Source organism: Macaca fascicularis, chromosome 5 (genome assembly GCF_037993035.2).
Source record: "Macaca fascicularis isolate 582-1 chromosome 5, T2T-MFA8v1.1".
NCBI lineage: Eukaryota > Metazoa > Chordata > Mammalia > Primates > Cercopithecidae > Macaca > Macaca fascicularis.
This window is the reverse complement of record NC_088379.1, coordinates 170,101,259-170,223,154: the sequence shown is the minus strand read 5'-3', so window position 1 is coordinate 170,223,154 and position 121,896 is coordinate 170,101,259. Positions and strand designations below refer to the sequence as shown.

The 121,896-nt window shown below is 38.4% G+C and overlaps 2 protein-coding genes and 1 pseudogene across 5 annotated transcripts; 1 reads left to right on the top strand and 2 right to left on the bottom strand.

The window, feature by feature from the left end:
- Positions 1–313: 313 nt before the first annotated feature.
- On the bottom strand, positions 314–113,047 carry KLHL2 (kelch like family member 2). Of its 4 annotated transcripts, XR_010587064.1 has the most exons (16): positions 112,817–113,047; positions 100,366–100,491; positions 91,391–91,497; positions 81,677–81,798; positions 57,551–57,713; positions 28,796–28,905; positions 25,648–25,764; positions 23,739–23,888; positions 17,616–17,733; positions 12,660–12,857; positions 12,144–12,245; positions 10,382–10,510; positions 9,571–9,711; positions 5,461–5,604; positions 2,063–2,126; positions 314–1,429 (listed from the first exon to the last, which is right to left on the bottom strand). XR_010587064.1 is itself a non-coding variant. In XM_005556238.4 (15 exons), the coding sequence occupies exons 1-15, from the start codon at positions 112,840–112,842 to the stop codon at positions 1,401–1,403; spliced, it is 1,782 nt and encodes a 593-aa protein (XP_005556295.1). In that variant the 5' UTR covers positions 112,843–113,047; the 3' UTR covers positions 314–1,400. The 4 variants fall into 4 exon arrangements, 2 of the variants coding, with proteins under 2 accessions (XP_005556295.1, XP_073896832.1); XR_012435200.1 differs by lacking the exon at positions 91,391–91,497; XM_005556238.4 differs by lacking the exon at positions 2,063–2,126.
- GK3 (glycerol kinase 3) lies at positions 41,931–44,907 on the top strand. The gene has a single exon (XM_005556237.5). It carries the CDS (start codon positions 42,150–42,152, stop codon positions 43,911–43,913), a length of 1,764 nt encoding a protein of 587 aa, XP_005556294.1. The 5' UTR covers positions 41,931–42,149; the 3' UTR covers positions 43,914–44,907.
- LOC123573852 (U4 spliceosomal RNA) lies at positions 68,183–68,260 on the bottom strand (annotated as a pseudogene).
- Positions 113,048–121,896: the final 8,849 nt, after the last annotated feature.

Below are 121,896 nucleotides of genomic sequence, written 5' to 3'. Positions count from 1 at the left end.
TTTATCCTTATCTCATGCCCTACCCATTATCAGGGACACAAAAATACAAAAAGTTTAAACTTTACCAATCCTTGACAGACCTCTCCTTGATAGTTGAGGTTACTTTTCCTTGGAAAGAGAACCATTTTTATTGACTTTGGTTATTCATTTAATAGTTTTGTCTTATAGGTCAGGTCACTTTGGCAATAAATTAAAAATGCAGATTTCTGAAATGACAAAATGCAAACTTCATAAAAGAGCCAAAAACAAACTAACAGGAAACTTTCTTAATACAAAACTAAATAGATAAAAATCAAGAACACTGTGAAACAAATAATATACAAACCTTTATTCAAAGATAATTCAAGAAAGACATGTTTTGGTCATTTTTAAAGTGAGATTAATTGAAGATCTCAGAAAAACTGTATCTGATCAACACACATGGCTACTGACAGAAAGTTCTCTCTTCTGTTAATAGCAGCTAAATTTATACACACAGAAAAATTCTTAAGACCATGCAAATTCAGTTGAATTCCATACATTCATTATATTCATCAAAAACCTGCAGTAATGTTCATGCCAAAGTGTTAATTTGAGAAAAAAATTAAAAATACACACCAAAACATGACCAAGATTAAACTAAAGAAAATTAATAAATAAGCATAATTTATATTTTATTTTAAAAAGTTTGGCATCACACATATTCAAGTGTGTTACGCCAGGTCCATTCCTCAGAAGTGGCATTTAAAGTGTTAAGCATTGTTAAATATCAAAAAATACAACTCTGTTTTACAATGTAGTACTGGCATAATTCAAAGTACTGTGCCAATTATAAATAGTATAATCAAGTTTCAAACATCTTTTCAAACATATTTAAAGGAAAGCATATAGACACACATTTATATGCACATAATTTATTATATTCATGTAATCAAAGTTATTTTATAAAAGCAAACAGTTTATCCCTCAACTAGTTTGTATACTTACGTAGATTTTAATATCTGTTCAAAGATTTTCAGTTCCTGGTATACAGATTTTTAGAAGAAATAAAGATAAAATTTAATTTTACAAGAACACTCATCATTTCATCCTCCTTCACAAAATAATCCGTAGTCATTCAAGGTTGATAAGAACTAGTCTTTATGAAAGCAACTGTTGTCTAAAGACTACAGATTAAGTCCTGCAGTCCAAGTTTCTTATGAAAATTCAGTCAGCTGCTGCTCATTGCAGAAAAAGCCTACACGGTGCTTCTACCAAAAATAATCTTCAGTATCCGAGGCCTATAAAGGCAGACGATCTTATCTTCTGCTGAGACGTAAAGTGCAGCTACAAGTGGAGAAGTGCTAGATTCTCAGTCACTTCAGAAATACTTGTTGAAGGCTGTTTCTCATGTATAAATATGCTGAAAATGTCCTTCAGGCTCATAATGGTTTATCAATAACTGTGACCCCTGAGCAAAGAAATGAAGAGATAAAAAAGAAGTCACAGGCAGCATTCTGTATCTCTGAGAAGACACTCAATTCTTTATTATAATACGAAAGCAGTAGGAACCATACAAATCATGTTTCAGAATCTCTTTCTTAAACTTTAGTAGTATTATCATTTTAATCTAAATGACACTGAAATCTCTGTTTAGTTATGGACTAAATATAAGACTATTTAATCCAGAACTAGTCTCTTCCTCTTTGTAGTTAAAATTTGGAAAACATACTCAAAAGGGAACACAGAAACTTTTGAGCGTGACGGATATGTTCATTATCTTGATTGTGGTGATGGTTTCATGGGTATATACTATGTCAAAAGTAATAAAATTATATACTTAAATATACAGTTGACCCTTGAACGACATGGGGGTCAGGAGTGCTGACCCTCCCATGTACAATTTTTTACTCCCACACAATTCAACCGTTAACAGCTTACAGTTGACCAAATGCCTTACTGATATGGTCAATTAACATATTTTACATGTAATATATGTTATACATGTCATAACATGTTATGTGTTATATATTGTATTCTTAAAGTAAGCTACAGAAAAGAAAATGTTATTTAAAAAGTCATAAGGAAGAGGAACTATATTTACTATTCATTAAGGGGAAGTGGATCATCATCAAGGTCTTCATCCTTGTCTCTTCACATTGAGTAGGCTGAGGAGGAGGAGAAAGAGGAGAGGTTGGTCCTGTTGTTTCAGGGGTGGCAGAGGCGGAAGAGGTGGAGGAGGTGGAAGGGAAGGCAGGGGAAACAGGAGAGGCAGACACACTTGGTGCAACTTTAAGGAAATACACTGTAATTCCTGACTTTTTTGTTTTTTTCATTTCTCTAAAAATGTTTCCATACAATACCAATCCTCCTTCCACCACTTTCTTCAGTTACAGTGCACATATCATAGAACGGCCCATTTCATAAAATAAGTCATAAACAGTCTTGAATAACCAGAACCCTTTTGCCAGACTGTCTAATGTCAGTTTGTTTTCTGGCATTGCTTCTACGTCTTCTTCATTGTCTGGCAGTGGTTAAGAAGCACTCATCTCCGTTGAGTCATGTTCTGTTAATTTCTCTGGTTTGGTATCTATTAGCTCTTGAATTTCTCCAAGATCCATACCTGAAATCCTTCACCATCAACCTTTATAGTCACATCCACGATCTCTTTCATGATTTCTTTGACTGGCTCTGTCATAACTCCTGTGAAGTCATACACAACATCTGAACACAGGTTTTTTTTTTTCCAGCAGGAATTTATTGTTTTGGATTTGATGACTTTCATAGTTTTTTCTATAACAACCATGATATATTCAATGGTGTAATCCATCCAAACTTTCATGTTTTCTCTGTTGAGATTCTCTTCCATAGCATTGGCAATTTTTTCCATAGAGTGCCATATAGAATGAACTTTAAGGTTCCTCTGGTCCCTGATCTAGAGGCTGAATTAGACACATTGTGTTTAAGGGCACGTAGACCACTTCTATGCCTTTGGTGTTGAACTCATGGGGTCCTGGGTGGCCAATGGCACTGTCCAATATCAAAATAAAAGGCAGTCCCTTACTGGCAAGGTAATTCCTGACTTCAGGAAGAAAGCACAGATGGAACCAATCCAGGAAAGGAGTTCTTGTCTAGGTCTTCTTGTTATGCAATCAAGACTGGCAGCTGGTATTTATATTTTCCCTTCAAGGATTGGGGGTTAGCAGCTTTTTAGATAAGAGCAGCCCAAATCATAAACCCAACTGCATTTGCACAAAATAGTAGAGTTAGCCTATCCCCTTCTGCCTTAAATTCTGGTGCTCACTTTCCTTCGTAATAAATGTCCTTGGTGGCACATTTGTCTGCATTAAAAACTTTTTCAGGCAGATAACCATTCTCCTCAACAACTTTCTTAATGGCATCTGGGAGCTTATCTGCTGCCCCTTGGTTGACAGAAGCTGCTTCTCCTGTTATCTTGACATTTTTTGAGCCAAACCCCTTTCCAAAATTATCAAGTTATCCTTTGCTTGAGTAGGCTGAGGAAATTCTCCAGTTTCAGATCCTTCACCTTCCTTTTGCTTCAAGTTGTCATATAATGACTTTGCTTTTTCTCAAGTCATATTAGAGTTGACAGGTATGCCTTTCTTATAGCAGTCCTGCACCCACCAAAAACCAAAACCAAAAAATCAAAAATAATAAAAGTTTAAAAATTAGCCGGGCGTGGTGGCACCCCCTGTAATCCCAGCTACTCAGGAAGCTGAGGCATGAGAATCGTTTGAATCTGGGAGGCGGAGGTTGCAGTGACCTGAGATCACGCTGTTGCACTCCAGCCTGGGCGATAGAGTGAGATTCTGTCTCAAAAAGAAAAATCCTGCATCCACATAAAAGCTGCATGTTCAACACAAGATAAAAAGGGATTTCACAAAAAGTGTGAAGTTTTCAAAACTGCTGGGATGGCTGCAAGGATGGCTTCATGAATTTCCTTTTTCCTTTTTACAATGATCCCGACCCTGGATTCATTTATTTTGAAATAGTGGGCAAGTGCAGCAGCAGACCTCAGTCCATGGTTTATCTCAAGCAATTCCGCTTTTTCTTGTCCTGTCATGACTCTTCTCTGCTTCGCTGGAGCACTTCCCAGCATCATCACCAGTGGCACTTTGCATGGGTCCCGTGGTGTTATTCAAGGTTTATGATATTGCAGTAAACATGATGAAAAATAACGCAGAACCATGAGAGAGAACTTTTTACTGAGATACGGTCACTGAAGAGACAAAACTGCTCTTTCAAAGGTGATTAGCGCCCCCCAGCTTTTTAAGTGGATACTCACAACAGCTGAGCTCACCAATGCAGCAACAGGAGACGGCTATAAAATTATTAGAGTAGTACAGTAATATACTACAGTTAATTTCATGCAGTTATGATTTAATATTGTATCTTTGTGGTTTGTTCACATTTCTCTGGACTGTGAATGACACCATCTATGGTTTGTAGGTGTTTGTTCTTGTAAGAGTTTGTGTGCATACGTTTTGATAAATTTTAACTTTTTGTAATAGATTTTTGGATATTTTGTAGTAAATGATAAAACAGACTAATATCTACATATATTATGTGTTCATAATCTTACTTAATTTTTTCAATATTTCTAGGTTATGCAGTTCATCTGAGTTTTTTCAAACTGTTACAAATCTCCAAAAAAATTTTTCCAACGTAATTATTTTTCAAAAAATATCCACATATAAGTGGACATACACAGTTCAAACCTGTGTTGTCCAAGGGTCAACTGTACGCTATGTATTCTGTCAGTTTATACCTCAATGAAGTTGTTTTAAAAATTAATCTAGTATTCAGCCATGTTATATTGGAATTCTACTGTACATAGTTCTTCTAAGTGCTGTTTTGAATGATACATAAGCAACAGTGATGGTTAATTAGTTTAGACATTTTCTTCCTCCACTATTGGATCAATTTTGTTACAGAAATATTATACTATTAAAAGCCAGATAAATATCACTGAAAACAATTTAAAGATTCACGATAAAATTTATTAAAATTATAATTTATCTTACTAAGAGAATGGAACAAAAAATCACATTTTATAACTCAACCAGTACCATGCTTAAGAAAGAAAAATTATTCCACAGCCTCACTATAATACTGTCTCATGGAGCCGCACCACGGGGAGACATAGGAATCCTATCCTATTTCTCGGACATCTCAGGAATTAAAGCCTTGTCACATAGTGACTTCTTCTTCTCTGCATACAGATTTTAGCTACGTTAAGTTTTATTATATGATTTTGTATATCAAAGACTTGGGATTTTGAATACAAATGACTGCAGAATGACAAAAGTATACTGGTGCTTTATTTCAGAATATACACAACCAATGTTAATCATCTTAAGAGTAAGATATAAACTATACCTTCAGAAAAGACTTTATTCTTATAACAGAAAAACTTTGTTAATATAAAAACCATAATGAGGTCATCTTTTCGTATGATAATTGACTTTAGAGACCAGTTACCTGCATAACTTCTCCCTGTGCTCATACACGATGACACAACTGTCCATTTATCGGTTGTTGGGTTATAATATTCTACTGACGCCAAGTTACAGGAACCATCGTCCCCTCCAACAACATATAACAGACCATTAACTGCACAAACTCCTTTAAAAAATTACACAGAGAGAAAACGATTATTTTAAAAAGTTGGATGAATATGAGTATCCCTGTACATGTTTAGTGAGGTAATCCAGAGACACTAATTTCTTTGAAAGGAGGCAAGAAAATAGTGAGCACGTAAAGAATTCTTTTTATTTTAGGATAGCCAGGCACCATGGCTCACGCCTGTAATCCCAGCACTTTGGAAGGCCGAGGTGGGCAGATCACTTGATGTCACGAGAGTTCGAGACCAGCCTGGGCAACATGGCGAAACCCCATCTCTACTAAAAATACAAAAATCAGCCAGGCATGGTGGAGTGTGCCTGTGGTCCTAGCTACTCCAAGAGGCTGAAGCAAGAGAATCACTTGAACCCAGGAGGCAGAGGTTGCAGTGAGCCAAGACCACACCACTGCCCTCCAGCCTAGGCAACAGAGCGAGACTCCGTCTCCAAAAAAAAAAAAAAAGAAGAATTCTTTCTTTATTAGGAGACTATAATACCACTTCTAAGCTCCTACTGATTGTCATTTATGCAGTAGTTACTTTATATATGCATTATTGTACTTAATTTTCACAACATTATAGGTTGGAAACTATTTTGACCCTCATTTTATTTATTTATTTTTAAATAAAAAGTCAAAGTCAGCTACTTAGGGAATCCTAAGAAAATATATGTTAGTAGAAGGTAAAAATATTCTTAATTTTAATTATCACACTAAATGGTTAGCTATTTCATCTCCCTTTAAAGAAGAGAATATTATTTATCTATTAAAATAACTATTTTCTTTGCAAAAATTCAAAATATCTAGAAAAGTATAAAGAAAAAAAGATGACCTCCAACCTTATGTCACTTAGAATAATGACCATTAAAATTTTGATCTCTACTCTGGCTAACTTTTCTTTACACATATATACTCAGATACTTTCTTTTTTTTTTTTTTTTTTTTTTTTTGAGACAGAGTCTTGCTCTGTGCCCCAGGCTGGAGTGCAGTGGCGCGATCTCGGCTCACTGCAAGCTCCGCCCCCCCGGGTTCACGCCATTCTCCTGCCTCAGCCTCCCGAGTAGCTGGGACTACAGGCGCCGGCCACCTCGCCCGGCTAATTTTTCTTGTATTTTTAGTAGAGACGGGGTTTCACCGTGTTAGCCAGGATGGTCTCGATCTCCTGACCTCGTGATCCGCCCGTCTCGGCCTCCCAAAGTGCTAGGATTACAGGCTTGAGCCACCGCGCCCGGCCTTTCAGATACTTTCTTTTTTAACCCCAAAGTAGCTCACACTACACATGCTACTTTATTAAACAACTTAGCCACCCTGGCCAACCAACATACTTTGGACAGTTCCTCAAGTTAATAAATGTAATGTTTATGTATGATATCATCGTAGTTTATTTAATCATTTTTTTAGATGGGTATTTAAGTAATTTTGATTTTTTTGCTGTTATCAATGATGTTGCAATGAACAAAGATCCCCTGAATATTGTTTTGAATACTTGAGCAATTTTTCCTAATATAAATTATTAGAAAGAAAACTGCTGAGTCAAATGGTAAATGCTTTTAAAAAGCTAATTCAATGTAATTTTTTAAAGTACATTTAATACCTTATAAAAAGTTCAGTGCTACTATGAACTTGTACTAGAGGGCATCAAAGAATCCAGAAGAATGCTGCCCAAATCTACAAAACTTTGTAGGAAAAAAACTCATACCATTTTAAGTTGTTCAAATACTTAAAAGGCAAATGCTGCTGCCACACAAGCTCCATACAGTAGGTATATGTGTATGCAACACTATATTTCAGTCTGTTGATGGACAACATAGGACTGTGAGAGAAAAAATGATCTCAAAAATGGCCCTATGATGGAAGGCATGAACAAGGAGATTATATCGTCCTGAAGAGTTTTCCCAATTGTATCTACGAGGGGCTCACAGATTAAAGAGCATCCCACTGCAGAAAGGGAGGTTGGTCCATACATCCATTTGAATATATTGGCTATATATTCAGAAGACACCAATTTTACTAACCCACTAACTCACAACACCAGATTCCTTTTAGGCGATTGGAGCCAAATCACTTTGCCAAAAGGATGCACTTTCCTGCATTGTTTGATGGTTCCAGTTTATTCAGTTTACTTCAACACAATCAAATTCATATTGAGAACCTATTACAGACGTGCTAGGTATTAAAAGTCTATATATAATCATCTAATTCAAGTTTATTTCATTTTTACTCCACTCTTGGTGTCATAATTTACCATACTTATGAAAACTTTTGAAATTTGGCTGGTAAGCTGCTTGCTATTTCAAATTTATATGGATGCTTTCACCTCTCCCCATTTAACATTGAATACGTGTCCTCCACTCTTTGCCAGCTTAGTTCTTTCTTCCCAGTAATTTAGGTGCTTGGATGAGGTCCTGAGCCTAGGTTATTAAAAAGGAAGAGCTGAACAGATCTTATTAGAAGTTTTTTTCAGATTACCAGGAATATGGAATGAGGGTGAGATTTTAAATATTCTTATGAACTTAAATAATTTTAAAATATATGCTCAATTGGATTATATTGTATCTTGTAAATTATAGAAGTAAATAATTCAAGTTCTGTTATTTGCATAGAAAATAAACATAATTGATTGAGAAGGAAAAACTGAAAAGTTAGCTTTCAGATTTCTCTCTCTTCCTTATTATCAAATAAACTCAAGTAATGTTGTCTAAGTCAAAGTATGAAACAACTTTTCAACAGACTTAAGTCTTTTTCCTAAATCCTACCCTTTCCCACACAATTTTTTGAAGAACAGCTCTATAATGATAGACCTATCATATAGCTCTATAAATACAAATTATCTCTTTATTCTTCTACCTAAAAGAAATGAGTAATTTTTGATATGAAAACAATAAGCACATATAGAGAAAAAATAAGATTATTCTAACCTTTAAGAAAATATTCATAAAAAGCTCAAATTGCAACTAAGTTTCCTAATCCAGGAAGGACACTTGCACAAATCACCATGGCTTTTCTAACTTAATGTGTACTGGAGTCACTTATTCCACTAAGGACCCAGATGTGAGGGTCTTACCATTGAGCGAACTGATGACTAAATACAACTGACCAGATGACGTGCAAGGCCAGACAGATTTAATTATAAATTCTGGTCTGTGGCTAACAGTATCTGCAGTTCCACATACTTAGTCTTTCTTAGTAATCACACTTCTTTAAAGAGAAACTAAGATGCGTGCTGATGGAGGAGGGGTGTCCCATGGTGTACGTAAGTTTGAGACTCACCAGGAACTTATTTTACACTATGAGAAATGACATGAAGATAGTGGCATTTTGAAGAATCCTAGCATTTCCTGAAAGGCTATGTAGCTATCTTGAGTCTATTTTCCACTTGTATTTCCCTTCCTTGATTCTTCTTTTTAAGTGGTTATTTCCCTAATCTTAAAGTTCTCTACTTTCTTAAAATTATTTTTTGTTGTTGTTGCTTTAGTTTTTCCATTTTCCTGGAAATCCTGAACTGTATTAAGCTAGGGTTACCTCTGCAGACTTCCCCTCTAGATTTAGATAACCAACTAGTTTTTTAACCTAGTATAAATATTTACTCAACTAGACTAAATTTCCTGAGAAGTAGGATCTCCAGTATGTGATAGATACATAGTAGGCACTAAAAAATATTTGGTGTAAGAATGAATGAATTCAAGTATCAAATGAAGGGTCTACTCCTAATTAATTAGTCTCCAAGTTTATCACCAAAAAGTAGCAGCTAGTAGAAAAAAGTTTACTGACGTGTCACAACAACCTGTTATGTTCCAGAGACTGTGGCAGGCATTCACTTTACAGGATTATTACGTAAGTTTCTGCCTTTAAAGAGTTCAAAGTCTACCAGGGAACCCAGATCAGTAAAAGAACAATGGAAATACACAGTGATACTAGTGAAACTTAAAATAAAATTCAACATAAGTTTTATAACCTTAAACTGACAGATACCTGCATTTCTTCTGCACATGTTCATATCTGCAACCTGTCTCCATGCATTAGTGGTAGGATCATACACTTCAACACTTTTTCGTACTAAAGGGCCATCATGACCTCCTACAGCATACAATAAATTGTTTAACACACCAACACCTATAAAACACAACCAGCCAAATAGAGGGGCAAAAAGAACAAGAGATTTATATCATATTAGGTTTATTTAACTAATATGTTTATTTAACTGTAACTAAAACTTTTGAAGTTATAATTCATAATAAAAGCAAGCTGATACTATAGCCTACAATTTAAGAAATGGAAATCAATAGAATTGATGATTAAATAAGCATCTCAACAAACTTTTATTCTGAAAAAAGAGGCATGTCAAACAGAATAAAAATATTAATAATATGTAGGTGAAACACAGGGAGGGAAAAAGTCCTTTAATGTAATCCTTTTGAAAAAAATATCCATAATAAAATAACCCCGAATTAAAGCACAAAATTTTAAGAAATATACATGAAAAGATTTGATTATTAAGCAAGTTCCCCAATAAGCACTAAAAACAGAAACTAAAAGGAGTGCTAACAATGTGAATATATAAATGAAACAGAAATGTCTATAGCACTTTGACATTAAATTTTAAAGTAAAATTACTTTGTAATTACTCCCATTAACTGCACAATTCAAAAGACATTTAGCAGTGCCATTAAAATCAGCATATCATATATTTTCAGATAATGTAAAGTGATGCCACTGAATCATTTTACTTTAACTATTTTCCATCATTTTTGTGCTTCGATTGCTAAAATAGGTTCACATGTACCTGCTCCACTCCGCCTGGTGCTCATTTCTGCTATATAGCTCCACTCATTTGTTGTAGCATTATAGCATTCTACTGTGCTAAGACACTGACGTGACGCTCCATCATAACCTCCTACAGCATAGAGCAAACCTACACATAAAATCACAAAGAAAGCCAAATTTATTAAAAAACGAACAAACAAAAAACACTATTTTTTCAAGCCAGAAAATATTAATATATTTTCCTTCATGGCAGTAGAGTTTCCCCGTAAAGTGCTCTGATTTTTATGAACTATATTAGGGTCTTGCCTAATGGTGACAGATGGAGTAATCAAATCATATTATGAAGATCTGCAGGGTATAGATGATGTTAATTTTATACTTTCCTCAATAATCTGATAAAAAGCACACTCATTATATCTTTAGGTAACACTATTTGATAAGTGAACAACATCCTGTAAGACAGAATTAAATACCAAAGTTATCTTAGGAAATTGGAAAAAAGGTTAAATCAAAAATTAATATCAGAATGCAATGCAATATTACTTGGCAATAAAAAGGCATGAAGTACTAAAAAATGCCTCAGTATAAACAAATCTTGAAAACATCACCCTAAGCGAAAGAAGTGAGTCACCAAAGATCACATACCGTACAACTAAAATGTTCAGAAGAGGCAAATCTCTAAGTGATAGAAAGCAGACTAGCAGTTGCTGAAGGTTGGGTAGGAGAGGAGTAAGAGCTAAGCGAAGCAGGATTGCTTTTAGAGGATAATAAAAATGTTTTAAAAAATGAATTGTAGTGATGGATGCACAATGAACTGTATACACGAAATGGGTGAATTGTATGGTACATGGATTATATCTCAACAAAGCTGTTTTTTTCTAAGTGCAGAGAATTACACATATGATGAGGAGGGGGTGGAAACCTGCAAATTTGCCCAAGTCAATTAAAAAAAAAACAAAACATTAATACTTAGAGCCTTCCTTAACTTCTGTTGGGAGACAAAGTAGGATATAAATAAATAACTGTGGCAATCCATCCCTTAAATGTTAAACAGCCCTTCTCCAGATACAAAATTACACATTTATGTCACCTGAATTGTTCCCCCCAAACAACTGTATTAAAATCAGCTGACAGTCTTACATAGCAGCAGTCCCCAAACCGCAGGCCATGGACCAGTACCTGTCTGGAACCTGTTAGGAACCGGGCGGTGAGTGACAGGTGAGCGAGTATTACGGCTGAGCTCTGCTTCCTGTCAGATCAGCAGAGGCATTAGATTCTCACAGAAGTGCGAACCCTATCTTGAAATGCACACGTGAGGAACCTAGGTTGTGCGCTCCTTATGACACACTAACGCCTGATGATCTGAGGTGGAACAGTTTCATCCCAAAACCAGCCCCGCAACCCACCCCTGTCCGTGGAAAAATTGTCTTCCACAAAACTGGTCCTCAGTGCCAAAAAGGTTGGGGACTGCTGTTATATAAGTCAAACACACACACACACACACACACACACACACACACACACACACACACACACACACACACACACGAAGAGGATAAAGGGAGAGGGATGGAGAGGGAGAGAAAAGGCCTTATATAGGTTGATTTACATAGAGAAGCTAGTTTTGAAAAGAGGATAATTGAAATTTTACAGTAATTACGATTTTCTTTTTAAAATTATAATTAGCTTGCCCATTCAGAAAACTAATGTTTTGATTATTGGAAGAATCACTCTCAAGGATCAAAAAGCCATATGTACCTGAAAGAACTGTCAGCACCTACCTCCAACAACACCCACACCAACGCTGCTCCTCCTTGTGTTCATGGGAGCAACATGAAACCACTCATTAGACTTTATGTTGTATGCTTCCACAGATGATAGACCTATAATAAAACACAAGTCTTCATTTCCTTCTCTAAAAAAAGTCAATAGTTCATATATATGGAAAAATACTTCAGGTATGTAACATTGGGCTAAAATTAAGAGAAGAAAATGGCAGAATGTAAACACATCAATTACATGAAAAACAGGAACAGCTTGTTTTCCAGAAGGCTCCCACCTAAGCTACTGACATTTATAAGCTTTTAAAACTTGATGACTGATACTGATGCATAAGAAAGAAAATTTATATACTCAGCACTCATATCATTTAAGGAAATTCTTGATAAAATTTTAAATTTATCTTTAAATACCAGTTAAAACCTCACATATGCCTTAATGATGCCACGGTTTATTCCATAAACATGACTACTACGTTAATTTTAGCAGCAATGTAGAAGAGATGAAAAGGAAATTACCTGTACTCCCATCAAAGCCTCCCACAGCGTATAACAATCCATTTAACACAGCAGCTCCCAAAGTGCTTCTCCGGTCTCTCATGTTAGCAACGCTGGTCCACTGGTCCTTCACAGGGTCGTAAGAATCTACAGTACGAACTCTTAATGAACCATTAAAGCCACCAACAGCAAAAACAAGTCCAGCCATGTAGACCATGCCTGCAAAAGGAGTACAGCATTTACAGATCAATGTGCAACTCGACTATCACCAATATCCAAAGATTGCTTTCTAGTAAGTCTATAGCTGTTGTCAGAACATGCTACTCTTAGGAGGAGCCTGAGTAAATAAATCCTTGAAAATGCTATTCATTTGCAAGAACATCCAATCACTAAATTGTCTGTCTAAGGTTATTATTATTATTATTATTAAGACGGAGTCTCACTCTGTCGCCCAGGCTGGAGTGCAGTGGCGTGATCTCGGCTCACTGCAAGCTCCACCTCTCCGGTTCACGCCATTCTCCTGCCTCAGCCTCCCAAGTAGCTGGGACTACAGGTGCCCGCCACCATGCCCGACTAATTTTTTGTATTTTTAGTAGAGATGGAGTTTCACTGTAGTCTCGCTCTCGTGACCTCATGATCAGCTCACCTTGGCTTCCCAAAGTGCTGGGATTACAGGCGTGAGCCACTGCGCCCAGCCTTCTTTCTAAGGTTATTAAAAGATGCAATGGCATGGGCTAAAGTACCATTTTGACTCATTCTTTTTCAAATATCAATTTACAAGCTTAAATAATGAGCCATTATTTTCCAACTATTTGAACCTGTACTCACCTCCCATAGCTTTCAATTTTGGATCTTCTAGTGGATATTCTTAGAATGAAACTCTAAACACTTATAATTTATTTGCATAACGCACTCCTAGTTTATCACGTTAGTGGGCTAAATCAGGGGTCGGCAAATTTACAGCCTACAGGCTAAATCTGGTCCACCAGACTATTTCTGTAGAACCCATAAGCTAAGCATGGTTTTTATATTTTTAAATGGCTGAAAAACAACCAAAAGAATAATATTTCATGACTTGTAAAAAGCTATATGAAATTCAAATTTCACCATCCATAAATATAGTTTTATTGGAACACTGTCCCACCTATTCACTTCCATATGGCTGGTTTTGCACTATAGCAGTAGATAAGAAGCTGTGACAGAGACCATATAACCACAAAGCCTAAAATACTTACTCTCTGGTCCTTCAAGAGAAAGTCTGCTGATCCCTGGGCTAAACAGATATTACAGAATCAGTGAATGGAGAAACTGGACTGCTAGACTCAGGTTTCAACCGTCTTTTCACTTTTCTCAACTTTTTCATGCTGCTGCCCTAATCGGACAGGCTCCTATCACCATCCACTCTGTTCTCTTTAACTCTGAATCCTCAGTTAAAGTTCCACATTCTCTGTGATGCCTTCCCGGTCTACTTTAGCCTAAAAGGGATTAGTCCAGCTCCTGAACCCCTATAGAAAATAACATCTATATAGTGCACTTAAGGTTTAATAAATGTACAGAGTCTATAATACAATTACTTTAAATTGTTCAAATTTTTATTGTTCTTAGTTCTATGTTTATGTCCCTGTGCCAGCCTGAGGGCAGGCAATGTGGCTCACAGTTCTCTGAATCCCTGTAGGGAGAAGTGGAATCACCAGATATGTTTGACGAGCTCAATGTTTTAAAGATGTCATCAGGCAAGAGATGCACCTCTATCCCTTATTGTCTTACCCTCTGGTGCTTTATTCCCCCACCCCCTTAAAAATACATGGAAATGCAGTCCTCCATATGGCAACAAGACCTTTCCAGTTCAAATGAAGTTGCCTGTTTTGGCCCCCTGCTAGCACAGAATTTAATAGACCTCCTAAGAGGGCCTGGAGACTAGTGAGCAGCAACATAGCAGGCAGCATGTTTCAGCATAAAACAATCCTGTATCCCAAAATCATAACTCCAGGGAATGTTCCTTGTGGGAATTTTGCCCATTGCAATTTTCATTTTCCTTTCTCTACACACAAAATAACACAACAAATATGCCATCTCTTAGAAGTAATGTAGTATGCTTACCAAGTTTTAGGGAATTTTAGGTCACAGAGAAGAAGAAAATAAATGAATCAATCTATGAAGTGCCCCCCACCAAAAGCTCTGGGTCTGGAGAAGGGACTGAACTAAAAGAAGTATGATAAGGAAACTGAAGTGCCCAGAAGTTTAATTACACAGTTTATTAAAATTTGGCCAAGTTTGCACAGTTAAGGACATTGGTTCTAATCTGAAGGAGGGAGAGGGAAGAGGGCATGATGAAGATAAAATGTATTCATAGTTATCCAATAAGTAAATAATACATTTTGCAATAAATTGAGTCAAATGACATATGGCCCCAAAGTAAAGGGAACTATAATAGGAATCAGATATGAATTAAGAAATCAGTTAGTAAATGGCATACAAAACTCCATTTCCAGTAGATAAAATACCTAAAAATAAACTTGCCAAGAAACACGGAGGACCATTGGAAGAAAGTGTTAAAAATCTACTGAAGGATATAAAAGAAGACAGGAGTCTTATCACTAGTTTCACAACATAGTAAAACATATTATAAAGCACAGTAACTAAAAGTGGCTATGTCTTGATGCATGAATAGGCAAGACAAATCAATGGAAGAGAACAGGAAATTTAGAATACAACCAAGTAAATGTGGAAATCTAATACATGATAAAGGCAGCATTTCATCAAATGAATGGAGACGGATAAGTCAATAAGGGGTATTTGGACAACTGACTAGCCATTAAAAGCCAAAATCTATACCTTACATCTTAGACTAAAATACAGCCCAGATATCTTAAGAGAGAGAGATGTATTTATAAATAAAACTGTAAAGGTACTAGAACAACAAATGTTTTCAAAATATACTTTTGTCATAGGGTAGAAACCTGGCAGATACCACCTTAACCAAGAGAACAAGGTTACCGTCACAAGAAATAATCATACTAAGTCAATTTAACCGTGGGAAAATATCAGACAAATCCAGCTTGAGAGATATTCTTCAAAATATCTGACCAGTCCTCTTCAAAGAATTAAGGGCATAAAAGATAAGAAAAGACTCTGGGACTATCTCAGATAAGAAGATATGACAACTAAACGCAAAGTAGGATCCTGGAACAGCATAAGGGAATCAATGGAAAAAATGGTAAATACGAACGAAGTCTGTATTTCAGTTACTATTAATATGCCAATGCTAATTTCTAGTTTTGATAACTGTATCACAGTAAGATGTTAACACTAGGGAAAGAATATACCAGAATTATTTGTTCTATCTTTGCAACTCTTCTGTAAGTAAAATTATTGCAACAGAAAGTTTTTTGTTTTTTTTTTTTGAGACGGAGTTGCCTAGGCTGGAGTGCAGTGGTGAGGTCTCAGCTCACTGCAACCTTCGCCTCCCGGATTCAAGCGATTCTCCTGCTTCAGCCTCCTGAGTAGCTGGTATTACAGGCGCCTGCCACCATACCCGGCTATTTTTTGTATTTTTAGTAGAGAAGGGGTTTCACCATGTCAGCCAGGCTGGTCTCGAGCTCCTGACTGTGATCCGCCCACCTTGGCCTCCCAAAGCACTGGGATTACAGGCATGATCCATTGCGCCTGGCCCAACATAAAGTTTTTTAAAAATATGTTTGTGTGTGTATACACACACTCACACACACATATAGATAATTTTGGCATATGGCTTTCTATGCAAGAAACAGATTTTTAAGTCCAGAGACACAAAACTTTGGTACAGGACTACATTAAAAGATAAGGCAAAAATAGCACAAAGTCAAAAGATAAACGATTAATACAAATAAATATTCACACTAGACATCACAGACACAAAGGCTACTTTCCTTAACATGTAACTGTACCTGTGACATCAATAAAACTATTAAAATGGCAAAAACCATGAACTGACAATTCAGAAAGAAAGCTATTTAACTTTCCTCTTAAGTACAAATTACGTAAGTACAAATTAAGGCATTTTTCACCCACCAGATTGGCAAAGCTCAAAACATTTAATTACAAAGTACTGTCAGGAGTTTAGGGAAACTGGCACCTTCATATTTTACTGTTAGTGGGAGTAATAATTGGTATATCCTCTTAAGACATCTTTTGAATCAGTAAGTCTAGTTTTAGAGTTTTATCCTGCCAAAATATATTAGCATATATACACAATGATGTATAAGAGATTTGTTGTAGCACTGTTTATAATAACATTAAGATTAAAAACATTTTTAATGCTCTATTTAAAAACTAGTAAAAACTATGTCCAGACCAAAATAAAACACTAGACAGCTCTTACTGAATGAGGTAACTCCAGATATGCTGGTAAGTAACAATCTCCAAGATGTATTGTTAAAGTGCTACCATCATAGAATGTTCCATTACATACAGAACTCATTTCGCTATGGGAGACAGAAATTATGGATCCAAGTTTAAGTCCCAGGAAAAATCCTGAGTTTGAATAATAACTGCTTCTTTTGATCACAGCTTTGGCTAAATGAAAGTCTATTTCAACAAATGTTTGTAAAACAGATGCCTTGAAGAAGGCAATTATGCCTTATAACTGAGGGACTTAACAGTACCTTATAAACTGAGGGAATCTCCTACAACTAAGGGCCCCAACCTAAAGAATTCCCCTCTTAACACTTCAGGCAAAGGTAACTAGGAAATATCCAGCAAATTACTAGCTCCTCCACCTTACACTAAACAATCAGAAAGGTATGTAAAGACGGAGACAGAGTAGCTATCCCATCAGTGTCTTGAGAGGTGTACGAGGCCCCTGAATTATTGTTTAACTACATAGCTATTTTACTCAGTTTTTTTGATAGAGATTTTTCTAATTAATAAAATGAGACCTGAAAAAGAAGCTCTCAATGACCCAGGAGTAGAGAATTGACTGTGATGCATCATGCTTACCTGCCCTGCACCTCCTGGAAGGCAACTCTGCTACTTGGTGCCACCTTTCTTCTTTAAAGTCATAGCATTCCACACTCCGGATAGCCTTTGGTGCTTGGCCCCCAACCACCACCATCAACTGCAAGGGCAGAAATGTAAGCACTTGAACAAATGATTATTACATATTCAGGATTTAAAATGTCCTACAAAGACACTGGTGTGGGAAGTGTTAGGATGAAGATGGTAGGGTGAGCTGGTAAATACAACCATCTAACCAACATTTCACAAATATCAACAAAGGGGGCACATGTTAGAACTACAATTCTATCATCCAACACATTTAGTCAAAAATAAGGACTTCAAAAACTAAAATAAGTTTCTGATCCTTCAAGCAAAATGAGTTATTTAAGCCAAAAAATGGCAGGCAGTCATTACTGGCAAGGCTGCAGTATGTCATAGGGCTTGCTATAAACTAGATCCTGGTTTTGCAATGACCAGGCATTAGATCTCCACAATCCAGGAGAGAAGATAGAAATGAAACATATGTTACTGGGTAGGTGAGGTGAAAAGGACAATAAGTATTAAAAGAAAGACAGAAGAAAGAAAAAAAACGATTGAAAAAGGAGGGGTAATTGAATTGGAGCTCACAAGAGCACAGATTCCCGAATCTCCAGTAAAGAGACCTTTCCTGATGCCCCACAAATAAAACCACCTAACAGGACAGGTAATGGAAATGCTAGATATCATAATGAACAAATACATTACAGTCTACTTTTGAGAACAAATGAGGTCTATAAACTCCCTCAATTCAATCCAACAACTATTTACTAAATGCCTACCATCTATATGTGTCCAGAACTATGTCAGGTGTTATACATAAGAAATATAAGACATGGTCTCTACCCTTCAAGACTTTATAGATGTCACTGAGACAAGACTTACGAAGTAACTCAAGAACAATACACAATTAGATATGATCAAAAAATTATGCGATTAGTATAGACGTAATTGCTACTGCTGATCAGAAAATGAAAAGCTGCCGTAATTTAGTGAAAGCTTCCTGGAACCTGATCTACGGTCTTGCTAAATGGATAGAATTTAGAAATCAATGTGTCTGTCTTTTACTGAGTATACACAGACACTCTCTGGCAACAGTGAAAATACAGCCGTCAAATCAGAATAATGTAAACATTAATGATGTCTCAAATCAAAAATTGTAAAGAATGGCAAGGACCTTCATGAAAAGATGAGATAATGATTGGAAAAACAGATGTTAGAAAGAAACAAAAAATAAAAACAAACAGAATACGGAGTAACTCAGATACACAAAAAGGGGAAATTTGCAACCTTGACTAGGCAATGGAGCTACCTGTACTTAGAATTAAAGAAAGATGGGTACATAGAAAAAAATGATTCCTGAATCAGAGAGCAAATCCCAAGTTTCCAAAAAGAAACGCATTTTAGTTTTTGGTAACTGGAGAGCAGAATTAATTTTAAAAGTCTTAAAAGAAGACAGAACATAAACCAACTATATAATTTTTTTCAGGCCTGTTTCTTCTAGTGTTGAATTCAAAGAAACAAAACTGGCCTGGTGTGGTGGCTCACGTCTGTAATCCCAGCATTTTGGGAGGCTGTAGCAGGCAGATCATGAGCTCAAGAGTTCAAGACCAGCTTGTTAACAGCAAGGCCCCTTTCTCCACAAAAAAATAACAAAAATTAAAAATTGGCAGGGCATGATGGTGCACAACTGTAATCCCAGCTACTAGGGAGGCTGAGGCATGGGAATCACTTGAACCCAGGAGGTGGAAGTTGCAGTGAGCTGAGATTGCACCAACCACTACACTCCAGCCTGGGCAACAGAGTGAGACTCTGTCTCACAAACAACTAACCAACAACATTTGGGTTGGCCAGGCACGGTAGCTCACTCCTGTAATCCCAGCACTTTGGGAGGCCAATGCAGGTGGATCGCTTGAGATCAGGAGTTCAAGACCAGCCTGGCCCAGATGGTGAAACCCCATCTCTACCAAAAATACAAAAATTAGCCAGGCGTGGTAGCACGCGCCTGTAATCCCAGCTACTCGGGAGGCTGAGGCATGGGAATTGCTTGAACCTGGAAGGCGGAGGTTGCAGTGAGCTGAGACTGTGCTAATGCACTCCAGCCTGGGTGAAAGAGTGAGACTCTATCTCAAAAAATAAGTAAATAAAATAAACATAATTAAGAAAAAATACACAATACCCTCACCTCTGACCACCCAAAAAAAGCACGGGAGCAACGTTGTAAAAATCACAGAACTGGGATGCATGTTAAGATAAACCTTGTATTTAGGGGTTCTGTTCAAAACTTCAAAACTGCCCAAGAGACAATAGTTGAAAGAGTCTTAGATGATATATCTGATGAAGACCAATTTTTCTAAAATTTCAGAATGGAACACTTTTTAAACTTTTTGGGAAATAATACTCAGTTATAGATTTCATAATCCTCAAAGTTTGAATATAAGATTTCCATTTCCATGCAATAGTTCACTTTTACACATTAAAATGAAGATAAAAGGAAAACTGTGCTATTACATACAGAGAACAGTGGTAATATCTGTCCTTTACTCACCCAAGAGAGGTAAATGGGGTGAGGATTTGGATCTCCAGGAATCAGGGATAAAGGAGACAAGGAGAATGTGCAATGGGGGGACAAGAAGGCAGGAATATTTATATAAAACCAAGAGACTGTGTCATAAACCATTGTGTGGCTACCAAAAGAGTTGCTCATAATGCTGACACCCCAGTTATCTGTAAAAGACACAGATATTTGAGAAAACACCATACTAATTATGCTATGAAGGAACAAGAAAATAAGACCTTTTGTAAGGAAAAGTTAAATGTAACATATTTGAAGAGGGCAAGGGGTAGAAGGTTAAGCAAATTCAGTAGTCATCCTGAAATGTAGGTCAATTAAACTTTGTTCTTTTTATTTTCTTTACCTATTAAATAAATGTTAGTTGAAAATTAACTCCTGAAAAATTGTTTCTAACCGAAAATTTCAATAAATATACTGAGTAAAAATATTTTTAAAATATAATATATACCCAGAAATATGACAGCACTTATAAAAATACAGATTCCAAAGAGAAAAGCTAACAAAATACAAAAGAAGCAAAACATACATAATTTTTATGATGTACAAATCCAAGGATGCCTTACACAATCTGTTAATTGAGAAGCCAAAACTAATGTCTGAGATATGAAAAGAATCATTCATGCAAATTAAAAATCAGAGCCTAATATAAAAAGTACTAATTCACTCTCACGGTAAAATATTATCAAAACCTTGTAATTTCTTCAGCACGACTACCACATTTTGTTCAATTTGACTCACTATTACGATGATAAAAGGCATCATTAGTATGAAATAATAAGCATAAGCAATTAATCTTTGCTTCATTCTTACCCAACTCCTTAGACTTAATCTGAACATAACAACTCTAAAATGACAAACAGTGATGTTGGAAAATCGTTCATCACCAGCACCTTTTTGAAAATATGTGTGGATAAACAAATACACTGAGAAGGGGTCATACAAGTAACATGCAAAGTCAAAGCAACAGGGCTGCTCACTGCTATCCAGCAGGTCTGCTGCCCCTCCCACCACCCTGATACAGCAGAATGAAAGAGAACCTCCAGGAACCCACATACCCACCACAAAATAACAGCTAGAGAACTGAGAAATCTAAAAGTATAACACAGCTACAGGAGTCCTACTCCAAAACCACAACCAGAGAAGCCCAGAAACAACGTAAACAATGTAAACACACCACCACAAAAGAGAAAGTAAGTACTTGATAGGCTTTTACCGAGAACTCTAGAAGGTTTCAAAAATGACATGTTTATTCCAGAAATCAAAATGACGTGTTTATTCCAGAAATCATTTTCACTCTAAAGGTCTCTGCAGCATAGCTAAATATAGGAAAGTCTGAAGATGCCAGAAGAAGAAATACACAAGAAGAAATTCTTTTTTACAAATATGAAGTATTTAAAAAGTATTAAAGATATAGCACATTATTTAGAAGGAAGTTGCAAAGATTAACATTAAAACAGTAAAATAAAATATGGCAACCTTAGAATTTACTGCCAAGACTGAGCAATTTTTATAAATGGATTATTTTGTAAGAACAAAAACTGACACCAAAAAAGATGGACAAATATGAATTAATGAAGACTTAAAAGATGGGTACTTATAAAAGTAGGTGTAAGGGTATTTGAAAACTGTAAACATGTATAAAATCAGCAGACCCAGCATGAATACCGAGGTATTAAGGGAATGAGCTAATGTACTTACTAAGCCACTTACAATTAGTTCTGAAAAATCTCAGAGAACTGAGGATGGATCAGAAAATTTAAAGAAAGTAAATACCAATTTTCAAACCAGGATAGGAAGTGAATGCCTTGTAAATGCACTTTGTTAAGTGATGATAATTCTGAGTAAAAATTAACAAGATTTTGAGAAAAGCATTTGAACTTCTAGGGGCCGATAAAATAACACACAGAAGGATGTTTAGAAAGTCAGGCCAAATTTGAATCCATTTGATCCTCAACCTCATCAGATGTTATATGCCAAATTACTTATTTTGGCTTAGATAATAAACATAATCATATAGAATGAAACTTTCTGCAGACTGTGTCAGTGGCTGGGTACTTCTAACAAGGTGTCACCAAGAGAGTTCTGAGATCAATTCTAAATTAAAGTATTTACTAATGATCTAGAAAAATAAGTCAACAGCACCCTGGCAAATCTGCAGTTAGTTTTAAATTGAGTACTGTTGTTAGTAATAGGCAAAACAGAAAAACAATACCAATATAGATTTGCAGCAATTAAAAATGTAGACTCCAAAGTAAAACTTAGAAAAATATTAAATACAAGTATTAAAGTGAAAGAATTTAAAAAACATAATCCAACGGAAAGGAGAGAGTAATAACTAAAGACGATATAAGAAAACAAGAGAGAAGAGATTCTTATTTCTTAATCCAGCATTGCCCAAAACATACACAAGAGTTAAAAATAAATACATAAATAAAGTCTTTATATTATGAATCATTCTGATGAGACCACGCACAAAATGGTGCTTAAAGTATTGGTCGTACTATAAAGATGTAAACAGAGCAGAAGGAATTGCCAACAGAGACAGAAATGAGGGGTTATTTCACAAGAAAAACTGAATTGGTAAAACATGAATGGCCACAGCTAAAAAGACCAAGGTAGAATATAAACATTCACATAGGAAAACATGAACACAAGAGACATGGGAAGACATAGGAATGTAGGCTGAAGCGGCTACACATGATGTGCAGGGAACCATCAGATGGTATACAACAGGGAACTGCAATGAGATGAAATGAACAAGCTATTTTATTATCCGTAGTTCTAATGTGTAATTCCATGAAACCATGAGGTCTTTAGTTATTAAATAAATACCTAGCTTACAAAGAAATCTTTTTTTTTTTTTTTTTTTTTTTTTTTTTGAGACAGAGCCTGTTGCACTGTTGCCCAGACTGGAGTGCAGTGGCACAATCTCGGCTCACTGCAACCTCCACCTCCTGGGTTCAGGTGATTCTCTGCCTCAGCTTCTTGAGTAGCAGAGATTACAGGCACCTGCCACCACACATGGATAATTTTTGTATTTTTAGTAGAGACATGGTTTCACGATGTTGGCCAGGCTGGTCTCAAACTCCTGACCTCAGGTGATCCGCTGGTCTCGGTCTCCCAAAGTGCTGGGATTACAGGCATGAACCACAGCGCCCCCGGCCTACAGAGAAATCTTTCTACCTGGTCTGATTTTTTCTGGACTATAATTAGAGTTTTCTACTATAATTAGAGCTAATAAAACTCAGAGGGGACAAAAACCAGTTGTCTTCTGTTCTAGAAAAGTGACATCATGTAGTTTATAAAAATTAAATAGACCAAACAATCCCCACCCTTAACATATAAAATCAATAGAGGTTGAATTACAAACACTACAATGCATTCTTAGGCACATTTTCTCTTGAAGGGAAACTAAAACAAATAATAAATCATGGAAATTCAAATAAGCAGAGTACTAACAGCTTCACTATAAGCCTTTCGCATGAATAACAAGCATGAGCAACAGATCCTACTTTGGGAAGGTTCATGGGTGTCCTCAGCCGGGTCCGGACACTCTTCATTAATATACGCTGCTCTGTTGGCAGCAAATGATACTTCATTGCTTCAATGAGGTAATCTTTGCAAGCACTGCTATTCTTGACCAATGCTTCCTCTTCAACCCTCTGTAACAAGAAATCAGACACACCCCCTGAGGGTAGGGCTATTTCATAATTAAATTGCCAAAGAAAAAGAGTAAAGGAGAGGAAAAAAGCAGTAACTATATCCTTTAGTTTAGTCTAAAAGTAAATGAGGAAAGTTTATAAATACAACTAAGAGAAAAATAAATAAAACCAAAAAATGCTCAAGTATCTGGCCTGCAGAGAAAAACATACATAGGTAATAAAAAGAACTGCAATGAAAAATGATAAACTTCAGTGTTAGCTATGGAATATGACGAACTCTTTAGATATTATATCCACCTATTAATCTTTAACCTTTAAGCCAAAAAGTAAGCAAAACAAGAAACAAAATTTAGATAAATGCATCCTTCAGGAGAAGACAATACTAATAAGTTAATGATACCTTTTTCAAATATAAGTGGGCAAGTAAAATATCCCAAAAAGAGATTAGAAATACCTTAAAGCAATGTACCTATAAATCTTGTGCTGCCTAGCCTGACCTCAAATGCAGGACAGGCTTTAGGGTTTGTTTTCTTTTCTTTTCTTTTTCTTGTTGCAGTCAGAGTCTCACTCTGTCGCCCAGGCTGGAGTTCAGTGGCACAATCCCGGCAAACTCCACCTGCCAGGTTTAAGCAATTCTCCTCTCTCACCTTCTTGAGTAGCTGGGACTATAGGCACCTGCCACCACGTCTGGCTAGTTTTTTGTATTTTTAGTAAAGACGGGGTTTCGCCCCAATAGCCAGGCTGGTCTCGAACGCCTGGCCTCACGCAATCTGCCTGCCTCAGCCTCCCAAAGTGCTGGGATTACAGGCGTGAGCCACTGACCGCGCCTGGCCTTTTGGATCATTTTCTTAATACCAGAAGATCCATAATTACATGGATCACAAAAAGTAATGAGGCTTCAAGAAAGTCTAAAATGTTCAAATCTAATTTCTTAATAAATGATTCTTTCAATGGTTTCAGTTATTTAAATAATGCTGAAATGTTCCTAGTGGGATTCTAATAAAAAAAAGAGCAAATTTAAAATTATTTGGAGACCACCAAAGAATCATTTATTCATATTTATTTCAAATAATGCTTTCCCACAGTTTAGAAATAAAGACAGAAATCAAATGCATGCCACTATTAAATTACAAAGTAAAATTAAACAGTATTTGGGTCAGACCTCAAAATTCCAGGTCTGCAGGAGAATCAGAAGAGACTATCAAAAGAAAAAAACAGCAAAGAAGATGCAAAGCAGTGACAGCCACAGGGACATTTATTTACATGTATTTAAACGACCACAAATACTACCTTGATAAGTGCTAGTACTTGCTTACCCAAATCAAAAATAGCGGCAAAAGCAAATTGCTAAGAATGGGGAATGGCGGCTGGGCACGGTGGCTCACAACGCCTGTAATCCCAGTACTTTGGGAGGCCGAGGCGGGTAGATCACTTGAGGTCAGGAGTTCGAGACCAGCCTGGCCAACAGGGCAAAACCCCATCTCTACTAAAAATATAAAAATTAGCTGGGGTTGTAGCATGCACCTGTAGTCCCAGCTACTCAGTAGGCAGAACGTACAAGAATCACCGGGAGGTGGAGGTTGAGGTGAGCTGAGATGACGCCACTACACTCCAGCCTGCAGGGTCCTTTACTGTCTTCTGTCCTGTACTCCACACATCTGCATTCTACAGCTCTTATCACTGCTTGACAGGGATCTACATGCTGTCAGTCCAGTGACATGGTGCTGTGTGGATTCGTATGTTTTGCATATGTATTTACCTGAACTAAATATTCCCGAGGAAGCAAAGGTAACCGTACATGTTCCATCAGTCGGGCCATAAACTCTTGCCTCACATCCTTGTCATGGTTCACCCATGCTATTACTGCTTCAAATACCTTGCAGAAAATATAGGAGAAGAAAAAATAAGGAATGAGTTGTGTACCAAGACAGCTGGATAAAATATGAGACTACATTTTATATACAACTCTTGCTAAGACATCCAAGTTTAATTCACAGCTCAAATGTTTTCAAAATCCTGACTTGCAACGTACTTACAAAGCCATTCACCCCATTTCTTTTCTGTTCTTTTTTTTTTTTTTTTTACCCAAAATAATAAAGCAAAGTGATATTCTGGAATGAAAATCATGTACCCTTAGAAACAATTCATGTTTGGCTTTCCTTCAGGTTTACAAACAAATATTAGACCATACACATAAATTGAAGGTTTGTATAATAGATCAACTCAGCTCTGAAATAGCATAATATACTAAAATGTAGTATTTTGAAAATTTTTTCTACAAATTAAAAAATAAGGGATTATTTATAATACATAATTGTGAGAAAGCTAATAAGCTAATATGAAGACACTGTCTACATAATTTCCTTCTCAACTGATGAATATATCACTTAATAATCTTTACAGGTTTGCAGGAAATGTTTGACAAAATGCAAATGGATAACTGAGACCAAAAATAGGTTATTTTGATCCAGGAATAAAGCAAGAAACTAAAAATAATGCACATTAAAATAACACCCCTCTTTAATTCATTCTGTCAGCAAGTATTTATCGAGTGTCTCTACGTGCCAGGTGCCAGAGATTAAGTGAACAAGATAGTCGGCCTTCTGGCAATTCTATCTAATATTTCTCAGTTCTGTCTTCTCTCCCCCCTGCTTCTATCATCCCACATCAGAACCTACTGCTCACTGGTATGACTTCAACACCCTCTCATCTGGCCCTCACCTCATTTTTGGTCCATACTGCCCACCACCACCATGACAGCTCATCTCCAAAGATAGCCTCCTAATAAACCACATCTCCCAGATCCATACCCTTATATAGTAACCTTCCACACTGAATCTAAGCTGGCCCTGTGTAACCAGTAGAGTGTAGAGGAAGTGACAGTGTGTGATTTCTGAAGGTAGGTCTTAAGGAGCCTCACTACTTCTACTCTGCTCTCTTGAAATGCTCATCTGAAGGAAGCCAAATGTCATATAAGAAGTCTGGCAATTGAAACCACCACCCCATGAGAAACCCATGCAAGTTACTGAGAAGAAAGGAGGGGAGAGAAGGGAGACCTAGAGAGAAACCAATCAACCCTGAGCCCCAGAGCCAGACAGAAGCGAGTGGAGGAGCCACCTTGGACATCACAGACCCATAAGATGCCATGTGCAGAACTGAAGCTCCAGATGTATGGCTCCAGTAGAACCATGCCAGATATCTCCAGGCATCTGGGTCACCTTAGCTGAGGCCTCAGACACTGTGGAGCGGAGACAGGCTGTCCCTACTGTTCTGCATGAATTCTGACCATAGAATTGTTAGCATAATAAAATGGTTGTTGTTTATGCTTTTACATTTGGCAATGACTTGAGTAGCAGCAGAAAACCAGAACAGCTCTCATGATATTTCTATAATGCAGGTTTTAGCACAGTTTTCTCCTCTTGCTTAAAACCCCTTTAAGGCTCATCACTACAATATAGTTAATTTTCTTTAACATAGCTGAGAAGATATTTTATTATATCATCTTCCCATTTTATCTTCCACCAATGTATCATATTCTAAACTCCCATCATACTGAATACATTGAATACAATTATTCTTTCACACCTCTTTATATTTGTATATTCTGCTTCTTTTACCTGGAATGCCCTCTGCATTCCCACCCATCCCTATTTCTCTGGCAAACTCAGACTCATTTTTAAAAGACTTGAAATATACATCTGAACCAAGCTGAACTACCATCCCCATCCCTATCCCATTCCTGGAAAAGTTAAATTCTTCTAAGGCACCCTTTACAGCATTCTGTAATCAATTATTTACTCTACTGGTTGTCCCACTAGTCTATGAGTAACAAATTCTATTTTGCTAATGTTCTCTTCTCTAGGAGCCCATGGCAGTTTCTGGTACATGGTAGGCACTCAATACATGTCTATTAAGTGTGAAAGTAATGTCATCTTCCTCTGTATTTCTAGGATGCTAAGACTATATATGTCACAAATGCTTTCACATTTTTTAATACTGTAAATATTAAAGTAAATGTGTCCTTTACCTCCAGGTGAAATGAATATCCTTGAGAAAGAGAATCAGAATTTACACAACTTGAAATGCAAAGCACACAAAGGAGAAACTCAAGTTTCGTTTCCTCTAAGTACAGCTTTTGTGCTCTGATTCCCATGTGCTACAAAACCCAACCAAAGAAAACCAGCCCACTAAAAGGAGCTTCTCTCTCCAACTATATGAAAAGTGCAGGTGGATGACAAAGGTAATCTGAAATGTGGAGAGACAAAAGACTACAACCAGAAGCAGCAGCTGCACAGAGAGAGAGGGAGAGAGGGAGACAGGGAGGGAGGGAGGGAGGGAGGCAGGGAGGCAGGGAGGCAGGGAGGCTGAACGGACTGGCAGGGGTGAGGTATTATGTCACAGAGAACCAATCTAAAGGAAGGTGACAATCAAGAATGTTCAGTCTAGAACTACCAAAACTTCACCATCCTAGGTAACCTCTTTCAACTCAGAAGACAGCAAAACTACTTTAGTGACAAACATTATGGTCACATCATAATTCCTATAGGCATCGAGTTGTAGGAAGAAACTGCTTTCCAAAAAAGCATTTGTTTCAGATAGTTTAATGTGTGCAAGCTCTTGCTGTGGAGGTCAAGTACAAAATTGTAATGGCTAAAAATTTAGGGAATCTCCCACGAAGTGAAGACACAGAGTAATTTACATAGACAATCAACAAGTCCTGAGTTTCTTTTTTTTCTCCTGGAATCTTTTCCTGAAGTAATTAGCTGAGTTTCTTAACTTTCAGATGAAACATCACTGGCTGTCACTACACATACAGGATCACAAAGCTACACAAAAATGTGCAATTAAAAAAATAAATAAAAAAAGGGAAACATCATTGTACACTGGGAAAAGAAAAATATCCTTACCTTTTCTTCTGAAGAAATGGTAAGTTTGTCACTTGAGATTAAGCTGCACACTTGTTCAATGCCAAGATTGAGAAATTCTTCACTAAGTACGACATCTGTAAAATGTTGCTCTGTTTGGGAATTAAAAAGAAAATCCATTAATATCAACATTCCATTATCATAGTTTCAAAATGCTTAAAAAAGGTTTTTCTTAATTTAATCTAACTTAAGAATGAGAAAACCAGTTGCACGCCTCCAGGCAAGAATTAACAAGATAAACCCAAAGAAACTTATAGATACCTGGGGATGTACCTTCAGTGATTTGTTTATACAACAGCACATTAGCAGTGCAAGTAGGGAAGCTGCCTTAATATACAGGCACTTAGCTGAATCACTCTTGCTTTACATGGTGGTATTTTAGGCTTAAAAAATCTATTCCTTATATGGTATGACACTATCAGTACTTAAATTTGTAAAACCTTTTGATTATATAAATCAGATAAAGAACATGATGTTATATTGTCATATCCCACATGTCACATCATGTGAAACATTAGAGGGTTTTTCCTTACAGAGTAAGGAAAAAAGCCTTGCTTTATTTGGAAACTAAAGAAATCTCAAATGCTGGTCAATCTGAATATATGACCAACATTTTTTTAAAAAGAGACAGAACTGGGCCGGGTGCAGTGGTCACACCTGTAATCCCAGCACTTTGGGAGGTAGAGGTGGGCAGATCACGAGGTCAGGAGATTGAGACCATCCTGGCTAACACAGTGAAACCTCGTCTCTACTAAAAATACAAAAAAAAAAAAAAAAAATTAGCCAGGCGTGGTGGTGGGCGCCTGTAGTCCCAGTTACTTGGGAGGCTGAGGCAGGAGAGTGGCATGCATCTAGAAGGCGGAGCTTGCAGTGAGCTGAGATCACGCCACTGCACCCAAGCCTGGGCAACAGAGTAAGATTCTGTCTCCAAAAAAAAAAAGTTCACCCCAAGATAACTATAAAAATAATAAGCAGCTCTAAAATGTTTGTATTTACAAAATTTTTTGAAACTCAAAAATTTTTTGACACACAATTGTCTGAAACTCAGATTTGACCAAGCAAGGTACTGTCCTGAAATAAATAGGAAATTGAAGATGAAAATGACAAATACAGTTGGATGTCCATATGCACAAGTTCTACATCTGCAGATTCAACCAACTGGTGGTTCAACCAATCTCAAATCAAAAATATTGAGGAAAAAAATAACAATATAATAAAAAACAACTATTTACATAGCACATACACTATATTAGGTATTATAAATAATCTAGGGATTATTTAAAGTACATGGGAAGCCAAGTACAGTGGTTCACACCTGTAATCCCAGCATATTGAGAGGCTGAGGCAGGAGAATTGTTTGAAACCAAGAGTTCAAGACCCTGTCTCTACAAAAAATTTAAAAATTAGCCAGGCACAGTAGTGCACATCTGTAGTCCCAGCTACTTGGGAGGCTGAGGCAGGAGGAGTTTGAGGCTGCAGTGAGCTAGGATCACACCGTTGCTCTCCAGCCTAGGCAACTGGGTAATGACTTGTCTCTTTAAAAAAATAAAAATTAAAAATAAAGTATACAGGAGGATGTGCATAGGTTGTATGCAAATACTACCCCATTTTATATAAGGGACTGGAGAACCCATGGATTTTGGTATCTGTTGGGGGTCCTAGAACCAACACCCCATGGATGTAGATACCAAGGGATGACTATAGATTGAAGCAACAGAATAGAGAGCCCAGAAACAGACCCCACAAAAACACAGTCAACTGATCTGTGACAAAGAAGCAAAGGCAATTCAATAGAGAAAGAACAGTCTTTTCAACAAATGATGTTGCAACAACTGAACATGCAAAACAGTAAATCTAGACACAGACTCCACCTCTCACAAAAATTAACTCAAAATGGATCAGCGACTTAAATGTAAAACACAAAACTTAGCTTCTAGAAGATAACATAGGAGAAAATTTAACGAATCTTGGGTATGGCAATGACTTTTTAGATACAACATCAAAAGTATTACCCATGAAAAAAAAAATGGTTAAGTTAGACTTCATTAAAATTAACAACTTCTGCTCTGCAAAGGATGCTCTTAAGAAATTAAAAGACAAGTCACAGACTGGGGGAAAATCTTTGCAAAACACGTAACTGATAAAGGACTGTTACCTAAAATATAAAAAGAGCACTTAAAGCTCAACAATAAGAAAATAAACAACTCAACTAAACAATGGGCAAAAAGATCTAAATGGACACTTCACCAAAGAAGACATACACAGATGGCAAATAAGCATATGGAAAGATGCTCAATATTACATGTCATTAGAGAAATGCATACTAAAACATCAATGAGATACCATTTACATATCTATTAAATCTAGCTAAAATCCAAAACACTGACAACACCAATGCTGACAAGGACGTGGATTGACAGGAACTTTCATTCACTGCTGGTAGGAAATCAGTTTAGCAGTTTCTTCCAAAATCAAACAAACTCCACCCCCTGAGTTCAAGCAAGTTTCCTGACTCAGCCTTCTGAGTAGCTGGGATTACAGGTGCATACCACCTTACCCAGCTAATTTTTGTATTTTTAGTAGAGACAGGGTTTCACCATCTTGGTTAGGCTGGTCTCGAACTCCTGACTCAGGTGAACCTCCAGGCTCAGCCTTCCAAAGTGCTGGGATTACTGGCATAAGCCATCGCACCCAGCCAGATTACAGATTTTAAAAAGCCATCATGACTAATTGCAAAAGTACCTTCTATATCTAAAATATAATCCCACTAATTCCTGGCTTTACCAGAAGTTTATATAAAAAAAAATTATATGCTAGGAAAGTTTTCTTTATACGCTAAGAAAAAAGGGAAAACTTTTTCAATAGTTGAGTTTGTTTTTTAAAGACTGAACATATTTAAACAAACAAACAAAGAGAAAACAAGGTTCTTTATATTAAGAGTTCCAAAGTAGGCCGGGTGCAGTGGCTCACGCCTGTAACCCCAGAATCTCGGGGGGCTGAGGAGGGTGGGTCACTTGAGTCCAGGGATTCAAGACCAGTCTGGACAACATAATAAAACACCATCTCTACAAAAAATTAGCTGGGCATGGTGGTGCATGTCTGTAGTCCCAGTTACTTGGGAGACTAAGGTAGGAGAATCACTTGTGCCCAGGAGGTCAAGGCTGCAGTGAGCCACGACTGTGCCACTATACCCCTGCCTGAGCAACAGAGTGAGACTCTGTCTCAAAAAAAACAAAAAACAAAAAACAAAACAGTTCTAAAATAATGAGAAATAAATTCATTTTAATGAAAAGCTGGCAAACAGTATATAAATTTAGAAACATTTATGTATACCAACTTGGAAATTCAAACAGAAAACATAGCAGCCACTGAACAAAAAGAGAAGCTAACATAAACCTCTTTCTATCCGTTATAAAAATATTTTCACCTTCAAATGTATGTCTACAGTGATTTTGGGTTAAGCTTCTTCTGCATATTTTAAATCTGAATCTAAATTCATCGTGTATTCTTTCCTAGTGTAGCAAAGAAGGTTAAGAGGGCAAGGAAAATAGTCAACTATTACAATTTTATTGACAAAACCATAACATAGCTGTCACTCAAACAAACACCACCCCTTCACCACTTACAAAAAAAAAAAAAACCAAAAAACCATTATCCTAAAGGAAAAGTGAAGAACTATTCAAATTAAAAGTAACTTTCATTGTGAACATATACATGTTTTTAAATACTTCCAATTCTCAAATACTTTTATTTTCTATTGGAACAATCCCTCCTCCTTAGAAAAATTTTTAAGTATTGGTATCTAATGTTTACATTCTTATATTGAGCTTTCTTTGGAAAGGATGTGGTTAATATACCTGGAGCATTACTAAAATATAGAGGGCACTATTTGGCAACATCTGGAGTAAATTAGTTTACTTTAGGGCCTACCTTTCTTCTATTTATATTAACTGTATATTTCTTCAAGTGTTCTACAGCATTAACTGATAGGCAATTTAATGAGATTGTTGCTTGTAACATACTTCACACAGTCAGGAAGCACTAGATGACTGGCAAAATCACTCTAAGATATGCATGGAAAATTCTATAGGAAGAAAGGCAAGAAGGCTAGTGCAGCTCACGTTCTTGATGCAAATAAATCACTATCAGTCTCTCTGGTGCTTAGTTCATGACAGTAAATGCTCTTATACTACCACTAGCACTAATAAAAATGATATAACATGAACATTCCTTCCCTGGCCTCAAGCCACAAAACCACAAAGATCAAAGTTTAAAAAAAAAAAAAAAAGCAACAACCCTATTATGAAACAGTATGCTATTTCACACTGCTGGTGGGAGTATAAATCAGCACAATCTCTACAGAGAGCAATTTTGAAATCTCATCCTACAATATACTTGATCACTCATGATATGACACATTCTGAGTTATTCACTGTAGCATTGTTTTTAACAATTACAAAAGAGAGTTCATCAGGTAGACACTAGTTTAAAACATAGTATATCCATACAGTGGAATATTCTGCATCTGTAAAAATGAACAAGGAAGCCCATAATATGAAAAAAGCTTTAGGAAATACTGTCAGCTTAGAAAGGAAGCAGGACAGATGTGGGAACACATTTTTTCAGTGGCTAGATTGTTTGTTCTATGAACCATGTGAAAGGATTACTTATTCTCTCCATGCAAGAACACAAAACAAAACCGAGAAACTAATAATAGTGATTATCTTTAGGGGGAAGAGAAATGAGGAAAAAAGGTAAAAGGATGACTCTTTCAAGGTATACCTTTCAAACACTTTTAAATCCTCACGTATATGGTAAAATGATCTTTGACAAGAGTGCCAAGACCACTCAATGGGAAAAGAACAATCTCTTCAACAAATTGTGCTGAGAAAACTAGACATCCACATGGAAAAGAGTGAAGGTGGATCATATACACCATACACAAAAATTAATTCAAAATGGACTAAGGATCTAAATGTAAGACTCAAAACTATAAAATTCCTAGAAGTAAACACAGGGGGAAAGCTTTGTGACACTGGATTTGTCAATGATTTCTTGGAAATGACACTAAAAGCTCAGGCAACAAAGATGAATGGGACTACATCAAACTTAAAAGTTCAGTGAATCAAAGGACACAATAAAGTAAAAAGGCAACCTATAGAAGAGAAGGAAATATTTGTAAGTCATGTATCTGACAAAGAATTAATATCCAGAATATAAAAATATCTCCTACAACTCAACAACAAAAATCAAATAACCCAATCTAAAAATGAGCAAAGAACTAGAATAAAGGTTTCTCCAAAGATGATATACAAATTGCCAATAAGCATATGAAAAGATGACAGATGTTCAATATCACTAATCATCAGAGAAAATACAACTCAAAACCACAATGAGATATTACCCCACACCCATTAGGGTGGCTACTACAAAACAAACAAACCAACCAGAAAATAACGGTTGTTGGCAAAGATGTGAAGATACTAGAAACCTTGTGCACTGTTGGTAAGATTATAAAATAATGCAACTATTATTTTAAAAAGCATGGAGGTTACTCAAAAAAAAAAAATGGAGCTTACTCAAAAAATTAAAAAATTAAAAGTTGGATCATACTACCATATGATCCAACAATCCCACTTTGTTGTATATATCCAAAAGAATGAAAAGCAGAGTCTTGACGACATATCTGTACACCCATGTTCACAGAAGCATGACTCACAATAGCAAGAGGCAGAAGCAGGTATCCACTGATAAACAAATGAATAAGTGAAATTGGTATAAACATATACTATATATACATACAATTCCTTAAGAAGGAAGGAAATCCTGTCACAATGCAACATGGATGAAGCTCGAGAATACTATGCTAAGTGTGGTGAGCCAGTCACAAAAATTAAAAAATACTGTAAGATTCCACTTATATGAGGTATCTAAAGGAATCAAATTTATAGAAACAGGAAGTGTTTCCATACTTGCCAGGGACTAGTGGAAAGTGGAAAAGATAAGTTGTTTAAAAGGTACAGGGTTTCAGTTTCGCAAAATGAAGACATCCTAGAGATCTGTTTCACAACAAAGCAAATACTTACACATAACACTACTGAATGGAACACTTAAAATGGCTAAGTTGGTAAATTTCAGGTTATACATTCTTTACCACAAATATTTTTAAAAGTTTATAACCATTTGAAAACATTGGTGATGAAAATTAAAAAACAAAAACAAAAACAAAACAAGCAACTAGATCCAACTACTCTCCTTCCCCAGTGAGAAAGGAAGTGTTGCTATAGACAGTAAATGCGTGTCACTGTCTTGACTTCAGTGGACAAATACGTGCTCTGCTAAAAAAGAAAGATCACTGGGTTAACATCCCTACGTTTGGCCGCTGTCCTACCTTGTTAGCCTCCACACAAGACTTCTCAAGAGCACATCTTAATACTGAAGCCTCTGCGTGCTGATGCACACTCACATCTTTATGTTATGGCATAGCCTCTGGCTCAATTTTACCTTGAAACAGTTCTTTGGAAGTCTTTTTCTTGATATTAGTCCTTCTCGACCTCTCTGCTGATTTTAACCTTAATGGCCTTCTCTACTGGTTAGGATTATATATATTTTTCTACCTTTCTGACTAGTCAATCTGCCTCCTTTACCTCCCCTAAAATAGGTATTACTATGGTCCTGCCTGCCTTGAGCCTACTTTTGATTCTCCACTTGTTCTGTCTTAACTATCTCATGTACATTACTGTCCACAGTTATCTTTATTACCCTAACATTGTTGCTCCCAGATCCAACCTCTCCCTCAAACCCCAAAGTTTGAATTTCTAGCGGTCTGTTAGTCTCCATATGAAGATGATCTAATCGTCACGGCTCTTTTAAACAAGACAGAGCCACCCACACACCATGAAACCAGTACCACATACAGGCAGTCCTCTAAAACCCTCACATTAATTACTACCTTGGGCCACTTACCTTGGCCTGTTTTGAGCTCTATGGTCTGACTTTTCATCATTGTGCATTTTTCCACTGATGCTGTGCTTCACTCTTTGGCCTGATACTTGATAAAGATTCTCTATGTCTGTTGATATTCCTCTCAACATAAATCAAGTGCTTCCTCTGGCCAAGCTGTCTTTGGCTACTGTTAAACATCTTGCCCAATCTGAGAACCTTTCAATTGATACTGCACTTCACTGCTGGCTCTCCCTCAAGCAAACAAGACGAGGATATACCTATGTTTCAAACCGTCTCAGTGCCCTTCTCCAGACACCTGTTGGACCTCCCGTGTTCCCTTTGTGTCCTAATGGCTACACTCTGATTCTAAGGCTGAATGAGCTCTTAGTCACAGTCATTCTCGCCTCCCTCCCTCTCTTTTATTATCTGATAAAAACAATAAAATTTACCACCTTAATCATTTTTAAGTGTAAAGTTTAACAGTGTCAAGTATATCCACACTGGGCCAGGCACGGCAGCTCAGGCCTGTAATCCCAGGACTTTGGGAGGCCGAGGCAAGTGGAACACCTGAGGTCAAGAGTTCGATACCAGCCTGGCCAACATGTTGAAACCCCGTCTCTACTAAAAATACAAAAATTAGCCAGGGATAGTGGCATGAGCCTGTAATCCCAGCTACTTGGGAGGCTGAGGCAGGAGAATTGCTTGAACCTAGGAGGCGGACGTTGCAGTAAGCCGAGATTGTACCACTGCACTCTAGCCTAGGGAACAAGAACAAAACTCCATCTCAAAAAAAGTAGTATAGTCACATTGTTATGAAAAAGATCTAACATTTTCATCTTGCAAATATGAAATTCATTAAATAACTACCCTTTCCCTCGTCATCTCACTCTTTTTTTAACATCTAATGTGAATTGTTTCATAAACCGTTAATTCTTCCTCAGTAATGTCATAAAAATAGTAAGATTTAGTGGTATAAGGGATCTGAAAGGTCACCTGACACAGCTTCTGTAATATGTATGTGTAACCTTAAAAAGTTTCACAGTAAATGGTTATCTAGCTATAGTTTACACACATCAACAGATGGCAAGACAGTCATATCATCTTTGAACACTGATAAAGTTTGGCTCTGTGTCCCCATCCAAATCTCATCTTGTAACTCCCATAATTCCCATGTGTTGTGGGAGGGACCCAGTGGGAGATGACTGAATTACGGGGGCAAGTCTTTCTTGTGCTGTTCTCATGACAGTGAATGGGTTTCACAAGATCTGATTATTTTAAAAATGGGACTTTCCTTGCATAAGCTCTGTTTGCCTGCTGCCATCCATGTAAGATGGGACTTGCTTCTCCTTACCTTCGACCATGATTGTGAGGCCTACCCAGCCATGTGGAACTGTTAAGTCCAATAAACCGCTTTCTTTTGTAAATTGCCCAGTCTCAGATATGTCTTTATCAGCAGTGTGAAAGTGAACTAGTACAGTAAATTGGTACCAGTAGAGTGGAGTGCTGCAGAAAAGATACCCAGAAATGTGGAAGACTTTGGAACTGGGTAACAGGCAGAGGTTGGAACAGTTTGGAGAGCTCAGAAGAAGATGACAGAAAAATGTGAGAAAGTCTAGAAGTCCCTACAGATTTGTTGAATGGCTTTGACAAAAATGCAGATAATGATACCGACAATGAAATCCAGGCTGAGGTGGTGTCATATGGAGATGAGAAACTTGTTGGGAAATGGAGCAAAGGTGACTCTTGTTACGTTTTAGCAAAAAGACTGGAGGCACTTTGTCCCTGCCCTAGAGAACTGTGGAACTTTGAACTTAAGAGAGATGATTTAGGGTATCTGGTGGAAGACATTTCTAAGCAGCAAAGCATTCAAGAGGTGAGTTAGGTGCTGTTAAAGGCATTCAGTTTCAAAAGGGAAACAGAGCATAAAAGTTTGGAAAATTTGCAGCCTGACAATATGACAGAAAAGAAAATCCCATTTTCTGAGGCAAAAGTCAAGACAGCTGCAGAAATTTGCAAGGAGCCAACTGTTAATCACCAAAACAATGGGGGAAAATGTCTCCAGGGCATGTCAGAAGCCTTTGCAGCAGCTCCTTCTATCACAGTTCCAGAGGCCTAGAAGGGTCCCTGTGCTGTGTGCAGCCTAAGGACTTGGTGCCCTGTGTCCCAGCCACTCCAGCCATGGCTGAAAGAGGCCAACATAGAGTTCAGGTCGTGGCTTCCAAGGATGCAAGCCTCAAGCCTTGGCAGCTTCCATGTGGTATTGAGCCTGTGAGTACACAGAAGTCAAGAATTGAGGTTTGGTAACCTCCACCTCGATTTCAGATGTATGAAAATGCCTGTATGTCCAGGCAGAAGTTTGCTGCAGCGGCAGGGTCCTCATGGAGAACCTCTGCTAGGGCAGTGCAGAAGGGAAATGTGGGGTCAGAGCCTTCGCACAGAGTCCCTACTGGGGCACTGCCTAGTGGAGCTGTGAGAAGAGGGCCGCCATCCTCCAGAACTCAGAATGGGAGATTCACTGAGAGCCTGCACCATGTGCCTGGAAAAGCCGCAGACACTCAACACCAGTCCCTGAAGGCAGCTGGGAGGTAGGAGCTGCCCAAGACCGTGGGAACCTACCTCTTGCATCAGTGTCACCTGGATGTGAGACACGGCGTCAAAGGAGATCATTTTGGGGCTTTAAGATGTGACTGCTCCACTGCATTTTAGACCTGCATGGGGCCTGTAGCCCCTTTGTTTTGGCCAGTTTCTCCCATTTGGAATGGCTGTATTTACCCAATGCTTGTATCCCCATTGTATCTAAGAAGTAACTAACTTGCCTTTGATTTTACAGGCTCATAGGTGAAAGGGACTTGACTTATCTGGGATGAGACTTTGGACTGTGGACCTCTGAGTTAATGCTGAAATGAGTTAAGACTTTGGGGGACTGTTGGGAAGGCATAATTGGTTTTGAAATGTGAAGATATGAGATTTGGGAGGGGCCAGAGGTGGAGTGATATAGTTTGGTTCTGTGTCTCCACCAAATCACATCTTGCAGCTCCCATAATTCCCATGTGTTGTGGGAGGGACCCAGTGGAAGATGACTGAATTTTGGGGGTGGGTCTTTCCCATGCTCTTCTCGTGATAGTGAATGGGTATCATGAGATCTGATGGTTTTAAAAATGGGAGCTTCCTTGTACAAGCTCTTTTTGCCTGCTGCCATCCACGTAAGACATGACTTGCTCCTCTTTGCCTTTCACCATGATTGTGAGGTCTCCCCATCCATGTGGAACTGTTAAGTCCAATAAACCTCTTTCTTTTGTAAATTGCCCAGTCTCGGGTATGTCTTTATCAGCAGCACAGAAACGGACTAACACAACCACTTACTATTAGAAGCTCTTCTGTACGTTGCTCTAAAATCTTTTTCACTTTTATGTTATAACACTGATAATTCTGCCACCACAATAAACAGAACAAGATTAATTCAATTCCTCAAAATCTTAGAGCATTATATTTTCCCAAATTATCTTTCAATGGTCTGTACAATCCTATGTCCTTCAACCACTCCTTGTACAACATGATTTGGGGTCTTCATCATCACCCTCGCTATAAATTCAGGGCTCTAGTGCATCAGTCTCTCTCAAAACACTGAACCTAAAAATAAACTCACTTTCATAGCTAGGAACTGGACAGAACAGAATAGGATAATCACCTTACACCTTTCTGGATACAATTACATAATTGATTCCCATTGAATATACCATCAACTAAAAGCCTAACATGTTTGCATTCGTTTGGTTAATAAAAGCCTAACACAACACAGCCAAAGTGAAAAATTCTTCCTTTTCAGAGAATGAATTCTTTTTCAGCCTACTGTATCTCAGTAAGGTACAGTAAAAATCAGCAGCTACTGCACACTGGCTATAAATATGCATACACTAAAATGTACCTACAAAGAATTTACCTACACTGTAATGCTAAAAGGCAGGTCATCTCAGAGTGTAATCCGTTTCCTCCACTTATACTCAGAGTTAGTTCCCATATCTATGATCCTGCTTCATTCACCTCCTCTCTATGTTCATTACCCTAGTTCTAACCCTATTACCAACCTCAATTATTGCTTCCAAACCTTTCACCCACATATTCACTGGACATCTTGTTATGGATCACAGCTTGTGACATTAGTAATTTACCTTCAGTAGTTCACCACTGGCCACTGAATAAAGCCCAACACAGTTATACTGACGTTTAATCATCGGTTTCTTCTCTCTGAACAAATACCATAATTGCAATAGGGCACAATTCCCAGTAGTAAAGACTATGCCATCAATATGCTATACACGTTAAACACATAAACTACACACATATAATGTGTATATATATGCATCCTTCCATACATGTATATGGAATATACATTTCATTCCTCCCATAATGAACATATATGCTCATTACTCTCTAGAGCAACTGAACTTTTCTGTTTCCCTCCAGGAAATAAAATAAGCTAATCATGAAATGAAAGACAGTCCCTAGAATTTGCCATACCAGGTCAAGAGAGAGCATCAGGGCCTGGCGCGGTGGCTCACGCCTGTAATCCCAGCACTTCGGGAGGCCAAGGCGGGTGGATAACGCGGTCAGGAGATCGAGACCATCCTGGCTAACACGGTGAAAACCTATCTTTACTAAAAATACAAAAAATTAGCCAGGCGTGGTGGTGGGCGCCTGTAGTCCCAGCTACTGGGGAGGCTGAGGCAGGAGAATGGCAAGAACCCAGGAGGCGGCGCTCGCAGTGAGCAAGATCTTGCCACTGCACTCCAGCCTGGGTGATGGAGCGAGACTCTGTCTCAAAAAAAAAAGAGAGAGCATCAGGTTAGGACCCTCATCCCAAATAAGTGTAATAAAATCAACAATATAAGTCCCAAGTCTTATTTGTTCTGTTTTATATCCTGTAACAAGGTACAAAGTACCCTTTGTATTTGATTTCTAAATGCCAAGCACCTTTCTGAACAAAATTAAAATGCCATGATGGGTCTCCATAATTCCTCTATACTCAATGCAGAGTCCCATTTGAGAAGTGAGGACAAAAGTATGAATAACAATAGTATCTTAGATCCATAAGCAGCTCATCCCTAACAGACAAAGTGTTTTTGGGAAAATAGACATATCTCTGGTCTTCATTTTCCTAATTAATAAAATGACAGTGTTGGACTAGATAACTGCTAAGATTTCCTATAACATTAATACTCTGTGATTCTTTGACTTTCAACACTATTAATCTTTAGGAGAAAAAAATCATATATGTCTCCAGCAGTTCTATTAACATGAGGCAGTTTTAATGAAACCTGAAAACAGTTAACTCAGGTAAGCCAGAAAAAAAACCTGTCAACAAGGCACAGCAGAGACTGTATGTCGTTTACTAAGGAATAAAAATGACCATAATGAATGCATGAATATACAAATAATTAACTCTTTCAAGAAGCATCATTTGAGTTGGCATGACTTCAGCTAAAAAGTGCTGGTATCAAGTGCTTTCGCAGTTCTCCAAAGGAAGAATCTTCTGTTATCAGTAAATTAACATTGCAATAGACCCTTGAATAATCAGCATCTATTCTTTGGCATGCATATCCCATGGCTAAGGCTAGTAATACTACTATTAAAACCACTCACTCAACACAAATTTCTTTCAAGAGGGCAGTATTCAAATCATGAGCTTATTCTAACCGATGTTTATTCCAAGCAGTGATTCCTAGCCTAAATTATAGAAAGGTGGGCAAATGATTGAAGTAAATTTTCTGTAGAAGAAACTATTATAAAAACTGGTTTTACAGAGAATAACGCATATTCCAAATATACTTAATTAGGATGTGAGTTTATTGTTACTGGACTATAAAGTTAGATTATAAGCAAGGGTTAAATTGTATTGAGCCTGTTATCTATCACCCACAACAGTGTGGGCAATGCCAGGCACATAAAGAGGATAGGTTTGAAATGACTGACTACTGGGTCTGGGCTGAACGGCCAAGAGTTGGCTGGAAGAACAAGCGCCAAAGAGCACAGATTTATGAAGAAATACAAGAGAATGAAAAGGCATACATGTAGTCCAAACCAAGGTGGAAACCCCAGAGTTCTAAATACCAGAAAGATCCAACAGACCCTGGAACTGTAGTCTAAGGTGATGAATGGGTTTGTGGGGGGGGGGGGAAGATGAGGGTTACAAGGAGCTATGAAGGAGTCTCACGTGACCCAACAATATAGATTCTGAAGGCGTTGATGGCAGAAGAAACAAAATACACAGGGAAAGAAAATCTCAGTGTTAAATCCAGAAGTATGCCCGGAAGCCAAGACAGAAAATGAGCTGCAGAGAGAACGCAGTAGCCCGCCAGCCAGCCAGTACAGAAGTGAGGCTGGTTCAGCGGACATGCGCGGCCTCGCTCTTCGGACTCGTCACCCGCCCCTCCCCCTCGCGCCGCCGTCACCCAGGAAACCGGCCGCAATCGCCGGCGGACATGAAGCTGGTCTCATGGCAGCCTCCAAGAAGGCAGTTTGGGGGCCATTGGTGGGGGCTGTGGACCAGGGCACCAGTTCGACACGCTTTTTGGTTTTCAATTCAAAAACAGCTGAACTACTTAGTCATCATCAAGTGGAAATAAAACAAGAGTTCCCAAGAGAAGGATGGGTGGAACAGGACCCTAAGGAAATTCTACATTCTGTCTATGAGTGTATAGAGAAAACATGTGAGAAACTTGGACAGCTCAATATTGATATTTCCAACATAAAAGCTATCGGTGTCAGCAACCAGAGGGAAACCACTGTAGTCTGGGACAAGATAACTGGAGAGCCTCTCTACAATGCTGTGGTGTGGCTTGATCTAAGAACCCAGTCTACCGTCGAGAGTCTTAGTAAAAGAATTCCAGGAAATAATAACTTTGTCAAGTCCAAGACAGGCCTTCCACTTAGCACTTACTTCAGTGCAGTGAAACTTCATTGGCTCCTTGACAATGTGAGAAAAGTTCAAAAGGCTGTTGAAGACAAACGAGCTCTTTTTGGGACTATTGATTCATGGCTTATTTGGAGCTTGACAGGAGGCGTCAGTGGAGGTGTCCACTGTACAGATGTCACAAATGCAAGTAGGACTATGCTTTTCAACATTCATTCTTTGGAATGGGATAAACAACTCTGCGATTTTTTTGGAATTCCAATGGAAATTCTTCCAAATGTCCGGAGTTCTTCTGAGATCTATGGCCTAATGAAAGCTGGGGCCTTGGAAGGTGTGCCGATATCTGGGTGTTTAGGGGACCAGTCTGCTGCATTGGTGGGACAAATGTGCTTCCAGATTGGAGAAGCCAAAAATACGTATGGAACAGGATGTTTCTTACTATGCAATACAGGCCACAAGTGTGTATTTTCTGATCATGGCCTTCTCACCACAGTGGCTTACAAACTTGGCAGAGACAAACCGGTATATTATGCTTTGGAAGGTTCTGTAGCTATAGCTGGTGCTGTTGTTCGCTGGCTAAGAGACAATCTTGGAATTATAAAGACCTCAGAAGAAATTGAAAAACTTGCTAAAGAAGTAGGTACTTCTTATGGATGCTACTTCGTCCCAGCATTTTCGGGGTTATATGCACCTTATTGGGAGCCCAGCGCAAGAGGGATAATCTGTGGACTCACTCAGTTCACCAACAAATGCCATATTGCTTTTGCTGCATTAGAAGCTGTTTGTTTCCAAACTCGAGAGATTTTGGATGCCATGAATCGAGACTGTGGAATTCCACTCAGTCATTTGCAGGTAGATGGAGGAATGACCAGCAACAAAATTCTTATGCAGCTACAAGCAGACATTCTGTGTATTCCAGTAGTGAAGCCCTCGATGCCCGAAACCACTGCACTGGGTGCTGCCATGGCGGCAGGGGCTGCAGAAGGAGTCAACGTATGGAGTCTTGAACCCGAAGATTTGTCTGCCGTCACAATGGAGCGGTTTGAACCTCAGATTAATGCTGAGGAAAGTGAAATTCGTTATTCTACATGGAAGAAAGCTGTGATGAAGTCAATGGGTTGGGTTACAACTCAATCTCCAGAAAGTGGTGACCCTAGTATCTTCTGTAGTCTGCCCTTGGGCTTCTTTATAGTGAGTAGCATGATAATGTTAATTGGAGCAAGGTACATCTCAGGTGTTCCGTAAAACCTACCAACTCATGGATTCCCAAGATGCGAGCTTTTCACATAATGAAAGAACCCAGCAATTCTGTCTCTTAATGTGATGACACTATTCATAGACTTTGATTTTATTTATTAGCTACTTGCTGCATGACCCTCCAAGTAGACCTGTGGCTTAAAATAAAGAAAATGCAGCAAAAAGAATGCTATAGAAACATTTGGTGTTTTTGTTGTTGTTGTTGTTGTTGTTGTTGTTGTTTAACATCCACAGTTAAGGTTGGGCCAGCTACCTTTGGGGCTGACCCCCTCCACTGCCATAACATCCTGCTCCTCTAAGATGTAGGATGAATTCGGATCCTCACCATTGGAATCTTCCATCAAACAGACTCAAACACTGTTGGATCAGGATTTGAGTCTCTGCATGACATATACTTGATTAAAAGGTTATTAGTAACCTGTTAAAAATGAGCAGCTCTTTGCTTTTAACAGACACCCCAAAAGTCTTCTTTTCATAGTCTTCTTTTTCATAGAAGATGGCAATACCTTCACTGAATGTTTGAATAGAAACCTCTACTAAATTATTAAAATTGACATTTAGTGTTCTCACAGCTTGGATATTTTTCTGAAAATTATTTGCCAAAACTGAAATCCTTCAGACATTTTCCATGGTCCCACTAATTATAATGACTTTCTGTCTGGATCTTAAAGGAAAGGATACTTTCTTTTTTCTTCCATCTTTCCTTTATATATTTTTTACTTTGTATGTATAACATACATGCCTATATATTTTATACACTGAGGGTAGCCCATTTATAAATTAAGAGCACATTATATTCAGAAGGTTCTAACAAGGCTGGTCTTAAGTGAACCACTATATATATAAATATGTTGGAAAACAACTGTATACATTTTTGGGCAACAGTTATGCATATTTACCAGGATAATTTTTTTCTTAAAGAGCCAACATTTAAAATTTGTTTTATGTCCATAAAAGAAAATATACTTTATTGTGACTTCAACTATATTTCTTATCCCTTACATTTTTATTTAATTGTCTTAGCTTTAAAAAAGAAGAAAATGTGGACTACTACGGTAAATATTGTTTTCAAACACAAGCAATAATTCAAATAGTTATTTTTCTTTTGAATTAATTTTAGACATATTTTGGATCCTATTGAGGGGATAAGAGGATGTCAAAAGAGTTAAATACCTAAGTAGAAAAAAATATAGAAATAAAGCCAAGAATCTCTTTCAGTTCAAATGTTATTAATTGTTAATAAGAAATTGCTATCTGGGATGAAAGAATTATCTCTGCTTAGTATCTCATTATAACTGAAAAAAGGTTTATCATTACAAATGCCTTCCAATGAAACCAAGAATTTCTCAACATATTTAATGTCACATATTATAAGTTACCTAATCTAGCTTCTTAACGTCAATTTTTAAAAATATCTTAAAATTAATTTGTTTTGTAGTGAACAGTGAAAAAAAAAAAAAAAAAAGTGAGGCTGATGGCAGTGAGAGAGCAATGGTCTGGAAGTGATACCCTTCCACCTAGGTTCCCAGTGAGCTGTGGGTAGCGATCCCTTCAAGAAGTCTGCCCACGACATACAGGTTTGGGGGAAACACAAAGTTTCATTTACGACAAAGACAGAGGAGACACACATGAAAACAGTTGCGCATATAAAAAAGTTTGATCATTTTATAGGCCTAGTGGAAAGGACAGAAGCAGGACAGTGAGGGGTGCCTGAACAGGCCTGGGTAAAGTAGTTACTACTGCCTAGGGCCTGGGATATAAACTAATAACAGGGTTAAGAGCCAAAGAATGGAAAATAAAATGAAAGCACATCAGTAACTGGAGGACTTCTTTGTTGTTGTTGTTGAGAGAGTCTTTCTGTCACCCAGGCTAGAGTGCAGTGGTGCGACCTCAGCTCACTGCAACCTCTGCCTCCTGAGTTAAAGTGATTCTTGTGCCTCAGCCTCCTGAATAGCTGGGTCTACAGACACATGCCACCATGCCTGGCTCCTTTTTTTTTTTTTTTTTTTTTTTTTTTTTTGTATTTTTAGTAGAGACCAGGTTTCACCATGTTGGCCGGGCTGGTCTCGAACTCTGGGCCTCAAGCAATCTGACCATCTCAGCCTCCCAAAGTGCTGGGATTGCAGGTGTGGGCCACCATGCCTGGCTCTGAAGGAATTCTCCATAGGCAGTCCTGTTATTGAGGAATGCTGAGTGCTTACCAAGCCCAGAATTTCAGCTACAGGTCTAGCTTGAAAATGACAGTCAGGCTGGGTGTGGTAGCTCACGCCTGTAATCTCGACTCTGGGAGGCCAAGGCAGGAGGACTGCTTAAGGCCAGGAGTTCAAGAACAGCCTGGGCAATACAGCAAGAGCCCATCTCTATTTTAAAAAGGAAAATGATACCACAAACTTCCCCAAAGATCAGTTAGAACTAGTATTAAGTAGTTTCTCATATTTTCAGTATGGGAAGTGGTGAGGTATAGGAATGACTAAAAATCTGAAACAATTTTTTTTCCCCTTAAATGTGCTTGGCTATCAATAAGAAACACTGAATAAAATTCATATTTCAGATTACAATTAAAATCCAATTTCCAAAGGGTCTTTTGCTAGAACTATTAAAATGCATCTAAACGGATGAGTTCAATTTTTACCTCCTGTACATTTTTTTGGCCTGCCCAAAATGCTAAAAATAAAGGTGCTAATGATTTGAGAAATGGTTAAAATATAGATACCACCCAAAAAACATGAGAAGAGTCCACAAACCAGCACTCTCTGAATAAGTCAGTACATTTGGGGTTAACTGAGAAAAATGTCATTTTTAGACATGATGCAAAAAATAATTTCATACAGCTTTTTAAGCTAAAATAAAATAAAATAAATCTTTCAGGAGTATAACAAAGGCTGACCATAGTCCAGAACACCATGCCTCAGCCCACAGGCCATTTAACCTGGGTGGTCTGGTCACACTGAGCTGTCACTCCACACCTTGGAGAAGCAGCGTGGTCAGTGTGACAGGCTGTCACTGCCAGAGCCACACTGCTGAAGCCACGAGAGCGTCTGAGGGTGAGGAGCGCGGATTCCACGTCCTCCCCTACTCTCAGTCTCTAACCTACCCATCTGGTTGCTCACATTTTTACTTTCCCTAAAGATACTGATGTTATTAAAAATAAGCATGAGTTCATGGAAGAGATCTCCATGGAACACTGTAATTTTTTCATTATACCTGCACAATTTAATTTAATTATAATGAATTCTAAAAAGCTTGTTTCCAATGGGCAAGAGAAAGAAATGAAGCAGTTCTTATGTCCAGAATCTCTGGTGAGTTTTCAAAGGATAGAGAGTGCTCTTCTTATGTGCAGTCACACCATGGACCACACAATACCCTGAGGTCCTGCAGGCTTTCTCTCCTTATCCATCCTTTTCTCCCTCAGCTTGTTTTCCTCCCTTCTGCTTTACATACATATATGTATGTATGTATTGAGTCATCTATTGCTATTTATTTCTTCCCTTCCTTCTTTTCTTTCCTACCTAGAAAAGCCTGTCACAAGTCCTACTGCCTATGATAGAGAAAAGAAAAAGAAAAAGAATATTAACTTTACTGTCACTGTGTCCCATCACCCTCTTGGAGTTCTTCACCTGCTATGTGATTTGACTTGAAAGTAATTTGAGGGTTTGGGTAAATTTTCTGGACAAATAGAGTGCTTTAAAGACAAATCAAAAATCACCTAAACAACAATTATTTGTTTATGGTAGAAAAGGAGCTATAGACATCTTATTGCATGGACTCCTTATCTCCCCACCTCCTATTTGCTTAAAATGTCAACAACAATCAGGTAGTTTCACTATGAAGAACAATTGTGTATTCGTCTGTTTTCACACTGCTGATAAAGACATATGCAAGACTAGGCAATTTACAAAAGAAAGAGGTTTAATGGACTTACACTTCCACGTGGCTGGGGAGGCCTTACAATGATGGTGGAAGGCAAGGAGGAGCAAGTCATGTCTTACCGGGATGGCAGCAGGCAAACAGAGAGAGCTTATACAGGGAAACTCCCATTTTTAAAACCACCAGATTTTGTGAGACTTACTCTCACAAGAACAGCAAAGGAAAGACCTACCCCCATGATTCAACTACTTCCCACTGGGTCCTTCCCACCACACATGGGAATTCAAGATGAGATCGGGGTGGGGGGAGGGGGGACACAGCCAAGCCATATCAAACTGTTTTATAGTATTATTCTGGATTATTTTGGAAAGTTTGTTGCAACTAGTTATCAATACACCAAAGATATGGAAAGTTTCATTATACAAGCACGGTCTTTGTAATGGCATTTGTTTAAAATACAAGGATGAAACACATAGTTAAAGCATGGTGATTGCTTCAAGATAATACAAGAGGATGTAAAAAATTCCTCAAGCTGTAGACATGATTTGTGCACTTTTCTATATGTACATTAGACTTCAGTAAAATGTTTGCATATAAAAAAAGGGAAGGGGAGTAATGAGGGTTATAATTAAAACAAAATTATCCCTAAGTTGACAACTGTTGAAGTTGGATGATGAGTACTATTCTATTCTTGTACATGCTTGCAATTTTTCATAATGAAAGATGTTTTAAAATGTTACCTAAAACCTAAGAAACTCAAGCAAATACAAGATTCAGAAGCATGGTATGTTAAAGCTAGATTCAGATGCAAAATATAGTGCATTAAAAATGAAAAATCAATGCTTCTTTATAATTTTACTACTGATGGCCGGGCGCGGTGGCTCAAGCCTGTAATCCCAGCACTTTGGGAGGCCGAGGCGGGCGGATCACAAGGTCAGGAGATCGAGACCACAGTGAAACCCCGTCTCTACTAAAAATACAAAAAATTAGCCGGGCGCGGTGGCGGGCGCCTGTAGTCCCAGCTACTCAGGAGGCTGAGGCAGGAGAATGGCGGGAACCTGGGAGGCGGAGCTTGCAGTGAGCCGAGATCGCGCCACTGCACTCCAGCCTGGGCAACAGCGTGAGACTCCGTCTCAAAAAAAAAAAAAAAAAAAAAAAAAAAAAAAAAAAATTTTACTACTGAAAGTGAATAATTTTTCATGAAAAATTACAAAGGAGGACTCTACAAACTAAGAAACAGACGTGTTCTAATTTTGGTGGAAAATTGTTTATATTTTGTAATATACTAGAATAAATTTAAGATTTTAAATAAGAGAAAGATTTTTAAAAATCTAATGATCTCCTAAAAACACAGTGAATGAGTTGCTTCTAATACGGGCAAAATTAAGAGTTCTAGTATATCATATGAATTATGTTTGGATATCCTGTACATTAATCCTACTTTATTCATTCTCTCCCCAGGCACTGACCCTCCTCTCCTCATTAGCAGTCAGTAACATTTATCAAGCACTACAGAGACAACTGGCAGCCCAGGAAAGATAAAATGTTAAACAGTGATTGTTTCATGCAGCAAAAAATATCTAAAAATATGAAAGTTTTCTTGGTTTTCCTAATAGAAGTCACCTATAACAGGTGCATTAAGTCTAGCAGTTAATGGAATCTGAATTTAGAAGTAATATTTCCTACTTAGTTGAACAGAATTGGTTGCATTGGAACACACCAATAAATTCATATTTGTCTTTGATTTTTCATGAAATGCTTCATCCTATTCAAAAGGGCTGCATGAATATTGTCAAACACTACAGGCATTCCCCAACTTACAGAAGGGTTGTGTTCTAAAAGCTCATCTGTAAATCGGCTTCCTCGAACTCAGATCACATTTTTTCACTGAAATAATTTTCTAAAGGGCAGTTAGGCCATCAGGCCACCCAATAGAAATCAACAAAGTCTAAATTTATTGGACCTACTGTACTTTAGTGAAGCACTGTGTTTTTGTTTTTTCAACTAACCACTTTGAACCGTTATTTATTTGGTAAATGAAATAGGGATTCTAGGACTACTACTGTCCAATGCTCTGTGCAGGCAGAGGCACACATATATATACGCACGTGTATTCTCCCTTACCCAGATCTATGTACCAAAAGCTTTCTTACTCATCAGAGTAAGCACACTGAAGCAGAGTTTAGACAAAGGGCTCTTGCATTTGAAGGCTGGGGGAAGTTACAGTTTCTAGAGCCTATTAAAGGAGCAGTGAACACAGAAGCTTCCATAGGAACTATTCCTATTGAGTCTCACAGATGCAAAGAAGAGTCTTGCAGGCAGTTGGTGGACTGTAACTTCTACCCGAATTATCTTCCAGAAATATGGTTTAAAAACAAATTAGCAACTTCCATAAGTCCTAGACAGAGCAATCAAGCAAAAGAAAGAAATAAAGGGCATCCGAATTAGAAAAGAGAAAATCAAACTATCTCTGTTTGCTAATGATATGATCTTATACCTAGAAAGCCCTAAAGACTCCTCCAAAAGGCACCTAGCTTTGATAAATGAATTCAGTAAAGCCTCAGGTTACAAAATCATTGTACATAAATCAGTAGCACTGCTACACACCAACATGACCAAGCTGAGAATCAAATCAAGAACTCAATCCCTTTTACAATAGCTACAAAATAAAATAAAATACTTAGGAATATGTTTAACTAAGGAGGTGAAGAACTCTACAAGGAGAACTACAAAACACTGCTTAAAGAAATCATAGATGACACAAACAAATGGAAATACATCCCATGTTCACAGATTAGAAGAATCAGTAACATGAAAATGACCATACTGTCCAAAGAAATCTACAGTCAATGCAATTCCTATCAAAACACCATCACTCTTCACAGAATTAGAAAAAAAAATCCTAAAATGCATACAGAATTTTTTTAAAAAGGCCCAAATAGCCAATGTAATCCTAAGCAAAAAGAACAAATCTAGAGGCATCACATTACCTGACTTCAAATTATATTAATATATGGGTATCATAACCAAAACAGCATGGTACTAGCATAAAGTAGATATATGGATCAATGGAACAGAATAGAGAACCCAGAAATAAAGTAAATATTTACAAACAACCAATCTTCAACAAAGCATACAAAAACATAAACTGGGGAGAACAAATGGCAGCAGACAGTTTCTGCAGACTTAAACGTTCCTGTTTGACATCTCTGAAGACAGCAGTGGTTCTCTCAGCATGGCGTTTGAGCTCCGAGAATGGACAGACTGCCTCCTCAAGCGGGTCCCTGACCCCATGTAGCCTGACTGGGAGATACCTCCCAGTAGGGGCTGACAGACACCTCAAACAAAGGGCTGCCCCTCTGGGACGAAGCTTCCAGAGAAAGGATGAGGCAGCAATATCTGCTATTCTGCAGCCTCTGCTGGTGATACTCAGGCAAACAGGGTCTGAAGTGGACCTCCAGCAAACTCAAACAGACCTGCAGCTGAGGGTCCTGAATGTTAGAAGGAAAACTAACAAACAGGAAGGAATGCCATCAACATCAACAAAAAGGACATCCACACCAAAACCCTCTCTGCAGGTCACCAACATCAAAGACAAAAGGTAGTTAAAACCACAAAGATGGGGAGAAACCAGAGAGGAAAAGCTGAAAATTCCAAAAACCAGAGCATCTCTTCTCCTTTAAAGGAATGCAGCTCCTCACCAGCAAGGGAACAAAACTGGACAGAGAATAAGTTTGCCAAATTGACAGAAGTAGGCTTCAGAAGGTCGGTAATAAGAAACTTCTCTGAGCTAAAGGAGCATGTTCTAACCCATCACAAGAAAGCTAAAAACCTTGAAAAAAGGTTAGACGAATGGCTAACTAGAATAAACAGTATAGAGAAGACCTTAAATGACCTGATGGAGCTGAAAACCACAGCAAGAGAACTTCGTGACGCATGCACAAGCTTCAACAGCCGATTCGATCAAGTGGAAGAAAGGATATCAGTGATTGAAGATCAAATTAATGAAATAAAATGAGAAGACAAGATTAGAGAAAAAAGAGTGAAAAGAAATAAACAAAGCCTCCAAGAAATAAGGGACTATGTGAAAAGACCAAATATACGTTTGATTGGTGTACTGGAAAGTGATGGGGAGAATGGAACCAAGTTAGAAAACACTCTTCAGGATATTATCCAGGAGAACTTCCCTAATCTAGCAAGGCAGGCCAACATTCAAATTCAGGAAATACAGAGAAACACCACAGATACATTCCTTGAGAAGAGCAACCCCAAGACATATAATTGTCAGATTCACCAAGGCTGAAATGAAGGAAAAAATGTTAAGGGCAGCCAGAGAGAAAGGTCGGGTTACCCACAAAGGGAAGCCCATCAGACTAACAGCAGATCTCTCGGCAGAAACCCTACAAGCCAGAAGAGAGTGGGGCCAATATTTGACATTCTTAAAGAAAAGATTTTCAACCCAGAATTTTATATCCAGCCAAACTAAGCTTCATAAGTGAAGGAGAAATAAAATCCTTTACAGACAAGCAAATGCCAAGAGATTTTGTCACCACCAGGCCTGCCTTACAAGAGCTCCTGAAGGAAGCACTACATATGGAAAGAAACAACTGGTACCAGGCACTGCAAAAACATGCCAAATTGTAAGGACCATTGATGCTATGAAGAAACTGCAACAATTAACAGGCAAAATAACCAGCTAACATCATAATGACAGGATCAAATTCAAACATAACAATATTAATCTTAAATGTAAATGGGCTAAATGCCCTAGTTAAGAGACACGGGCTGGTAAACTGGATAAAGAGTCAAGACTCATCGGTGTGCTGTACTGACAAGACCCATCTCACATGCAAAGACACATGCAGGCTCAAAATAAAGGAATGGAGGAAGATCTACCAAGCAACTGGAAAACAAACAAACAAAAAAGCAGGGGTTGCAATCCTAGTCTCTGATAAAACAGACTTTAAACCAACAAAGATCAAAAGAGACAAAGAAGGTCATTATATAATAGTAAAGGGATCAATTCAACAAGAAAAGCTAACTATCCTAAATGTATATGCACCCAATACAGGAGCAACCAGATTCATAAAGCAAGTCCTTAGAGACCTACAAACAGACTTAGACTCCCACACAATAATAATGGGAGACTTTAACACCCCACTGTCAATATTAGACAGATCAACGAGACAGAAGATTAATGACAAGGATATCCAGGACTTGAATTCAGCTCTGGACCAAGCAGACCTAATAGACATCTGCAGAACTCTCCACCCCAAATCAACAGGATATACATTCTTCTCAGCACCACATCGTACTTATTCTAAAATTGACCACAAATTGGAAGTAAAGCACTCCTCAGCAAATGTAGAACAGAAATCACAACAAACTCTCTCTCAGACCACAGTGAAATCAAATTAGAACTCAGGACTAAGAAACTCACTCAAAACCACACAACTACATGGAAACTAAACAACCTGCTCCTGAATGACTACTGGGTACATAACAAAATGAAGGCAGAAATAAAGATATTCTTTGAAATCATTGAGAACAAAGACAGAACGTACCAGAATCTCTGGGACACATTTAAAGCAGTGTGTAGAGGGAAATTTATAGCACTAAATGCCCACAAGAGAAAGTAGAAAAGATCTAAAATCGACACGCTAACATCACAATTAAAAGAACTAGAGAAGTAAGAGCAAACAAATTCGAAAGCTAGCAGAAGGCAAGAAATAACTAAGATCAGAGCAGAACTGAAGGAGATAGAGACACAAAAAACCCTTCAAAAAAAAATCAATGAATCCAGGAGCTGGTTTTTTGAAAAGATCAACAAAATTGATAGACTGCTAGCAAGACTAATAAAGAAGAAAAGAGAGAAGAATCAAATAGACGCAATAAAAAATGATAAAGAGGATATCACCACCAATCCCACAGCAATACAAACTACCATGAGAGAATACTATAAATGCCTCTATGCAAATAAACTAGAAAATCTAGAAGAAAAGGATATATTACTGGACACATACACCCTCCCAAGACTAAACCAAGAATAAGTTGAATCTCTGAATAGACCAATAACAGGTTCTGAAATTGAGGCGATAATAGCCTACCAACCAAAAATGTCCAGGACCAGATGGATTCGTAGCCAAATTCTAACAGAGGTACAAAGAGGAGATAGTACCATTCCTTCTGAAACTATTCCAATCAATATAAAAAGAGGGAATCCTCCCTAACTCATTTTATGAGGCCAGCATCATATTGATACCAAAGCCTGGCAGAGACACAACAAAAAAAGAGAATTTTAGGCCAATATCCCTGACGAACATCCATGGAAAAATCCTCAATAAAATACTGACAAACCAAATCCAGCAGCACATCAAAAAGCTTATCTACCACGATCAAGTGGGCTTCATCCCTGGGATGCAAGGCTGGTTCAATATATGCAAACATATAAACGTAATCCATCACATAAACAGAACCAACGACAAAAACCACATGACTATCCCAATACATGCAGAAAAGGACTTCAACAAAATTCAATAGCCTTCATGCTAAAAACTCTGAATAAACTAGGTATTGATGGACCATATCTCAAAATACTAAGAGCTATTTATGACAAACCCACAGCCAATATCATACTGAATGGGCAAAAACTGGAAGCACTCCCTTTGAAAACCAGCACAGGACAAGGATGCCCTCTCTCACCACTCCTATTCAACATAGTGTTGGAAGTTCTGGCTACGGCAATCAGGCAAGAGAAAGAAATAAAGGGTATTCGATTAGGAAGAGAGGAAGTCAAATTGTCTGTTTCCAGATAACATGATTATATATTTAGAAACCCCATTGTCTCAGCCCAAAATATCCTTAAGCTGATAAGCAACTTCAGCAAAATCTCAGGATACAAAATCAATGTGTGAAAATCACAAGCATTCCTATACACCAATAATAGACAAACAGAGAGCAAATCAGAATGATCTCCCATTCACAATTACTACAAACAGAATAAAATACCTAGGAATCCAACTTACAAGGGATATGAAGGACCTCTTCAAGGAGAACTACAAACCACTGCTCACAAAATAAAAGAGGACACAAACAAATGGAAGAACATTCCATGCTCATGATTAGGAAGGTCAATATTGTGAAAATGGCCATACTGCCCAAGATAATTTATAGATTTAATGCTATCCCCATCAGGCTACCACTGACTTTCTTCACAGAATTGGAAAACACTACTTTAAATTTCATATGGAAACAAAAAAAGAGCCCACATAGCCAAGACAATCCTAAGCAAAAAGAACAAAGCTGGAGGCATCACACTACCTAACTTCAAACTATACTACAAGGCTACAGTAACTAAAACAGCATGGGACTGGTACCAAAACAGAGATATAGACCAATGGAACAGAACAGAGGCCTCAGAAATAACAACACACCTCTACCACCATCTGATCTTTGACAAACACAAGCAATGGGGAAAGGATTCTCTATTTAATAAATGGTGCTGAGAAAACTGGCTAGCCATATGTGGAAAGCTGAAACTGGATCCCTTCCTTACACTCCATAAAAAAATTAACTCAAGATGAACTAAAGACTTAAATGTAAGACCTAATACCATAAAAACCCTAGAAGTAAACCTAGGCTATACCATTCAGAACATAGGCATGGGCAAAGACGTCATGACTAAAACCAAAAGCAATGGCAACAAAAGCCAAAATTAACAAATTGGATCTAATTAAACTAAAGAGCTTGTGCACAGCAAAAGAAACTATCATCAGAGCGAACAGGCAACCTACAGGACGAGAGAAAATTTTTGCAATCTACCCATCTGATAAAGGGCTAATACCCAGAATCTACAAAGAACTTAAACAAATTTACAAGAAAAAAACAACTCTATCAAAAAGTGGACAAAGGATATAAACAGACACTTCTCAAAAGAAGACATTTATGCAGCCAACAGACATATAAAAAATGCTCATCATCACTGGTCATCAGAGAAATGCAAATCAAAAACCACAATGAGATAGCATCTCAGGCCAGTTAGAATGGCGATCATTAAAAAGTCAGGAAATAACAGATGCTGGAGAGGATGTAGAGAAATAGGAATGCTTTTACACTGTTCGTGGGAGTGTAAATTAGTTTAACCATTGCGGAAGACAGTGTGGCGATTCCTCAAGGATCTAAAACTAGAAATAACATTCGACCCAGCCATCCCATTACTGGGTATATACCCAAAGGATTATAAATCATGCTACTATAAAGACACATGCACACATATGTTTATTGCGGCACTATTCACAATAGCAAAAACTTGGAACCTCCCAATGTCCATCAATGATAGAATGGATTAAGAAAATGTGGCACATATACACCATGGAATACTAGGCAGCTATTAAAAAAAGATGAGTTCATGTCCTTTGCAGGGACATAGATGAAGCTGTAAACCATCATTCTCAGCAAACTATCACAAGGACAGAAAACCAAACACCACATGTTCTCACTCATAGGTGGGAGTTGAACAATGAGAACACACAGACACAGAATGGGAAATGTCACACAACAGGGCCTGTCGGGGCAATGGGAGGCTGGGGGAGGGATAGCATTAGGAGAAATATCTAATGTAAATGACCAGTGGATGGGTGCAGCAAACCAACATGGCACATGTACACCTATGTAACAAACCGGCACGTTGTACACATGTACCATAGAACCTAAAGTATTAAAAACAGATAAATAAACTGGGGAAAGCACATCCTATTCAAGAAATGGTGTTAGGAAAATTGGATAGCCACATGTAGAAGAATAAAACTGTATTCCTATCTCTCACCACATATAAAAATTAACCCAAGATGGATTAAAGACTTAAATCTGAGACCTGACACCATGAAAATTCTAGAAGAAAACTTAGGAAAAACTTCTGGGCACTGGCCAAAAAAATTTATGACAAAGACCCCAAATGCAAATGTGACAAACACAAAAATAAATAACTGGGACCTAATTAAAAAAAAAAAAAAAACTTCCACAAGACCAAAGAAATAATCACCAGAGTAAACATACAACCTATAGAATGGGAGGAAATATTTGCAAACTATACCTCTGACAAAGGACTAATATCCAGAATCTAAAAGGAACTCAAACAAGTCAGCAAGAAAAAAACAAATAATCCCATCAAAAAGTGGACAAATGACATGAACAGATATTTCTTAAAAGAAGATACACAAATGGTCAACAAACATGGAAAAAAAAGCTTAACATCACTAATCATCAGGAAAATGCAAATTAAAACCTCAGCCAGATACCACCTTGCCCCAACCAGAATAGCTATTATTAAAAGTGAAAAAACAATAGATGTTGGTGTGGATGTGGTGAAACGGGAATGCTTATACGCTGCTGGTAGGAATGTAAATTCGTATAACCTCTATGGAAAACAGTTTGGAGATTCCTCAAAGAATTAAAATCCAATCCAGTAATTTCACTACTGAGTATCTACCTAAAGGAAAAGAAATCATTATATCAAAAAGACACCTGGATGTGTATGTTTATCACAGTACAATTCACAATTACGAAGATATGGAATCAACCTAAGTGCCCATCAGCCAATGAGTGGATAAAGAAAATGTTATATATATATATACACACAGACATATATACACATATACACACACACAGAAATATGACATGACTTTCCAGAGACCACTGTGGAATCATACCAAAAATCAAGCCAGTTCCTCCCAAATTCAGCTGAGGTCTACTCCACTTGCCTGCATAGGTGTTGGCCTTGTTCAGAAGGTCGGTACATGCATGCATATCAGCAAAAGCCCGGATTCCTAAGCAGTTGACAGGGTGAAGCTGGGATTCCAAAAATTCACAACAAGTCTTCTTCACATCCTGTAACTGTAAGAGACCAGCTGCTGGGAGAAGTACCTGCAACACACACATTAATATTCTTAGGCACTTGGCTGGAAAAACACTGTCTCTCTGACCACTTCTACACAGGACACAAGAGGTTCAGCCATAGTTTATTATCTGCATTCATACCCCTATATTCCATAGAAAACAAACGTAACAATTATTTTCAAAAACAATGATGACTCTTCACAGTCCCCATAATTTCCATGGAATCTTTCAAAGGTCTCTTCTCCTTGGTCAGAAGAATATGAGATATCAGATCTTATTAGATTCATGGTTTGTTTTATAAGCATAAACAAAAATGTTTCTTTGACTTCTAAAAACACAAATTCTTGGCTGGGCATGGTGACTCACACCTGTAATTCCAGCACTTTGGGAGGCCAAGACAGAAGGATCGCGTGAGTTCAGAAGTTTGAGACCAGGCTGGGCAACATAGCAAGACCTCATCTCTACAAAAAATACAAAAATTAGCCTGGTGTGGTGGCACGTACCTGTAGTGCCAGCTACTCAGGAGGCTGAGGTGGGAGGATCACTGGAGCCTGAGAGGTTGAGGCTGCAGTAATCTGTGATTACCCCACAGCACTCCATCCTGGGTGACAGAGTGAGACTCCATCACAAAAAAAAAAAAAAAAAAAAAAAAAAACCACACACACACACAAAAACAACAACAACAAAACAAACCTGTAAATTATTAGGATGCTAGGGGGTGCTGTGATTCAATGAAAATGGTTTTGTTCTCCTAGTTCAAGCAGTCATGCGTTTCAGTGATTTGTGGGGAAGGAGTGGCCCCAGAGTAATCCATATCACAACAAAGCCTCATTTTGCTGAAGGCCTGTTTTTCCACTGTGTGAGTATCATAACAACTGCTTTCCTTACGGGGTAGAACAATTTAAAATTCAACAACAGCCTCTACCTATAAGCAGACAGTTTCTCTAGAATGTAATATATGTGCTAACAAGGAAAATGTAATAGGTGATTATCTAATAACTTTTTAATTTGCGTTTTATTTGAATAACCCCAAGTAATTTTATATTAATTACAGGTTATTCTGTGGGATTGAACCACTATCTTCACTATAAATACTATATCCAACACTACAAATGCTTTTCAAATAAGTCAATAACAGAAAAATATTTTTCCTTGTAAGTGAATTATTACAGTGCTATATAAAGGACCATATTTGAAAGTCAAATTAAGGAGAAAAACTTCAAAAAAAAGTTATTGAATATCTGGTGATCCTTCATAAAAGCCAAAGAAACCCCACAAACAAACCTCCAACTATTCGAACAATGGTAAATTTTAGAAAAGACCACATTAGCGTTAAAAAAAACCCTAAGTTCCTTCAGAAACTGACTTTCATATATGTTACACTGTAGCCCAAAGACAGAAAAATAATAATGGTTTATGACTATATGACTTTCCTAAATCTATGGAATAAGTCCTAAACATAGAAAAGAAAGACATCATTCACATCTCTCTGTAACAAACTTCTGACTTTCTTAAAGGAAGCACAGAAGCTTTAACCCGTCAACCTAAAGGCTCAAGAAAAAATAGAAACAGTATCTAGACATAAGGCCTTTTCCTTCTGAGTTTAAGAAAAATAGGTCAGGCGTGGTGGCTCACAGCTGTAATCCCAGCACTTTAGGAGGCCGAGGCAGGTGAATCACTTGAGGTCAAGAGTTTGAGACCACCTGGCCAACATGGTGAAACCCCATCTCTACTAAAAATACAAAAATTAGCCGGGTGTGGTAGCACACACCTGTAGTCTCAGCTACTCAGGAGGCTGAGGAAGGACAATCACTTGAACCCTGGAGGCAAAGGTTGCAGTAGCCGAGATCACACTACTGCACTCCAGCCTGGGTGACAGAGCAAGATTCCGTCTCAAAAAATAAAAATAAAAATAGAAAATAAAGTATAAATAATGTTACAGCAAAACTTTTTGCATGATATGTATAGTAGGTTTCATTATGAGAATATCCACAGAAGGCTTTAATTTGTTGATAATTTTCAAATTGCAGGTTTTTCCATGCCAGTGTAATTGCGCTCTAAAGCAATATAAAGTGCGTTCCAAGATGCTTAACCATTTAATTCAGCAAATTAAATTTCTACATATAGTTTAGAAAGTGGTCTTCAGTGTAATATTCAATCTCTGTGAAATCTGCACAAACAGTATGATCGCCCCTCTAATTAGCATTTTCCTAGAGAAAACAGTGTAATATTTAAATTGTTTGGTCACACAGAATGATGAGGAAAAAGTGGTTGGGCAGAAAATAGGCTCACTTACACATTGTTGGTGGGAGCACACATTGGTCCAACCTCCATGAAGAATAATTTGTTTATTTCAAATTCAAAATTACCAATGCACATGTCCTCTGACCCAGCAATTTAACCTATAGATATGCTAACATATGCACAAAATCTCACGTGTAAGACATTCATTACAGCATTATTGTGGATAACAGAAGTTAGAAAAAAGCCCAAATGTCCATCATAAGGAGATTGATTAAACAATTGGAATCATCTATTCAATTGCAGTCATTCAAACAAAAGAGGAAATAAATGAGATAATTTCTAAAATATATTCCTGAGTGAAAAAAAAATAGTCGTTGGTATATTATACTAACATATACACCCACACTTATATATATGTATATATTTATAGCAGGCTTTTAAATTTTTATTTGGCTTTATTGATTTGAACTTAATCATTACCAAGTTCAGATCTACCTTATTAGGAGATTGAAATTCATAAAACTGTAGATTCTCCTATCTGGAAGGGGCATAACAAGTCATCTAGGTAGAAATATAAAAGTTATTTCAACAGTGGTCCGCGTGGCTAGATTATATTCACATATAATTTTTATTGTGAAAAGTGTTACATGCTTGACAAATATATATTACACATAAAATAAAGGTAAGTCAAATGTACAAAAAGTTTGTTCATATTTTTCTTTTGTCAGAAAATCTTTTGAAATTGCCTTGGTTTTATGATGTAGTTTTACTAGAACTAAACTTCAATAGCTCATAATTATGTAATTAATTATATACAGCTTCAAAAGCAATTACTAATTGACCCAGCTTGCTAACATGACGCCTCGTGACCATCAGTCACTCATAATGAAAACAGGAAAACAGCTGGGGCCACATCAACTCCTAGCTTATTTTGTGTGTCAAATAGCCACTTAAAACAAAATTTAAAATGCTCTGACTTCAGATGAACCACATCCCATGATCAAAACCACTCAAACAGCTGGCACCCTGCAAGCTGAATGTCTTCAGATCAAATCAAATCAAACCTCCTAATTTGTGTGATGAAGAAACCACACCCTAGAGGGGTTAAACGGCTTGACCAAGTCATACAGCGAGTCATGGAAAGCTAGGGATATAATTAAATTGGTCAACTCTTTGGTCTACTGTTCTAATACCTTCGACCCCAAATTTAGGTGCAGAATGGAAGTATTTGTATAATTTCTAAATCTCCAACACTGTCCTTTCCATGAATAATAACAAAGGCAACAACCACTTCAACAATACATTATGGCAGTTGCTTCCATTTACTGAGTAATTACTACATCAGGCACTGTGCTAAGTACTTGTCAGACAATAATATCTCATTATCTCCATCGTACACAAGTGAATACAGAGGGTAGAAGTTGGGTAACTTCGGGAGGCGGAGCTTGCAATGAGCTGAGATCCGGCCACTGCACTACAGCCTGGGCGACAGAGCGAGACTCCGTCTCAAAAAAAAAAAAAGAAGTTGGGTAACTTGCTAAAGGTCATACACCTGGTATGGGACAGGCCAAGCCTGCTATGACAGCAGTACTAACCAAATGTGTATAATGATTTTAGATGACGTACAGATAAACGTCTTGCATCAATAGTCAAGAATATAGGTTCAGGGAGGGCTTGGTGGCTCACACCTGTAATCCCAGCACTTTGGGAGGCTAAGGTGGGCAGATCATTTGAGGTCAGGAGTAGGAGTTCACGACCAGCCTGGCAAACATAGTGAAATCCCATCTCTACTAAAAATACAAAAATTAGCTGGGCATGGTGGTGCACACCTGTAATCCCAGCTACTTGGGAGGCTGAGGAAGGACAATCATTTGAACCCGAGAGGCGGAGGTTGCAGTGAGCCAAGATCACGCCACTGCACTCCAGCCTGGGTAACACAGTGAGACTCTTCTCAAACAAACAAACAAACAAAAAGAATATAGGTTCATAGTTAGAAATATATTTCTTAAAGTTATTTTCCATTTATTTCAATAATACAATAATATAAACATTCCTTCTCAAGTAAACTTATTTAAGCAAAAATTGACTCACTGTAGAGAAAAACATTAAAAATGTAATAGCATCAGCACTTGTAGAATATAGCAAAATCTTGAAGCTGGCACACAAATGATTACAAGTGATCAGAATTTGGAAAACCCTGATTTAGGAGATCAGATTTAATATTCTAATCTTTCGATATCCAATATAATTCTGATCTGTGGTTTTACATATCACTGAAAAAGAAGAATGTGCTTTAATCTGGAGGTATCATAATCCCATGGCTTATTTTCTACTGAAGTGGATAAATTGTACTAGTGGTAACAAATGTGAGAAACACCTAGCAATGTTCTTACTTTGCTATTTAGGTCACAAAAATATCTTGGGCATTGTAACTAAAAGGTCAAATGAATAAATTTATGTCTTTGAAACTTGTTTTCTGAGCTCTCTAAAGCAAAGGAATAGGTGAACAGTGCTGCTTCTTCTACGAAGTAGAATTACGTTGATACAATAAACCCCCAGTCACCATGTAATGGAAATTTCCATCTATTTGTGCTGCACTAGTGTTAACCCTGAGATTGATTTAAAATAACCCTAAGGCACGCTATGATCCTGAAGTATATTCCAAAACATCAAAGATGAAGCAATTACAATTTGCTATATATTTTGAATATTAATGATATTTTCTAAGAATCGAAGAATGATTAAATTCCATATAGCATATATACTGAGGGAAGGCCACAATCCAAAAGCCAAAATCTCTCTTGGGTATATGTGCCTCTAGGAAAAATGTAAAGCACACAGTGACTGTAAAGAGGCCCTCGCCCCTGCTTCCTACATCCTTCTCCTTTAGTTCTATTCCATCGACCCAACCCCGAATCTCTTCACTCTGAGGTTATCTGTGTGCCATCTAAAATCATGAGAACCTTGTGTTCTCAGCATGGGCTCGGTCCCTTTCAAGTCACTACTAACAGCACTGCTTCATTTCATTTGCTTCCCAGCACCTACTGCTGTCAGCACTGATGTTATGTATTTGTTCCCATGTTTACTATCTTCCTGCAGAGGAATGTAAGCTCTGTGGCAGTAGGATTGCATCTGTTTCGCCCCCTGCCGCATCCTCAGGTCTTAGAATGTGTACCTCATAAATGAATCAACCTGAACATAATTTTATGACTCCCATGTGTATTTGTATTTTAAGAGATACAATTCTGCATGCCCTTTGAGACAAAATTACAAACTCTGTTTCCAGGAATGTATGTGTACCAGACACTTCTTGTATCCTACTACAAAGTCCCTCAGCCTTACTTCTTGCTCAAGCCACCACTGCAGCAACGAGGCCCTAGCAGGCTTTGACCACCTTTCTGAAGATGTAACGAAACAGGGCCTCACCCCAGCCCCCACCCATACTTCTCTCTGGCGTCCTATCCTAGGACTTCAGTGATGCACTGGGCTCATACCCACACAATCTGGAAGTATGTGGGAAATAATGCTGTGGGACCACCCTTGACCAGTGAAGAATGGATCAAAGGAAGAGAAATACTTCCCCCTGGTATTCTCTTAGAAGACAGTTCTGAGACACATTTCATAAGGCTTTCAAAGGTCCTGTCACATGTAGCTATGGCCAGTTCTGTACTGCACCTATGAACTGGTTTTCCCTCCTTTCCAGCTCAAGTGCTCCATTCACTTACTGTGGCTCCTTGGGATCACTTCCCAAATAAATGAACTGCACAGAAGCCTTGCTTGCAGAAGAACCCCAAGCTGTTATATCACACAATGGAACAAACTGTGAATGTGAATCTACTTAGCTATAGAACTATTAATTATAGTGCTGTTTAAAATATAAAAAATTGAAAAGAACTTAAATGTCCAATAACAAGAGAAAAATGAAGTCAATTCTATAATATCAGTGAAACTGAATATTTTGCAGCTCTTAAAAGAGATACAGTAGACAAATATTTAATGACTTGGAAAAATATTTCTAACACATTTAATATAAAAAGCTAGTTTCTAAAAGAATCTACAGTATGACCCCTTTTTTGGGTAAACGCATGTGTACATAACAACAGACAGTACTAGAGGCTATACCACAATTGTTAATAGGGTTTGTCTCTGGTTAGGTGTGATACCAACATTTCCTATTTATTTTTATGTATTTGTTAGATTTTATGTATTTGTTAAGCGGTACATTTTCTATGTACCATTGAAATGGTCAAACATTATTTAAAAGAATGTCAGGGAGAAGCAAGTAAAGGAATGTCTTTCTGGATTTCTACAATGCTAGCAAATATAACAAAGGCTAAGGGGAGCTATATACGGACTGTGGCTTCTACGGGAAATACTACCCTCCACTCACTAGAGATTGCCTCACTTTGGCGTGTTGAAAGGCCTTTGGAGTCTGAATGACCTTTGATCATCAAGCCAGTGTTTTGTAGAACAGTCACCAGGCTCCATACGTTACTCTTCCTGTTCGGTGAACAGCAACAGCTTTAGAGTTTGGAGAAACATGAAGTAGAAGGACAGAGCCCCCTGATTAAATAAATCTAACTTAAAATGTTGTCATTTTGTAAAATAGGAAAAAAAAAAAAACTTTTTTATTTGTATATGTTGATTTCCAACCAATGGAGACAAATATAAGCCTGCACATTTTATGCTTTCTGCAATGAACAAGGAAACGGGGGGAGAAGCCACCAATGATGAGTGAAGACACTATAGAGCATGAGAAACAGAAGACACCAAGCCAAACAATTAGCATCCGTGTGACATTCTCACACCAGCTGCACATTTTAAAGTAAGATGCTTTCATTCTACTTCACATTGTTTGACAAGCCAAATTACATATAAGATGTTTCGCTTAGACAAGTATACTCCTTCTGCTTGGCTATTAGGATCTGTAGTTTATTTTCAGCTTGGGCATTTATTCCATAGGGAGAAATAATTTATGTAGTATGTCTTTCAAATCCTGAGCCATTAGCAGTTTGTTTAGTAGGAAGAGACTACCAAGGGTTCTGATTGCTCCATATACATATAACTTCCAGATAGCTAAGAAAACATGCAAACATGAAAAGACAGCTTTTGTTGTTGCTGTTGTTTTTGACTCAGCTAGCCGTAGCTATCCTGCAAGGGGGAGCTTGGGGAGGAGTGTGGGGAGGAGGCAGGCAAGGGTGATGCGTTTAGAAGATGAAACACTTAGTGACAAGAAAGGCAGATCTGGGTGGAGAGTCATGGTTGGATGCGCAGAGCAGAGGGCTGGGTTTTGCGGCCAAGGCGTAGGGTTTTGAGAGGTAGAAGTATGAATAAGGAGATGGCAGGATGCCAAGGACAAACATTTCCTGTGTCAAAACTCTGCACCGGGCCAGCCCCCTACATCCCAGAAAGAGGAAGGAAACTCTCTTCCTCCTTCGTTCCTGTACCCCACATGCAACCTCGCCTGCCTCCTCCCAACACTCCACCCCTAGGAATAGGTATGTCCTAGAGTTTAAAAAAAACAAAAACAACAACCTCCCCCCACACAAAAAACTGTCTTATTAGCTCATATTAAAGGCTAATAACACAAGATCTTCCAGAATAAATCCCTTCTAGGGGTTTTTAACATTTTAAGAGAGGTTGACTTTTAAGCAGAATACAACTGCAATTGGTGGAATTTCCAATGTTATAATTAATGAAGTAGAAAAGCAAAGGTAGTATGGAGAGAACAAATTTGGGGGCAAAGCGGCCTCAGGCAGACTGAAAGCCATCTCTCCTACACTGTCCTTTTTCCACTTGCTACTTCTACTACTTTTAACCCAAGGTTTCTCTTAAAAGTCCAACTTATTTGACAGTGGCTCAAATGGATAATGAAGACACCACCTACCTTTCAAGGTTGCTGAAAAATTAAATGTCAGTCAGCCATTTAACACAATGCCTGGCAATGACCATGTAGTACATCAGCTCTGACTCAAGGCTTTTTTTCTTGGATTAAACATTCTACCCCATGTGAATGGAACAGCAAGATTTACTCTCTCCCGCATAAGAAGACGTTTTATCCCAGATCATTCACAATATAGATAGCTTCCTTTTTTGATCAAATATTCTCAACATAAAAGATGTAATCGGGAAAAATTTGCAAAAGAAGAAACATAGCATACAAAAATGAGAAATGTATTTGATGCCTCATTTGTTACCAAATAAATATAGAACCATGAGAGTTTATAACTACGATACAAAATGTTTTTACTTTTCTTTCTAGCACCTCCCAATTCAAACAACAAAATGTTTCCAGACAATATGTATTCAAACTAAAGTATAGTAAGCCTTGTCCCTTAGCATATTTTTGTTGTCCCTATAAACTAATCAACTCTCTTAGAAAATAAGGAATATTGATCAATAGATACCAAAAAATATAAACGTTCAAAACATTTGACCCTAAAATTATGTTTCTGAAAATCTACCTTGAGAAAAAAGTTCAAAAAATGGAACAAGATACGTAAGTGACTTTTACTTTAGCATTACTTATAAGAGTAGGAAAGAAACCAGAACTAACTAAAGATCTAAAAATATGGCAACAATTAAGTAAAATATGGTAAATCCACATGATGAAATGTTATCAGTAATAATAAAGACTAATAATGGCTTTAAAAATACTAACATTTCTAAAGTATTTGCTATAAGAAACAATCCTATTATAAAATTAAAGGGACTTGGCACACAGCTTTAACCTATCATCATATTAGAAAAATTTAATGGACAACAAGCTCCTCTGATCTCAGGAAACTTAGAAAATAAAACAATGTTGACACGAACAGAACGAACTACTGAACACTTCCACACCAAGTATTTTTAACACATAGTGGACGTAGTAAAGAAAGTGTTCTACTGGTCTTTTTAATGACGGCTTGGCTCCTGCCCTTGCATCCTTCACTCCTACAGCTGGCAGCACTGGATCTATATCCCATCCTGTCTCTAGTCAGAGGAGACACGTATCCATTAACATGCTAAACTGCAGTAAACCCTTACAATGCCATACTCATCAATAAACAGGGATGACTACTGAAATACACAACAGCATAGATGACTCTCACAAATACGTTATGAGGAAGAAATCAGCCTTAAAAGAAATATATTCTGTATGATTCTATTTATATGAAGTTCAAGAACAGGAAAAACTAATCTATTATAATAGAAATCACATCAGTGGCTGCCTGGAAAGGGAGTGGGAGATTTATTGGGAAGAGACCTGAGGTTGTAAATGCTCGATACCTTGATTTGGGTGTGGATTAATAGATCTGTACATTTGTTATAACTTAGCAAACTGTACAGTTAAGATCTATGGTATGTAAATTATATCCCACTAGGGGAAAAACAATCAAGTACAGTCAACCCTCCATGGGATTCAACCAACCTCAGATCAAAAATATTCAGGAAAAATAGTGCATCTGTACTGATTATGTACAAACTTTTTTCCTGTCATTATGCCCTAAACCATACCATATTAATGATTACTTACACAGCATTTATACTGTATTAGGTATTGTACATAAACTAGAGATGATTTAAAGTATACAGGAGGGGCCGAACATAGTGCCTCACATCTGTAATCCCAGCACTTTGGGAGGCCGAGGCGGGTGGATCACCTGAGGTCAGGAGTTTGAGACCAGCCTGGCCAACATGGCAAAACCCCATCTCTACTAAAAATACAAAAAGTGGTCAGGCACGGTGGTGGGTGCCTGTAATCCCAACTACTCAGGAGGCTGGGGCAAGAGAATCGCCTGAACCCAGGAGGCGGAGGTTGCTGTGAGCCGAGATCGCACCACTGCATTCCAGCCTGGGTGACAGAGCGAGACTCCGTCTCAAAAAAATAAAAAATAAAAAAGTATACAGGAGGATGTGCATGGGTTATATGCAAATATTAATACTATGCCACTTTATGTCAGGGACTAGAGCATGCTTAGATTTTGGTACCTAAGGGAAGTCATGGAACCAACCTCCCATGGATACTGAGGGACAACTGTACTTTAAATCCATAATAGATTAACCAGAGGTCAACCGACAGCACTTATAAGCCATGAAATAAGTTTTCAAATAGAAAATAATAATCCTACCTGATAGAATCCAAAATAAGAGGCAATCCTGCAAAAATGCATTTACATGACCAAATTTCTAAACTAGCATTGATAAACTTATTTTAAAACAGTAACTTGGGCATCTATGTCAGCGATATAGCTATATTCTATTTTCCCAAGAAATAAAGTTTTCAATTAGCAATAATCATGCCTCAGATAAACCTCATTGGCTATGATACTGCCACTGTAAAAGCTAGAAATAAAGTTTTCATAAACTATATAGCCTAAGAAAAGGCATAATACACTTAAACCAGATTATCAGAAGCACATTAATTTTACTAACCTAACCATGAGATTAAGATGTTAAGGTCCAAGAGGTAATAATATTTTTTAAGACTATATGTCAATAATGCTAGGGTTTATAAAACCTTTGGCTGGTGTCAAACCAAACATGCCAGAACATATAATTTAACAACTGTAGACTGTGACCACCTGGACTGGACTGGAGAGGCGAACCCTGAACACTGGCAACCAGCCTGAAACAAATGTGCTATCCTATACACAGGCTCCATACCTAAACAACATGAGGCAAACATCACAAATCAAGAAAAGAAAAATCCACTTTGAACTGGCTTTATTTCTAATGAGGACTTTGAATTGTTTCTATTTTTCTTGTTCTAGTTCAAATTACAAAGACGCTGTTATAATATGCTAAATCATAATCAGGATGGAGTCATTTTTTGTTCATCAAGATAAATGCCTTTTATGTACCACATGAAACTACTTAAAACATGAATCTCGAAATGATTCAGTCGTGGAGACAACTTCAAGGACCATATATTTTAATAATACAAAGCCACAAGTAACTCAATTACTACTGCTTCTAGAGTACCTAGCCTTGCTCCGAACAATAAATTTTTTAAAAACCACTTTGGGTTTCACATCCATCTAGTTTTATTAGATGCTCTTATACTAAGGTTTCTAGGTTTTCTCAAACTAGCTGACCTCAATGGCCTTTCCATATTAAATTTTAAATAAGACTTTTTTTATTCTATATTCTTATACTGAATAAAAATAATTTAACTAGAATGGAGACCGGATGTTCTAGTTGGTCTAATATTTTGATTAAAACTATGAGGATTTCCAAATTCAGACTTAAAATATAATAAAATACAATTAACATCAAAACTCAAATGGTAAATAATTTAAATTTTTATGCATTTGGATAATAATAATAAATTAGTACTAATCAGGTAAAGTGATAAAATATCAAGGTAACTGATTTCTGGGTGCTAGAATGTCAGATAAATTCATTACAATGATATAAGTTCCCGTGGTTATATCATAAACAACCACTAATCCTGAAGGTTTGATTCAGGAATTTATGTTTTTTTTTTTTTTTTAAGTTTTAACCTGTGTTTACCAAGTACCTCATCTGCCAAACCCTTTTACTCACAAAGTACTTCTATCTCATAAGAGAAATAAAACAGAAATGGAAAAGCAATAAGCCCTCCATAGACACTGCTGGGAGATACATAACTTTTTCTCCAGCCACTGCATGTCAAACCAATGGAATGGGTGATTCTAAATCAAAGATTTAGCATGGTACTACAATCACCCAAGGGTGGTCTCCACACCAACTCAAATGCACAAGACAGAGAGAACTCCACAGCAAATTAGGGACATTTTTTTATATGTCCTGATTCAGAATATAAAGAGGGAAGGAAAAATCATATGAGCTATTTTCTACCCAGTGATCCCAAATAATTTTAATGAGTTATTTTTTTTCTTGGTCCTAAGTCTTTTTATTCCTGTCCATCTCTTATTTCTGCTCCACATTTATAGAGCATTTAGATATTTTTGCAAGCTTTAACCGGTATATTTTTACATCATTTCAATGCAGTGGCAAAGCACTGTTGGCCTCATTTAATAGCTGAGAAACAGAAAGGTTAATATCTTAACTCAAGGCCCTTCTTGAAGTCAGTAATAAATTTAAGATTTGAGCTCTGAATTTTAATACGATAATTAGCCAAAGTCTACTGGGCCATGAAGTTTACTAGCAGAAAGCCAACCTAAGAGCTCCTTATTATTTTCTGAGTTGTTCCACATTAATGTAAATATGCAGCATTATACATGTAATTCAAATGAGTTTATCTTGAGGAGTCATTAACAACATTTTTAAAAACTGCTCAGTAGATGTTTCTGTTCATCTTGAAGATGAACTTTCTACAGAACTCCTTGCTACTTGGCAACTTCTAAATGTGTGGCTGCAAACGAAGCATGGTCATCCACTCAAAATGGGTGGAGGGCAGTGTTGGAGGAGCAGATCTGGAACGTGACTGTAACGAAGCTCAAAACATAATCAAATATATAGTGATAGTCTCTGTCAGAATAAACTTTTTTTTTTTTTTTTTTGAGATGGAGTCTCGCTCTGTTGCCCAGGCTGGAGTGCAGTGGGGCGATCTTGGCTTACTGCAAGCTCCGCCTCCTGGGTTCACGCCATTCTCCTGCCTCAACCTCCCTAGTAGCTGGGACTACAGGCGCCCGCCACCACACCCAGCTAATTTTTTGTATTTTTAGTAGAGATGGGGTTTCACCATGTTACCCAGGATGGTCTCGATCTCCTGACCTTGTGATCTACTCACCTCAGCCTCCCAAAGTGCTGAGATTACAGGCATGAGCCACTGCACCTGGCCAGAAAAAACTATTTTTAACGTGAGGTTTAAAATGGTCCACATTATTAAATCTCCATAAGGGGATAAATAAGAATTAAAAATACCAGGGCCCCCTGTCCTCTAGTTGAGAATCTCTGCGTCAATGAACCACTGTTGTCTGGTGGAGTTTGGCACATCCTCAAGTGCTTGGGGACAGAAAAACACAAGTACCAGAATACAAAAAAATCAGAAATGGGTTATCCAAAGGTCAACTATTCGTCAGAGTTTTCCTAGTACCATGAAAGGTAAGGAGATACTGGATTTCACAGTATGTAATCAATACTCAAATCACTAGAAAGGTATGTTTTGCAGTGGGATGCCAGTTTAATAGGACTTTCCATTATCCCTTTGAAGTAAATTCCCTTTCCTTGTGATTCCCTGCTAACCAAATGATGTTCTGATTACTAATTCTATCACTTGGGTATCTAGATCCTGAGAATGATGTACACTGGATAATGTAAACATAGTCCCTAGAAACACCTGTTACCCCACTGAAAATTAGTTTAAGATCATTATGGTTCATATATTAGTGTTCTGATTTTGGCTAGCCTGAGCTATTTCCCAAAAGTCTGATCAATTCTGAAGGAGCTAACAATAGTTTCTAGACCTGCAAAGCCAAGAAATAGACTGGACAAGCGATGTCTAACCCCCACTGTGATGTCACCTTCATCGCTCACCATCTCAAGCAGGTCCATCTGAATCTCTGTGCCCTGTTCCAGGACCTGCACCATGAGCCTGCATAGAAAACAAAGCATACTTTCTGGATTACCACTGAGTACCTATGTCTTCCTGACATCCAGGCAGTCAACATCTATTAGTCATCCATCAGGTATTTCCATGCTAGCAATGCAAGCTAAAGAATACAGTCTAGAAAAATAAAACATATACACAAATAACATAAAAATCACCGTATTTATGCATAATCAATAACACATATTCAGTCACATCTCTACTATTTATGAAACTTTTCTCTCTCACACTCCAAGTAACTTACAGCTGAATTTTCCAATTCTTTTGACCACACTACATAGTAAGACTTTTTATCTCACAACCTAGAACTCAAAAGTTTCACAAAACATACAGACTTGCTAGGATCTGCTATTTTCTTCTGTAGTCTAAAAACTAAGCAGTCTTTAGACTGAAACAGACTTTAGGCTTGAATAGCATTTCCTACTCTTGTCTCTAATTTTTCTCTTAAATGCTAATAACGAACTACTAAGTTTATTTCTTGACCAACTAGTTGATCAGCATCCACACCTGAAAAACAAAAATGCTGCTCCAAGGCCTAGAGATGCAGCTCCCCATTGCTACTGTCTTTCTCCTTTCTCCAAAAACCCCACTCCTTGGAAGCACACATCTGCTCACCTTCCTCACTGGGACTATCTAATGACACCTCAGTCACTCCTACTCATTTACAGATGACTTTTTTTACTTGGCCAACTTCGTCTAATACACTAAGATGGAACAGGTGGTTCTAAATCAAAGATTTAGTACGGTACTACAATCACCCCAGAGTGCTGTCGTCACGCTAACTCAAACACACAAGAGTGAGAGAACTTTTTAAAACCTAAATCACCAATCTCTCCACCACAATTTCTGACAATTTTTGATGACATAAACATCCAAATAGAACATCTCAGTTTCCTGAGTTCCAACTACCACTTCCTCCTCCATTGTTTCTCAACTACCCCACTCATGCAGTCTTGTTCTAGACTTCTTATTCCAGAAAAATTTTTAAAATATGGTGTAGAGCCAATCACCCAGCCAACCTCAGCCTAAATTAGTTGACCCTCAACCAATCTGCAAATCCATAAGAATAAATGATTTTTTTATTAAGCCACTGAGCTTTGGCACACTTTGTTCTGTGGCACTTTTGTGGCAATAGCTAACTAACACATTCGTCGTCTCTATACCTAAGTATAAGTAGTCTAACATGGTTGAAGAAAATCACACAACCATTCTACCTGATATTTATGACTGCAAATCTCAAATGAGCTCCCAATATGGCCTGACAATTCAGCTACACTTCACTAGTAAATTCACCTTCATCCTTTGCAAGACAATGATTTATCAATCTTTAGTTCAAATCTCCAGCATCCCTTTTCCTCATCTTCCTTTTGGCTGATTACTTGCCACAGCCTTCATAATTACATGCAAGCTGATAAAATACCTACCTTTCCACCATCCAAGCCACTAACTTGTATCTGAACACAGTCTGCCTTCTCTCTGGTTAACAAACAGTTTTCCTGCTCCCATTTAAGGTAAACCCCTTCATTTTGTTTTGGATGCCAACCTCTCTCACTTTTGCAATTATACCCTTTGTTTCTTTCTCCCCTTTATCATATCAACTTTCACTTTTCTACTAGGTTATTCTAATTAACATAAAAACATGCTTTAAAATATTACCCATCAAAAAACAAAACGAAACAAACAAACAAACAAAAACACCCTTAAACTCATCATCCCCTTCAGCCGGCACATTCTCTCCCCTTTCACAGCAAAAGGCACTGAAAGAACTGTCGGTACTCTCTGAGTCCACTTATTCTTAGTCCACTCCAAACCAGTTTTCATTCTCACCGTCACCTCTAAATAGCTTTTCCCAAGGTCACTAATGACCAGTGTGACCATATAATTTATCATCCACACCGGAACATTTCTGAGTAAAATAAACACTAATCAGACAAGACACCAGATTAACAGGCATAAAATAGGACTGTCTCAGGCAAACGAATGCAATGACACCTACACTGATATGGCTCAATTCACTTTCTTGACCTATCAGGAACATCGGACAGAGCCAAACACTGTCTCCTTGAAGCACTTTCTTCTCTAGAACTTGCATTCTGTGACACCACACACACCTGCTTTTCCTCCTACGACACCAGTACTCCATCTCCCTCATCTGCTCATCTAATATCTGGAATGCCCCAGATTATGTCTTTGGCTTCCTTTCTCTGTCTACATTACCTCTTAAAGTGACCTCGTTCACTTCAATATGCCACCAATATGCCAAATCTACCTCCCTAACCTGACCCCTTCCCATCACAGAACCAACCTATTCAGCATCTCTACTGGAAAGTCCAACTGGTAAAAGTTAACACAACCAAAATAGAACCATTAATTCCCACCACCCCAAATATATGTCCCCATCCCATGTCTTCACCATCTCAGACAATAGCACTATAATCCACCCAGTTGCTCACGCCAAAAATGCAGGAGCCATTCTTGATCATTCTCCTTCCTCCATCCCGTCATGCAAATCCATTAGTAAATTCCATTGGCCCTACCTCCAAATATCTCCCAAATCTATTGTTCACCATCTCACGCCAACAACCCAGGCCCAAGCCACTAGTCTCTCACTTAGCCTACCCCAACAGGTATCTAAAGGGCCTCCGATTTCTTCTACTGCCCCCACAGTCCATCCTCCACCTAGCAGATGGGAAAGGGGAACAATCTGTCTAAAGCATAAATTCCCTGCCCAAACTACAACTGGAACAAAATCAAACCCCCTTATCATAGGCTACAAACCCACTTTGTCTGGCCCCATCTACCTTTCTAACCTAATCTCATCTTTCTCCACTCTCTCATCATTTAGTCTGCTCAAATAATAATCGTCCTTTTCTTTCTGGTCCATAAAACGTGCCAAACTTATTCACATCTCAGGTCCTTTGCTCTTTCTGCTTGGAATGTTCTCTGTCTTTACTTTTACATCACTCCCTTCTCTTCATGCAAGTCTCTGCTCAAATGACTCCTCCCCAGGGAATAATGTAAAATTTACCTGTTTCTCTATCTATGGGTATATTATTTGTCTCGTCCCTACCCCGCCTCTACAATGTAAAGCCTTTCAAGACAGGGACCTTATCTGTCCTGCTTGGCATTGTAACACCAATGGTTGGAACAGTGTCTGGCATAGAATAGATACCCCATAAATATTTAATAAACTGTTGATTGAAAGATAGAATTCATCAAGATCAATACTGGCAGTGAAAATAAAGAGGTAAGCTCAACAGCTTAGATATAGGGAAGGTAAAGGGCAAGCCATGTATAAAAAGCAGTAAAGTGGTTCTTCATCCATATCTGATCTGGCCTGATCCAGCTACAGGTCTTAAAAATCTTAGATCTTCAAGTGCAGTTCAATTCGGTCCTAAACTAATCCTGACCAATACCACAAAGCTTATTGGGCACCTAATCAGTGTCTACAGTCTGGCGTTAATCTTGCTGCCCTAAAGGTGATATGCTCCCCTAAGTACCCTAATGCTTGCCAAGCCACAGCGTGACTCCTAATGCCCCACATAACAAGCCCCAGATCCTGGGTTTGCTGCCCAGTTTCCTATGGGCATGCAGACCCTCCACAATCTCAAACTTACTTGGTTGTGGTCATTACAATTGCCCAGCCCTTATCAAGTCTCTTGACAAGCCAGAAATATAAGAGCTGTAGGCTTGAGTGTTCACCCAGGGCAGCTCTTCCTGGATAAAGGCACTGCCATCAGCCTAACAGTAGATGCCACCACCACTACCAACACCACAAAACTCCTGCTGCCAGGCTCTCTGCAGCATCTCATTCAGACCTGAATTTGTAACTCAACTCTAAACATTTCAGTTTGGACTGCATGCTACCCTCAGTTTTTTGTTGTTGTTGTTATTTTGAGATGTAATCTCACTCTGCTGCCCAGGCTGGAGTATAGTGGTACGATCTTGGTTTACTGCAACCTCCGCCTCCCGGATTCAAGCGATTCTCCTGCCTTAGCCTCACGAGTAGCTGGGACCACAAGTGTGCACCACCATGCCTGGCTAACTTTTGTAATTTTAGTAGAGATGAGATTTCACCATGTTGGGCAGGCTGGCCTTGAACTCCTGAGCTCAGGTGATCCGCCTCCCTTGGCATCCCTCCAAAAGTGCTGGGATCACAGGAGTGAGCCACTATGCCCAGCATACCTTCAGTTTAAAAACTACTTTTTTGAAAATGTCAAAAAAATAAAATAAAATAAACACAAACACACAAAAAATACTTGTTGAGTGCTTGCTCCATCAGGTCAGTGCTCCTACACCTAGCCCTATTCATCTCTGGCTCAAGCTCCAATGCCAATCAGAGGTTAAGCAACTTAGGCAAGGTCACATGGCATTTAAACAGCAAAGCCAAGATCCAAACCCAGTCTAAGTATATACTGTATTCATTGTGCTTTGTTCCTTTTTTTTTTTTTTTTTTTTTGGAGCACCAGGACCGGACCAAGTACTTATCAGATATTCCATCGATGACTGTTTAACTGATAGAGTGTCTTATTTTTAAGACAGATTTTTATAACAAATCTCCACCTAATGGGAATTTCATTTCAATGTTTACCCACACAATATAGAAATACACAAAGCAAAAGCACTCTTCACCAAAATCCACTTTACCTACTCACCTGATGAACCAACTCTCTCCATGACCTCGGTAAGTACACTCTACTGTGCTTGCACACATCTGCTCCTCCAGCTGGGATGCATTTTACCAACTCGTACATGTTGGATTTGCTCCCACATCTGTTTATGACACTTGCACTTATTGAAATTACACAATTTAAGTAAATGAATTCAATGAAATGTGAATGTAAAAAGAGCTCTTTCTATGAAAACTAAGTTGGCTGCTTTGGAGTGGCTTGATCAATGTGTTACTGGAAAAAAAATAAATGTTTTCAATCCAATTAGACATGGGAGGAATGAAAGAGAAACTGTATAATTCAAAGAAGATTTTGCATTGAGATTTCTTTTCAAGTGTCTCAGTTCTTGCTGCACTTAAAAAAAAAAAAAAAAAAAAAAAAGGCCTGGAAATTATAGTTGGTGCGTGATTATGGTGTGGTTTGTGCAAAAAAGGACCTGCGGCTCTAGAAACAGCTGACCATACTTAGTTTTACAAACAAAGACTGGCATACAATTGTAAATCTACATGTTTGAGGTTAAAATATTTAGGGTACACATGTACTGTTTTGGTGATTTCTCTACTTTGGCAGGCTTTTTATTAAGCCAATTTAAAGCTTTTTCAACTATGTCAACAGGCCTGGTACCACGTAAGCCCCTCCATGTGATGTCCTCCTTTTGGGAACACGCAGAGTAAAACACTATCTATATAGCATACTCCCAGCAGTTCTGGTTTGAAGCAAAACCACCACCACCTGCCCCACACCACCAATAAAATGGACACACTATGCTGAATTTCTACTATACTGAGATTGTGTTAAACAATGAGTCTGTTATTACCAATAATTGATTTTAGATGTCCCTTGAAAAACTCTCATTTAAATTCTGTTTCATTTCTAAAGAGACGTTTCTGTCTCAAATAATTCCAATTCGTCTAACATACGTTTCATGAGCTTTTTAAAACCCATCCATTCAAAATTATCAGATGTTTCTTAAATTCTTCTAGATGATAAAAGTTCTAATATAGAAAGAATCCGTAGATGAGTACTCATAATATTAATTTAGGAATGAGAGCATTTACTTTCATGGGCACTGTTTATTAACATCATTACCTTTGTTTTTAACACTTACATCAAGTGAAAAACTCTTACCTACTTTTAGGAAGCCAAAACAAATACCCAAAGGCTGAGAAGCCAAACTCATGTAACAAAACTACAAATTTAGCAATGAAGTAAATGCTTTAAGGTTCAAGATCTTTTAGGATTCTCCAAAAATGTTAATTAATACATCTAATGACATAGCATATATCTTGAAGAATTTTTGGATCGTGAAAAAAATTTTTTAGTTATAAAGACATTTACATTTTTGAATTTACAAACTCTCTTTGTAAGCAATACTAGTTAATGACCATTTAATAGTTGCTGTGTGACGTTGAGCAAATTATTTAACCTTCTTAAGCCTATTTCTTCAATCACATTGGGGTAACACCTATCTTACATGGAGGCATAAACATCAAATGAGCTACATATAAAATGCTTAGCATATAGCTGGAGATATACCCATGTGAAAATCCTTCATACACACACACACATATACACACACACAGACACACACGCACTTACATATTTATATTTTTTATATATAAAGCCAAGTATTCTTGGCCGGGAGTGGTGGCTCATGCCTATAATCCCAGCACTTGGGGAGGCCAAGGTGGGCAGACTGCTTGAGGTCAGGAGTTCAAGACCAGTCTGGCCAACATGGCGAAACCCCATCTCTACTAAAAATACAAAAATTAGCCGGACGTGGTGGTGCATGTCTGTAGTCCCAGCTACTTGGAAGACTGAGGCGGGAGAATTGCTTGAAACTGGGAAGCGGAGGTTGCAATGAGCCAAGATCACACCACTGCACTACAGCCTGGGCAAAAGAGCAAGACTCTGTCTCAATAAAATAAAAAGATTAAAAAATTTAAAAATAAAGCCAAGTATTCTTAACAGTGGAAGGTGGGGCAAGCAGCAAGGTACACGGATTCTCTGAAAGTGTATTGAAAACGTATGCAAAACTTTGTGTAGATAAGCTAATGTGCCCTTTCCTTAGGAAAGGGTTGACAGTTTTTCATCAGATTCTCAAAGGTGTCCATAACCACCAAATGTCCAAGAGCATACTTTTCAATAGCCTTTGGCTGTATTTTCTCTATTCCCCAGATTTATGCAGTTGATAAAGTTGGCTTTGAAACTCTAGACACAAGTTAAATTTTAATTCTCTCAACAACAACCACCACCAAAAAAGTTGAATTACAAGTGTAGTCATAGGTAAAATATTGGTTCTCCTTTTAATTCCCTTTAAAAAAAACTGTAAATTCATTTAGCTCAAATTATCCTCCAATTTTGCCATAAATAAAACCAAATGTCCAAACTTAAAGCCAAAGTTTAAAAACCTGAACAAACAAAAAAACAACAGCAGCAACATACACAAACACACAAAAAGCTAGGAGACCTGGAACGGCCAAGAATTAAAGCCCTATTGCTTGTATAAATCAGAAGGGACTATAATAACAGTAGTCCCTTCTTTGGAGTTCATTTTTTAAATTACTCATTCCCTCATTCTGACTCCAAGTTAACAACTTTCATTTCAAATAGCTATTATATCATTTAAAGTTGGTGTAATAAGAAGACCGTACGGTATCATGGAAGAGACCCTACACTAGTAATCTGGGAAAACAGGGTTATAGCCCTGTTCTGTTGCCAACTGACTGCCAACAGATGGCTGAACCTCAGCGTTCTACGGCACCATGATTCTACATCAAAATATGCAATCCCAAAGATACTTTCCAGCCCAATATTGTACTTTATTACTAAAACAGAAACTTTACATAAGGGAGGTCACCTGGTAAAAGATTTGAGTCTAGGTCTAGTGAGAAAAATATACCACCACCAAGAACCATTTGAATTACAGAAACTTCTGTTCCCACTGTCAGCACCTTCAGGGCATATAAATTCAGAGCACGGCTTTCAGTTAGGGCCACTTAAAACTTCAGCTTAACGTTAATAACACCAGACACCTCCACCATACTGCTTTTTTCACCATACTGCTTTTTTAAGGTGGACAGCACTTCACAAGAAAGATTTAACAAAACACAGATTGACAAAAAATACATAAAACAGGAAAGAGGAGTCTGGTGTATCTTGATATCGTATAGTCTTATTTTTTTCATTGAAAAACACATGTTATGGAAAAAGCAGCTATTTTTAATCAAATTTATTTCTCAACTGCCTTTTCCAAAACAAGTATTTTTCAATTGAAAATAAAAGAAAGCTTTACAAACCAGGATAGCCCTATGCTGAAGAGCTATCCCTCCCCCTCTTAAAAACAAAATGAAACTATACAAATGTTAAGCATCTAATAAGCCTGCCAAATGTAACTCTTAGAATGTATTCCTGCATATTCTAAAAGCTAAGCAATATATACAAGAGGCAAATTAGCATGGCAAGAGTTTTCTGAAAGGCTGTGATGACTAATATTTCAGGACTGGAACATGACAGTTATTAAAAGAAACATGAGAGGCGTTCTCCTAACTCCTAATAGGCCCATGTCCCCACCACAAGAACTACTACAAACAACATTCAGGGCTGAATTCACACAGTTTTGTCTCTAATGCCTAAATGATTTTTCTCAATTTTCTCCCATGTGGTCCATTGTGAATCAAAGAAATCAGTAATTCATTTGTTGAAGGTCAAATACAAGGGCATAACGAGGCTCATGCGCTAAAGTGAATAAAAGGAATGAACAAAAAGAAACCAAGATAAACTCCTGTTGAAAACAACGCCCCAGAATCTAGCAAATAGTTTAAATGTACCCAAAAGACAAGAATGAGATGACATATTAGTACAGTGATCTCATGACATATACCAAACACTTTCTTCCATGTTAAAAAAAAAAATTCATCTGGCATCTGATGCATACATTTAGAAACATCCCCAATATTGACCAAGGTTTTTCAAATGCCTTACCTCATAACTGGAACTTCCAAGCAAAGGCTAATGAGGCCATCTGGGAAAGATCACCAGGAGACCTTACTACTGCCAATATTTCACATGGAACAATCGATAGCATGTCTTAAAAAGTGCAAAGATTTCAATCTCCAAATTCGTTTTGTAGCATATTTCAACTAGCTAGCAGGGATAAGGATTAAGCCAACAACTTCCTATTTGTGTAAGTAGAATTTAAAGATTATTTCTTAAGAATTTAGCCCTAGTTATTTTTGTTGTCCTTAAAACAAAGTGTCCCTGTTAGAAGGAATATAAATAAACACACATTTTCAGATGGCAATTTGGCATCGCTATCAAAAAATTAATATACGCATGTACTCTTTGATTCACCAATTCCATTTTGAGGAATCCAGCTTATAAAGTTTGGGGATGCAAATGTAAAACTGTCCACTCATTGCACTGTTTATATAAAGGTGAAAAATCATACATATATATAGCTGATTAACATGAGTTAGACCCATATACATTAATGTGTAAAGACCCCTAAGACACTGTTCAGTTCAAAAAGCAAGTTTCAGAACAAGTATAGTATTTCTTATGTAAAAAATCTGTGTGTACGTGTGTGTGAATAAACACATGGAAAATGGTCTGAAGGGATTCACGGTAGATAACAGAAGCTACCCTCTAGGGAAGAAGAAGTGAATCAATGGATGTGGACTGGGGTAGGTTCAAAGAGAAGGGCAGTTTTCTAAAGAGGGATTTTCACCTTTTACTCCACATCCATCTGTATTATTTAAACATTTATGTAACACACATGAAACATTTGTTCTTTACAGGAAATAAGATGCAATGTCAACTTTTAGCTAAACTCCAGAATCACTTAAAGAGGATGCTCAAATAGTGAAACAAAGAATAGGCTGGGCATATGGAGGTTCACACCTCTAATCCTAACACTTTGGGAGGCTCCAGAGGGTGGATCACTTGGAGTCCAAGAGTTTGAGATCAGCCTGGGGAACATAGTGAGACCTCCCTACAAAAAAATAAGAAAACTGGCTGCGCACAGTGGCACATGCCTGTAGTCGCAGCTACTTGGGAGGCTGCGGCAGGAAGACTGCTTCAGTCTAGGAGGTCGAGGCTGCATGATCCATGATCAAGCCACTACACTGCAGCCTGAGAGACAGAGCAAGATCGTGTATCAAAAAAAAAAAAGGCAGAAATAAAGAATATCGGCAGTCAAAAACATTCTTGTAGACTATACCCTTCCAAGGAATAAAGAAAAACTGTGGGCAGCATCGATCAACAGTTATAAAAGAATATGACAGTGTTTTCATGAAAGAACAAGTATCATTCAGGGAACTAAAGGATTTGTACCTTAGATCTTAAGGAATATAAAAGATACTGAACTCAGGAACATTACTAAAAAGATGTAATCATTCCAAATATTTTTTAGAAATACAATTTTCACAATGAATCCTATTATTTTGGTGCAAAATGTATACTGTGTGGGTACGCTTTTTTTTATTAAAAAAACTGTATGCATAAATAGCTAGATGGTGTGAAGTGTTTACTCTTACCTGTACATTTTCTTCTGTAACCTGAATTTCTGCAGTGTAAACGTAATCAATCAGCATCCTCAGGGTCCAGCCATCTACCTCTTTTATTCTAACTCTCTTTGCTCGGCTCTCACTCATCTCACCTAAAACACAAAGGAATAAGAGTGATGTTACAGCAAGACACTGCTGTGGAAGTTCCGATGCCAATATGGATGGATACATCTTCTTGCCACTCACTGTATTCAACGGGCAGCATAATCAGCCACTTTTTGGAAGCCGAAAACACTCCCCTTCCTCTTCCAAAGCTTACCTGAGCAAATCATAATATGTACTTTTGTTACCCACTTGTACCTCAAAATCGTATCACAACAATGAATGTGCCATATGTCCAGCTGCATGAACTATTCTTGTGGCTACAGGATCAGTAGCTGAGGCTGTCCCTGCTTTGGGGCATTTGTTGTCTTTACGGATTTCTAGTCATGACTAGAAGAGTAACGATGTTACTGCCTTTGGCTAATAGCAATGAACGGCTGCTAAAAAGCACCCACCTGGTTAGCATTACTCCTTCAACAAACACACAAATGCCTGCAGGGGCATGCACAGCCTGCACCAGACACAGAAGCTCCACCCTCAGTGAGCGGTCACAACCCTCACTCCAGAGACAAGGAGAAAACAAATTACTTATGATGCTGAGAAAATGCAAGGCATAACAGGGATCACAATAATAACAAAGGGTTAGTCAATAACAAAGCTTGTTACAGAGATCTTCTAGCTCAGATTCAGTTTGTTTGTCATCCGCAGCAACTTCACGCTGAAGTCACTTCCATACCAGCTTTATTACTAAAACCAGGCATCCTTCTACAAAACTGCCTGCAAAAAAACAGTACAAGACTTTCTTCCTAATACCCACCTGTTGAAAAGAAATAGGGAAAGAGAAAAGAGAAGGGATGGTCCCTAAGCCAAGGAGACTTGGGGAGAGCAGGAGGCAAGTTTAAGCATCTAGGTGTGGACAACATAAGTGAACCATGATACTTGGAGACACAAGCAATTGAACGGGGGTGGGGAGGGATTCAATTAAAAATCAAAAGGACAGTCCAAGAATAATGCTGAGGGCCATGGGCAGAAAAGATTTGGCTCTAGAATTCACTAAGTTTTAAAGATAAAAGAAGCATGAGAACGTGCCTTCATCACCTTCACTTTAACCAAGTGTCTTTTATTAAAACAACACTGCCTCAAGATTTCTTGAAAGCTCGCTTCTTTTTCAGATACAATGCACTGTCAGCAACCATAAACTATCAGAAAAGTCTATGGGAAATCATAAATACACAAAATTCCTTTGTAAACACAAACCCTGGGAGGAGAGAAATAACAATCGTCATGTACATTTAACTGTGTGCTTCCCTGGAGATTATCTCTGACAAGATCTCAGAAAGAAGCTGTTCACCTCAGAGCTAAAATATCCCAAAAACTACCCTGCTACTTCCCAGGAAGAAAAGCATCTCTTTGTATGACAAGGGAAGTAGGAGAGTTAATGAGAAAGATGAACCTATACCTACGTAGCAGGATGAAAGGGGACTGAGTTGTATGTCTGGTGCTGCAGCAAATGTTTTTCCCCTGCTTACAGAAAGGGGGAAAAAGGAAGGTCAAGGAATACAGAAAAATAAGTCTTCAGCCACATATAAGGCACCTGCCTCTATCCTATTCTTGCTGGATCCTGTGGATAGTTGGGGTTTGTATAAACTGAAGACTCTTTTGTGCCAAAAGTTAAGATATTCTGGTGATTCCCACCTGGACTTTAGACAAAGCCCATAACTGATTCACCTACAGGGCCCCAATAATACACGAAGCCCTTCAGGGCCTGGGGCCATGTGAGCACAAAGCCAAACAGCCAGTACTCAGTTAAACGGGACTCACCTTAGACAAAACCAAGCAGGACTTTAATTTACATGTATGGCTGAAAAATAATTAGTTCTCCGCCAAACAGTTTTTAATATTACAGTTTTTAAGGTATTGCTATATGATGCATTTTGCTAATTCAAATATTTGTCATTTTAAGACTATTTTTCTCCCCAGAAAACTGTATCTGCTTCCAATAAATTCAATCTCAATTATATACTGTTTGAAAACATTTTAATATTTTTATATTAATTTATAAGAACACTAAGAAAAACAAAAAACTTGCCCATGACTGCACTGATGGTTTAAAAATTCTAATTACTATGAATCAAAGCACATACTAAAGAGAATTGTAGAAGTTATTTATATCTAATTCCAGTAGTCACATATTACCTTAGTTTTTGCCCTTTGCTGTGTTTTCAGAGGAAATCTTTAAACGGCATGGCTTTGTGAGATTTATGATTGATAATGCATTTTAAAAACTATCCAAAGAGAGTCAGGTGCTGTGGCTCACTCCTGTAATCCCAGCTACTAGGGAGACTGAAGCAGGAGAATCACTTGAGCCCAGGAGTTCAAGACTAGCCTGGGCAACATAGCAAGACTTTGTCGGATTTAAAACAGAAAAAAAGCTAGGCTATCCAATGATACTGTACATAGTTTATCCTTACCATTTGTAACCTCCCATAATCTCTATAGAGATTATAGTTTCTTGTTTATGTTTTGATCACATAACTCTGAAGTTATATCAGAACTCTGAAACCACATTATGCAATCCATACAAACACCTATACTAAAAACCTAAGTGACGGTCATCCTTGACTCTCTCCTCTTCCTTACTCACCAATCCCACAGTTCACCAAAACTTGCAGAATTAACCTTGGATAGATCTCAAATAAATCTTCTCACCTTCTCGCCATTGGGGGGTCCTATAATCTCTTGCTAATACCAATGGAGCCACCTCCTAATTCTTTTCCTGCCTCCAGTACTGACTCCACAAATCTGAGCATGGAGTTCAAAAATCCTTTGGTTTCTCCCAGTCCAAGCACACATGTCCAGCCCCTGATTCATTATCTAGCCTTCTCTCTCTCCCCCTGCCACTTCTAAACCTGAAATACATTAATGAGAAGCTGTTTGTTGTTTTCTACAGACACCAGGCAATGTCTTACCCCTGATGCTCCTGTTGAACACTGTCCTCTCTGTCTCCCCACCCACTCATTTCCCAGGCTAATCTCCACTGGAACCTCTCTAGGTAGCCTTATCTGTTGGTGGCCCAAGGCTGGATTAACGCTCTCACTCTAGGTACAGTTGGGTAACTCATGCAAATCCACTCTGTCATAATCAACTCTTTACCTAGTTCTCCTCCTCTGAATTCTTAAGTTCATGAGAACACCGATGAAGCCTTTCTTATCTCTGTATAACATGTCTGACATCTAGTAGATACCCAATAAATACTGGTTGGATAAATAAATGACTAGATGAATAAAAAGTAAAGCAAGTACCAATTTAAAATGTAGCATTTTGGTTGGGCGCAGGGACTCACACCTGTAATCCCAGTGCTTTGGGAGGCCGAGGCGGACGGATCACGTGAGGTCAGGTGTCCAACACCTGCCTGGCCAACATGGCGAAACCCTGTCTCTACTAAAAATACAAAAATTAGCCAGGCATGCTGGTACAAGCCTGTAATCCCAGCTAGTTGGGAGGCTGAGGCAGGAGAATTGCATGACCCTGGGATGCGGAGGTTATAGTGAGCTAAGACCACACCACTACACTCCAGCCTGGATGACAGAGCAAGACTCTGTCTCGTCAAACAAATAAATAAGTAAATAAATTAATTAATTGAATAAATACATAAAATATAGCATTTTTACTTAACATAACTAATGGCACTTTAATTAGTCTTAAACATGGATATTCTAGCTATGAAGGATTTCAGTCAACAAACATTTATTGAACATCACTATACATTACAGGGTGAGCCAAGCACTTTCACTAGCAAATACCATATCATCTCTACTTTTTCTTTTTTTGTTTGAAACAGAGTCTCACTCTGTTGCCCAGGATGAAGTTCAATTGTGTAATCACAGCTCACTGCAGCCTTGAACTCATGGCCTCAAATGATTCTTCCGCCTTGGCCTCCCAAAGTACTGGGATTATAGGCATGAGCCACTGCACCCAGTCTCATATCTACTTTTACTGAGAAAAAAAAGGAAGTCCTCCAAATCATGAAAGTGTTAAGAACACATATATAGCTAAAAACATTTCCATCTCTCATGCCTGTAGTCCCAGCTACTCAGGAGGCTGAGGCAGGAGAATCGCTTGAACCCAGGAGACGGAGGTTGCAGAGAGCTGAGATCATGTCACTACGCTCCAGCCTGGTGACAGAGCGAGACTCCATCTCCAAAAAAAAAAAAAAAATTCCATCTCAAGGACCTTTAATCAGGACTCCTGAAGCCCAACATAAACTGGTAACTTCACTTATCCACTGTAAAATGAATTTATCCAATGAATACATGAAAAGTGAATAGGTTTAAAAAGATAAACGCTAAAATTCATTTCATTTTTAAAATTCTATGATTCTAATTTCAGTTATTTAGCACACAAAACATCTGGGGAAAAAAAAAACACATAAAAGTGTGACGCAGAAACTCTGTGCTGAAACCCTAAGAAATAAATAACAAATTTATAGCTATGTTTAATAAATAAATTTTATTCCATTACTTTGCAAGTTCCACTTGTCATCTACTCTAATCACTACCACCTTTTTCTTCTTGGGTTACAAAGCAATTACTGACACACAGGAATTTTCAGTTTGGCAAGCTGACCCAGGTGCCCCACCAGCCACTCTCTATGATGGTCAAAGCAGGTAACTCTCCAGTTCTACAGCAATTCTAAGGCCAACATGTTAACTGCATTGCCCTTCCAGTTTTGATCTGGTTTGGGTAACTTCTGCGAAAGGTTCCTTAGCTCCTAAAAGAGAGTGTCCTCCTTCCTTGAGTCCACTCAAGGAAATGGTTGTTGGGTCCACTGTTGTAGGCATCTTTCATTTAAGCGGGGAACAAACCTTAGGATGTTTTTATTGAGGACAGAAGGGTAGAGAGACAGAAGGAAGAAGATTCTTGATAAAATTTTCAAGCTCATGTCTGGTGCCCAGCCTGCTTTCTTATTATTTAAACCAGTTTGAATGGAGCTTGCTGTTCAGGCAGCCTAAACATTCCAACTTAAGTTCTTTGTGCAACATTCTATTTAATTTTTTTCAGAGCCATCATCAATACCAGAAATTATATTTCGTGTGTTTACTTACTGTCTAACCTTTCTTCTTCTTCCTAACTAGAATCACGAGAACAGGAACTTATCTGTTTTATTCATCACTCTAGTCCCCAAAGCCTAGGACAATGCCTAGCAGAGAAGATGCTCAATAAATACTCCTTGATGAATGAAAGTATGAATCTTAGACAAACATAACCATGTACACAGCTTTTTAAAATCTGACTTCTTAGTAACTCAAACAATAATCTGTCTTTTCCTATTCTAATTTATTTTACTGAATCATGTTCAATATGACAAAAGAAATCAAAAAGCACACCAAAAAAAAGGCTAAAAATAAAAATTTAGTATTCAGTACTTCTCACCAGATTTCAGAAATGTTAGCCTGTGGCACAAATAAATCTCAAAGTATGTGTTAAGCAAACAGCTTTCCAAATGCCACATTTGTAACCAAGAAGTAATCTAAAAACACAAGAACCCAATTTGGTACGTTCTTTCTTAAGTAATAGTTAAACAACTTGGCCTTGCTCTAAATAGGCCCATACTTCACAAAGTAAAACCCTGTGACTACATCACAGAATTACTTTTCACTTCCCTTCTCTACTCAAACACTTGGAACTATGATGAGTAACAGAATTATTTCTTAGGTGATATAACTTAAATGAATACTTCACCTACAGTTTATGAGATTAAAAGTAAGAGCCAACGAAGAACATCTGCATATTCCCCATTTCCTAACAGGTTAGTCACACGAAAACAGAAGAGTAGGGAAACTCCCTGTCCCTGAGCAAGAGAATGTCAATGTACCTGATGTTTGGTGGAATGAAAGCATCCAATGGTCTACTTGTTTACCTCACCATAATTTAAAAAAAAAAAACAAAACAAAACTTACCAGGGCTTCAGACCATGAAAAACAAATAAAGAAATAAAGTACTCATACTCTGGCAAATACTTAAATGAGTCTATATACAGTAAATTACCTAGACCCAATCCCCGTGTCTTCCTTTTTTTTTTTTTTTTTTTTTCTTTTTCTTTTTTGAGACAGGGTCACATTCTCACTCTGTTGCCCAGGTGGAGGGCAATGGCATGATCTCAGCTCAGTGCAACCTCTGCTTCCTAGGCTCAAGCGATCCTCCTGCCTCAGCCTCCCCAGTAGCTGGGACTGACTATACAGGCACGTGTGACCATGCTCAGTAAATTTTTTAAAACATATTTTTAGAGATGAGGTCTCCCTATTTCTACCAGGCTGGTTTAGAACTCATGGGCTCAAGCAATTCTGCCACCTTGGCCTCCCACAGTGCTGGGATTACAGGTATGAGCCACTGCGCCCTGCTTTTACCTTTTTTATCTAATCTCTGCCAACTTGTTGGCTAAACAGTAGATTCAAAAGTAGAAAAAAAAAAACAATACAAAGATAGCCAGAAAGTCAAAGGGCATCTACTGCTGAAAAATCATAAAAGTTTAGCTTAAATAATAAGCACATAGAAAGATGCTCGACATCATTGGTCATTAGAAAAATAGAAATTAAAACTATAATACTATGCTACTTCAACACCCACTAGAAGGGCTATAATTTTTTAAAAAGCAAGAGCAAGTGCTGGCAAGGATGTGGAGAAATAGGAAGTTTCAAACATTGCTAGTAGGAACGTAAAACAGTGTGGTAACTTTGGAAAAACAGCTTAGCAGAATTTTTTAAGTATAAATGTACCATGTGACCTGGCAATTACACTCCTAGATATCTACTCCCAAGAGAAATAAAAATACATGTCCACACAAAGAACTGCGCGTGAATGTTCATAGCAATATTATTCATAATAGCCAAAAATTGAAACAACACAAAAACATCCATCGACTGGTAACTTGAAAGTCAAAAGTGGTCTATCCACATGGAATGCTATTTAGCAATAAGAACAGCTTCCTTTGAAACATCTATGACATGGATGAACCTCATAAACATTATGTGGGAACAAAAATGTTCTAAAATTGATTTATGGTGATGGCAGTACAACTCAGTAAATTTACTAAAAATCAGTGAGTTGTGCATTTAATACAGGTAATTTTTTTTTTCTCACTCTGTCACCCAGTTCAGCGTGCAATGACACCACCTTGGCTCACTGCAACCTCTGCCTCCCAGGCTCAAGTGATCATTCCACGTCAGCCTCCTGAGTAGCTGGGACTATAGGCTAGTGCCACCACACTAAGCTAAATTTCTGTATTTTGATAGAGATGGGTTTTCGCCGTGTTGCCCAGGGTGGTCTTGAACTCCTCAAGCAATCCACCTGCCTCAGCCTCCTAAAGTGCTGGGATTACAGGTGTGAGCCACTGCGTCCAGCCCTGAAATGGGTAAATGTTATGATATATAAAATGTGCCTCAATAAACTAGTAAAAAAAAAAAAAAAAAACACACACATTAGGTACTCAATTCACACTTTGTATATGTACCAGAAATTAACACAGTATTCCTATTTTCAACTACTTTAGCGCATAGCAATCTAAAATTTGACTACGCACAAAAGGTATATTCTCAGACAGAAACCAGTTGAATTGCAAAAGCACCTACCTACTAGTTAGTTGCGATACACTATAAATACTTAGAGAATCAGAATGTCTTCAATGCCTCATTCCCTTCCTTAGGCAAAGTTCACATATTCATAAATCACATGTCAGCTAAATCATGAAGTAAACACAGAAGAGGGAAACCGAAATGCAGTTTAGATTATAAAGCAAACAGAAAAGAGAGCTAAAGACATAATAAGATCTCCTATCTCTACCTAGCATCCATATCACTGGATGTCTAAGGCTCAAGGAATTTGGAGACACTAAGTCTCCAAAGCCTTTTGAGGGGAAAGAAAACTAACCTTGGTCTTACAGGTATAAGTTAATCACTCTATTTTTGTCACTCTGTGGATAATAAAATATTTATCAAAAAAAAAAAGAGTCTAACTTAAAGCTTTCCAATCTTGTACAGAATATAAAGAAATTTACAAAGTTAGAATAAAAAAGAATGGTGATGATGACCATAATAATTAGTGTCAAAATTAACTGATCATTTTCTATGTGTCAAGTGCTAAGAAATTCACACATATGACCTCATTTAATCTTCACAAAAACTCTAGGATGTGGGTAATATTATTATTCCCATTTTCCAGATGGGGAAACTGAAGCACAGATTGTAGTTCCAACAAGTAAGTGGCAACAGCAGTGTCATCTGAAGGAAGGCCACCAAGGGGGGGACAGCACTTTACAAGGGAATTCCTGAAGTAGCCCAACACATTCCAGATTGAATCCTTCTCTTACAAGCCTTAGAGACCCTCTCTCTCTAGAAGTGTCCAGCAGTAATAAATAAGATGTAAATCAAGAGACTAAAGTGTACCCCAAGACATAAAAATCTGACTAGTCTCGCTTCATAGGTATTGACTTTTCAGATCAATCTCAGCTGAAAGGCAACCCTCCCAAACTACATCCTCAACTTGGCTCAGAGCCCACCTGCTATCCTTCTTCATTCCTGATTATTTAACTCTGTTCTGGAACAGCAAGATCATAAAAGGCTGAAAACTGAGTGGGGCTCTGGTCTCCTCACTACTCCCAAGACACCCAGAAAAGTTTTCACTCAGTCCATCTTCTCCATCTGACCTTCTACATTCATCTTCATCTGTGTAAACCCCTCAATCCATCAAGTCTGGGGAAATCCTTCTCTCAGTGCTGCCCACCACAGCCCTCAATGTCTGATCACTGCTGTGGGCACTCAGATCTTCCATACACTATTACCTATTAAAGAGCGCACATCCACCTCCCTGGCAACACAGGAAGCTTTTGGGGCAGGAAGCATGTTCACATTGTTTTTGTATGCCTTGAGATATCTAGTAAAACAGTAGCACCAAAAATACTTAATAGTTTCTAAAGTAAGAAGAGCTTTGTATTTTTGCTTTTTGGTATAACTACATTTCTATTTGTATTTTCTATTTGGCATACCAATACCCTAAGATTATAAACTCATTGATGTAACAGATAAAAACTTCATTTCTTTGTACAGTATATTTTAAAAAAGAATGAGAGTAAAGGATTGAAGTGTGACAGACATAAATTACTTCTTTTCCAGAAGTACTAAAATCATTCTATACATTTTCACAGTTGCCAAAGTAAAATCTAAGCTTGTAGATAAACTGCTTTATTTTCTTGTATTTCCAAATGAAGGATATTAAATAAACATCTTTTTGTTCAATGTAACACTAGATGAAACAAATATAAAAATCATTTTTAAAAAAGTAAAAGTGTTTTTCTTTTGTCAAAATAATAAAGTGCCAAAAAGCTATTATAAATGGCAGGAACTAATATACATAACTTACAGGGGGAAAGTTGAGCATAAAATTGTGAGTGTACGTATATATAGGCTTACTGACCCCCAACAATGAAAAACAAAGACGAGGAGGAATTTGGAACAAAGCAAGAACATTTTCTTCCATTGTAATTCTTCATTTCATGAAAGTAAAATGTTAATAACAAAAGAAAATGTGGTAAGAAAAGCTCAGATCTGAATACATTTTTTAAAATGCCCATAACTAAAATATTTCATACCTGTAAACATGGCATGAAAATAAGGACTACAGGCGGCCAGCACCACTCTATGAGCAGAGATTTCCATGTCTTCTGCCACAATTGTGACATCGCACAGCAAATTTTGACTGTGTAAAAAGCAGAGAGAAAAAAATGTAAATGATATCAACAATGAATGTACTGAACATCCTATGCAAAAATATTACAGTAAAGCCCACTTTCATCAAGTGGAGACTCATGTAAAAGACAGCCATCCTTTGGGACATGATCCCTAAACATGAAGTACATAGAAAACAGCTGGGATAAATGCCCAACATGCCTTGGATCCTCATTAAGAATCTTGCCTTTGAAAAACACAGAAATCTTCCCAAACTTGATTACTGATTTTTCAACCTAAAGGCAATTACTGGCAACAAACCTATCAATGGACTGCAAAAGAAGAGGTTGTCTGACTAAGAAGTAGCAGTAGAAGTGGCAGGTGTAGTCTGACATGAAGATGAAGAAAAAACACATGCCGAAAACTAAATTGGGTCAAATACCCACCCCCTCCCAACAACAACAACAACAAAAATCTTAAAAGACCCTAGTTCATCAAGCAATGGTAAAATTATATTCAATTACACCTGCTGCTTAAAAGTCTTTGCGCATTTGAAGCTTAACTTAATCACAACATTTTACCAGCGCAAAATATCTCATCCCTCAAGGCCAGAAAATATTACATCTAAAGTCAAAAAGCACTTTGGCCAGGTGCAGTGGCTCATGCCTGTAATCCCAACACTTTGGGAGGCCAAGGTAGGTGGATCACTTGAAGCCAGAAGTTTGAGACCAGCCTGGCCAACATGGTGAAACCCAGGCTCTATTAAAAATACAAATATTAGCCAGGCATGGTAGACCACACCTGTGATCCCAGCTATTGAGGAGGCTGAGACACGAGAATCGCTTGAACCTGGGAGGCGGAGGTTGCATTCAGCCAAGATCGCACCACCGCACTCCTAGGTGACAGAGACTCTGTTTCAAAAAAAAAGCATTTTGTTACCTCAAAACAAACCATTATTCAGCAACCATAATTATTATATCTCTAATTTTAAAACATCCATTGCAATTCACTCAAAAACACGTGGTAAGCATTTTTGACATGCATATGTGGTGACAGATCGTACTCTCCAGGTAATTCATAATGTCACAGAATATCTTTAGTAGAAAACGCTGCTGATGCTTATTCTAGAACAAGCAAGAAGGCTCCGAAGCCTAAAACCTGCCCTGCTAGCAGTCATACTATGAATGACTGAAATGGGTGTGGTGAAAGCAAATGTCCCTTCCACACCTCACATACCCAAGCACTGAATTTATGTCTATGTCCACAGCGCACGCAGGTCACACTTGGCACCCTCCTCTACTGTTCTATTTCCTAAAAGGGTGGCCTGCCTCCTTCTGTAATTTTCTAGTAGCTTACAAGCAACATTTGCCATGAGTTTGACCAAGTCCTTGAAGTTTTCCACCTGCCCATACTGCTTACAAACTTGTTCCCATAAAGTTCATGCCAAAACTTTTGGAGAGCCTACTGGTAACTACTCTCCTTCCAGTTTAGGAGAAATGGGAGAAAAAGAGTACCCCAGCATCAGTGATGACTGCATCCCAGGGCCTCATTGCTGAGGAGACTGCTATGCCATTTAGATTATAGTCTGGCTCGTGTGTTACAGTTTAATGGCTCACGATGCTGTATGAGACATACGGCAGGTCCCATACTGGAGTCATAAAAGGTGGCACAGTATCACTAATTTATAACTCCTCCAGATCATTTTAGAGAACTGACGAAGTGTACCACCTGCTCTGAGAATATAAAAGCATTCTGCAATTCTATGAATTCTATGGGTTCACATATAACTAGGGTGGGAAAAGTCAGTGGTGTCAGTGGCGTTTTCACAAAGGAACTATGCAAGAGTTTTACCTGCATGTATTATTTCATTTAGTGCCCACCACAATGTTATAAGGTATTATTTTTATCCCCAAATTTATAGTTGGGGAAACCAAAGTTAAAGTCCTCCAACTAGTGGCAGTGCCAGGATTCAAAACCACAGGCTGACTCCAGAGCCTCTTGACCACTACACAAAACCTAAAGCTATACGGTTTTAAGATCTGTTAAAGTTTGAATAAAACAAGAAAGAGAAACAATAAATTATAAATAATAATTTACTTTTTGACATACTATATACTAGAAATTATTTTTAAGTTCTATATATAGCTAATAAAAGCTCCAATTTTAGTGTTAGCACTACCTCTACAGAATATTTTTAAAAATCAAAGTTTGCTCATTCATTCAACAAAGTACTGCAAGACCATCTCTGCCCTTAAGAAGACCAGCAGAAAAAACTGGCAACGCAAAAATTATAGGAGAAAGTGGAAAGCACCGTAATAAAGATGTTATGGAAAGGTGGGTGGGGGTGCATTTAAATCAGACTGGGGGTCAGACAGGGCTTGCTGCAGCTATTGGCCTTAAGCTGAGTTCTAAAAACAAGTAAGAGTCAGCTGGATCAAGAATGAGCACAAGAATCCCAAAGAGAACACGACGTACTACTGCATGGAGACCTAAAGCAGCAAAGCAGAATGTGGAACTGTGGGCCAAAAAGAGTGGGGAGAGAGAAGCGTGGCAGCGAAAAAACTCTGGTGGGAGGTAAGCAGGGTCAGCAGAGCATGCATGATCTCTCTAGAACAAAGCAATCCAGGTTTCTCTTTTGTGACCTGGGGATTTGAACACAAGATGAGTCAAGTGCGTAAGTGCATCTTTATGCCTATTTTCCTTCTGTCAGTAATCCCTCCTAGTGCTTTAGTTTCAAGATGGAACACAAGTGGAATTACACTTGAACACCTCAAAAATCACATAACTAATTACATTTGGCTTCAATTACAATTATTCATTGATCCAAACCTTCTAACATAATACCTGCTGGCTGTCACCTACATTACTGACTTGGCCTTACTGACTTATTAGTTGATGTAAGTTAACTAATAAGGTTAAAACACTGCTAAAATATTATGCAGCCACATCCTGGGTTAGGTCCCAGAGCTACTTTACAAATTAAGGACATGCTTAGTTTTAGTATTCAATTTTTTATCTGTCTTCAGTAATAACATATTTTAAAACAGCATTAGAGATGAGAGAGCTAACAAACTCTGACTAGTTTGTGTCACTGAGTATACAATGAGTGTATATCAGTGTGTGTACATTGAGTCTGGCCCTTACCTCTTTCCAAATTTGCATGCTTACAAGAAGCTGAATGACTTTTGAGTGAGAGAGCTACGAATGAAAAGTCTGGCACTAAAAATAAGAAAAACTTCTTTTAGCAGCCCATATGCAAAGTCTTCCATGGTGAATTTCTAAGTTTATGTTCCTATTACTGAAAATCTAATGAGGGAATAAACTGTAGGAAAAGAAGGCCTTCAAAATAATGGAATAAATAAAGTTGTTATTTAGCAAAATTTGCATTTATTCATTCATTCATCAAGGACTGTGTGAGCTTACCAAAATAAACAAGATTAACAGCCATGACAGTATGAAGTTTACAGTCAGGTGAGGGAGACAGAGTAGGAAATAAGTGATTATAAAATGAACCCATGACTATTAAGATGGGACAGGTGTGGGATATTTGGAAACACACAGGAGAGGCTAGGCCCAACCTTACGGGAAAGCTTCAGAATGAAGTGGCTTCTAAGCTCAAATCTAAAGTGAAAAGAAAGGAGTTAGATAGGCTTAATGTAAAACTCAAATAGCACAGAATAAAGAAAGGCACTCCATCTCCTAAATAAAATTATATCATGAAAATTGGTCCTTCTCAGGAAAAAAAAAAAACAAAAAAAAACCTGCTTTGAAAAGGCATGAAACATGCCCGAGCATACTAAGGAATCCTTGGGGTTTCTGATATAAAATGAATGAATTCCTAAGACTGAGAAAAATCTGTCACTGCTTTTAAAATGCACAGTGTCTATCTTCGTAAAAGTAAAATACGCCTCACAACAGGGTGAATGTAGTCAATAATAATTTAATGATACATTTAAAAATAACTAAAAGAGTATAACTGGATTGTTTATAACACCAATGATAAATGCTTGAGGTCATGGACACCCCATTTGTACCCACAATTGTACTCAAATGTGATTATTATACATTGTATATCTGTACCAAAATATCTTAGGTATTCCTGAAGAAAAAGGGAGGCTCACTTAAGTTCACTGTTTAATTCACTTGCCATCTAAGTAACAAAGTATGAATTCATACAAGAGCCACAATAACAATTTCGCCAAAACTCAACAGCCACAAATCAAATTTTTTATGGATGCACAACAGATAATCTAATCCTAGTTAGTAATATAGGTCCCATGATGCCTAAAATCCTGGAGGAAAAACACAATAACCACTCCTTTAAGAAGGCACATCAGGCTATTTTGCTTAAATATCTTCTGGAATGTTAAGAACTGCTGTTATGAATGAACAACTCAATATTTATGGGTTATGCAGGATATAAAGGTGAACATTTGAATTGCTTCATATGATTCATCCTTACCGAACACTTTCAACTCCTAAATATTAAGGATCAAACTTATATTCCTTGTAAAGAAAGCTAATAGGTTGTGCCCCCATCACTAATACTCATTGAAATTGTTAAAGCTCAAGTACAGTCTTATCCTATAGCCTAAAAAACAGTAGTTTTTCTTTTTCTTTTTCTTTTTTTAATTGTAAAGACAAAATGCCACCAAAGACAGTTGCTCTTTGGTCATCTCCAAAAGCTAGCCATCTAATTTTGTCAATAAAACTTATCTGGGCCAGCCTGGCCAACATGGCAAAATCCTGTCTCTACTAAAAATAAAAAAAAATTAGCTGGGTGTGGTGGCACACACCTGTAATCCCAGCTACTCAGGAGGCTGAGGTGGGACAATCACCTGAACCCAGGAGTCAGAGGTTGCAGTGAGCTGAGATCGCGCCACTGCATTCCATCCTGGGTGGCCAAGTGAGATTGTCTTGAAAAAAAGAAAAAGAAAAAAACTTACCTGGGGTACAGTCTGCTTCTCTGTCCCCTCTAGAGACCTAATACAGTGTGTTGCACATTATAAGCACTCTGTGAAGATCTATTGGGTTTTGAAAACATTGGTGTTTTGAAAAATTTCCCCCATCCACACTTGGGAAACTTAGAGTTAAGAGCTGAATTTCCCACCAGAGATGCACTGCTGACCTAAAAGCCATCCTTTCACAACTCCAACATCATTAATCTTAGCACAACACTCCGTTTCTCAGAAGCCTTCACTGAATCCCACTGCCCAGAGGATTAAGTCCAAATTCATCATACTAGTTAAGCCTGCCACAATTCTGCCCTTCTCTTGCTTCCTAACCTTTTCTGCACAGACTCCCCAGGATGAACCCTTGATTCACTTTATCCAACAGATGATGTTTATTCCCTCCCTGGCTTGTGCAATTAATTATACCAGGAAAGACCTTCCCACTGCATCCCCTCAGTGAATCCTGCTGCACTCCCAACAAGGCCCAACTGAAGCCCACCTCTGTGGGCTATGTGAATTTTCCTCGTAAGAATCCTTCTGGGCACCCACGATTTGCACACTTTTTCACTGCCTCATCCTCCTCTGTCCAGCAGCTCTCTAGACACTCAAAGGGCATGGGCTAAGTCTGATACTGTTTTTGGATCCCACATAGCATTTCAGGCATATTAGCTGATTAGGTGCTCACCAATACTCGTTGAATACACTGTTTACATGTGACTGCAGGGTTTTTAAACCAAATAATTTCAAGATATTCAAGCTCTTACTAGGCTGGGATATAAAGCTAGGTCTCTGAGCCTCCTGTCTAAAAACAATTAGTTTAAGAAAACAATAAAATGTCACATACTTTTTCTATCAAACAATTTTAATTCTGTAACTTAAACCTTACAGAACTCCTGTCTTCCTACCCCCATTCCCACAACCACACTTTACATCAGCCATAATTGAAAGTGACTTTTACTCCTAAAATTTTGCTTCCATCAGCTGAAGGTTCACATTAACATTCTTCGGCATACAGCCGTTGCTCTACCACTTTGAGGTTAGAGCCCAAGGGCAGAGTGGTGAGAACAAGGAAGTTCTCCCTTCCCAGAAGTCAGGAAACCACTCTCAGCTACCCTTTCCGGGCAACAGGAAGTTGACACAAGGACAGGAAATAATTAATGATTTTCAGCTGTACAAGGAATAGGCCTCTTCAGAGATTTTTTTTTAAAGAATTACTCAAAATGGCTATAAGATTTAAGAATGGAAGGGAATGACATTTTTAAAAAGGTCTGATGAACCCCAACAACAGTCCATTTTTAAAAATACTGTTGGTTGGCGCTTTCATTGAAACAATCCAGGTTATAGACCTGGCAGCCAACACTCTAGCTATTCAAAGGTCATTCTTTGTTCTGAAAATCAGCATTGACTACCAGCCCAGTGACATACTAGCTGCTGAAAGGGTGCCACATGAAGAACAAGAAGGTACTATCTGACAGTTATACGGTTTACATCCAAAAAGGGGCAAACAGATGAAGGAAGACTGGAGCTTATAAATAATCCTAGGGCCAGGCAAGGATACCACAGGGCTTGCAGGTAAGCAGGAAAAACATCTCTAAGCTGAGAATGTCAGAGCAGCACGGAACCTTAGACACCATCCTGTCCATTCCTCTCATTTTATAGTCAGGCTCAAACAAGTAAAACAATTGGCTCGAGGCCAGAGTCTGTCCCAAAACTCGGGTCATTGACCCCAAGGGAAGGAGCACTTGGTGTTACCTTCCCCGCAGTTTAGTGAGTCATGCCCAGGTCAACAGAGACCCACTCACATTAACACCCCACCCATAGGAGTGGGGAAAAAGAACATTTGAATAGTCTATTAAAAGTCAATCTTTTTAGACTTCTCAAAGAGAAAAAACAGCCATTAAAGATCCCAGTCTTAAAACAACCAGACTATTTTTCTTGCTTTTCTTACAGTTCCACTTAGTAACCAATGCATTTTACATTCTAATAACTACTGTCAAAACAGGATTAAAAACCCGAAACAGCACCCTCAGACTTGCTGGATTATCCCAGCTATATATTCTCCCAAAGAATAAGTGAAAACCCACATTTTGAAAATGTTAAAGCAGTACTAGAAAACAAATCAAATGATCCAATATTCAGTTTAACTTTCTCTTATCTCTCTCGAATCCATTCTCCACCCAGCAGCCAGTGTGTTCAAAATATAAATCTCATCAGGTCACATTCCTGCTTAACACTCTCTACGGGCTTCCTCTCAAGGCAACTCTTGATTAAGACCAAAATTTCAGGACCTCAGTCCAATGGCCCCTCCTACCAACTCAGCTGCCTCTCCTGTGTGATTCCGCCACCATGTGCACTGCAGCAACACTATCAGTTCCTCCAATGAGGTCGGCTCCTTCCTACCCTAAGATGTGGCACAGCATTCCCCATGCCTGGAACACTGTTCTCTCTCTCCTCACTCCCATCCTGACTTTATCTCCTTATCTTCTTTTCCTTCTAGATATCAGCATAATTATTCCTGTCGTCTCAAGAAAGCCTGTCCTGACCAGTTATCCACCTTTCTGGCACCAGCAGCCCTCCTTTGCAGCACATACTGTCATTACAGTAAATTATTTTTGTGATTTCTTTGATGAATGCCTGCTTCGTGCAGTCACCTATGGGCCCACGAGGGTGGCAACCATATTTGTTCTTGCTCACCATTGTACCTACAGTACCTAGCAGATAAATATTTATTGAATCACTAATTGAAGAAGAAACAAACAAATGATGGGCCTAAAAGGGAGAGTTTTTAGGAGGCATAGAAAGATTAAGGGACGATTTAATCCCTTCTTAGGCTTTCAGCATTTCAGATAGATATATGCAGAATACTTTCACAAAGGGAATGGTGGGAAAAAGCAGATCTTTCATAAAGTGCTAATAAAACCCAAGACTCTTAACACATACATTAGCCTTTTAATTAAAAAAAAAAAAAGTTACTCATTTTTCAATCAACTTTTAATACTACTTAAAAGTTGCAGTGATCCTTAGTACACTTGAGATCCTTAGTACCTCAGCAACAGGCAGATCACTGTCCCCTAAAACTACCACCACTCCCACAAAAAAAATGGTTACATTTTTCTCTGTCTAAAAGTTTATTTCCATATTCTTTGCCACGGTAAGTTAGAAGCCCTAGACCAGGCCGGGCGCGGTGGCTCACGCCTGTAATCCCAGCTCTCAGGGAGGCAGAGGCGGGAGGACAGCTTGAGCCCAGGAGTTCGAGACCTGCCTGGGTAATATAGCGAGACCCCATTCTCCACAAAAAAAAAAAGACAAAAAAAAAGAAGCCCTAGACCAGCACTGTCCAATATAAATATAATGCAAGTCACAATTTTATAGTAATCACATTAAAAAGGTAAACAGAAACAAGATAAATTAATTTCAATAATATACTCTCTTATTTTTAACTTTTAAAAAAGAAAATAGGGGCAGGGTCTCACTATGTTGACCAGGCTGGTCTCAAACTCCTGGCCTCAAGTGATCCTCCTGCCTCGGCCTCTCAAAGTGCTGGGATTATAGGCATGAGTCATCATACCTGGCCTACTATATTCTTTTTAACTCAAAATATCTAGTATATTATCATTTCTACATGGAATATATTTAAAAGTATTAATAAAATATTTGCATTTCTTTTTTTTTGCATTTAGAAATCCCCCGTGTATTTTTCACCTCCAAACAATTGCATCAGACTAGCAGGATGGTTAAGCGGTTACCACACAATAGAGAAGCCCCACACCATCCACACTTCTGATAAATTATTTGCTCTCTTCCTTTAAAAAAACTTGCAGAAAAAGCTTTTAATGTTCCATGTACCAGACAAAGCAACAATAGAAGGTTGATTATATACTCACTACAAACAACTGAAAAATAAAGGGACGAAACCAATGGTTGCATGTACATTAGTATAATGATACCTTCTTAATTCGTTCATGACTTTGAAAGCTTTCTTCATATGCCAAGGATTCACTGTCACTGGGCAGTGTTTTTCGGTATTATCATCTTTTGAATCGAGAGGTTTCTGATGACCCTGCTTTGTGCATCTGTACATAAAAGAAAAGAACAAAAACAGAAAAAGGTCTTATTAAAGATCATTTAGTTCAGCTTATCAAACTACAAGAGATACAATGAATGTCTCTTTCCCTACTTATTTAGAGGAAGTCTCATGGACAGAATATCCCAATGTAAGGTTAAGACAATCGAGAACAGTTTCTGATAGACATTATGGTTTCAGTTAAAAAGTGGGTAATTATTTCCCTGGTGTCAAAGTTCTGTCAAAGATCAACACAGAATATTCAGTAAAAGTGGCTTAGCAGATATCTCCAAATAAAACTGTTGAGAAATGATCTTCTCCATTGGAAATTAACTTGCTTTTACAAACTTCTACAGTTTGTAAAAAAAAAAACTTCTATGTTATTAACAAACCAAGACAGAGCAGGATCATATTTTACACAAACTTCAGAAACTTAGAATCTGATTTAAATTTTGCTCTCTACCTGCCAGGATATATTTACCCCATATATTTTGGACCTATACTAACAAGAGATTAATCAAGATTAATCATGTTAGCTAATAGTTATTGAGTATTTACCATATGGCAGCCACTGTGCTGAGTAGTTTACTTTCATTATTTAGTTAATCCTCACAACAACTCTCTGAGCAAATTACTATTATTATCCCCATTTAACAGATGAAGAGAATAGTTTGAGTAACATGGTAAATGGTAAGGCTGGGTAAAAGTATGGCCAGTCTGATTCTCCATCTTATTCTTTTCACTAATATTTCAATACCATTTCCTACCCTGAACAGTGAATATTTAAATTTACATTTTTTAAGCACACAAGGCTATACTAGCATTGCTACATGAATTATTCTTTCAAGACTTAGGACCCAAAAATTAACCCAAAAAATCAGGGTCCAATGAGGAAGGGGGCAGAGAATTAACTGCAAATTAATGAACACAAGAGAACTTTTTGAAGTGATGGTTATAAAACTTTATAAATTTATTAAAAATCATTAGATTGCACAATTATAATGGGTGGATTTATGGTATGTAAATTATACCTCAATAAAGCTATTACATAAAAAATCAGGGCACCAATTTTTTAATCAGGCTTAAAAATGAAGTCTAAAAATATCATACTTGTATATATATCAAGGAACAAGCAAACATCATTATTAATTGCTGCACTTCTCTTCCTTTCCTGACCCATTTCTAAAAGGATGATTCATTTTTAAACATTATTGTTCATTAATTCATTCAGCAATTTTTTTTTAGTGCCAACCATGTACCAATCACTATTCTTAAGGCACTTGGAATACATCAGTGAATAAAACAAAGATCCCTGTCCTCATAGAGCTTGGAGTCTGGTGGGGGGAAGCGGAAGACAACACAAGTCAGGGAAGCAACTGGCATGTTAGCAAATGGTGTTAAGGAAATAGAAAAAGCAGGGCAGGGTGAAGAGAGTGAGAAATGTGGGGATGGTGGAGGGGTGTAATCTGCAGTAAACAGGGTGCTCAGGGAAGGCCTAGTTGAGAACTGAGATTTGAACAAAAGACTAGGGGGGTGGAAACGTCCAGATGGAAGTAGTAACTACAGCAAAAGCCAGTATGTACCTGGTATGTTCCAGGAACTGTGACCCATGCAGCTTGAGCAAAAGGCTGGGGCTGAGCAGGAGAGGGGAGTGCAGAAAGGGCCTTTTAGGATATCCTAAGGCCTTTCCCTTTGAGTGAAATGAGGAGACACTGCAAAAGAGTGACACAATCCGACTTATGTTTTCCAAAGACCACTTTGGCTGCTGGTTGAGAACAGTTAACAAAGGTCAAAGATTAAAAGGGGGCAACTATTTAGCAGGATATTACAGTAATTCAGTAAGAGATGACAGTGGCTTAGGGAGGATAGTAGCAGTGGAAGTGATGAAAACTGGCTGAGTTCTGGATATTTTGAAGATACAACCAACAAGATCTGTTTAAACAACCCTATGACATGTCGAAGAAAGTCAGAATGACTCCAGGTCTTTTGGCCTGAACAAGAGAAAGGACTGAGTTTCTGTTCATTAAGTTGGGAAAGGCTGCAGGTAGAAACTGTTTGAGATAAGAAGATCAAGAGCTGTTTTTATACAAACTGGTTTTAAAATATCAGACATCCAAGTGAAGGCATCAAATCATCAGATAAATATTAGAGTCTAGAGTTGGAGAAAAAAGTTTAGCTGGAGGCAGAAATGTGGGAATCACTGGTTACATGGATGGTACATTAAGCCATGAAACAAGTACTCAACATTAAGATAATCTCTAAAATTAACCAAACCCCAGGCCCCAGGATCAGCACTAATTGAAGCACCTGCCTCTCTGAGAGCTTGCCTACTACAGGTGCCCGTCAGTTCTACTTCCTCACCACTTGACACTTTTTAAGAGGCCTAACAAATGAATTAACGCAAGGCTCTACCTCCACAGGGAAAGCCCACAGCTGAAGTGGGAGAATAAGGAGGTTCCGCTCTACTCCCTACGGCCTCTTAAAGGTGTGTGTGTAGGGAATTAGTTACACCCAGTCTAAGAAAGGAAAAGCACTGGTAAGTCTAGAACCCAAAAAGATGGCAGAACATTCACGTCTGGAGGGAGAGGACTGGGGAAACACTTTATAGTATAACACAGATATTCTCAGTCTACCTATAAAGGAAATTATAGGAAACCAGGGAAAGGGGAAACTGCATAGATATATGCAACCCATGTAAACTTTCTAACCATGTAACACTGAATGTCCATATACGATAGCAAGGCAATATTCACTCTATATCTACTTCTAGTTTAATAATTTAGAAGGTGCAACAAAGGGAGTATGTTATATACTGAGAATTAGCAAAACTATCATAAAAGAATTTTCAGTGTTTGAAAGCAGAAGCAAAAGCAACTCTGCCCCAGAAAGAATGTCATTATTTAAGAGTCACGAGTGTTTATACGTGCTTAACAACTTAGGAATTAAAATTCCCTGCATTGGAGAATTCACTTTAAGACAGCTGCCATACAACAATCAATGCCCATATTGGTGCTCTCTTAAACCTATTTTCAGCTCCTCATTTTTCTGATGTACTATACAAACTCTGCAAAAAAGACTTTATTCAAAGGCTTAAAGGAATAAGTAAGAAAAAACACTGAATTCTGTTAAGTGTTCTCTGTACGGAGAGTCACTTACAAATACATCACCCCTTTCTGCAAACGTCCATTTTCAAAACTAATGCCCTTTCCATAAATTTCCATTCCCTGTGTGGCTTTATGTTAGATGGCTTCTCATTCAGAAGCAGAACAGAAAATGAAGCATAATGTCTAAAACTACAGACGTGAGAAATATATATATACTAGGAACAACCACTTAAGTGAGAGGGAAAGGTTTACCCTTTAGGTTGTACCACATTAAATGAAGAATTACACCTTTGCCCTGCTTCCCTTCTGAAGCAAAGTGCTAGCCTTTTCCAGAAAAGCTGCTCATTCTGAGAACCGTCTTCCTTAAAATACCTGAAGATATTTTTCCAAGTTCCTTTCACCTTTAACTCTTTCCCCAACTCTGAGACTCCTCAAGTAGTCTGGCAATTATCCAATAGCCTATTGTTATCAACACATACTCTAAAATAGTTGAGGTTTCCCAGGGTTTGGATCCCAGTGTACTGCTTGCTAAGTTTTTTCATAGATATCCTAAAGCCTTCCTTCAGTGACTGACTTCTGCAAATTCCCAGCTGTGGACACGGGTGGCTTCTCAGATGAGATGACTTTCTGACTCTGCCTAAGAATACACTATTGATGATAACTGAATTCTCAGAGAGGAAGAAAATAAAGACTCTAACAGGGCTGTCTCCCTCAAATAGTCAAGATTTCCAAACCAGGCAAAGGTTTAAACCTACTGTAACAATTCTGAGAACACCACATAAATGAAGTAAAACTTCTTTAGATATGTATTACTGGCTTTGGAACAATGGTTTTTAGCAAAGTGAAAGAGAAAGATCAGAATTACCCAAGCAATTTTTTCAAGCCACAAATAACCACCCCTTCTCACATGAAAAGTCACACAAGTCCTTTTTAGAATTAGCTATACGTACATGATGGCATCTCCAGGGGTATAGGGTAAAGCCAGCAATGCGTGATTTTTAAAAATAATCATAACAACACAAGTCATGTAATATGTCCTGCCACCAACTTACCTCCCACCTCAGAATCATCCCAGATTAAAAACAAATGCTTTAGAAAATATGTTGCATTTTTAGAAAAAAAAATGCAACTATTCATGTGAATAATGCAGCTGCGAAGTTTAACAGGATATCTGAGACATTTTGACATTTAGGACATAAATACTTGGCCCTTGGGTGGTCACCATCAGTGTTCTCCCCCTCTGCCTGTTCACCTCAAAAGCTGCAAGACTCTCCTACTTGCAATTACTCACAAATTTCTGCCAAGTTCACGTCAGCAGCTGTTGTTTTCAAAGTCAACATCCATACCATACTGTTTTGACATTTCTCCATTACTTTATAATATTTCTTCTATTTCTCTGCTGTCTTCCCAACTAAACTTGCATTCAGAAGCAGGCATCTTACTAGCATTGCTCTCATACACAAATCCGGGATATCAGAAGTAGAGAGTCAACCATAACTAATATTTTAACTAAAATTTGTCATGTCATTCTACAGTTTCTCAACAAAATACTCTCACATCCTTCAAACAAATAGCCACTATATTACGAGGCTGTGAAGGTAGAGGACTTTCTCAACTGGAAACACATTTGGGTCTACGGTAGGGTTGTGATTTCAATTTTTGCAGTTAGCTAAGGCAAAGAGACACACTGCAAATTTTCTTCATATGTCTGGAATTTAAACTTTTATTAGGTATGGAAACAGCAGACTAATCTACAAACATACTGCCAAACAAATACAGCTTTTTAAAAATGTTAACATTTGCCTTATAGACATGTAAGAACTTGGATTAGGTCTTCAGTATGTAGACCCTTAGAAGTGAATATGAGGTATCTTGTGAGATAAAAACTTTGATTTCTTTTTTCTTTTTATTACTCACTTCTCTGAGGGAAAAAAAAAAAATCTGATCTTGCATCAAGTCATAGGATGCCTTTCAGACAATATCATAATGCCACTGAATACTTTAAATATATATAGTTAAAAATTATTTTTCTGATTTTCCAGAGCTGAAAAGGAAACATCTAGAAAAGCTTGAATTGCCAAATTTACTAAAATATATTAGCAGTTAAAAAGCAGAGCCCTGAACTCACTGAAGGGCAGAGGGAGGTATTAAAGAGCATCCGTTTTCTCCCTTGTGCGGCTGTATGTTAAGTGTGTAGGGAAGCTTTGGCAGGAGGAGGAGGTTGGGACGTCTGAGGTGGAGAGGCTGATGGAAGTTGGAGTATAATTGCTCTCTGATAGTAGAACAATAGAGCTGTAAAAAGCTCTGCTTCAGTTCTACTCAGCTTTCTCTCCCTCTTTCCCTCCCACCTACATGACAAACAGAACACAATCAGGCACTTTTTGTCCCTGACAGTGACTATTACCAGGAAAAGGACCAGGGTAAAATCATGTCTTATGCAAGATCAATCTCCTAAGGAATATTTTATAAACAACTAACAAAGCATTGTCAGAGTGGGATATCTGTGAGGGGCTACAATAGGGAAAAGGGGGTCGATGATCCATTTCAAACATGTCCATTTCTTTTATCACTTATATTTCTGACTTTTCTTTTGCCCCCTTCCTAGTATTGCCATCACTTGGTTGGCAGGGGGCGGCAATATGACTCGGCAATTCAGTTGACTGGGATACATTTTCTAGCACTTGAATGAAAAGGTACTAGATGAGGACCAGAATCAGAAAGAAGCCCTAAATTGTGGTTCTGTCTATGCCAAATACTAACCAAGAGACCCTGGATTAGTCACTTAGCCTCTGTGGGCTTCAGACTACTTATAAAATTTATTTCACAAATATGTCTGATGTGAAATGTAATATGAAAGTCGGCCGGGCGCTGTGGCTCAAGCCTGTAATCCCAGCACTTTGGGAGGCCGAGACAGGCGGATCACGAGGTCAGTAGATCCAGACCATCCTGGCTAACACGGTGAAACCCCGTCTCTACTAAAAAATAGAGATGTGGCGGGCGCTTGTAGTCCCAGCTACTCAGGAGGCTGAGGCAGGAGAATGGTGTAAACCCGGGAGGCGGAGTTTGAAGAATGCTGAGATCCAGCCACTGCACTCCAGCCTGGGCGACAGAGCCAGACTCCGTCTCAAAAAAAAAAAAGAAAGTCAAAGATAATAATACCTCACCTACTTATCTCAGGGAGCTGTATAGGCACTATATGAATGTAAGCAAAGTTTAGAAGAAAACTGTTGAGTTGAGCTCAGGAGCTAAGCTGAATATGCAGATATATTTTTATGGATCTTATTGGCCTTCATTTTTAATTACAACATTCAATTCAAAGTTAATAGCAATATTCATAATGACCAAAGCTAATAAATTAAGTATTTGTTTAAGTGCTGCCTAGATGCCCACTGCATGCCTTGTACTAAGAAGGGTAAGAAACATTAGGAAGGTTGAATTGAGATCTTCCTCCATTTACCATCTAAATCGGAAGGTACATGGGAAACCACCAAAGAATGGCACAAGTCAGTACACAGGTGCAGCGACAAACACTATAGGAATGCAACGATGAGCTGGAATGAGTTGGAGTAAAGAGCAAAGACTTTGTGAAAGAGATGGGGCTCCAATGGGGCCAAGGAGGAACTTCAAGTTATTATAACAGCGGAGGGAAGAAGAGAAGCATAGGAAAAGGCTGGAGGATCCTGGCTTGTGGACAAGGGAGAGTTTTGAAAGCACATGATGATCTTGCATATATAGGATAAGATAAAATGATGGAGGGCTATGATTGCCTGAGTCTCTGGTGTTGATAAGTCAAGTCGCTTCACATGGCTCTAAGATGTTGGAGGGTCAAAACAGTATGGGGACTGAAGGATGAGGACAGAATACATACAGCTCAATAGGAGACCAGTGAAAAACTTCAGGTATCAAGTGATGAAATCCATTCATCAGAATAGTAGCAACCAGAATGGACACTTGAAATCAAGACTACAGTTCCTGGGGACTAATAAGATATGGAGGATAAAGAAAGAGAGAGAAATCAAAGACTATTCCAATGTTTTGGTTATCAGGGACCAGAAGAATGGTTACCCCATTAAATAAGTGAAAATGTTATAAAATGAAGTCAGTTTCTGACCGAACATCAGTTTTGGATATGCTGGGTTTAGAGGTATGAGCTAAGAGTAGAGATGTGAGAAGTTCAAAATTCCGCACCAAAGCACAGACCTAGAGCCCAGACTTAAGATATAGATGGAGCTAGAACTCAGAGATTAACAGTCGATTGAAAAGAACTGGCCAAGGACTACTTCTATGAGGAAATACTGCCCACAAACAGTGATAGAAGAGAAGCCATGCAAGACAGAAAAAAGTGATTCAACAGAGAGATTAGAATCCCCGTTTTTCTAATACTTGATAAGCTTGAGAAAGTAACTTAAACTCTACTTCTTCAGCTGATACATAAGACACCTACCACTATAAGGTTGTTGACAAAAGTAAGTGAGATTAAGTAATAAAGTACGCAAATCACATTTAGCAACCTAAAAACCAGAGAAGGAAAACAAGAAAAAGAGCTATCATAAAAAGCAGGGGCTTGTTTTTCAAGGTAAAATCAGAGAATGGAACTGGTCAAAGGAATATTTTGGCAAATGCCAACAGTCCGAAATGTAAGAAAGTACAGTGCATAACACACAAAAAGTATACTGACCCCCTCACTGCAGCAATTATCTCAGGGGAAGAATTCAGGAATGCGTTTGCGCTTGCTATTCTCTCTACCTGGAATGCTCTTCCCCCTCTGGATTGTGCTAAAATATCACCTCGCCAAAGACACCCTGACCCTATCTGAACTATTATTCTTATTATTCTCTACCTTTTATCCTGCTTCATTTGTATTTACTGTACTTACTACTAACAATATTACATATTTGTTTGCTATTAGTTTCAATCATAGGAAAAGGAACTTTGTTTTCTGAGATATCCCCAAAATCTGGCCATAGGAGGCACTCAATAAATGTAAATTAAAAACTCAGACTGCCTCATCATAAAGAGTAAATGCATTTGGATTTGGTAGAACACTACAGAAATGCAACTTAAAGTGAATTTCCTCCTCTGGATCACCTTGAAAAAACTTTCTGCCTGATCTTAAGAAAGATGTTCAATGGTCTTCATAAGCACTACTAATGTAAATTCGTAACAGCCATAGATGAATAAACTTACAGTCACCTTTGGAAAAGCACATTTACTAATATTTACTGAATGCCTACCATGTACATCAGAAAAAAGGTTTGGGGCATTCTGTGGGGAGTAGGTGGAGTGATTTTCCAGCATCAGAAATTTTTTAAACTACCACATAAATGCTACCTATTTCCAGAATTCACTTCTTAAGTTCCCAAATGCACCTCAAAGTTGTCCCTATATGTAACACTTCCTTCAACACACATTGATCCACATGTCTTCTTTCACCATTACCTTGTTTGTGGGCCATTATTACTCCTAAATATTTTAAACATCTTTGCCTATCACTGGGGAGATTCACCTATGAAATGATAGATGCCCAATGTACATTTAATTAAACAAAAATAAGAATACACTCCAATGCACTATAATAAACAAATGAATACTGGGTAACCCATAGCAAGGTTCCAAATTCATAGCAACTGAATCTTAGAAAGAACATTAAAGGTCATCTGGTCCAGTGGACTGCAAATGTCAGGCTTCAATGAACTTTTTACTGATCCATGTCAAAATGAGGACAAGGTAATAAGTTTTCATAAGGCTAAATGTTTTAAATTTAAAGACAATCCTTTAGTCAGATTATATCCTTCCTTATATTTGAGGAAGGATATTAAAATGTTTTTTTCTTTCATAAAAAGATGGTGATAGTTGATCATTGTTTTATAAATAATTCTTTTACTTAGCAAAACAAAAAACTTAGGAATTGTTAGACTTCATTGTTTTTTTCTTTTTTAAATTTTACAGGTCAGTGAAATTCAAAAATGTGAGAACGTCTGCTCTAATCCAACCAATCTTCTGCTGCCTATATGCCTTAGAATATGGTCAACAAGTTGTTTATCTGCCTATGCGTGAACACCTCTGATGACAAGTCTCTAGTAATGTGGAACCATCGACTGAAAAAAGATATAGTTCTATCTGAGGGATGTTTGCTTAGTTTTGTGAAGGAAAAGCAAAAACATCAAGGCTTATAGAGAGTAAGCCGACTTGTGAAAACAGAGCCAGTAAAATAACAAATGCCAAGAAAACTGATCAGTAAGAGAAGATCAGAGGGATGCACTCAGGCCTATACCTCACAGTCTTCCTTCAACTTATTATGAAAATCCTTTACGCAAATAACTATAAAAGCCAGACTGTAAAATACATTCCTAAGGTCAGGGCTGGTCAATTTACATTTCCTTTTGCACATCTCAGTTTACCATCTGAAATTCTTTTACTAATCTACATCTAAAGTGCATCTCTCAATTTACTACCTGAAATTCCTTTACTAATCTACATTTAATTTTTTAGTTACACACTTTTCAGGTTTGATCAGAAGCAAATGTAACACAATCTCAATATCACCCAGACCCCAAAATGAAACAGAATCTAAACGCCACATATACTCAAGTATGCAAAAAACAATAAGCAGAAATATATAGTCCAACAATTTTTAATTATATGAGAATTTAAAGGATGAGAAGTTGGAGGCAAGGAAGGAGAAAAAGTACAAGAGATCAAAAGCTAATTTCAAGGAGTCCATCCTGAAGGAAACAGGAATGGTGGGTACAGATGCCTGACATCCCTCCAAGACAATGTGCCAACGGAACAATGGAGAACAAGGTGCGATCTGAGAACAACGTAAAACTGGATGTTAAGAGAAACACAAGCAAAAGCACCATGCACAGTGCCAGGCAGAGACAGGCATTCAAACATTTGCAGATTGAACGCATTAATAAACAGACACTTACACAAAGAGAATCTGGGGCCATGCTTCCAATCACACCATCCAAGGCACTTTAAGTCCAGGTCAAACATCTTTCTTTGCCTTAAAGCTCAGGCTAAAAATCTAACTTTATGAAAAGCTGAGTCTTCCTAATAGTTTCCACTGGCCTCTGTCCTAGCCCAGCTCTGGCAGTGAGGCCGGGTCAAGTTCCTTCCTAAAGACACTGCCTGCAAGTCTCAAATCCAGCACACGGGATCCATGGTGGAAGGATGTTAATGGGAGTGGAGGCAAACAGGCCAAGGGGTGGCAAGGAAAAAAACTATTTCTGATCCAAAGAATGGCAAATAACACCATAATGAGTTCTTGAATTAGGTTTAATGCTGGATAGAACCAAATGAAAATAAAAACCTACTTGTATTTATAATTAAATAGATAGAAACAAAGAAAAAGTCTCACCAACTTTAGCTACCCATGATTGAAAGAAGTTTTAACAATTCTTTCATCCCGGCTGGCATTCCAGGTTTCCCACTATATCTCAGCCTCTCACTGTTTCAGCACTATTGATGGAATCTCAATGCCAAAAAATGGTGCTGGTCATCAAAATTATGATTAGCTGATCTACCCTAGAGTCAGTTTATCAATGTTTGAATGCATACATCAATTTCATTTTTTATTGTTTCAATTTACATCATCTGTGTCTCTATTCCCTCCCTCCAGAGCCTACTTTTCCACCCCCTTCTTTTCACCTGCATGCTAAGATTCCCTTATTCTTTCCTTTAGTTCCCTCTGTTCCAAAAGTAAAAAGCAACTGCAGGAACTTATATAGAAGGCAGGTTTACTACAGATAACATACCTACATGTTACATATTATATACCATGTGCTGTCTAAATACAGCTAGCATATCCTGCCTTAAGTGCTTCTGAGCCTGGGCAGACCCCCGTGTGTTCATGCTGCTGATGTAAACCATCCACCATCATATTTCCTACGAGTTCAGGTGCCTTCCTCCAGCCTGCTGAAGAACATGACCAAATCTCACAGCCCTCAAAGCCACAGCTATCGAGAGGTGACTAAGCCCCTGCTTCTGTCAGCCCAGGAAGGCCAATTCAAGAGTCTTATCATCTACCCCCTAGATTTCCACGACCTGTTCCACTCAAGCTAAAAATTCTGAAACGCACTTTTAGAAACTGTCGTTTCAGAATCCTACTAGCTCTCCTTAAAGGGCTGAACATCAAAAAATTATTCAACCCAAGCCAAGTATCCTTATTTTGGCTGGAATTCTGCCAAATAACCACAAGAGGCTGGTGCGGTACAATTGGTATGGAGTGAAGCTTGCCAAATCTAACCGGAGAACGACAAGCCTCCATGAATAAGCTCTCATGAAAAGGTACACCATTCTTCAGGATGAGGTTTGTTTGCGATTTGAAAAGTCAGATTCAAAGGACTCTTGTTCCCTCCTAAGAGAAGAGGGAACCAAAATTGAAATTTTCGAAACTCCTGGGTATTTACAGTTCACTTTTACCAAGATGTTTTTAAAACTAAAAACTAGAATTTTTTTTTTAAAAAAAACCTTTTTCTGAATAATGCAATAATGTCTTCTACATAATGTTTCAGCTATTATTTCTAGAAAGTAATTCTGTTGCCAGTGATCTTGAATGTACTTGGGTACCAAAGAAAAAAGACACCTGTGCCTGGCAGGTCGATACGCTACTAATTAGCCCGAGGTACGAAGGAAACAGAAGATGCTCTGATTTCTGGATAAAACGTTCTGCAGTGCCAGGTAAAAGAGGTCACATGCCCTGAACGACCGCCGCTCATTTAGAGTGATGCAAAAGCTCCTCGGATATTAATTTTGTTAGAAATTCGGGGAATCAAGCAACCTAGAATCAATTCATTTAGACAGCGGGCGACTGGTACTTTACAGTTTCCTTTTTTCAACGGACTCAGTGCATCCTAGCTTGATCTCTTATAAAGGGGTAGGCAAGCTGGGCACCAGGTGCCCATGCATTTCAGGAAGGTACACACAGGATCGGCAGGGTCACCCATGCACAGCCCCACCCCGAATCTTCTATTCGCCCGAGATGGGGAAGACCCTTCCCCAGAAATCCTGGGCAGCGTTTTAAGTCACCGCCTGGCCAGGCTGAGTTTCCGTCCGCGTCCGCTCCGGACTGCGGGCACAGCGCCTCGTCACGCCCCGCATCTCCCACCTCCCGCCGGCCCCGGCGGCTCCAGGCGGCCGTCCCCAGAGCTGCGCCCGCGGCCAGCGACACGCGCCGCAGCGGCGCGCTTATCCGCAGCGGCGCAGCCCGCCCGCCCGCTCACTCACGCGGGAGGCAGCGGCGGCGTCTCCATTGTGGCTCCTCTCGGGCTTCAGAACGCAGGCACCGACCGCCGCCGCCAGCACCATTCCAGCCGCGGACGCCGGCACTGCCCGCCCGCCGAGCCGCGTTCCATCCGCCCCGGAGGGGGCGCCGCGCTCTCCTCACCGCGCGCCACCACCTGCGGCGGCGGCCCCCGCGGCCATGGCCGGCTCGGCCAGGCGCGCTCCGTCTACTGCGCGGCTCCCGCGCTCGCCCGAGTGCTGGGCGGCGGCGACGGGACCGGCGGGCGCGCGGGCTCAGCCACTTCCGGGTTTGGCCCCGGCCGGCGCCGACGCTGTGACGGGACTGCGATGCGGCCTCCCGCGGCTGCCGAGGACCCCTCCCTCGGCGCCTCCCCTTCCTCCTGCTGCTGCTGCTGTTTCTGCTGCTTCTGGAGGCGGGCGGGCGCCAGCCGGGAGCGGGGCGGGCGTGCCCAGACCCTGGCCCGCAGGCCGGGACGCGGGCGGCGGCCGCCCACAGCGGGTCTGTGGATCTCCGGGACGGGGGCGCTGGAAAATGGGAGTGGAGGGGGTTCTCCGTGCAGAAAAAGGGCGGCCGAACGCGCGGCGTTCGGATAATGCCCGGTATCCACTTACTGCTCTGCTTCGCGGGCGTGTACACGTTATTCTTTTCATTTGAGCCTGAAGGGTAGGCATAACCAACCAGTGCCCTTACAAATGGTGGAACTGAGTCAAGAAGAAATGATTTGCCTGTCCAGTGTCCCAAGCAAGAAGCTGTCCCTCCTCAGTGTGCTGTCCATTCCTTGGACAAGTGAAGTGAGCATCTGCTAGGCAAGGTTTTAGTGCTGGGGACGTGACAGCAAAACACAGCAAGTCTCTGTGCTTGTGGAGCTGTCCATCTAGACGGGATGACAGAAACAAAGTGATGCTTACCATGAAGAACATAAATGAGGATGAGGAGAGGTAAAGAGATTTTATAAGGAGTGATCAGGGAAGGCCTCCCAAAAGGCATGAGTTAAACAGAGATGGAATAACAGGGACTTTGAGTAATGCAAAGAATGCCCAGGGCAGAGGGAAGAGCAGCGTGGAGACTGCTAAGCAAGATCCTGCCTGCTTTGTTGAGGAAGGGAAAGGAGAACAATGCAGCTGGTGGTTCTCCAAGTATGCCCGCTGGAAGCAATAGCACCTGCGAACTTGTTAGAGATGCGAATTTTCCAGTTCCACTTTAGACCTACTGAACCAGAAACTCTGGGGGTGGGGCCCAGCAGCGTGCGCTTTAACAAGCTCTCCAGATGATGCTTGCTGGGGTCGCGAGGGTGGGAGACCCTCTAATGAAGCAGAGTGAGGTCAGGAGGACAGCGGAGGGAATGGGTGTGGCGTGGAGTAATCACAGATTACCCAGGCCTTGTAGGCCATGATGAAGGACTTGGCTTTTACTGAGATGAGAAGCAATTAGAAAGTGGTCAGTAGCTTGATCTGATCATTAAAAGGATGACTTTTCTGGGATTTGTTTGAAAATATCCCACAAAAAGACAGACAGAGGCCGGGCGCGGTGGCTCACGCCTGTAATCCCAGCACTTTGAGAGGCCGAGGCGGGCGGATCACCTGAGGTCGGGAGTTCGAGATCAGCCTGACCAACATGGAGAAACCCCGTCTCTACTAAAAATACAAAAAATTAGCCGGGCATGGTGGTGGACGCCTGTAATTCCAGCTACTCGGGAGGCTGAGGCAGGAGAATCACTTGAACCCAGGAGGCGGAGGTTGCAGTGAGCCAAGATCGCGCCACTGCACTCCAGCCTCGGCAACAGAGCGAGACTCCGTCTCAAAATTCATAAATAAACAGAAGTTCATAATACGAAGTTTGTGTGTGTGTGTGTGTTTGTTGTTGTTGTTTTGTTTTGTTTTGTTTTTTTTTAAGATGACTGCTGTATGGGTAACATGCATAGTGAGGCAAGAGAGCAAGCAAGGAGATTAACCTGGCTGGGATGAAAAGTAGGGATGGCTTGGATTAGAGTCCCAGTGACTGAGAGAAGTGGTCAGGTTCTGAATCTGTTTAGAAGGTAAAGTACTCAGGATTGCTGGTAGATTCACGTATAAAAAAGAAAGATGATCCTAAGGATTTTGTTCTGAGCTCTGGGGAGAATGGAGTTGCCCTTTACTGGGATTAGGGAGATTGAGAAAGAACAAGTATTGGAGGGCGGGGTGGACATTGTATTTGTAAACTCTGATTTAGATATGGTAAGCTTGAGATGTCTGTTAAACATCCATGTGAAGATAGGTGTAGACAATTAGATATATGTATCTGGGGTAGATACAAATTTGGAAGTTATTAGTGTACAGATGATATTGAGATCAACTAGATTATGTAGCTAAAGAAAAGAAGTAGACCAAGAAGTAAGCCCTGGGGCACTCCAACATTAAAAAAGACGAGGAGGAGTACTCAGCAAAGGAGATAGTAAAGGAACAACCGGGGAAATAGAAGGAGATCCAAGGCAGGTGTCTTGGCAGCCTAGTGAAGGGTTCCAGAAAAAAACAACAACAACCACCTTAGTACACTTTAGCATGAAGACTTTTCTGTATGATGGTTCTGTTCAGAGCCATAATAAAACTTCCTACTTTACAACGTTGTTTTCAGAATTAAATGGAATAATTGATGTAAAGTACATAGGACATAAATGTATAATGGAAGCACTCAATAAATGTTGGTTGCTGTTATTATTTCTGTACATTTCTGTGGCCATCAGTTATACCTGACTCTGCTAGGAACTGGGTTAAGTCCTAGAGCCAAGAGATACTAACTTAGGTTTTACCAAACCTTTGGCCTGACTTCCTTCTGCATGCAAGCTCGGTGAGTAGGGCTGACTCATCAGCCATTTCAGGAACTCTTTTGAGGCGGGGGGTGGGAGGTGGACTTTTTCTATTGCTTTTGTATCTTCCCACCCAAAATAGTGTTATGTGTACAAATAAATACTAAAAAATTAAGATGTGTCCATCTGACAGCTAGGCACATCACTTCAAACCATAGCCCCTCTCACATCCTCCTCTGGGTTAGTTTTGTCTATCATCATTTTTTGCTTAAGGGGTTCAACTCATCTAGCATGCGAAATGTCAACCCAAACCTTTCCTTTTTCACAACCACCCCCATTTGTAGGCTTCACACGTAGACTGGGAAAGAGTACATTACCCACATACAATTCAGCCTTACTTGGAGTTAAATGTCACACCAAAACTGGTCCTCAGCCAGTTACAGCCTCCACCCTTAACCTGTCTCTCCGCTCACAAGAGAAAGTAAACAAAAATGCTTGACAGGCTGAGCCCAAATCCAACACTACAGTGGGGAAGAAACTTTTTAATACTTCTTCCTTTGACTCTCAGTTTCACCATCTTCTCAAGTGAAGGACACTAAGCATTAGGAGCAGCTGTCTAAGACCACCAAGCTCTTCTCTTTTTCATTTCCGCTGACATAAGGTCTGACTAAACATGTAACGGTGTTGAGCTCCCCTTGCTTAGGTTATTACCTCCACCCACGTTTTCATCATTCTTTAGCTGAGCCCTTCACACCCTTGGCAGAGGAATGAGATCTTACAAAAGTCCATCTGCCTGCTATACTGTTGAGATAGAACAATTCCTTAACCATATTAGTAACCATAATCTAAAGCTAATATAAGTAATTGGAATGTATCACTTGTAAAGAAAATGGAACCACTCAGATGAACAAGTCCATGAGAGTAGCTAGTGGCAAAAATTCCTTAGATTGAGCTGAAATCAGATGTTGCAATAGAACTAATGACATGACGTGGCAGGCACAAATACATCTCATGGCAAGTATCTGGGAGCTAAGAATTCTTCCTATAAAGAAAAGACTTAACTTCACCGAAGAATACAAAACCATTAGATGCTATATTTGTAATTCCTTCCAGTGCAAAGATGGCAAGTATGAAAAGATTCACTCATTCAAACTTAGGTACTAAAGAAGATAAAGGCCTTCTAAAAAGTGTCATTTTTCTATCCTAAAGACTTAGTTTAAGTTGCTTTAGTAATTTTCAATTAGGGGTTTTGCTTTTAAAATTTTGACTAGGAGAAACTTCGCATGCATAATATATTAAGAAGCATTTCAAAATGTTCTTGTGATACTTTGCTGTTTAGCAAATGGATTTGTCAATACAGTAAGATATTTATTACAAGCTTTATGGTGTCAAATGGGGTGATGTGAGTCTTGTGCTCCAGATCAATAGAAAATCTTTAATTGATGGAGTCCCTTGTTTCCATGAATCCAATTTGCTCTTCAAATGCTTGCCTCCTTGTTTTTGTAGTCTTTAAGATACCAACTTTACTTCCAACACAGCATACCTCTCCATTACCCTGTGTCTGAGCTTCCTGGAGAAATGAATGCAAATTGTTTGCTGCAAAGTTTAATTGAAAATCTGTTGGAATTGGTACAGGAAGTATCCAAAAATAGGTTTCACACTAATGTATATCAGGTAAGCAGTTTCTCTGTGCTTTAAGAAAAGGAAATTTACTTCATCTATTTTTACTTGTATATAGCTTTATGGTATCTATTTATGTAGTCTGGTGATGTAATACCTCATTATAGAATTATCTAGGACTGAACATCTTTCTACACAGTCAGCAGTGCTGGGGGGAAGAAAAAGCAAGTAAAAATTCTTGATAAATTATGCGAAGCATTATTAGGTTATTGTCATTCATCTGAAATTGTGCATCTGCACATACACAAAAACTTTTCCCCACAGCTTCTGCCTGTCCATTACAGCTGACTGTTAATAGCACAGGCCCTAAGCAAAACTGTGAAATAAGTTTGCTTTGGCATTCTCATTTTTCCCATTCTCTTCTCTTTTTTCATGCGTCAATACATCTCTCACCTTTGACACCATCTACAGGTTTCCAGTGTCCTCTCTCCATCCCTAATCAAAACTTAGAAATGATCAGACATCAGCCAACAGAATGATTAGTGAACTATACTTTAAAACAAATGGCTTTTAGACAAGGGGTTACCTCATACTGGTATTATTTGAGCTAAATAATATCTTAATACCCTACCCCTATTCTCCTTCCTAGAATGCGTTCCAATGTCATCTATATTAATTACAAAATTATTTACAAGTTGTGATATTTAAATGTGTCTTTCATTAATAAAGGTGTTACTGAATAACGCTGTGAAATGAATGCTTTACTTTCGACAAGTAACGTGCAGAGTATAAGAGATAAAAAATATTCTTAAACTCTAGACCTTTGGAGACCATACCTCAGGGAGTTTGTATTACTTGTTCAAATTGTTCACATGCTAATATAAAAAGATAAGTCTTGAATTTCCACATAAATCCTAAAATTTGAGCTCAGCCCAAGTCTTGGAATTATTTTTGCACGAAAGGGTCCTTTGCCAAGAAATCCTTTCTAGTTCTTAATCTGGTACTAGTCAGCTTCTGGATGCAAAGAAGCATGTTTAATGCAGGATATAAGTGGTTAGTCAATTCCTGAGGCATCCATATTTCTTCATTTTCCTTGTTAAGATCTTGGTAATAATCCAACCCAAGAAATAGAATTAAATCCAGGCTGCATATGTATGAGAACTATTCTTCATTGAACTAAAAATGAACCTGAGCTGCCATTTTGAAGTCTTTGTTAAAAGCCAACTAAAATTAAATCATGAGAAAAATATTCCAAGTCATATTTTCTGAGGCAAACTGATTCAAGCCAATCTTGATTGTATTATATTTAGATATACGTATCAACTTTTTTTCTATGTCACATAGGGAAAATACTGACCACCCTATTTTAAATTGCAACTAGCACTCCCCCTGCACCCTCAACACTCCCTAAACTTCTTTTCTGATTTGTTTTTTCCCCAGGCGCTTATCACAATTTGACCAACTCTGTGTCTTACTTGTTTATTTCATGTATTGTCTGTTCTCTTCTTTGGAATGTAAGCTCTATGAAGTCATGAATTTTAGTCTGTTCAGTCCCAGGGCCTAGCAAAATACCTAACATATTATACATTCAACAAATACTGTTGAGTGAATAAACTGGCACCAACCAAATGTTTACCTCCAGGAACATTTATTCCAACTCAAAATTCAAGCAATGTGCATTTTAATAGATATATGGCTACATCAATGTATCAAATTTATTCTTTTTTACTTTTAGAAGTATATAAATAATGGTCCCCAGAAATAAAGAAGGTACGGAGAAATTTTCTTTGATTTCAGTCGGTCAACCAGTCAACAAATTTATTGAATGTCTTCTTTGATGATTACACTGTAATCAGTCCATCTGGGGGAGCAGTTAGGAATAATATGAAACTTAGGACAAGGATTCTCCCCTTAAGATAATTGTAATAAACTTCAGTCACAAAAATAAATCCAAATTTTAAATAAAACTAATTACCCAGCACTTTGGGAGGCTGAGGTGGGAGGATTGCTTGAGCCCAGTTTTGAGTTCAAAACTGTAGTGAGCTATGATTGTGCCACTGTACTCTAGCCTGGGTGATACAGCCAGACCCTGTCTCTAAAAAAATAAATAAAACTAGGGAAGAAGCAGTGGCTCATGCCTGTAATCCCAGCACTTTGGAAAGCTGAGGCAGACGGATCACCTGAGTCAACAGTTCGAGACTAGCCTGGCCAACATGGTGAAACTCCGTTATCTACTGAAAATGCAAAAACACTCAGCCGGGCATAGTGGTCGCGCCTGTAATCCCAGCTACTTGGGAGGCTGAGGCAGAAGAATCACTTGAACCTGGGAGTTAGAGGTTGTAGTGAGCCAAGATATTGCCACTGCACTCTAGCGTGGACAACAGAGTAAGACTCTATCTCAAAAAAATTTAAAAATAAATAAATAAAACTAATTAAACAAAAATTCCAGACAACAGAGTCTTCACAAGTAAGATAAACTCTGACTTGAGCGCTTAAGAAAGAGAAGAGTACATAGTGGGAAAAGAGAATATGTTCAGTGGATAATAAAGGAGGATTTTAAGCAAATAATCCAAGAATAGAATGTTAAGAAATAAAGCCAAGCTGTTAATGTTAAGATCAGATTCCATAAATCCTTTCAGGCTTTATGTGGAGTAAGTAGACAGTTATTAGAGGGGTAAGTCCGTGTGTGTGTGGGGGGGGGTGCGCGTGCACGTGCGTGTATGTGCATGCATGCGTGTGTGTATGTGTGTGTGTGTGTGTGTGTGTTTGTCCAGGTTGTAGAATAAACAAACTGTACTTGTAAGAGTTTTAATCTGGCATTGCTTTACAAAATTAATGACAGCTGGGAGAGACTGAAAACAGGAAGATTATCTGGGAAACTATTACAAGACTTTATCTGCGGGCTAAGTGTGGTGACTCAGGCCCATAATCTCAGCAATTTGGGAGGCTGAGGTGGGTGGATCACTTAAGGCCAGGAGTTCAAGACCAGCCTGGCCAACATGGCAAAATCCTGTCTCTACTAAAAAATACAAAAATTAGCCTGGTGTGGTGGCACACACCTGTAATCCTAGCTACTCAGGAGGCTGTTGCATGAGAATCACTTCAGCCTGGTGGGCAGAGGTTGCAGTGAGCTGATATGGTGCCACTGCACTCCAGCCTGAGCAACAGAATGAGACTCTATCTAAAAAAAAAAGAAAAGAAAAAAAGTGTCTGCATGATATGATAAAAGCATGAAGTAGCATAGTGTGGCACAAATGAAAAAGCCAAATGGCAATGGTGGAATAAACGTGACTCAGTGACTAATTTGGTATGGGGGATAAGGAGGATGAAGTAGCCTGAAAATACGATGATAGAGCTGGTAAAAATAAGAAAGTCACGTGGGATAGATGATGATGTGTGTGGTTTTAGGCCTACAGAGTTTTCAGTAACCTCAAGATATCCCAGTAAAATGTCCAGCAGAAAGCTGTAGATTAGCCAGATCAAGGACACCTGGTATAAAGATAGATTCACTCTCATAAAGTTATTGGCCCCTGAAGAAACTGGTAATGCAACTTTCTGTGGTCAACTACATTGTTCTTCACATTGCTCTGGGTATTAGCTGGCATCCCAGGGCTGCTTTCTTGGTTGCTAATTTTTAAAATAATTTAAAGCAAATAATACATGATTACATTTTTTCTTCCATAAGGCTTTACTGGAAAGAAAATGATTACATTCTTATAGTAAAAATTCAAACCATAAAATGAAAGTTCTCATTGACCTTTCCCTTAATCTTCTCACCAGAAGTAGCATATGTTAACAGTTTTAAGTGTATCTTTTCAAATATTTTTCTGTGTAGTTGAATATATATGTGGTACACACGGAAATAGGTGGGTTTGTATTTGTTTCATGTAAGTGGAATCATGCTGTAGTTACCTTCAGCCCATTAGCAGCTGCTAAGGAAGGCTTACTGCCAATTTGCTGTAGCTGTGGGAGACCCAGGCAGGGAGAGCTCAGCTGCCAGTTGCCAGTACATCTAGGAGTTAAAATAATACAAATTTCAGGGGAAAACTTGAATATGAGAAGGTTGACTAATGCATTAGGTTAAATAGTACCTAGTGCCAGGTGAGTACTACATTGCATCTTAGTACCACAGACAACTTCCTCCTCCATTCTGACCAAAACACACCCACTCTTTTGGAAATCTTATTTTTGCTCTAATCCTTAGGGAGATAGATTCAAAGCCACTATTCCTCCAGTAAAGATTAGTTTTTTTTTAAAATTGGATTTTACAATGCCTGAAGTTCTTAATATTTCTATATTCTCTATTTTTCATATCTTTTGTTCCAAATTTTACTTTTTCTGTCTATGATTTTTCATTGTATTTTGGTCAAAAGCTGCAGAAATTTTATTCTTTTGTATTTTAGTTCCCAGTTAAACCTTCCTAAAGCCATAGTAATTACATGCCTACTTATAATAATGATTTACTTTAAAGCATATTTAAATATTGCAGCAACATGCATTTTATTTAACACAATTCATTTTTAAAGTTCTAACTGTGAGAAGCTATATGTGTTCATAATTACAGTTTATTTGAATGTGTAGTATTTTTGGAACAGTGAAGCACCATACTTTGGGGGGGGTGAAATGAAAATAATTTATGTATTTTTAAATGAATCAAAG

Excerpts from the sequence above, each read along its gene's own strand:
- GK3 (XM_005556237.5), top strand. The coding sequence starts at position 42,150 with ATGCGCGGCCTCGCTCTTCGGACTCGTCACCCGCCCCTCCCCCTCGCG.
- KLHL2 (XM_005556238.4), bottom strand. The coding sequence starts at position 112,842 with ATGGAGACGCCGCCGCTGCCTCCCGC. Across the intron at positions 12,246-12,659 it reads AGGCTTTGATGGGAGTACAG|GTCTATCATCTGTGGAAGCA; the intron begins GTAATTTCCTTT and ends GTTTTATTATAG. Across the intron at positions 1,430-5,460 it reads CACAGGGAGAAGTTATGCAG|GGGTCACAGTTATTGATAAA; the intron begins GTAACTGGTCTC and ends TTCTTTGCTCAG.